Source organism: Corvus hawaiiensis, chromosome 17, assembly GCF_020740725.1.
Source record: "Corvus hawaiiensis isolate bCorHaw1 chromosome 17, bCorHaw1.pri.cur, whole genome shotgun sequence".
NCBI lineage: Eukaryota > Metazoa > Chordata > Aves > Passeriformes > Corvidae > Corvus > Corvus hawaiiensis.
The window spans coordinates 7,328,368-7,437,265 of record NC_063229.1 but is presented as its reverse complement, the minus strand read 5'-3'; the positions used below and the strand labels follow the sequence as shown (position 1 = coordinate 7,437,265).

The following is a 108,898-nucleotide window of genomic DNA, read 5'->3' as shown; positions in this document are numbered from 1 at the left end:
TTGTCCTTGCAGCCCCAGCTGCCTGCAGAGAGGCTTCTTCGAGAGGTGAAGCCCGTAGTGTAGCCAGGGAAGGGCTCGGGTCTCACAGTCCTTGTAAAGAACCGCTCCCCTAACCAGGGGGCTCCACCTCGGCCATGAGCTGTCTCCTTTTCCAAAGCAAATCCCGTGATTTCCTGTCTTTTGGATCTACTCTCTGTGAGGCAGTAGCTCAGTGTGAGCACTCTCTTAGTGCAGCTGTTCTGTGCTCCCCAGGGCAGTGACTGACCAGCTGCTAAAGCCAAATTCCATTTGTACCTCACACTTATTTACCTGAAATGTGGCTCTTTGGGAGAACACATAGCAGGACATTTTCTGCTGGAGAGCCAGGCAGGCTGGTCCCTCTGCTGTGCTTGTTTTTTCATGGATCCAGCCTGTCCCTGAGGTAAAGGCTATTCTTGCACAGAGTTTTGGATCTCCTGTCTCAGATCCTTTGAGCTGATGTGCACTTCCTCCTCTGAAAGGTGACACTTGGAGCCACTCGCTGGTGTTACAACCTTTTTCAGAGCTGAGGTTTGGTGTTGGTTTCAGCCTTCACCCCTCTGTGCCTGGAGGAACTGCAGGGTGCCCTGCTTACCTCTTGCACCAGACCAGGCACACCAGGACTGAGAAGGCCCCAAGGTAGGAAGAGCTCAGGGAGGAATGACCTGTATCATTAACACAGTTCTGTCTCGGTGGCCTCTGGCCCAGCAGGGACCCAGCTGCAGGAGCTCTGTGAAAGCAGAGCGTGGTGTTTCACCTCTGTGACTACACAGTGTGGAACTGTTCTGCTGGGATATTGTGGTGGAGATTGCATGGTCCAAAAATACCAGCTGAGAAGGATTGCGAGCACTTCAGTGATGATGATGAGAATTTTGTGGACAAATTGGAGGAGCAGTATGAAGGGAGCTCAGTGCACCTCACTGGAAGTAAGAGGCATGAGCCGGGAGAAGGGTGAGGGAGGCACAGCAGGAATCTAAATGAACAGGTGTCGACAGCACACCTCTGCAAACTGAGTATGATACGCAGATATGCAGGCAAGGAGTGTAAGGAGTGTCAAAACCAAGTAATTCTGCCATGAATCAGCACCCCCAAGGCCTCAGCAAGAGCACTGGGAATGGCCCAAATAGAAACTGAGAAGATACGGACTATGGAGAAGATAGGGGGAAAAAACAAGTTTTGCCTAGAAAAGAAAAAAGAGAGTGATGACAGCAACCGATGGAGCTGAATCAGTGTTTGCAGCTTAAGATAACTTATGGGTGCCAAGTAATTTTCCTTCTGACTTTCCAAAGTAATTAACCTTTGGACTGAGACTAAGCAGGAAATTAATGAAGTCCTTCCATCACCAAAAAGGAATCTGACAGTGACTTTGATGGGCCCGGGACTGTATCTGAAAGTAGAAGAGAAAATTGGACTCCGGGATGCTGTAATTGAACTAAGCCCCAATAATAACACTTTGACAAGTGCTGCTGCCATAAGTTTGAGATCTGGGTGCAGTGCAAGGGGTTGTGTGCCCTGTCACTTCTTATCCAAAAGGATTATATGGATTACAAAACTGAACTCTTTTACTTGGATTCCTTTTTGGAGGCCAAGCTAGACTTTCGCTCATGCCCCAAAAATGTTCTCTCTTGCCATTTCCCTAGAAAATGTAGTTTATTAGTTGCATAAAATTCATCTAGCCAATAAGGATCTTGATTTTTCAGTGAAAACATGCAATTTAAGTTGTAGGGAAGAGCTGCTACTAAAACAGCATTTCAAGATGATTTTGCAATTAAAAGCATTTGCGAAATTTTATTTCTGTGAGGGTGCACAGAATGCCCTCACTGCCTGTTTTCCACGGGTATGTCCCTTACACGTCCCTTTGGAATGGTCTGCTCAGGGAGGCGGTAGAGTCACGGTCCCTGGAGGTGTTTGAGACTGGGTGCAGCACTAGTGCCATGCTCTGACTGGCATGGTGGTGTTCCCTCATAGGCTGGACTCCATGATTTTAGAGGTCTTTTCCAACCTCATCAATTCTCTGATTCTGTGACTCCTACCGCGAGGTCCAGCCAAAGAACAGCAGTGAGAAATGGCCAGAGAAAACCAGAAACTCTTTCTTTTGTTGCCGGAGAAGCTGCTGCACTTCCAGGCCGGAGCAGCCCCCTCCCCTGGACTCCCACCCCAGCGCTTCCTGCGGCACCACGGAGCTCCGAGGAGACAAAGAGCGCTCAGCGCGGCGGCTGCCGAGGTGCGAGCGTGCCACGGGCCGTGTCTCGGGGGTTCTCCCCGCTCCGGGTGTACACACAGGGCGGGCGGGCGGCCACCGACAGCCCCGGGCCCCGCTCAGCCCCGGGCCCCGCTCAGCCCCGGGGCCGGCCCGGCCCGGGCGGGCTGAGCCCCCGTCGCCATGGCGACCGTCCCGCTGGGGCGGCGCGCGGGGCGGTGGCGCCCCCTGGCGCCGGAAGGGGCGTGCCGCGCGGCGGAAGCGGGGCCGAGCGCCGCAGGGTGTGTGCGCGTGTCCGTGCGAGCGGCCGCCGCTCCCGTCGCCTCCGCCCGTGGGATCCGAGCGCGCCGCCAGGTGAGGGGCCGCGCCCGGCATCGGGGTGGGCATCGGCGTCGGGGATCGGGATCGTGACCCGCGGGGGAGTCCGCCCCGGCCTGCCCGCCGTCCGCCCGGCCCGCTGCGCTCCACCCCTCGCGGGGAGCCGCAGGCCGCGGCGGGCGCGCCGCGCGGGGGTCCCAGCGGGAGGGTCCCCGGTGCTGCCTCCGCGCTCCTGCGTTCCCCGGCCCGGCTAACGGTGTGACCCTCGCTCGGCGGCCGCTGGCGGGCCCGAGCGGGCGGTGCCGCCCCCTCCCCGAGCGCCCGGCGCTGCCCCGCCCCGGTGAGTCACTCGCTGCCCGGGGCGCGGCCGCGCTCACCTGGGCCCGCCCGGCGGGAAGGGCTGCCCGCCCGGGACCGAGAGCGAGCCCCGCCACGCCGGGGCCGGCAGCCGGCACTGCCCGCAGCTCGCCCACGCCGCGGCAGGGTTGGGCCGGCCTCGGGCTTCCCGAAGCCGGGAGCGCCGTGCCCAGCCCGGGAGAGCGCAGCTGCCGTGTCCGTGCCGGTGGCTGTGAGCCGGCCCACGTAGGGCCGAAGGTGGTCGTGGCCGTGTATGAGCGCTTTAGAAGGGAATAAAATGCTTTTATTGTTACTCTCCAATTTTGATCATTCGTGTCCATTTGGGAATAGAGATGCGTTTAGGGAGCACTCCACAGGGAAAGAAGGTTGGTTCAAGCCAGTCCCAGCCTATAAAAAGGCTGGGCGGTAGCCCAGATCTAACGGCCATGGGTTTTGTTTGAGGTATGTATAACCAGGTATTAATTGGGATGATGAAATGGCAGTGGCACACAATCACTGTATTGGCATAAATGCATCTCACACAAAGATCACAATATAAATTGGTTGCTTTCAGATATATTTTTTTATTAATAGTTAAAATACCTGTTCCAGTGATAGGAAGACAAAAAAACCACATCATGCAGCACCATAAAAACTAAATTCCCATGGAAAAATATCAGAGACTTTGGGAATGTTTGTAATGTTTTGTATCTTCAGTGGCTGTAGGAATATTTGTGTTTTTACATGTTCGCTAATGAAGGACACCTCAGTCAAAATTTTTAATCCTTTTATATGAAAAAGATGAGCTTACTTTTATTTTAGAACAATAATGAGATATAATCTGGTCTAGAAAAGAAAACAAGCACACAAGTGCCTTTTTCTCATATTAAAGGACTGCAAAAATATCCCGTGTATCATATTTTGTTTATTAAATTGGTACCAATAAAGTGATAGACTCCTTGCACAGATGGGCCTGGTGCAGTTTTCTCAACCTCATTATGTCAGTACCGCATGTTCTGATCTCTGCTATTTTGATGTTGAGTCTTTTTATTTTTTCCTGAGCAGGCCTGTGCCAGTATGCAGCTTTTTGTGATGCATGTGAATAAACTCGGATGAGGAGGAGTTCAGTAAATAATTATTTGGTTAATGAGGTAAAAGCTCCTACTCTGATCCGTGTGGTATCCTAATACCAGGCATTACAGTAGTGTGTCTGTTATATGGCCACACTTCTTGCCCCACCCTGTAATATAAATACTGTCAGTTTATTATTAACAAAAGTGATTTACCTGTGATACGAATACATTAATTTGGCATGAACTTTATGCCTGGGGGAAGATTTTTTGGGTTAACTCACTATTTCCACCTGGGTTCTAGCCAAAAACAGTTCTGCCAGTTGGAACAAAAAGGTGTTGCCATGTGGGTATGTTGTGCTGTGGAAGTGCCAGCACGTCTCCACCTGCAGCTGTCCTGAGCAAAGGGCCATAGGTAGGGAGCAGAGCTCTGCTTTTCAGCCTGGCATTAGGAAGAGCAAGGCTGCAGTCACTAAATTTAAGGTGTCCATACACCATCAGTGTTCCCACATGCTATTGGTAGTGGTCATAGGCATTTTGTAATTCTCTACGGAGACTGAAAAGCATTGAGTGTCATTTTATTCAATTTTAAGAAGCAACAAGTAATGATGGCAGCAGATGGCCAGAGCAGGGTGAGGCATGGCTTTATAGAATGTTAATTTTATCTCAACATTTGCATAGAGATTTGAGCTGAAGGCCAGGGTAGATGCAGAGGAGGCTAAAGTTATGTGCTGCACAAGGTCAGCAGGAATATCACAGCTGTGAAATCATTTTCCTTTTTCCCTCATGTTTGCAGGATATTTTACTGAACTTGCTATACCCAAGCTTCTGACAGGAAGATTTTACTGTTCAGATCTTACCAGAGCCATTCATTTTCTAATCGGTTATTTAACAATCCATGGTATAGCCTTTAAGGGAACCAACTAGAGAAACACAACTAATAAAATCCAATACCTAATACTGCAGTAAAGCAAGGAAGGTTGAAAGAGTTGCACTCCATTTCCTGTAAAAAATGTTTCAAGCGATGTCCAGTTGACAGGGAATGCCATCCCCATCATGCAGATACTTGTGTCAGCATGTGTGTACCTGAATGATGGAGAATGATTTTCTATTTATTTTAGAAATAATGTCTCCAAAGCTCTTACTCTGTAATTATAGAACTCTTATTTTGAAATACTACTCACCTCACTTGAATGTTTAATTTTGGAATGAATTGCCCATCCAGAAAACAAATAAGGTGTGTTCACATGTTGGTGGAATATTGAGCTGCAAATTCTGTACCAGTCTGCTGCTTCTCCTGCTAGAATTTGAGTGGACTTACAGAGCTTGTGACTGGGAAATATGATTGCCTCCCATTTCACCAAATCTGGTTTTGTATTCCTTTCTCACAGTGAAATACACAGGTCTGTTAACCTGCAGCTCTACTCGACTTGTTAGGGACCAGTATGTCAAACCAATAACTACATTGCTTTCTCACCAGTTCTTTTCTAAAAAGTGGTAGTGTTTGTCTGGTAGTTTCTCATGCTTGCTGTAGAGAGAAAAACAGTGCACAAAAATCGATGACTTAATTAGCATCAGAAGAACAGGTCATCAAGAGCAGCAGACTTCAGACCAACGTAAGCTTATTAGTATTGTCCTGTCAGTTCGATATGTTATATAAGCCAGATTATTTTCAGTGTCAGTTTTCATTTGATTTCTACAGACTTTAAGCACAGTTAGTTCTGATCTGTTTTGGCTTTGTCCTAAAGAGCCCATTGGAATGGGAAACAATAAAGGCTACAGAGTAGATGGAGTAAGTGCTGAGGAGTAAGCTGTAGTTCTCAAAATCCTGCAGTCATCTGAACAATGGTAGCTGCATGTTTTACCCCTCAGCTGTTAATGGGATGTAAACCTCCAGTTCTGTGTGTCCATCCACTCTTGAAAGATCCATGGGTGTACTGACTCCAGGTCCTGTTCCCAGGCTGGTCACACCGTCCCCTTCTACTGCATCTTCCACTGAAGGATGCAGGCAGCTACAAACTACTGAGTTTTACAGGTTCTAACCTTTACTTTTGATGCTTTGTGATACGTTTCAGTCTTGTCTACACAGGCGTAAAGCTTTTCTGGGGTGGGAGTAAGCACTTGTAACTTACAGTGCCTGCATACATGCTCTTCTGCATTTGTAAGAGGGATTGAAAGAGCTCTAGGCTGTATGGGAGATAGGGGGAAAAAATAGTAAAAAAATTACATTTTGACTGTGGGACTTCAGGTGATTAAAATTTCTGGCAGCTGGTGCTATTGGCTGTGACTGCTGGGCAGTGGTTGGCATCCCCTGTTGTGAGCAGTGTCCAGCCACTGCTTTTTTGGAGGGCTACTAAGTTGTATTGGACAGATTCTTAAGAAGACAGTGTCTTAAGAATTTGAAGTGTGTTAATGCATCTAATATCAGAATCTTCTGCTTAGAACAGGCAACTTTCAGGACTCCTCCATGGCTGTGATCTGCACGTCTCTACTCCTTTTTCCATCTTCCCTCTTTTCCCTTTGCCGCCATGGCATGGCTTTATTAGTGCTAGAATAGATCATTCCTGTCAGCCTCCTGTTCATCACCTCTGTGTGTTTTGCTCCTAGCTGCAGGTAACCTTTGGTAGATGGCTTCTGTGTGTGGCCTAGGTGTATTTTTAGCTCTAGGCTTTGCTTGTTTCAGACTGTGGCACACTGGTCCATTGTTAGAGTGTGGCTTTCATCTCCTCTCTGGGAGGGACCAGTTATAACTGATAGTTGCTTCTTTGCGTTTTCAAACATCACTCCTTTCCTTCTATCTTTTTTCCTTCTGGCAAACACTTCCCTCTTTGGAGCTCAAGCCAGCATAGCTCTGCAAAGCTCTCTCCAAGCTGCTAACAAGGTAAGCAATGGAGAATCAAATGAGGATTTTAAGTGTTCCTTTATGCAGCAGCATCCTGGAAAGGAAATTATGGTGACTTGCTGTCATTGGCAGATATTTTGGTGTGAGCAATTATTTTCTTACCGCATTTAAGTTCTTTTAAATCCATGTTTCTGAATAATACTTGTGTTTCATAGCAAGCCTACTAACAGTACAGATATTAGCATGAATTAACTAAACTCAAGCCCCTGTACACTGAATTCTTACGTCAAAACTAAGTGAAGTTCTCAGAAGCTGCATCTTTAGTGATGAGTTTGAGTTTCATATATGCATAAATGAGTTTCATGTGCATAAATTAGTTACATTGCTGAGGAAAGTTGCTTGATGAGAAGCAATATTCTAATCTTTGTGCTGGTATTTTACTTGTATAATTGATATGTTAAACTGGTTTCTGGATCTTTTTTATCCATTAGGTCTTTGTGCCCCCATGTTTTCCTTCATGAGCAGTTCCCTTTGTGATTTCCTTCATGTGTCCTTATATGAACCCATTGACTACTATGAACTGTCTTGCATCTAAATATAAATATGTCAGTGAGCTTGATAAAACAAACTCTGCACCCTTTCAAAACTGAATTCTATATTGTTTGTAAATGGAACTCTGCACAGATGACTTGTCTACAGATTAGACCACTATTGGCAAAGTGCAGATCACAGATAAAACTGACCTTTCAATGGCAAAATGTAAACTCAGTTGGGGCTACTTGCCTCTGCACTTCAACAAGCAGGCTGCTTCCACATAACAATCACATTCCATTAGAAGAAGAGGAGAAGATAAGATGTTTGCAGTAGAAATACTTCTAGAAGCTCTGCAGACAATAAAGAAACTAAAAGTGCTCTGAAACTGTTTCGCTTCAATGTCCTGTTGTTTAAAGTTGGCTCTTGTAATGTAAAAAGCATTCTTCAGGTGTACTTTGCTCATGTTCAGATTTTAGTGAGTGGGTAGAGGAACACCACTCACAAATTACTTCCTGCCTTAAGCACATAGTCTGCAATTAGTGCTGAGTTAAGGGAATGGTTTACAAGGTTTGATAGACTCAACAGGGAAAAGTGGGATGGGTTGTCTCAAGGGGAAATGCTCTGATGATTTCCTTGGACTTGTTTTGCATTGGTGTTATGATAGCCTTCAAAGTAGGGAGAAACCATGCACATCACAAATCCCGCTTAACCTTTTCCGTCATCAGGAGCTATCTGTTTGATAAGCCTGTGAAAACAAATGAAAATATCCCCAGGGTAAAAGCTTACTGGGGAAGAGAGCTGATGATTGAATGAATCATGCCTTACCACAAGTTGTCACACTGCTGCCCACAGTCACCCTGTCTTGTTGAGGGCTTTGATCTGAAGTCTGTGCGGCCCCTTTCAGTAGGTCCCAGAATCCACTGATTTAAACACAGTACTTGAAATGGAGCTGAAACAGAGCCCAACTTTACTTACCAGTCTGCAAAAGGTCCCTTTCCAGGAGGCTGGTTTTAGCATTCTGTGTCCTTACTTTGAGTGCCTTACGAGGATGGATGCATTAGGATCTACAAAGGATCAAATACAAGGAGGAGTGAGTGTGACTTGCAGATACAGAGCAGGTAGGTTTGGTTGCTGGGTTTGCTTCAGGAACTTTTGTGTGAAATGACAATGTTTGACTTGATATTCTGGGGGGTGTTTTGGTTTATTTTTTTGCTAAAGTGGAATATCTTCACCTGGAGGGACAGAATGTGCTCATCTCAAAATAATTTTGTAGTTAGGACTCGTCCTTGGCAGTGTGAGCAGTGTATGAAACTGCTCATACACACAATGGGAATTTGGGTCTGCATCTCATTGTCCTGGTTGAGGATTTGGTACAGGGGACCGGTTTTCCTCTGTAATAGTGTGGTAGGTGATCCTTGGAGTAAAATACAAGCTGAGCAGTGTGTGCAAGATGTTCTCCATCAGAAGCGTGTCAGACTAGAATCTTGAAAGGTGAGAGCCAGGGAAAAGGCTGCAGCAATCACATTCAGTATGTTGGGTCTTTCTAATAGGATTGTAGGTGCTTCTGTAATGAACAGAAGTCTGTGAAATACAAATGTAAACTTACTGTTCTTGTTTGGGTTTTATTGTTCTTTTAGAAGTTGTTTTTAGGCTGTTAAGTCTCAGCCTGACAACTTATCTAGACAGTGAGAGCTCTGATTAGGATTTAGGAGTAGGAGAGGATAATTATTGCACAGTACTAATGAGAATAACAGCTGGATGTGTCCAAAAGTGAACCTGCGCACCTGGAGAAATTTTACAGATGAATTTGGGATGTCTGTAAGTTTGTGAGGTGTTAAGGTCCGTTTTGATAAAGGCAAAGAAACTAATTTACTTTCTCCTGTGAGCCTGGCCCTGGGTGGTACACACATTCTCCCTGGCTTAAGCTCTTCAGTGACCTTGTGGCCATGTGAGTAGCTGTGTTTTCACAGCTTTGGTTGCTAAACTGCATTATTAGAAATGATAAATGAGTTGTTTCCGTATAAGCAACTTGTTTTTGTAGTAGTGACCATCATGTGGGCCATGTCCCATTCAGATTTTATGAATGTCAATCTTATTTAAAAGGTCTTGAAAACCTGAGACTGCAGCCACCCTAGCTGTGTAGAATTGTCCATTATGTGTGTGTTGATGCATATGTAAAAAAAAACTCCACATTATTTTCTGGCAGAACAGTATAAATGTACTTTCCATAGTTGCCAACAACTACAGCTTTCCTGGGTATGGTTTATGTAACCCACAGAAACATCTCCGTTTACTTGCCAAAATTTTCAGGGTCAGGAGGGGCTGTCCAGTGCTTCAGTGCTCCTAAGTAGTTGCTGTTGTATTGCAGTGGAGGGAAACAAACAACGACAAACAAACCAACCTGAAAAAACAACCAACCTGGTGGTTTCTTGGTTAGTATTGTCCCAGTTGAGCTGTGGCTGGTATAGGAAAGAGGACAGATTCATGTAGGGCTGTGCTTAATGCCAGTATGACTTTTGCTGCATTTTGAAGAACGATGCTTTCATATCTTCAGGATTGTCATTAGTCATTTACACATGGAAATGATACATATTTGGCAAAAGGTCAAATACATTTTTAGAAAGAAACCCTTTGTATTACTTTATTACAGTTGATAGATTTCCCTCTTATTAATGACTGTAAGATCTGCTTCACCCTTCAGCATGAACTTCCCCAGTGCAGACAGTCGAGACATTTTTCTCTATTTTTATTCCTTGCTAATTGCAGGACAGCCATGGATAAAAGTGAGTTGGTACAGAAAGCCAAACTGGCTGAGCAAGCCGAGCGTTACGATGACATGGCTGCTGCTATGAAGGCTGTCACTGAGCAGGGACATGAACTGTCCAATGAAGAAAGGAATCTCCTCTCCGTGGCCTACAAGAACGTGGTCGGTGCCCGTCGCTCCTCCTGGCGCGTGATCTCCAGCATCGAACAGAAAACAGAGAGAAATGAGAAGAAACAGCAGATGGGAAAAGAATATCGTGAGAAAATTGAGGCTGAATTGCAGGATATCTGCAATGATGTTCTGGTAATAATCCAACAGCAAAAATAACAGTAGTTAGTACTGCAGCATTCTTCAGAGAGGCTTAAGGAATTTTAGTAGTGCTGTAGACACTGCAGCACCTTAGCAGGGGAATAATTTTGCATAGCTACATACTTGGGTCCAATTCTAGCTCCTAAGTCATTTAGCTTGCTTCTTAAGAAATTTGTTATAAAAGAGTATACTTTTTAGCAGAAAAAAGCAAACAAGGCCATGTTGAAAACCCCTGGCTGCTGGCTGGAGAGGGTTCACCATGAAAACAAATTTAGATCTGGGGCACCAGCATGAGTCCTGCTAAAAGGCCTGCTGTTTAAATTCTTTCATTAGTGAATGCTGACATCCTGAGTCTTTTTTATTACTTTTGTTTAATGGAGAAGGTGTGTAGCTCTTCTCCCAGACTGATTTTGCTTTTTCTTTCACTCAGACAAGATGCCTTTTATTGTTGTTTTGTTTGCTTAAGATCAGTCTGGAGCAGATGCTGTCAGTGCAGTCAATCTTTGCATCTCTTTCTGAGTGCACACGTACTGCTTGTGCCACTGTCAAACTGTTCAGCTGACGCTGGAGATAGAATCAGTTCCTTGTGGACAATTTCACAGCTCTGCATAGAATTCAAATTTGTGGCAGCAAAAGTGACCAGAGGTGCTAATTTCCATCTGATGCTTTTCATTAGTTGGCCGTGGATGTGGGTTTGCATCAGCAAGCTTAAGCCCTGGTAGCCTTTAGATCCTGCAGGAGGGAATTGTGGGTCGTCTCAACACCGCAAGTTTTCAGCTCTCCGTAGATTAGGCTACAAGTAGTTTCTCTTTTTTTTTTCCCCAGAGTTTAGACAGCAGTAGGCAAAGTGATTAACACATGACTCTACGTAAGTCATGACAGAAGTCATTGTTACTGTTTGAACAGTTCATGCTCACCATTGTAACAAAGGGTCTGTTTCAGACATTATGACTCAGGAAACGTCACTTTGTTTTAAATCCTTCTCAGGAACTCCTGGATAAATACCTTATTGTCAATGCCACGCAGCCAGAAAGCAAGGTCTTCTATTTGAAAATGAAAGGTGATTACTACAGATACCTCTCAGAGGTGGCGTCTGGGGACAATAAGCAGAGTAAGTAGAAATGAAGTCTCTCATTCTGCAGACCAAGCACAATCAAGTGTAAAAAACACTTGCATTCTTTTCCCCAACATAAGTATTTATTTCTTACTAATGCTCTGTGGTTATGAAGATAGGTGCAGTGCAAGTCACTTTTGGAGAAAGACTTCACTGAAATTAATAGAAGTGATTGACAGATAGATGTTCATCAATGCAGTCAAACTCTACTTGCAGCCCCTGACCACAGTGGCTAATTTTCAAGCATATGTGGCAGAGTAAAATCATTTTCCTGGAGAATGTAGGTTTCTTTCTCATGGAAAATGCTTTGTTCCTTTGATGTCATGTTTAAACTATGAATTTAGCTCAAGTCTTCACTGTTTGCAAACTCTCTGCATGCAAATATGGGATATTGGGTTCCTGGATTTTAAAGTAATTAGTTCTCAAATGGGAAAGCAGTGCTGAACTGTGCCTGAATTCCTGTGAGTATCTGACCAGCACGGATCTTATTGTTACTCATTAGCCAGGAAGGGACTGTTGGCTTTGCCCTGAAACCCCAACCTGAAATACAAAGTTCATGACCTAACTGCAGGAGTTCAGTTATCTTTTACTCCCCATATGGTTTTGTCTGAATTTATTATTGATAACTATGACTTCTTCAGCTGGGCTGGAAATGAATGTTTAAAAGCAGAACACTTTGACTTAAGTAGAGTTTGGGTCCATTCAGATTGGTTCGAATTTGTTGAAAAAATTTACTTTAAGTCTCTTTTAAAAAATCTATTTAGCATTAGTAGTTCAGCAAGTGGAAGGCAGGCTTTTGCATGTAAAAACATTGAAGTAAGTGTCTGTGTATAGGTAATTGTATGAATTTCTGGTGGCACGGTAGTCTAGGCTGAGAATATAATTGCTTCCCCCATGTAGAGATGTACTGTGTATTTATGTGGTTGTAATTGCTTCTTGCAGCAACAGTAGCAAATTCCCAGCAAGCTTATCAGGAGGCATTTGAAATTAGCAAGAAAGAGATGCAGCCAACACACCCCATTCGACTCGGTTTGGCTCTAAATTTCTCTGTCTTCTACTATGAGATCCTAAATTCTCCTGAAAAAGCCTGTAATCTGGCAAAGACGGTAAGCAGACTCTTCATATCACCAATTTTTGTGGAGGCTGAGGAGGTAATTACATGGTTACAGTAGCACTTTGTAGATGATTATGCTTTTTCATATCAAATTCCTTAAAAATGCTGTCATTGAACTGTTGTCATTGTAGTATATTTTCAGGTAAGTTGGTTTGCTGGACTAGATCAGCTTTGGGTAAGGCTGATTTGCTACTGCAGCTGTTCCAGTGACAGGGAAGACAAATTGCCTCTTTTTAATGTCCACCTAAATCTCTTAGAATGTGTTTGTGTCAAAATTGAAAACACTTGAATTAATTAAGCAGTTCTAAAGTGAAATATTTATTTAAATAGGAGCACTTAGCCAGTACATGAATGTTGGTGTTGTCTGTGTGCCCATCTTTGTAGCTCTAAATGTCCTTGTTATCCATATGCATGTGTACCCCTCTCTCCAGAGACCAAAAAGAGCTTTTGTGATGGGTTGTGGCAAACAAATAGCCAGTCATTTTTTCCTTAGCCTTCTCCCTAAAATAGGATTAGTCTTCTAAATGGAGCTTTTTGTGTCTGTGAAAATTGTCCGGTAGTAACTTGAATAACATGGCATTAGGTGAATCTTTGTGTTCTTAATAGGCACTTCAGTAAGACTTTGTAACAAGAAGTGATGTTTTGCTGTAAAATGCTGTTGCTGTTCTTGCTTTTTTTAGTTAAAATGCTTACATCTGTTTGAAACCTGAATGAAGAAATAGCACTTATGGCTCTCAGACTCACAGTATTGATTTTCATGTGTAACAGATGGATGGGAAGAATGGCTTTGTTAATCTCTAGTGGAACATACCTGACTTCCTCTGCTGTTGTGAAAAGAAATTGAAAACCTTCCTCCCTACTGTTGAAAAATCTTGTGTTCCATTTTCTTGTCTACTCACTCATGTACAGTATGTCTCTCCTAGTAATGGTACCTTTGTCTTTCACTGTTTATTTAGACCAATGAGACCTTCGTTTTTAATGAAAGTCTCTTTTTTTAAGTGTTGTTCTTAAACCTGACTTCAAGCTATGTGAACCGTTTTTCAGCATGACACAGAGAATGCTCTTGCCTTTTCAATATTTGGTATTACCATGATTAGTAAAGTTTTTCTGGGCTTTAATCTGAACACCCCTGAAGACTTTCGTTTTCCCCTGGCTGTCTAGGATCTGGTGCTCACTTCGGTTTGCATTTCTTCTTGTGGTGGAAAAGAAAAATACTGGAAGATTTTTTAACTGAATTTGGATAGTAATGTGGCAAATTTGTAAGCTCTGTATAAGCAGAAGTGACTCCAGAAAGCAGAGTGTGAAAGGGCTGTGTTTATGTTTTTAGGCATTTGATGAAGCAATAGCAGAGCTGGACACGCTGAATGAAGAGTCTTACAAAGACAGCACCCTGATCATGCAGCTGCTTAGGGACAACCTCACTGTGAGTACCATGGGGCAAACCACTGCACTCTAGGCTGCTGCACTCTGTGAAGTGGGACTCAGCATCTGAAAGCTGATGCAGTTCTGTGCAATTAAGAGCTTTTTCTCAGGCGTTAACTGCATGTGTTAACTTCGATGCTTTTTGTAACCAGACCAGTTAGACTTGCTTGTTCAAACTAGGAATCACTTGTTAATTGCTGTAACAAACTCAGATTCTTTTTGTTAACAGAGTGGAGTTTGTTCTCAACAGTTTTATGTGGAACTTCTCAGCTTGTGCTGGCTTCTTGCTTGTCTTTTATTCATGCTCTAGATTATTATTCCTTAGCTTTGCTATTAAGTTCAGTTCTGCATTGCTCTTAGCTGAGAAAGTTGCACAGCTACTACTAATTACGCTGTCTTCCCTTTCCTGACAATTGTAATTAACTGTGCTTCCAGCATAAACACGTGTTTGTATTTCCTTACAGCTATGGACGTCGGAAAACCAGGGAGATGAAGGGGATGCTGGGGAGGGAGAGAACTAATGGCTGTCACGCTTCACTATATGTTCAATGTCACCCTGTATCCTACACATAATCCCTTTGTGCGACAAGCAAAAAGAATAGTACATCGACTTTCACAACCTCAACGTAGCAAAAACTGTCTGTGGGGTAAAACCGGTTGGTTGGTGTTTTGTGTACCTAGAGCGGAGGTCGGTTATTCCAATGGCATTCCGAACTTTCCTATTCTGAACATTTACAGTTCCGATTACCGTGTTTATATTTTTAACTGAACACTGTGATAATAATAATAATGGGTTTTGTGATTGCAATTGACTTTACAAAACTCTTATTGGTAGAAAAGTAGACATCAATTATGTAACTCTGGCGAGCTTAATTTGGCACCAAAATAGTCGAAGTACAATTCTGTTGTAAAGTTGTACAGAAAGTTATAGAGATTCTATTGTGACACTGGGGCATGGAAGGAAAACAATCCAATGTATGGCATTCCAGTTAGGGACACTGCTATGAGGTAGTTGAACAGGCACACTCTGTAGACATTTGTAACCGAGTCTGAGGCACCACTTTCAGTCAAAAGCTCACTTCGTCAATCCTGTCTTTCTGGGGATGGGGTTTGTTTTAGGGAGGAGGGAAACGGGGGAGTTAGCAGCTTGATTTCCAAACTCTTTACACTGGCAGATAACTGGGATTTGACTTCTCAAAGTGCTTTCATGCTCATACCACATGCATGACTAAGCCCCTTCCCACAGCAATAACTTTTACCTAGTTACAACTTAGATATTCTTCAGTAGTGAAAACTCTTGGTTTGCTGCCATGGACTTGCAATAGGAGAAGATTCAATTTTTTGAATGGCCTTATTATTTGGATGATACCATGAAGTGATCTGCCACTTTTGCATTACTTTACTCTTAGGTGAATCAAAATGTCCATGGTATTCCCATTCTCAATTTATCCTGAAAACTTCTAAAGTAATCACTGAGCCGTCTTTTAAGTTCACTTTATAGAAATTTTTCTCCCACTGGACTCTGTTCATCCTTGACCCTCTCACCTGTTTAAACTCCATTAAAGCAATTTTGGACTCCCACATGCACATCATCTTTTCCACGGTTCCTGGTGGTGTCAGGATGGTGGTGAATGAGGCCTGCACCTCGCACCAAGGACAGGTTTCTTCCTTGGGTGTTTGAGAGCTGCCGGTGCTGTTGCATTCTTCAGCTCATGTCTGCCGTTCTTTGGTGGTACCAGGAAACCAGCTCAAGTACTGGCTCAAATATTCAGGATTTCCTATCTTGTACTGGAATGCAGACCTACACATCTGTAACGCTTGTAACTTGTAATATTTGAGCTCCAAACGTCCTCACCTTGTCATGTTTCAAACATGTCCCATTACACAAAACCTAGTAAGAGTTGCGTGAATAATGCAGTGGAAAAGATTAGGAATAGTCACCTATCAGTCCCGTGGTATCATCCCCTGCCTTCACATTCCACTTAGGTATAGGATCCATCTGTTTGTCCATCTGTCTGCTGAAAAGAATTTCATGCACTGATTTTAAAACTCCCCTCTACTAGCTGAACAAATTGTGCAGTTAATACTTGGCGCTTGATAAATGCAGTAGTGAATGTGGAACCGAGCCTGTCTGTATATCTGGTAGCTCTTTTCGCTTTGTTTTTACTGACCAGTATTCTGCCTAAAGTTTGCTTCTGTGACGGTTATATTGCCTAGCACACACGTGGTTGTGAGAATAGTATAGCAAAAAGAAATACCTGGTTATTGATGTACTAGATTTGTGTATGTCTTTTAAACAGTTCTAGTTTCACCTTACACAAAATAATCAGGAAAGTGTAAAAGAATTCAAAAGTGAATAATAAAAAAAAATTTTATCATTTGGTCGTGTCTGTTGTCTTTGCTGTAGTAGTGGCAAAACCTGTGGTAGTAAAATCACCACTTACATTCAGTTCTCAGTTTGTGGATCGTGTGAGTTGATTCATGGTTTACAAATACTGAGTTACTCATTCCTTTACCAAGAGACTTCCCCACACACCCTCCCAGATTTGTAGGAGAAAACACTGTTTCTCTTCTTTTTTGTTGAGGGCATACTTGTAATATATTGTCATTGCAGAGCTCAAGTGCAACTCTGAATAACCATTTAACTTGTCATGAGTCATCGCACATTGTAGGGTTGAACACACTGTAAATGAGAGAAGTCTGTTGGTTACATTTAGAGATTTTTCTTGGGAATCTTTTAAATACCCACTGTGAACACAGGGCTGGCCTCACCTCTGCACACCCAGCTCTGCTTGTCTCAGACTGTGCTGTGCTAGAGCCACACCAAGAGTGCAAAACAAGTGGAGGCGTCTTCCTGGACTTAAGAGCACTTGAAGGGATGGATGGCAGTAGCCAGGCGGCAGATGCTGGGCAGCCTAAAAGCTTGAAGGAGCTTGGTCCTGCTCCCAGAGCTTCCTGCTCCTGCAGAAGGGCAACACAGAAGTGTGCACGGTGGAAAATGTCACTTGGCTGCTCTTGATTGACCACTATGAAGGCATTAGGCCAAATCTAACCAGCTGTTGCTTGATCACTGCTCTGCCCTGTGCCATAGCTTTACATGGTGGTCCCTCCATGTCTGTAATTATTGCTACGTTGTCATTTTCTTCAGCCTTTATGGACATACCCAAATGTATGCACATATCAAGCATCTTAAATTATTTATAGTGTGCACTAACTCCCAGTCTGAGTCACGCCAATGACATTGTCAGCTCTTGAGAAGAAAAATCCCTATGTCTGCTAGCTGCTCATGTTCAGAGACCACCTCCTGTCCTAGTCCTCTCACACAACATCTCTCATCCTTACTGTCTGTTTTGGGGAAATTGTGAGCTGAGGAGGCTGGTCTGCAGCAGTGCTGAGTTGAGGGGGTGTCTCATTTTTTTATTTAATTTTGTCTTTCTGGGAAAGGGCTTTCCAGCTGGCACAGCCACCATAACAGTCCAGGTGCACTCTACGTGTTTAGCTCATCTTACTGTTGCTGCCGCAGCTTCTCATTCTTGGCACTGATGCTCATGTGACCTTTGGGTGAGGCGTCTTTGTGTGGGAAACCACCAGAAGGCTTTTGTGAGTGTAAAGGTTCTCCTGATTGCCCCGCACCTGACTTCCGAGGGTGCGGGTGGGGTGGAGCCGGATGCTGGGGAAACTGCTTTGGAATTGCACTGCCTGCGGCTCGAGGTTCTCGTGTGCTTTCATCCTGCGTTTCAGCAGCACAGTTACGTCCCGAACAGCTGGGGTGCGATCTCTATGGGTGAAAGTCACCTTACAGCTCTCCTGGGCTATACAAACAAGAAGTGACGATGGCAGAGGCCACATCCCCTGGGTCTCTGTTGGGTCCTGAGGGAGATTGGAAATGCGTGAGCGCCCGGTGGTGAGGGATTTGTAACCGAGCTGTGTAAATCTCCTGCCTGTACTCCTTCAGAGGATTACATACCAGAAGGTGCATGTGATTTCCTAAAAGCGCGTGGGTGGGACCCGCTGTCAATGTTCCAGGGCGACACGCAGCGCGATTCCCCTGCCCTTCGTTTGGGAAAGCACGAGACGCGCAGGAGCTGCAATTCTCAGAAGTGGAGATGCAGCTGCTGAACCCCTGAGCCGCTCAGGTCCGCGGGGGCCGCCGCTGCCCGGCCGGACCCTGCCCTGCCCTGCCCGCGGGGGTGTCCGCACCGCATCGCTCCGCACGGGGCGGGGCAGGGCCGCACCTGGCCGGGGGTGGGGCGGTGGGCGGGGGTCCCGTCCCGCCCCCGGGGCCGCCGCGGAAGAGGCGGGCGGTGCCTGCAGCCGCGCTGGAGCGGTGTTGCCGAGGCGAGCGCTCGGTGTGAGTGCGGGGCCGGCTCCCATCACCCAGCTCCGGCTGCCGGGGCCGTTTCTCCGGGGCGGGGGTGGCCGGGGGTCCCCGCCGGCAGGCGGGCTCGGGCAGGGTGAGCAGCGCTCCTCCGCAGCCCCGTCCCGTTGCCGGCGGTGTGCGCTGCCCTCGGCTCCCGCGGCGGGGCTGTGCCGCCTCTGCCCGGCCGGTCCCCCCTCGCCGCTCCAGCCGCCTCCTCCCCCTTTGAACTCCCTTTCCCCCCTGCCCCGCTGGCTGTGGCTGCTCTGTTACCCTGTGTTTGTTTTGGGGGGGCCCTGGGAGGCGCCTCTGGTGGTGCGAGGAGCGAGGCTTGTGTCACGGAGCCCTCTGCTCCACCGTGGGCTGCCCGCCGTCGATGCACCTCTCCTCTATATGCCTGTTAATTTTGCGTATCTTTAGGTATCTAAACAAGTGTCTCAGGACTTTTGAGCTTTCAGGTAAGAGCCCCAATGACAGGTTTATAAACTTTTGGGGCAGGACCTCCATTTTTGTGTTCCCAGGCAGTACCCTGGGGGTCTCAAGCAGTGACTGTCGTCTTCACACAGGCAGAGACTGAGCATCAATTTGCCTGCTCTGGGAACAGTAGTCAACAAGCTGAGAAGCTGGGAAGGGGTGGCCGAAACTCTGTGTCTGCCTCGTTAGAGATGGAGTTATTTGCAGGGAGCAGCATGGGCTGCAGGTCTGCTCCCTGGGCATCAATACAAACCCACAGTCCTTGGGTCTGCTCTGGCTGCAGGAAGCCGTTAAGGAGTTAAAATGGAAGTCTCAGGTGGAGAAGGGCTGTTTGCCTTCTGAGGAATTAAGCTCCATTTTATTTCTCGGGGGGCTTGAGTGTTGAAAGGAGCAAATGTATGTGGTATGTCCCTCTGCGTGCTTCCAGGATGTGCAAGGGCTGTGAGGTGCAGATCATCCCAGCTCAACTTTTGCACCAAAATTGTTATGTCCTGGAAAGTTTTGGGGTTGCAGCTTCCTTGGGGAATTCCTGTTCCTGCTGGTGGGAAGGGAAGGGCATTGCTTGCACTTGTCCTGCTGCAGTGGGGCAAGCCCCAGTGTGGGTCTGTGGTTGCTGCAGACAATCTGAAGCCTTCACCCTGCAACCTCAGGTCTATCTCCCTCTGCAGCTGAACTCCGTGGGTGACCATGAATGCCAGTGGCCCTGGCTATCCCTTAGCCTCTCTCTACGTGGGAGACCTGCACCCGGATGTGACTGAAGCCATGCTCTATGAGAAGTTCTCACCTGCAGGGCCCATCATGTCCATCCGTGTCTGTCGGGACGTGGCCACGCGCCGGTCGCTGGGCTATGCCTACATAAACTTCCAGCAGCCTGTGGATGGTATGCTCCCCCAACACAGCTCTGAGGAACAGCCTCACAGTGGGGAATTGGGGTGTGCAAGTGATGTGAAGGGGGCAATGGAAGAGGGGGGAGCAGTTGTCTGAATGGTTCCATCAGCTGCTGGGCCTTGGTTCTAACTAATCCCAATCTGCTCTCTGATGGTGACCCATCCTGCTTCCATCTCTTCTTAGGGTCTGGGAAAGGATGCAGCAGCTGGGCTTTGGTAAGGGGATGAAGGTGACTTGCAAGAGTTGCCTCCCTCCTCCTTCTCCATCAGAGAAGGGCACAAAACCCCTTCTTGCCCTTACCTGGGGCAGCCAGCTGCTCACTGGCTCACAGTGTGATGTGAGGCCACTCTCCTGGCAGGCATTGCCATGACACAGGATTGCAATTGGAAGATGTTCCATGCTGAAGTGAGGCTGTAGTGACGGGAAGGTGCTGATTTAGTTTCCCTAGAGACCAAAATCCTTGCTGGGTGAATTAGTTGGGCATCTGCCAGACTGGAGCTTGTAGTGAAATGGCTGATCCTTGGGAGTCAGACATGCTTTGGAGAGGGGGGAAAAAAAAAATTAATCAAAGAGTGGTGTGGCTGAAGGGGTGGGGAGCAGAGCTGCCTATTCCATTTAGGTTAACAAGCCCCTGTCCCTGATTCCTGTGCCCATCTCAGCTGCTGGATGTGAGGGAGATCTGTCTCTGTTACTCTCCTCTCCTCCTCTTTCTTTGCCAGCTGAGCGAGCTCTGGACACCATGAACTTCGAGGTGATCAAAGGCCGACCCATCCGCATCATGTGGTCCCAACGGGACCCTGGGCTCAGAAAATCAGGGGTTGGAAACGTCTTCATCAAGAACCTGGATGACTCCATTGATAACAAAGCCCTGTATGACACCTTCTCTACCTTTGGAAACATCCTGTCATGCAAGGTAGGTGTGCCCAGGGCCCTGCAGGAGAGGGCTTGCTGCAGAGCTGCCCTCACTCTTGGAAGCGTGCTCCAGCCAGCTGGAATTCACTTTCTCATTTCACTTCCCACAACATCTCCTTTAAATTCCCACATGCTTTCAAGCCAAAAGGCCTTGCTATGTTTCCCCTCAGAATGGGGGCTTTTTCCCCAGTCCCTACACAGGGATGTCGTGTCCTCCTGTCCCAGCTCACTGCACCAGTGGTATGTGGGTCTTGGGGAGCCATAAGCTCCTGGATATCATATAAAGCACCATGGATCAGGTCCTGGGATTGTCCATATCCCTGACCTGCTATCAACACCCTGACAGAGCTCAGCTGCAGTGGGAGCAGGATGTCAGGGAGGGAAAATGCCCCTGGAAGATGGGGATGGGTTTTTCCTGTGATGTACTCTTGTACAAACGCGGAGAAAAAGAGTGTCTGTCTCTTTCCTTTGCTCCTCTCTGTGTTTGTAGGTGGTTTGTGATGAAAATGGATCCCGTGGCTATGGCTTTGTCCACTTTGAGACACATGAGGCAGCGACTCGGGCCATTGAGACAATGAATGGGATGCTGCTCAATGACAGGAAGGTGTAAGTGCCAGAGAGAGGAGTCTGGGCCCTGCCCTTGGTTCTGCTCCTCCCTTGCCTTGGTCCACTACTGGGAGTAAAAGCATGCTCTGCTCGGGCATTCCTCTCCTGCTGTTCTCTGTGTTCTTCCCTTTTCCCACCCCTGCTGGGCATGGTGTCTGTGCTGCTCTCTGGGACAGTGAGTCACTTGTGGTGAGTGCTGGTGGAAGTGTGATAGTGGTTTGGAGCTGTTCCCAGATGGTGGGGAAGGAGTCCAGCCCCAGGCTGGGTTTTATTGCTGAGGCAGTGTAATGAGTGCCCACAAAGTGGGGCTGGTCCTTGATCTTGGCTGCTGGCATCAGATAATCTGGGCAGGAAGGGGTTTTTTTGTTGTTGTTGTTCCTCTCTCTGCTTGCATTGCATCACCTCCCTGTCTACATCCCACAGAGGCAAGGGCTGCCCAGAGTGTTTGAGAATGCTTTGGAGGAATAGAGCTGGCACTTGGTGGTATCCTTTGGGGTCTTTTGTGGTGGTGGCATCCTTTGAAGTCTTTTGATGTCTCCTGGGATGACACATCCCTACTTTTGGCAGTGACAAGGGGGAGTTTGGGTAGACGTACACCAGAGTAGGACATGCTGAAGTTGCTGTATGTGAAACTCATGGTAAGCTTGTGGGTGAGCAAAGCATGGCCTGAGGATGGGATCTCTCTTGGCCTTACTGAGACAGGTGTACCTGTGTCCATCTTCCCTCTGCAAGGAACGTGCAGGGTTTGAGGCCTATTCCTTTCTTCCTGCAGGTTTGTTGGACACTTCAAATCCCGCAAGGAGCGCGAGGCAGAGGTTGGGGCGAGGGCAATAGAGTTCACCAACGTCTACATCAAAAACTTTGGGGATGATATGGATGATGACAGACTGAGGGAAATATTCTCCAAGTTTGGTGAGCACAGTTGTTGAGGTATCCTCGTGTCTGATAAACTGGACTTGGGGCAATTGAAAGGGAAGCTGGGCAGAGTGCTTGGCTGAAGTAGCAAGCCCCTTTTCTCGTGAGATGTGACTTGTTTAAACATCCCCCACATAAAAGGACTGCAGTCACTTCAGCTGTCAGGATGTTACATGTGCTTTCCTGCTGTGAAGGAGGATAACTTGTACTTGGTGCTCTCTTGAAAAAAGTAGGTTTTTTTCTTTCTTGGATAGTTTTTAAAATTGTCTTGTTACCAGCAGGCTGCCTGGTTACAGGAACCCTGGGAATAAGAATTGAGTCTGAATTTAAAGAAAACAGGCTTTTCAGTTTAGTCCACTACTGGAGGATGCCTCTGGTGATGGGGTTTATTATTGTGCCAACCCATGGGCCATGCTGTTCATGCTTGGTCAGTGTCATCACAGGTAATTTGTGGTTATCCTTCATATGAACCCAATATATGTGTTCATGTACAGAGATGAGATTTTCTAGACAAAGGAACTCACTGCACTGGCTGGAGAGGCTGAAGAGCCCAGGGCAATGAGAGCAGCACTCAGGGTGGGAGGGATCACCCTCACCAACCCCCACAGCCTTCTGTCCCTGCCTCATGGGTATCCCATTGTCTGTCCTCCCGCTGGGCTCTTCCATGCTGCCATGGCCATCCAGTCTCCTCCCTGGGCTGGCATGTCATGGTGTCTCCTGAGCCCAGCAGCACCCATCAGACCATACTGTCCTTCCCTCTTGCAGGAAAGACCTTGAGTGTCAAGGTCATGATGGACAACAGTGGCCGCTCAAAGGGCTTTGGATTCGTCAACTTTGAGAAGCACGAAGAAGCCCAGAAGGCAAGAGGCTCCTCACTCACTGCCCATCTCTCCCCTGAGTTTGTCACCTGGTGATGTTCCCACCTCTCCTCAGGGGGAACCTCACCAGCTTTGTGCTCGTCTGGGAGCTGGCGCTGGGTACCTGGATGGGCAGGGCCTGGCAAGGGGGAGCAGATCTCTGCTTGTTGTGGGACTGCCCTGGGGTGGTGGGTGAAGGACAGAGCTGTGGCCATGGACTTCCCACTGAGCTCAGAGCCCTCCCCTTCCCCGGCAGGCGGTGGCTGACATGAATGGGAAGGAGATCAACGGGCGCGTGGTGTACGTGGGCCGGGCCCAGAAGCGGCTGGAGCGCCAGAGCGAGCTCAAGAGGAAGTTTGAGCAGATGAAACAGGAGCGAGTGAACAGGTACCAGGTAAGGGGAGAGCAGGGTGCTCCATCCTGCAGGTCTGTACCAGGGACGCCCTCAGCTTGGGTATAGCACAGAGCTTTCCAGAGCAGATTGGCGTGGTGGGCCCCTCCTGCAATTAAAGACCTGCACAGGGTCCAGTCACTGCCTGGGAATGTCCTGGGAAGCAGTATCAGGAAAGAGGAGAGGGATTTAAACCCAGGATGATGTTGGGAGGTGAGCAAGTGGGTCTGCTCATTTCCAGAAATATTAGTCTGGAAATGAGACAGCTTCATGAGATCTTGGAGCAGGTTCACAGTGATGGTCTGGGTGCCCTCTTCACTTGGGGTGTTTGTACTTTGAGTGGAGTTTATGCACAATCCTGGTCCCTCTCCATGTCACTGCTCCTGCGGGGGCTGTCCCACCCTCCAGCTGAGCTGTTGGTGAAATGTATACCCAGTGTGACAAACTGTTGTAAACTTTGGGATCCCAAGCTGCTTTTATTTCATCGTGTGCAGGGGGTCAACCTGTATGTGAAGAACTTGGATGATGGGATAGACGACGAGAGGCTGAGGAAGGAGTTCTCTCCCTATGGCACCATCACCAGTGCCAAGGTGAGGGACTGGGGCTGCCCCTGGGGCTCCTGGGGTCAGTCAGCCGGTGCACTCAGCCCTTGCAGATGGATTTGGATTATCATCCTGTTGAATTACAGTTCCCTGCTAATGGCTTGTACCTCAAGCCAGGTGTGAGGGACATGCCACTTCACTCCAAGCTGTCCTGAGGAGCAAATATTTTGTAGTTTGATTGTGTTACCCCAGCCTTGGTGAGGTGCCAGGTATGGGACCTTAAAGCTGCAACATTCTGAATATTGCCCAGCTGCTCTGTGACACTGATACAAATAAAAATGACCCACAAGCCACTTCTCTCGGGACAGTGGGGTGACAGGCTGGTGTTTGGCCTTTTGGAACACCATGGAAGTGTCAGTCTTTTCACTGGGACTGGTGTCAGCCTTCTCTTGAAGGGTGCAGAGGGGTGGTCTGGTTTCAAGGTCAGCTACCTGTAACCCACCAGGGACAGATGATGTCTGGCCCTTGTCAGGGCACAGTGTCCCACTGATCCCCATCCCTTGCTGGCTCCTGCAGTGTTTAGCGCCAGAGCATTTCTGGCCCATGGGCCCTGTGGGGCTGAGGCACAGATTCCCCCCAGACAGTCACCGGCTCCAGATCTCAGGCTGGTCCAGACTCTGCCATCTTCATTTCCCAAACCTACTGCCTGAGCAAATCCTCCCCTACCCCAGAGAAACCTCTCTGTGAGAGAGGTGCAGTCCCATCCATCCCACCCTGGGTGTGGGGGCTGAAATGGGGTGCCTGTGGCTGGATCCCACCCCCCTCACTGCGCCGTGTTTTGTGTGTGCTGCAGCGATCTGTGGACTCAGCTGTCTTGTTCTAATCCAATTCTAGGTGATGACAGAGGGTGGCCGCAGCAAAGGGTTTGGGTTTGTATGCTTTTCATCCCCAGAAGAGGCCACCAAGGCCGTGACAGAAATGAACGGGCGGATCGTCAGCACAAAGCCTCTCTACGTCGCGCTCGCTCAGAGGAAGGAAGAACGGAAAGCAATCCTCACCAACCAGTACATGCAGAGACTGGCTACCATGAGGGCCCTGCCTGGCCCTCTCCTGGGCTCTTTCCAGACCCCCCCAGGGTACTTCCTACCCCCCATGCCACAGGTGAGTCCTGCTCCCCAGTGGCAGCCTTGCACAGGGACCCAGGTCCGCCCTGGAGTGGGGTGGCTGTCAGGCTGAGAAGCAGAGCTTGGGTTGTGCAGACCTGGGCACACCCTGTGGAACCGGTGGGATCTGTGCTGGGCTTCCATGTGAGCAGCAGGGTGGGGTGCAGGTGCTCCAGGTAACGGGCTGGGGATTTTGTTGTTCCTTACTGCTGCCCCTCAGAGAAGGAGGAAGCAAGGAGGAGTTTGGTGGGAGGGTGTGAGCATAGAGAGCAAGAGGAAAGGGTTACAGAGGTGCAGAAGCTCCAGGGGAGGAGTTAAGTAGAGCTGCTGGAGGACATGCTGGCAGCAGGGCTGGAGGTCGGTGTTTAAAATGCTCTGGCACCCTGCAGAGCATGTTTTTGGCTTGTCTGTCTGTGTGCAGCAGCCACCAAGAGGCTCTGGGGTAGTTCTGGCTCAGCTCAGCTCCCCAGTCACGTTGGATAATGTGTTCTCCTTTCCCAGCCACAAACCAGAGCTGCCTTCTACGGCCCCAGCCCTGTTGTGCCAGTCCGCCCTGCCACTCGCTGGAGTGCACAGCCCTCCCGGCCTCCCTGTGAGTCTGCCTGTCTCTCCCTGGGGGCTCTTGGCACGAGCTGGGCTCAGTCAGGGACTGAGGGTCTCTAAAAGCAGCACAAAGTGTTGTAACCCTGGGGGTTTATCTTGGATAAGTGTGCAGGGGTTTGGTGCAGGGTCACGGTGATGGGCACCAGGAGGTGACAAGTTGGCCGTGACACCAGAGGTGAGGTGCTCCTGAACTGTCCCCAGCCACAGTCACTCCCCTGCCGTCTCCTTCCATGCCTCTGCTACCAAGTGGCTTCATTATGTGTGTGTTCTCTCCTACAGCAGTGTATCCTGAAACCACCCCCATCCTGAGGGCTGCCGTGCCCCCCCGGCGCCTGCTGTCCAACATCAGCACCACCAGACAGGCCTCCACCCAGGTGCCCCGTGTGCCCCCCCAGGCCCAGAGAGTGGGTGAGTGGGGGAAGGACCCCCACAATTTCCAGCTGGGACATCGCTGTGGTGGCAAGGGTGCTTACTGTGAGCTCAGGCCTCCTCTGAGGATAGTTTGTTTTGTGGGATTTCTCATGGAGGAGCCTGATGGTGTGATGGAATTGGAGCAGTGTCTGTAGAAACTAAGTATGTAACTTTTGGGGAAGGTTGTGGTCTTTCAGGTAATGGGATGGATCTCTGATATGCAGATTGGTCTTGTTGGTGGCTTCTCCTGGCCTATGATCCTTAAAGCAGATGGTGATGCAGCCACAGCACCTGGGCTTAGGCTCGGACACAGGCAGAAGGTGGGAAAGGACCTGTGGGGCACAGGAAGGGGATCTCACAGGCTCTGGCTGAACTGCTGCCAGTGCCAAGCCTCATGTTAGAGGGGTTTGGAGCTGAGGACCAGATCTTGCTGGCATCCCCGGTGGTTGGTTGTGCTGAGGCTGGCCCTGGGTCCTGGGGTGTCCCCTCCAGACAGGACCAGCTGGGGCAGTGACTGCCTACAGCCTTCCCATCTTCCTGGGATTTTGCCCGAAGTTATCTTTGGCATTGAGTGTCTAATTGCTGAAGTGAACAGTGGGACCAGGAGGGCTCTCTGTGGCTTGTCCCTTCTCCTTTTGTCATTGTCCTCTCATTTCTCTGCCCTCACCTTCCTTCAGGATGAGCTGGGAGACAGGGCTCTGCAGCCCACCCTCCTCAGTGCTGTTCCCATTCTCTGGCTGCTCATGCAGATGGGTTTCTGGAGGAGAGATGACGAGATGTGGGTGCCTTTGCCAGCTCTCCTGCCCTCTGCACAACATCAAACCACCCCACCCCAAGGGCGGCAGTGCCCTGCCTGTCCTGGGGAAGCTGCCTTTGACTGGGGGGCTGCTTTGAGCCCATGTAGGATTTTTCAGGCCCTCCAAACAAGCACATTGCCCTTGTGGCTTCAGCCTCCTTGGCATAGGTATGCATTTAAGGACTCCTCCTCACAAGTATTCTGGTCCCCATTGCAGCCAACATCGGGACGCAGACGGTCAGCACCCGGCTGCCCTCCTCGTCTGCCCTGCCACGGGGTGCCCAGCAGTACAAGTACTCCTCATCTGCCAGGAACATGCAGCCCGTGGGGCACATGCCACCCATGGTGGCCCCGCAGGTAAGTGCTCTGCAGCCACCATAATGTGACATTCTTGGTCCTGCTCTGGGCTAATGTGACTGCCAACCCCAGGACTCCCCATGGCTCCATGACTGGTGCTGTGGGGGCCTTTCCTGGGAGCAGCTATGGATCCAGTAGCAAAACAGCTCTAATGCTTGACTCCAGCTTTGCTGCAGCTGGTGTTTGAGTACAAACACACAGTGCCAGCATTTGGAAGGCTGAAATGCCCCATTGTGGCTGGTGTCCAGCACCATTCCTGCAAGCCAGGTAACTCACATCCCTTCCAGCCTTTGATTGCTGTTCTTCCCTGTTTTTCTTCCAGGTGGGAGAACCTGCTGTGCATGTCCAGGGGCAGGAGCCACTGACAGCATCCTTGCTTGCAGCAGCCCCTCCCCAGGAGCAGAAGCAAATGATCGGTGGGTGTCACAGCTGCTCTGCTGCAGGGCCCTGGGGCCATGTGGGCTTGCATGCACCAGGGCAAACTTAACTGCTGGGAGAAGCTGTAAGGCTTTGTGGGATTGCTCTGACATTATGCTGCTTAAAAAAAATAATAAATTCAGTCTGTATTGGAACTGGATGGGAGCAATAAAACCACTCCCTGTCTGCGTGAGCTGCCTGGCAGTGAGAGAGTGTCTGGTGGCGCTTTGCAGAGAGGCAGAGCTCCATCCGCCCTGCCTGTGCTGCCAGGCCATGCCAGGGCCTTTGCAATTCCCCTCAGCTCTGAACCACCCTGTACTGCTGCTCCTGGGCACTGATGAACAGCGTGGTGGCCATAGGGGTTAAGGTCAGCTCTGCCACACAACCCTTGGCTTTCAGGCGTTCTGTGGTGGAGCAGACAGTACCCTGGGGTGGGACAGCATTGCTTGGCCTGGCCAAAGCACAGCAGGTCACAAACCAGCTCTTTCCTCCCCAGGAGGGAACTGCTCCTGCAGAAACTGTCCTTCACCTGCACATGGGCGGGCAGGCGTGCTCAGCTCCACTGTCCTGTGCCCACTGTAGGCGCCTGCTGCTGACTTCACCCAGCAGCTTCCTGTTGCTGGGATGTGCTGGAGTAGCTTTGCTTGTGAGCAGTGGTTTTTCCACCATCACTATCACCACCCTTGTGTCCCATTTCAGTGGAGGGGGCAGGAGGGCTTGCAGTGGGTTTGAAAATGCTGGAGGGCTTGCACAGTGTTCATGTCCTTGCTGGTGTTTGGAGCAGGTGAACGCCTCTACCCTCTGATCCACGTGATGCATCCTGCGCTGGCCGGCAAGATCACCGGGATGCTGCTGGAAATAGACAACTCTGAGCTGCTGCTGCTCCTGGAGTCCCCAGACTCCCTGCGCTCCAAGGTAGGAGGGACTCAGTGCCCAAACACATCCCTTTCCAAAGGGCTGATTGCCTGCTGCTGCAAGGAAAGCTGAGCACAGCCCAGGACACTGATCACCATGGGAAGAGCAAGTAGCTGCTGGTTTTATTTTCAAGGGAAAAAGGAGCCCCAGACTGATGTCACCACACCCAGTTGCCTGAATGTCTGCCTGCCTTCAGCAAAAGGAGAAGCTGGAAGCAGCTCCCTAAAGCACGGGCCAAGCCTGAGGGTGGTTTGGAGGTGGCTGGGAAGTGAGAGGGGAAAATCAGGGTGGTGTCTCTACAGGGAAGCAGCCAGGAAGATGCTCTTTCCTCAGAATAGAAATGAGCTATACTGCAGAGGGGCAGCAGTTTTTCTTCAGTTTCCTTCTTAATCCTGGTGAATATTTAGCTTTGGTTCCCATCAAAATAGTTGCAGTGAATTGACTGCATCTTTTTGTTGCTCCTTGGAGACAGGAGCTCCTTTCACCTTTTCACTGATGTTTTTTGAGGCGTCTGGGCTCTGTTGGGTGGTCAGGCAGCTTCACCTGTGAAATCTGACTTCTCTCTAGCAAGTTCTGACTTGGTAATAGAGGAGAGATACCCCAGAATTCCCCTTGGTAAGAGACAGAAAAGGTCTTTGGGTTGATCAGCCTCCTGCAGAAGCAGCAGGCTTGGATTTTGTGATTATTCAAGTCCTTTACATTTTGGAAGTGGATCTGTATGGAGGCCACACTGGGACCTGAAATATTAAATTCCTGGTGCAGTGCACTCCTGCAGTGGAGCAACTCAACTTCTCCCCCTTGTGCTCTCTCTTGTAAGATCGAGGAAGCGGTCACTGTTCTCCAGGCACACCAGACCACAGAGACACCCCTCAAGGGCAGTGCTGGGCCGTTCCTGCAGTGACTCCAGGTGGGTGCTGGGAGCTGTGGTGTGCTCAGAGTCTCTGGTTTCTGACTCTGAAACTGGGGATTGGGTTTCTCATCCAGGCCAAGCAAGGTTTAATAAGCAATATCAGTGTCTTTGACTGTAATATTCCATTCCTTAAATTGCATCCTCCATTTTCTGGACTTAGTTGTACTGCAGAGACCTGGTTCTCTGTGGGCTCTTTCTGTGTTGATGAGGGCAATACTACCAGATGAGGACTGTGCTACCAGAAAGGAAGATAGGAAGGTCCTTGTTTTTCTGTAGTTCTAGTGGGGACCAGCACAACCTTTCCTGGGAATTCCCAGTGGGTTTTTTGCAGAACCATGGCAGTAGATACCCTATAAAATACCCTTTGTGTGCTTGACTAGGAGAGCTGGCCCTGCTGCTGAGGCTGGGATAGACGCACTAACAAAGCAATTCAGACTGTATGTGCCCCTTTGAAGATATTTCAGATATTTCCTTGGCTTATGATATGGCAGTAACTGTGTTAACCCAAGTTCAGGTGAATTCCATCTTGTCTGGATGAAACTCTCCCTTTAGCACTTGAAAATTGCATATTTGGGTTCTCTGTTTCTTGCAGACTTTGGGACTGAGAGCAAGCCCTGAGAATGTTGTTGTTGAAGAACAGGAGCAGGAGCCCCACCACACTGTTGGAATCATGCCCATACAGTGACCCTGGCTTTGTCTTCAAATGCCCCATCCTATTGTTCGTGTGTATTGTAACCCTTGTAAATTGCTTCTTCCTGCACCTGTGAAAATCCCCACATTAAATCTCTCTCACCACTGAAAGCACCTTGTGAAATATTGTGTGAAACCCAGCCTGGGTCAGTTGCCCAGGAAATGATGGGTGCTGATGAATCATCATTATAGGGAATTTATTGGGTTTTGTAGTTTTATTTGTTCACGTAGCTGACACTAATAAAGAACTGGTACTTCCGTGCTCCCCCAGAAATGGGGGTTAGTTCCCTTGGCAGAAAGACAGCCTCTACTTTGCTTCCTGCAAGTGGAAGGATGGACTCAGGCTGCAGTAATTAGTGTTTGAAGTTTGTGGTGCTGCTGGGGTGTCAGTCTGGAGAGCTGGCAGAAGGGACATACAGCATTACAGCATTACATTTACAAATTGCCACCCAAGAGGCTCCTCTAATCCTTTCTGATTCCCTAGGAGGATGGATTTAAGCAAAACAGGATGGATTCCTGTTGTTCTCCTTTTGTAATGAACCTTGTTCACCTGCAGTACTGGCCTCGAGTGTCTCCTGCTGGTCACCAGAGGGTGTGTCTGTGTTTGTGTTGCACAAGAGCAAGTTTTTGAGGTATTGTGGAGTAGCTGTACATCAAAAGCTGTGTTTCCAATGCGTGTCCCTGACCAGAGGTCTCAAGGAGTCACTAAAGAGCCCCAGCAAACAATCATGACCGCATTGTGTCCCACAGGGACACTCCCTGCTCGCAGGAGGAGCTGGGACCTGTTCTTGCTGGGCTCTGCTCTCTGTTGCTGTCATCACCCTGGCCTTAATCCTCTGCCCTTCCTAGTTAGGAAAGGAAGAGACTCCTTGGTACTTGAGGCTGGTGAAGCACTGACCTCACTTGACTCCTTCCCCGAGCTGGCAGGAGCACACCTCTGCCAGCACCACCCACCCTCTTCTGTGCAGTTTGTGCTGGTGTTGCTGTCTCAATCTTCCTTCTATGCTGTATCATACTCTTGCTTCAGCTCCCTGCTGAGTCACCCCTCCTACCTCTTCTCTTCCTTCCAGCATTTTAATAGAACCACTTACACATTTGCTCCTGCATAGTGTCTGCTCTGCTCTGCTGGGACTCTTCACTGGGGCTTTTCATCATTCCTTTTCCTCACCTTCATTTCACCAGTTCTTCCTCTAACCTCCTTAAATATTTCTTTTCCTCTTAGTGGATGCCTCAGCCTGAGGTGTTCATTGTTTAGGTATCATCTCCTCAGTGAGATGCTTATAAAGGACTTTAATTCACTTAATATACAGGACCTTCATTTGTTATTTCTCTAAAGTGTCACAGGCTGGAAGCTTTTCTGCTTGGTCTCTAGAGGAAGAACATGTATTTATTTGCATGAGTGTAATGCACACAAGGAGCTGGAATGGGGCTGTACAGGTAAACTTCATTCTGCTGTTGGTTAGCTTGGCTGCAGCCTTTTTTCAGGTGTAACAGGGCAGTTCAGGTGTGCCTGACACCACCTACAGTGCCAGGTGGCTGGGCTGGTGAGTCCTCTGTAAAGCCAGAGGGAATGCAAAGTGGTGCCCAGGAACACAGGGACAGCAGAATAGCCTAAGAGAGGATGTGAACAAGTTCTAAAATGTTAATCAGAAAAGGTGAAGTTGGCACTTGGATCCCTGATGATACTAGAAATAATTCAGAGTAGCTCCCTGGCAGAAGTCCCTTGGTGAAGTCGGAGGCTTTAGGGAGTTGAGGCAGCAATGCAAATGAGTCTGGAGTCCCCAGCCTGGAACAGCTGCCGTTGTTTCTGAATGGGGCTGATGAAGGTGTGTCCCTGTGACAAACCCTCTCTGTTGCCCTGTGGCCAGCACTACCTTTGCCCACCTGGGAACTGTCCTGCATGGACAGCAGCACCTCAGCAGGAGCAGAAGGGGAGACAGGAGCAGAAGTGACCCTGAGCTTGCAATAGTGTCTTGTTGCTGTGCATGACCTCTGTCTACCTGGTGCTGTTGCTGGGGAAAATCTTTGGTATCGGGCACAAACAAAACTGCTGTTTTGAGGGGAAGGAGATGGTGACTGCTGCCGGTTAGGGGTGCTCTGAGGAGCTGCTGTTGAACAGTGCAGGTTATCTGCCACTCAGGTAACAGCAGGGCTGCCAAAAGGATAGCTCTTAGTCAAGTGAAGCCAGTCCTTTTCCTGGATTCTGTGACCTTTCTCTGCTTATCTGTATGGTGCTGTGTGCTTCCCCACCCTGAAATCCATCACACCTGCTAAGAGCTTGGGTAAGTGCTGGCTGTGGGATCAGTGGAGCTGTCATGCTCAGAAGTGGGAGTAGAGTGGATGGAGCAATTTGTGCCCCTCGGGGAGGACTTGTTTCAAGCCCTGGCCCGTTACAGCTGATGGAGTACAGCCCTGGGACCTACAAAAAGCTGTTTAGTGTCAGGCTAAGGTAAGAAGTCTTTGTCTTAAATGGCATTAGAGGGATTGCTCTCTAAATTCAATTCAGCGGGGTACCTGCCTGAAACACTGCTGGGAGAGGCAAGGTAGGAAAAGAAGATTTTTGAACCTTGACCAAGGGCTAGCTTCTGTCTCCTGGTCTGTATTATGAGTTGGATCAGGTCTAGCATGGCCCAGCATCTTACCAGCTGAGGCAGAGTGCAAGGCTGAGCAATGGTTGGAAACCCTGATGCAGTGCTCCGCTCTCCTTAGCGTGCCTTTCCCAGCCCCAGTGTCCCTGGAGCTGTAGGGACTCTGAACTCTAAATTTAATGGCCACTATGAGCTGAGGTCACTGTCTGAAAGAGCAAGGCACTGCATAATGCTTGAAGTCCTCTGACAAAAAGAGGGGAGAGTATGAAGTGGTTAGGCAAGTGTTTCAGTTCCCTTATTCCATCCATCACAAAAAACACAGTTCTAGAGTGAAAATAAACATGGCTTTAATGAGAACAGGTTTTAACAGTTCACAAAGTAACTCCAAGTATCTCTTTATCTACCATTTAAAATCAGTGCCATCAATATCAGATCAGGAAAAGTTTACACATGCATTGAAGTAGTAAGCCAGACCTCAGCTGGGGTGTTACTGCGTATTTTCTTCCCTGTAACACCCCATAGCAACTGCTCCAAAAGGCACAGAGGAGCTAAAGTGTTTTTTTTTTTTTTTTAAAAAAACAAGACAAAATACCATTGCAAAATTCCCAAGCACCCAGAATCTGAAAGAATAGTGCACAGTGTAACAAGGCAGGCCTAACTTGCTGCTGTTTTCTTAAATGTGCAGAATAATTAAAGAAAGCTGCTACCGTAAACATCTGCCCAGCCACACTAAGCAGCAGAACCCAGCTGAGGGCCAGCAGGCATCAAGGGGGAGAGGGAACAAGGTTGGCCCTGTGCAAGTAACTGTGCCCCTGTTGTAAGAAAGGGTACGTGGTGCTCTGGCAACTACAGCAGTTCCTGCAGCGACTTTCTTTCAGTAATAGCAGCACAAACGCAGCAAAACTGTCACCTGAATAAGGACTGAAACCCCTCTGTTTGTAGCACTTCAGACAGGAACAGCCACTTCCTGTGCATCTTAGCCAACATGTAATGAGTCCCTGAGGCCAATAGTTAGAGGCAAGTTGACTTCAACCAGGAAAATTAACCTAAATGCCTCTTGGGGAGGGGCATTAAAACTATGCATGATCATAGAGCCAGCTTAATAGAGTTTGATACAGATTATGTCTTAACATTCATTGTGCTGGTACAGAACCTCTTAGATCTCAGCAGCACTGGAAGATAAGACTTCAACACCAATCCTGCATTGACTGGTCCCTGTAACAACATCAGAAGGGAGAAAGCTTTCCTCTGCAGTGGAAAAGAAAGCTTTCCTTGTTGCTTGGTTACCCTAGGCTCTGTTCAGTTCTTGCAGTAATCTTAGTGCGGCTGTGTTCTTTGGTTCAGTTTTCAACAAGCTCTTGATGTCAGCAATACTTGATTTGTAATCCTAGAAAGAGAGTATTTTTTAATGGTTAGTGCATTAAAAAGGCAGTCTAAGGCAGAACTACTACCCAGCAACAGAGGCAAAGACAACACAATTAAGCCTGTGACTCCCTCTCTGTAACTGCTCAAGCACTGGCATTGATGTAGCTGTTGTAAAACATGCTTAAACTAGGGCTGAGAACACAATTTCATCACTCAAGCAGGTTCTGAGTCCAACACCAATGCAGTATGTACACCAGTACTGACTCCAGAATCTCTCATGAGACAAAAAGATAAAGCTCAACACAACACTGGTCTCTCTGGTAATCAAGGACAGGATCTGTGGGAACGGCCTGAAGTTGTGTCAGGGGAAGTTTGGGTTGGGTATTAGGAGAAGGTTCTTCACCCTGAAGGTGGCTGGACAGTGGAACAGGCTCCCCAGGGAAGTGGTCACAGCTCCAAGCCTGACAGAGTTCAAGAAGTGTTTGGACAACACTCTCGGGCACAGGGTGCCATTGCTGGGGATGGTGCTGTGCAGGGTGAGGAGCTGGACTCGAGGATCCTGTGGGCCCTTTCCAATTCAGCATATTCTGTGATTCTGTGAACAAACACTTGCTGTCAGCATCTGATGCTGACAAACTCATGAGGTTCAAACAGTAAAGTGTGATGTCTTTGATTCTTAGTCTTTAAAGGTCTCAGCTATCTGATGGCAGATGTTATCTAGCACAGAAACAAGCCTTAAAGGCCATCTCTAGCTCTGATCATGCATCAACAGCCATCTAGTTCTAGCCTAAAGCCTAAAACTCCTGACTTACCTTCAGTTCTTTAAGTGCTTGAGCACGCCTGTAGAGTGCCTTAACGTTCTTAGGATCTAACTTCAGAGCTTCGGTGCAGTCCTGTGCTGCTTCCTTGTATTGCTTCAGGGTCAGGTAACAGAGAGCTCTGCAACACAGACACCTGCTTAGAGACCTTTGGCTGAAAGTAGCATCGACTGCTGCAACACAGAGAGCAGCTGCCAGTGCAGCACAAAGCTGGACTCCAAAACCATCCTCATGTGTTGTTCTTGAGCTCAAGTTTGTTTCATTTACAGGGAGGGGAAAAAAAAGAAATGGTTTTTCAGTTTAAAGGAACAAAAAGGAAGATGTTTAGAGCAACCTGCTCTAAAGCTAAAGAAGCTGCACTTGCATTTGAGGATGCAGTGCAGCATATGCTCTGCTTGCTGCAACTGCCTTAGAACTACGACAAGTGTCGAACAGCAGTCTGCAGTTTGTGGTCTGTAGGGCAGCAGAGACTACTCACAACCCCAGTCCTGGCAGACAAAGCAGTCAAGGGAGAAGTCCCTTAGCAGCCCAGAGAAGTGTCTCCAAGGAGTTCTGTAGCACCTGATCAAAGAAAGTTCTACTACAGGGGAGGCACTTGGAGTGAACCTGAGGGGGCGGTTTTGTTTTATTCATTAGTTTGGGAGCAAACATTAAACAGTTCTGCCAGGAAGTACCATGGTAGCTTTTATACAGGGCCAAGAAGTACCTAGGCAAAGAGCTGAACAGTACCTGTTGGTGTAAGTTGCACATTCCTTGTTGAGCTTTAAACTCTCATTGTACTTCTCAACTGCTTTTCTATGGTTTCCTTTCTTTACAAGTTCATTTCCTTCTTCCTTCAGCATTCGAGCTCTCTCCATGCCAGCGGCAGTCTGGTCTGGAAATGGTGGGAAAGAACACAGAACTCTATAAAACCACCAACAATATCACAGCCTCACAGAAAACAAATATCCCCATACCAGAGAGATCAAAAGAACCAGAATCAACCAAAAAGGCTGTGGCAGAGCCAGGCCTGGGTTTCTTCAGGCCTCAGCCCCAGCTGCAGACACACCAAGCAGGTGTGGCAGCTGTCTTGTTCACCACCCTTAGGAGCTACAGGGCTCTCTGCCCAGCCCAAGGGCATGTTCCCACCTCGTTCTCCCTGTGGTGCAGTGGCAGGAGCAGTGCTTGCCCCAGGGGCCTGGGCAGAAGGAATGCTCCACCTCGTCTGGGCAGAAACGGGCACTCTGGGGATTGGCGGGAGCTTCTGACGCCAGTTCACGCCATCCTTCTCCAGCAGGGCTTTAGTCATCCTGCAAGAGACAGCTCCCAGTCATGCTGGCTGTCGGCTGGATGGGCCACGCAGTAGCCAGCAGGGTCACTTTTAACCTGGCTTGTGTATTAAGAACAGCATCTCTCTATCTCCTAATTTCTTTACATACATCTCAGTGGGTTCCTTCTACAGGACATTTATGAAGAGATTATCTTCACGCCAGCAGGGCTAAAAATAACATAGGACAAGGGCTGGGGCTGTCACTGCTCAGGTGAGCAAGAGACATGCATTTCACTCCTTGGTCTGGCAAGCCATGAAGCGAAGGAGACAGCAACAGGAAGAAAACAGGACTACAGCAGCCTGTAAACACACTAAACATAGGGAGACTTAAAGGACAGTGTACTGAACTTTAGCTCATTTTTTCCTTTAAACCAGACACTGAGCAAAGCAGAAACAGTCTCACAGAAATCATTCCCAGCCCTCGATCAGCATCTTGAAAGGAGCTATAGGCACTAGCAGGCAAAGGGAACACGGCCAGGCCTTGCTTCACTCGTGTGCCTGGGACACAGCTTGCTCCTGCCGGCATGAGCACGGCTCGCAGCAGCAGCAGCACCCAGCAGCCCTATTCCCGAGCCCTAACCGGGCGGCTTTACCTGTTGACTCCATCGTGTGCCGCCTGGACGGAGCAGTCCACCTGCAGCACGGTCTTGTAGTCCACATAGGCCAGCGAGTACCTCTCCAGAGCCTCGTACGCCGCTGCCCGCCGCAGGAGGGGCTTGATCCCGAACGGGACCAGCTCGAGGGCGCTGCGGCAGAGGGGAGGGAGCGCCGTCAGTCCCGCGGCTCCGGGGCAGCCGCCGCCCCTTCGCCCGCCCCAGCCGAGCTGGGGGAAGCCGCTGAGCGCTCCCTCCGGCCCCGCCGGGTGCCCCCAGCCCCGCCGCCGCTCACCTGGTGCAGTCGGCCACGCAGAGGCTGCAGGCGCCGTCCTTGAGGTGGCAGGCGGCGCGGTTGGCCAGCAGCACGCTGCGCTCCTCGGCGGTGGCATCCCCTGCGCGGGCCACAAGCGGGACAAGCCGCGATTCAGCCGCGATTCAGACGGATCCCGCCGCCCGCTCGCTCGCTCGCCCGCCCCGGGTCGTGCCCTACCTGCGGCTTCCAGCTGCGCCAGCGCCCGGGAGTAGAGCTCGGCGGCCGGGCCGTACTGCCCGCGGCGGAACTCCTCGTTGCCGGCCCGCCGCAGCGCACCGGGGGACGCGGCCATCGCGCCGCTGCCGCCGCGCCCGGGAAGCCGCGCCCCTCCTTTCGGAGCCGGGGCGGGCGCTCCCCGCTGGCATCCGGCGGCGGGCGGAAGCGGCGGCGGAGCGGAGTGCCATGGAGCAGTGAGGGACCGACCCGGCTCGCCAGCAGACCGCCATGGAGACGGTGCAGCTGCGGAACCCGCGCCGGTAAGCGCGGGGTGTGTTCCTGCCGGGACCGGGGATGCTCCGGCTCGTATCACCCGCCCTGCTGCCGGCGCGGGGCCGAGAGCCCGGCCGTGGGCGCGCCGAGCTCCGGCCCCCTCCGTCCTCCGGGGCGCTGCCGCTGCCCGGAGCCGCGGGGCCGTGGGCGGCAGTCGCCTGGCACCGGGCAGCGCCCGCAGGTCCCCGCTGGGACAGCACCGCGCTCAGGTGGGGGAAAACGGCTTAAACTGGAGCACTGGGGGAGCCTGTGCTACTGCGGGAGCTCCCACCAGGTACCGCGGCTGTACGAGGTGTTCTGGCCCGTGCCAGTGGTGTGACAAAGCTCCGGTCACTTGTTGTCCCGTCGTGTCTCTCCCAGTTTTGTGGGGGTCTGTCCCCCCGGTGCCGTGTCCGGGCGCCGTGCCCAGCCCTGGCACTGCCGCCTTCCCGCCGGGCCCGGGCACACCGGGCACACCGAGCCCGGACCCTCGGACACCGCACGAAGCCGGGACTCCCCTATCTCGGGCTGCCAGGCCGAGCCGGGGCTGCGGGGCAGAGCTGGAGGCTGGCGGCAGCTTGAATGAAGTGTCAGTGTCAGAATGCTATCAGTGGTTCGCAGCTGGGGCCCAGGGAATGCTTCGGCAGCGAACAAAGGAAGCTGCTGGCGCTGGTCCCCAGTGACATTGGCCCGTTTGGTTCAACAGTGATGTATATGCTGTTTAAAAAAAAAAGAAAAAAAAAAAAGCTTGGTTTTATTCTCTAATTGTTTATGCCGGTGTTTACGGGGCAGGTGATTACGATTAGATCTGAATAACAACAAAGGTGAGATTGGGTTTGTGTTGCTGTTAATCTGTGTGGTATAAACATCCAGGAGAACGGCAGAGTGTGTCAGACAGCAGCGGGTGCACTCGATGGAACAGGACAAGTTCAAAGTAATTGGGCTCCTGGGCTATAGTAGAAAGTAGGCTGTTTGTTGCAAGTACAGTAGTTGTCTGGTTATTATGTTTAGGTGTATGAAAAGCCTTTTTTTTTCCTTTTATCCTAGTAGAATTTAGGCCTCAACTTCAACAAGAAGTGTCTGCCTCTTGCGTCGCCACTTTTTGGGCTCCTTGGAAATGGGGGCTTATGTGGTTTCTGGTGCATGTATTACTTTTTTTTCTCCTTTTCCCACACCTTCTTCCCCCTCTGTTTTCACAAGGACACGTAAATTCTTTTTAATGCTTATGTGAGCAGGGAAGCTAGCAGCTACTTTCAGTATTTCACCACTTCCTGAGTCTGCTTCTATATAATGTTTCCTCTGCTTCAGGAAGCCATTGTATGTGCTCCATGCACGAGCTGCTCCTCCCGTGTGGCTTTTGTACATAAACATAATAGCCAGGGATCAGTGAATGGTTTTTCACTCTGTTTCTGAAGAAATTGGGGGGAAAAAAGTTACATATTTAGTATAAAAATTAGTATTCCTGTGACTGGAGTCCTGATCTGTAGCAGCAGCTGTAAGAGCTTTCAGGAGTAACTTGCAGTTGCAGGCAACCACGTGTGTTTTACTTTAAACACCAGTGAGCGCTAAAAGTGCTGAGATTCTTAAGTTTCTGTGTTTAAAAAACTTGTGTGAGCTGGTTTGGGGAGTATGGAGGGATTTTTTGTTGGCTGGTTTTTGTTTATTGTTGTTTCAGATTTTTTTTTAGTTGATGTGAAAATGAAAGAGCGCTTGTTTGTGGACTGTTGGATACTCTTACCGCTGACAATAAAATACTGTTTTCAGACCTTTTTGTTATGTAGTCCTTAGCTGTTTCAGGAGGCTTGGTGAACAGCTCTCCAGTGTAGACTCAAACAAATATGATTGATCTGCTTGTTACTTTGTGTACGGGATCTCCCTAAAAGCTGTACTGGAGGAAGGGGGGGCCACGTGGAGAATCACAGCACATGGCAGGTTTTTATTCCTTAGAAATTATTTCAGCTGACTCTTATTAGCAATACATTTAACAGGGATGGAATTAAGATCCTGAGAGTCAGATACAGTTTCCTTTTTCACGATAGAATTTTCCTAGTATACGTCCAGGCCCATGAAGTTAAGATCTGAAGTTTTGATGTTAAAAATGTGCAGGTGAGATCAGTATTGCCTCCTGCGTCCCAACAAATGTATTCCACATGTACTCTAGGCATCAGGGAAGATGATGTTCCCTTTTTTATGGCCTCAGTAGGTATGCTTCCAGTCCAGATGTTGAAATTTAGCAGGTATGTTCAATGGCTTCAAGACTCTGCTATGCTGAGTTGTGACCACCAGCACAGAGAGCCTGAAATTCATTTCTGCCAAGAGGAGCTGTAGATCTGTGTGCCTGATTACATTCTGTTCTTTGTAATTCCCAGCCTTTTTTTGCTATTGGATGCTGGTAATATTCAGTCATCTTGTCAGGTAAAGTAAAGTTACTTCATAATCAATTTACTTCATGCCAAACCTTTTGTGTGTTTAAGTGGTGCTATTTACTCTTCTGTTTCAGCAGAGCCAAAACTGCCATGAAATTAAATGTAGTAATTTCTCTCTTCTTAACCATGCAGGCAGCTGAAGAAGTTAGATGAAGACAGTTTAACCAAACAACCTGAAGAAGTATTTGATGTCCTGGAGAAGCTTGGAGAAGGGTATGTGTTGTGTTCCAATGTACATTGGCCCAATGTACATTTCTCTGAGAACACATCTGTCTAACAGGGGTGTGTTCAGTGGACTCTGATGTTTCACTATTGTCATGGTTCTACTTCTGAAAGATATGTACTAACATAGTGGCAGTGTTTGGTTAGTAACAGAATAAAACATTTGTTTCCCCAGAGTGTGATATCTTAACCCAAATAGCAGGTTATGGGGTCAGCAGTAGGGAGCTGAAAGTTGTTGAAAAATGCCAGCCTGGAGTTGGTAGAGCTCTGTGGGAACTCAAGAGGTTTTGTAGTTCATCCCTGGTACCTCCTGGGGAAGATCTGCCTGGTGGAAGTGAACTTCAGTGACACTGTGCCATTTGGTGAGGCAGAGCAGCATGGGAACACTCCAGGAGTGACATGTTCACTGCCTTAAGCAGTTCATTGGAAAAGACTGAGTTGTAAATCTGCCTGGCTGCTGTAAGTAAAGAAGCTGGAAATAAGAATGAAAGTATCTTAGAAGAGCAGGCAAACCTCTCAGAACAGAGTTGTAGTTCTTACTGATGCTCATCTTGTACTCTATGCTGGAAAAAGAGAATTTTAGTTGTTGAATTTGTGCAAAAGGCCATTCCAAAGCTGTGGTCAGTGTAATGATGGTGTGCTCTTTCCTCACTGCCTCAGTGTGGTGACTTATTTGTATTACAGTGCTTAGAAGTTAGTGGGCTGATTATTTACATTAAAATGCAAAATATTTTTAATAAAATTATAGTTCATGTTTTACGTGATGGTTACACTCGCAAAAAACAAAGCCATAACATTTGCATTTTTAATGTTGCTATATTCAGTGTTTGATATTTTGTTTTCTAGTTCTTATGGCAGTGTGTTCAAAGCCATCCATAAAGAAACGGGTCAAGTTGTTGCAATTAAACAAGTTCCTGTGGAATCTGACCTGCAAGAGATCATAAAGGAAATATCCATAATGCAGCAATGTGATAGGTAAGTGTGTGCTGCAAAACCCTTTATTGGGATGCAAGGACAAGTATCCCCTGTGACCTGGCATTTAATCAAATAAAAGCCATCATGTTGCCTTAAATGTTTTTTAAAAGGCCGGACATGTACAATCAAGTTACCTCCTATCAACTGAGTCATGTTAGCTGACCATTTGGGTAGTGCAAAGGTAAGACAACAAAAGGTAGCTTGCAGCAAGAGAGAGCACTGAGCTGAGTGGAGTAACCCTGCACTTGCTGCCGGCTGAGAGCCAAGCGTGTGAGCAGTCGCTGCCGTTCTGCCCGGGCTTCTTGAACAGTGGTAACTTGATTGTGTGCTGAGCAGCAGCTCCCGTGTCCACAGGGGTGGTGGCTTCCCAGCAAGGCATAGAAAACTGTTAGAAGGAGGTTTTTTTGTTTCTTTTTTAAAGGGCACGTGGATGAGAGCCACTAACGCATGACTGCTCTTGCATGTGCACAACCTCCGTGCTGTCACCTGCTCGGGTGGCAGGACTGTCCTTCCTGGTCCTGTTCTGCCTGTGCAGGCTCTGCTGCAGTACAAGCTGTCTGCTGATCTGAGCATCCCCAGAATGACCTGCTGGCAGCTCTGTGGGCTGATGGTTGTCCCCCTCTCTGCATGTTTTTATGGGAAAAGATGCTGCAGTGACTTAGGCAGTGAAGAGCTTGTGTGTAGGAAAGACCTACCCACAAAGTGTATCCAAGGCTGAAGGTTTAAAATACACTCATTTCTTCTGGTATTACGAATCTGGCCTTAGGAAACACTACTTTGAAGGAATTCCTGCATGGAAAGCCATTTGAAATAAATTACATGAGCAGCTGTAGTCCCAGTCACTTACTCTCTTGCATTCCACTCTCACTGTATTTAAATGAAGATGACTTAGGGGCAGGCAGCAGAGTGTACCTTGAAAAGAAATTGTTCCTGAAAAATCTTACTGTAACTGTAAATCTTACTGTGACTTGAAATGCATTGCTAGGTGTCTCTAAAATTAAGTGTTAGTATTGTAAGGCCTGAAGTGAGACCTTACAGTTGTGAACAGCAGAGGGAGTGAATCCCTGGAGCATCACACTTTCTGTGCAAGCATTAAGGGGCACTGTGCAGTGTGACTGCCTTGCTAGTTTTAGAGTTTTTCATTAGAAGATGTTCAGCAGAGAATAGATTAAACATGGTTTTGTTCCTTAGCTCCATTCCCATCAAATCAGGGACAGTCTTCCTGTTAGTTTCTGCTTTACCCCTTCCAGAGGACACGTGGTTTTTCTCACCAGTGTAACTTAACTAGGTTGTTTGCTTTTTGGGCAGCTAGATAGCTGACTGAGAGAGTCCTAGGTTGTAGTGAGATCCTAAAGTATATCCAGGACTAAACTGTAGAGACAAGTAGGTTCATGTGGTAGTGGGAGAACATTCATCTTAATGAGTGTGATAGCTATTTTCCAGAAAATTGTGGACTTTATTTAGTGTTTCCCTTTAGTTGCAAATGCTCTGCAGCAGCTTTACCAGGGATTCCTGTGGCCTATTTCCCATTCCCTTGTCCTGCCCCAGCACTGACCCTGTTGTAACCTGGTTCAGGGAGCTGAACCAGACTGAGGGCTAATCGCTCCTTGTTTCCGTGGGATTTGTCGGACAGTTTAGCTCCCTGGAGTGACTTACTGGCAGGTCATATGAGCCCTGCTGTGGGAACAGCCTTGGCAGGACCGTGGAAGCCCTGTGCAGAATTCAGGGTGTTCTGGAATACTTTTGGTCACGGTTTCAGTGGCGCTTCAACACTGAGTTTCTAAAACATACTTAGGGTCTCTGCAGTGTATTGTGCCTTTTCAGTGATGCTGGTTACTGGTGTTTGACCCTTTGTTTTTTCCTTCTTTTTTCCTAGTCCTCACGTGGTGAAATACTATGGCAGCTATTTTAAGAACACAGACCTGTGGATAGTCATGGAATACTGTGGTGCTGGATCTGTGTCTGACATTATTCGGTTACGAAATAAAACTGTACGTCCTTTCTCCTTTGGGTGTATGGATGGGAGCATGGGTGTCCAGCAGCTCAAGGAAGCTGAGTAGTTAGGGCATAATTCTCGGTGTTCAGTGCCTGACACAACCATTGGCCATAACTTGAGAGACAGGTGCTTTGTTCCTCTGAAAATGAGAAAGCTGATTACATTGCATTTTGATTACCTGGATAGTTTAATTGGTGGAGAAGGTTTTGGGGTGTTGGCTTTCCTGAAAACCCAGACTGATTCCAAGTAAGACCCTACTTTGCCTTGCTTTGGTTATTGCAGGATAAGAATTTCTAGCTGAGAGAGGACTATGGTATGTGAAATATTGTGGGTGTTTATATGTATGCTGTTTGTGATCTAATTATGCTACATAATGCTGTAAGTCACTCATTTCCCATTGGTATGGCAACCTTTAGTGAAGGCAATTAAGTGGCAATTAGTGAATCTCAGTAAAATACAGACCAAAGCACAAAAGTGCTGTGTCTCAGCCACTGATATGTTGGCAGTAACTCTTCTCTTCTTCAGCTCACAGAGGAAGAAATTGCTACAATAGTGCAGTCAACACTGAAAGGACTCGAGTACCTGCATTTTATGAGGAAAATACACAGGGACATCAAAGCTGGAAATATATTGCTAAATACAGAGGGACATGCTAAACTTGCTGATTTTGGTGTGGCAGGACAGCTTACAGTAAGTAAAAGCAGGGTGGTTTTGTACATTTCAGTTTATCTTTTTAACCTGTGCGTGAGTGTGATGGGATTGTGGAGATTGAGAAATTGTTCGTAGCTGATTTTTAGCACTTTGCATCAACATGAGATGCTAAACCAGCAGCAGATTAGAGCAAATCTTCCTCTGTGGAAGCTGTTACAACTAAATAATGGTTTGCAATAGCATTTGCTGCTTTTTTTAGGATACTTTTGAGTTCTGTGAGCACATTTTAATTCTTCTTTGCAGCATTCCATATTCTAGTCTTGTTGAGTCTAATAATCTGCATGCATGCAGGATAATTAGGGTGATAATTCATTAATGACTGTTTTTGGCTAATACAGTTGCCGTTGTCTGGATCTTTATGCTTCTCTCCTCAGGACACCATGGCAAAGCGGAACACAGTCATAGGGACCCCATTCTGGATGGCTCCAGAAGTGATTCAGGAAATTGGATATAATTGTGTTGCAGACATCTGGTCCCTGGGAATCACTGCAATAGAAATGGCTGAAGGAAAGCCACCATATGCAGATATTCATCCCATGAGGGTAAGGACTGTGGCCTTAAATGTCTTGCTCTGTGGAAAAGGTTTGCTATCATAGCTGGCTGGATCACATGTCAGCATGCAATCTTGCTTTTAATGTATAGGACAAGTTGTTTCCTGTCAGTTCTTTGTACTGTTGATTAAATGAAAAACAGGTCTTTGTCAAGAAGAATCTGCATGGGAATAAAAAAAATCACAGTCGTCGTCTGTTAAGACATAGCTCTGTGTTGGATGTGAAGAAACATATTTTCAGCTGGATTATCCAAAGTGGATTTTTTTTTTTTTTAAATGCAAGCACAAATTTTAAAGACTTAAAATTTCAAATTCACAGTTTTTGGGGCACATAATGGCTCAGCCAGGTGTGAGCACCTAGTGAGAAAAGTCTGTTTTCTTGCTACTTGATCCCTGTGAGCAGATTTGTGTGTAATACTGTCACAAACTCCTCACAGGCAGCACCTTGAAAAGTCCACTCTTCTTTAGTACCAGCGTGTATTTGCTTGTATTTATATTGAATTGTTGGTTTTAAGCTTTGTTGTGGAAATCTGGAATATTCTGCTTTCAGGCAATTTTCATGATTCCTACCAATCCGCCTCCAACATTCCGGAAACCAGAGCTCTGGTCGGACAATTTTACAGACTTTGTGAAGCAGTGTCTTGTGAAGAGCCCGGAGCAGCGAGCCACTGCAACACAGCTGCTGCAGGTCTGCCTTTTCTTAGGAGAACATGAGCTCTGGGGGAGGCTTGCCCGGGGTAGGCCGTGCTGTGTGGCTCTTGAGATGTTGGTTTCATTTCTTGCTACTCCTGCTCATTACAGATTTTACTTTTTAATAACTCATTTTAAAAATCTCACGCTCAACTTCAACTTTTCAGTTCTTCTCTAAGAACCAGTCTGACTTCAACTTCCTTTGTCTTCTCTGGGTTGTTTTGGCTTTTGGAGTTTGTTGTTGGTTTGCTGGTTTTGTTTGGTTTGGATTTGTTGTTTTACTTTCAAATTCCCACCAGCACTGCCAAGAAACTGTCTCTTAGAACACTAAACAGGGCAGGCTAAATGTAAGTGGTTGCTCAGAATGTTCCAGACATGGTAATGGTCTGTGTAATTGGTTCTTGACAGCTAAGCTAAGGAGAGAAGTAAGTGAAGTTGTGGGAGGGGAATGAGCCCAAAGTCTCACATCAGTAGTGCCCTTGGAGCCTGCTCTTGTTTGGAGGGTGGAAGGCCTCCTTCCTGTGCCAAACAGAAGAACTGGATCTTTATTTTAGTAATGTTTCGAGTTAAACTGTAATTTTATTTGAAGTAGGCCATAGTAACAGTGTTTTACTGTTATATCCTGCTTTGGATGCAATGCTTATTTGTTTTTAAAATATTTCTCAGCATCCATTTGTTAAAAGTGCCAAAGGAGTATCAATTCTGCGGGACCTAATTAATGAAGCAATGGACATCAAGCTGAAACGCCAAGAGGCACAACAGCGTGAACTCGATCAAGAGGATGAAGAAAATTCAGTGAGTATTTAATAGCAACAATGTGCAAAGTCCAAACTCTTGCTCCTTTCATAAGGCTTAACTGCTTTGGGTTTTGTTTTTGCAATATTTTGTCCAATTGCCAGTGGATTTGACTTAGTTCTGGAGTTTTCTATTTTATGACTGGATAACCCGATGTTTGGTCCCTGCTCAAGCTGTATTTGAGTGGGACAGATGGCATGTGTGGGGTACTGTTCACCTAATAATGTAGCTTGAGAGCTGGGGTTGAGCAGGCCTACAAAGTACTGCATGCAGAAGACTTGGTAACATTTTCCCAGTTGGATTAAATTATTTATGCAGTAGTGAGAATTTTTTCATTGTAGACTGCTCTCCTCGTTTGGAATAATAATATCATCTCTGATGTTCTGTGATACAAGTCTGTTGTGTTGTTTTACTGTTGTGCTTTAGAACATCCCTTATAGAAACTTTCTTCTACACAAGAGCAACCGTCAGAAGCCTGAGGTGAGGGCACGGGAAGTGTTCAGGACTTGCTGTGAATTTCGGTTCGGCTCTTTGTTTCAGTGGTTACAGCATGTGAATTTGGGAAGCATGTTGAAAGCTGGTTTTTGAGCCTCTGCCTGCTTCAGCCTGAATAAATGAAATGGGCAACACAAGGTCTTGTGTGCCAGCCCTCTTCAGGGGTGACACTTGAACAGCATGGTCCATGGCATCTGTGCTGAACACATTGTGCATCTGGTTTTGCAGTCTAGGACTGGATATTTATTCAGTGTGGAAGTAACTTTATTGGTCATGTTGCCATGATGTCAATTCTATGAGTACTGTCCCTACCCTGAGTTTTGTCTTTGTCATCCCTTCTTCATTTCTGACTGATCTGGGGTCACAATGCTGAGAGGTAATGTCTGTGTAGTGGAGTTGAGTCCTCTCTGTTGGTGTGTGTGTTTTCCTGAAGCTTCTCTACTCCGTGTCTGCTAGCAGAAAAGTTTCCCAAAAACTTCCCAAGTGCTATGGAAACTTCTGATGTAGTCCTTTGTTAAATGATGTGTAGCTAACAAATTTATTACTTCCTCTCACCCACTCAACTCCACACAAAATTACTTTTTCTCTATTAACATCTTGTGTGATTTTCTCCTCTCTTGCTATTGGTTTTGAGGTTGGGAAGTAAATTTTACAGACACTCTTGACACAACAGGTAAAACACTTGGAGCACTAGAATGTGGAGAGGTGAATTCTCTCTTTCCATGACATTGAGATGGAGTACTACAGCTTGATGTGCAATAGCTGTGTGTTTTCCCTCTAACACAGATCAGTAAGGCCATGGTCAGACATTCTGAGAACCAAACATGAGCATCTCATCTACTGTAAACCTAGAAAGGGCTTCAGTTCATGCAGTTGCATAGCTGGTCCACATTTCCAAGAAACCAAATGGATTGTGGGAATCTTGACCCTGTTCTCCATGAAATCCTAGTCACAATACACACTTAGTGAAGCACACACCACCTGATGAAACTGCCACCTTTGGCTAACGTAACTCTCTGCCAGGAAGTTGTTCTGCCATAACTGGTTTGAAGAGGTTATATTTTCCTACAGGCAGTCTCTTAAGCCTTGGCAGCAGGAATTCCAATTTCTATTATTAGTCCCTTACAACAAATGGAAAGATAAAAAGTAATTTTCATTGAAAAAAGTTACCAAACCTTGATAATTTATTTGAATCCTTTTTAAAGGTTTGCAAATGCAGTTCATTTTTCTTCAGTGCTACTGAGGTTTATAACGAGTAAAATTGCCTAAATGTTAAAAATAGAAAAAAAGTAGGATGAGGGGGGTTTCTTTCCATGTGCCACATACTCTCCAGACTTAGACCAGGTGGTGTCAAGTAACTGGTGACTCCTCAGTGAGCTGGACCACTGGAGACAGTGGGTTAGGGTCAGCTCTCAGAACTGCCAGCGTGAATAGAAACACTAACGACTGACTGAGTGTTCTAATCTACTCTTACGGACACTTCACCAGCTCAGAAATGAGATACAACTTGCACTGAGAAGTCTCTGCTGATTATTTATCTGTTTTATTATTTATCATGCTGGCAGAAAAGTACTCATTAGTTTTCATTACCTGTTTGGAGATGACAGGGAGAGAACAAAGTGCATAAACCAAATGTTGCTTCTGTGTGTGTCTGGAAAAATCTCTGAATTAGTGTGACTTGCCAGTGTCCTTCAATACAGACATTCTTCATGGGACTTCACCACCAGTAAAATCTGTATTTGTGGCATGTTTGAACAGGAGGAGGATGAGACGGATTCGGGTACCATGGTACGGGCGAGTGGAGATGAAACTGGCACAATCAGAGCTGTGAACACCATGAGTGATGGAGCCAACACCATGATAGAACACGATGGCACCCTGGAGTCCCAGCTGGGCACAATGGTCATCAACACAGAGGAGGAAGAGGAGGAGGGCACCATGAAAAGTAAGAAAACATCTCTGACTTCTAGAATATTAAATCTTCGTGTGGGCTATGATATGTATTCCCAACCTGCTTTGATGTTTTTGGTAGATTATTGTGTCTTTTGGTTGTAGGGAGCCAAAACTCTTAGGTCAGTGCCCTCTGGCAGCAGAGAAACCTTTCTAGGTCCAACTTTCAAGCCATGCTTTGTAGTCATGCACGTGGTCTAGCTGATGTGCACAATTTCCACAGGCTTTTGTGTTAATCAAATAAGATCTGATTCTAGCTAGTAATCTTTTTTTGTGTCAGTTCTTTTTTGCTGGTTCTGTATTTTTACACAGAATGTAGAGGGGGACTCTAACAAAGGGTTGATCACAAAATGTGTGTTGCTTTAGATGCTGATGTGGCTGTAACCTGGCATCTGAAAGCAGTAAGTCTGTTTTAGGATTGATGCATCCAATGAAGAGCCAGATTTATGAAATGACAAATATCTTGCAGGCTTCAAGCACAGCAGGACACGCAGTGGGAGGGGTTGGCATCTCTCTAGACTGGTGTGTTTCTTTAGTGTTACTGTAATCACTGAGGGCGACCGAATGAGCTCTGTTGCTGTTTCAGACATGCAAGTTGAAATCCATTCTGCCCTAAAAGAGGAAAGCTTACTGAAGCTACAATCCTTGTCAGAGAATGTAAGATTTAGAATTATGTGACTGGTAGTCTGTGGAAGACCTTACAGCTTGAGCTGGAAAAGGGTTGAAAATGTTTCTTTGATTAAAGAAATGGCAGGGAAAGCCTTCCTGGAAAAGTATGACTTCAAGAAGAGGAATCTTTTCTGAATTATGGATTCTCATAGAAATCTGTTCCCACTGGTTTGTTAACCTCACAGTTCTGAGGCAGAGGTAGTCAGGGATGACTCAACTGGCCAGCCTGAATGTTTGTTTGCTCAAGGACTGGGGAAAGTGCTGACTGGGGGCTCAGCAGTACTCAAATATGACCATCACACGCAAGCCTTATTCTTTTGGCTTTGGCACTGCTTCCAAAGACTTCCTTGGCCATCTGATATTGAGCCTTTAGCTATTCTTCACAGGAGTTTGGAAAAATCCTTTCCTCAGGAATTTCTGTGTTGAAACCTTCTTCCCTGTCAGGGCCCTTTGAAGCTTGTGGAACGATGCTGGGTTTGAGAGTGAAATTTCAGCAGAATCCCTTTAAAGATTTTTCCAAGCTTTGATAAACATGACTCAGGACATCAAAACCCAGAGGTGTCAGTCCGTGTAGCAGCTTGGGGCGACAAAGACGATGGTGGGGTGGAACAAGGTCGATCTAGCAAGGAGATGGATGGATGCTTAGAGTAGCTAAAATGTCATCCAAAGAAAGGGACATTTCAACAGTATTAAATAAACCTGGTGAAGCTGCAGTTTCTTTACGAGCAGACAGCACTGATAGTTTCTCATCATCAGCGTGTACTGTTCCATTTCATGGCTCACAATACAAGAGGTTTTGCTGTCTGGTGCTCCTGCACTGCCAGCACTGTGTAAGTGAAGCACCTCTTGAGTTTATCTTCCGTGTTTGACATGTGCTTATCTTCTCACTATCTTTTTAAGACTGCATTGCTTGTAACTCAAAAGCACCTCGTGCTGCCTGTGAAGTGGTGTTCAGAGGCTCGAGGAGATGCCTTTGATAGTATCTCTTTTGCAAGGGCACGCTCTGGTTTTGAGCAGAACGAGTTATGAGGATGCAGCGGTGCCTTTAGCACAGGGCAGTCTCCACCCTCAAGAGGGAGCTCCACAACAAGCTCCGACACTCGACATCTCCGTGACTGGAAAGGGGAGTTCTTATCTTAAACCCTCCTTCAGGCTTTTTAAAAACTCCCGTGTTCTTCAGCTGCTGCTGTGCAAGGTGTTCTCAGCTGGGGGTGTGGCAGAGGGGCTGGAGGAGGCATTTGGAGGTCCTGGCTGCAGGTGGTGGCTGACACAGGGACCACTTCCATGCCCGTGGGCTTCACACAGGGATGCCCAGTGAGCCCACTCTCTGCTGCAGGTTATGCTGCATTTTGACTGCTTGTAGCTTCATTCCAGCAAATCTGATGTTAATGAAAATAATACTTCCTTAACACCTTTTTCTCCTCCTTGCTTGGTAGTGTAGCTCTGAAATACTGGCTGCTGCATAGAGTAGTTCCCAGTTTTTTGGGGGGGATGCTAGGCAGTGCCTCTGAGCAGCTTCCCCCTCATGAGAATTGCCTGCAGCTCCGTTTTTCAGCTTGCCATTTACATATTCATAACATTCAGTTAAATGGATTTAGCCCTAAAGCTCATCAGCCTGCTGCAGAACCCTCTGGAGCAAGTGGTTTTTTGTAATCTTAAATATAAATATAATAATGCTGTTGGGGAATAACAGAGTTTGAAGGAGTTTCATTGATTCGTATTTTTAAAGACATCTATATATTTTTTTGGCAGTTTGTGTTATGACTCACAATAGAACCTATTTTTAAGTCAATAAAAAACTTCTGGGTTTTTTTTACATGGCATTACAGCTTTCCTAGGTGTCCTGGGCTTCTTAACTGCAGGTTTCTGCAGTTGTGTTCTAGCCCTTCTTTCTAATTAAAAAAAAAAAATCTGTGTCTTAACTAGTTTTTTGTTTGGTTGTATTTCTTTTTAATGTCAAAAGTGTTTAAAGCATCATGTTTCAATGTTTTATAGATAGGATTGTCTTAGAAATCTCTAGCATACAACTTGCAGTAGCCTTGAAAGTGCAAACAACTTCCAGTAGACTTGAAAGTGATTATTGCATAAATCAATTTGTGACTTCTTAGGCTCAGAGGAATCTTAAATTCCAGTATTTTACATTGTAGGGGAAGTTTTGTTTTGCGGTCAATTGAGCTGTAATTGTGTTTGCTTAAAATCTTTCATTTGCTTGGCTTTATTCTGGGCACTCAATATAAATAGTCAGGCAGCATTAAAAATGTCACTGTGACATTCTGTTACACATTCTGAAAGCACTCAAGTGATTGCCTGAGACCGCAGATTCTAAATTGTGCTGCGACACATTTTACTTCTAAATCGATTGCTGAAAGATTACTTATGGATTGCAGTTAAACCATTCCAGGAAAACTTTAAATGTAGCTGGAGAACTATAGATGAGCAATGATTTGTAATGACAGGCATTTCCATTGTGCTCGAGAGCTGGAATAACTTTTGAGCTGTTAATATGTCTGGAAGTGTCCTTTTTTAATTTTTCTATGAGAGAATATACAGTGCTAGTAAACAGGGCAGCATTTTTTACTCTTCATGCTTTTACTCTTCCTTTTTCTGCTTTACTTGCTGTATTTGTTTAGATAGTGGAATCTTGGCATGAATTTGTCTCTTTGATTTAAAGAGTGGAACATAATTTTATAATAATGTTGCCTTCCTTGAGCACTGCAATATGATCAGATCCAAGTGAAATTGGATCTAGTTTGTCTGGTACTAGAGTCTGCCCTATTTTCTCTGTTAAAATACATCTTGCTTGTTTAAACATCAAATAATTGGTGAATTATATTGGAGAGTGCAGAACTGCCAGCAGTAGTGTGAGTTGGGCTGTCTGGTCTTTGGGTTGAGATGAATGAGGAACCTGGAGACAGGGGAGGGATTGTGGGTGTGGGTTTTTTGTTCGTGTGGCACACACTCAGTACAGTGTGTGGTGCAGGGGTAGACCAGAAGCTTTAATAGCACTGTTGTCTCTACCTTGGTCATGTAATGTGCTGGTAAAAATTCTTTAGAGTTTGTAAGTGTTTAAAATAAAAAAATTTAGGCTTTGTTCTTACACAGTTAGGGGGTTGTTGTGCTTTTACCATGCCCACACTGCTAAGCATGGTTGTGTAATTTTAAAAAAGTATTTCCCCTTTTGAGGGGGAATTGGGCTTCATTAGCAAATTAAATGAGCTAAGATGCAAACTTGGCAATTTCCTATTTGAAAAATGATTCAGAGTAAGCTTGTCATCTTGGTGGCTGTGTGAGACATCCAGTGGGTGACACTTAAACCTAAGCCAGAGAAACGTTTCCGCCAAGGCTCGGGAAACGTTTCTTCCCCATGAATTAACCTGAGATTTTTCACGTAAAGCAATGACTGTAAAAGCTGCAGCGTGAGCAGCAGAATGAGTATGGGTGGCAGAAGGATTATGTGATTGCATTAATATTGTAATTGACTAAAGTATTACTGGGGTATAGCTGAGGTAGCCATAGATGATATCATCATCTGTCCAGAAAAGTGCAGTGGCACGTTATCCAAATTGCTCATGCAGCTACTGTGGAGAATAACTCCATGTCCTGTCAGGATTTACATCATGTGTGCGTCAAAGATACTGGCCAAAGGTGCTTGTTTTGCCTCTGGTTTTCTCCATAGACAATAATAGCTCTTTGCAGCAGCTTCCCACTACTTAGTGTTATTAATGTCCAGTGGTACAGTTCTGTGTTTAAAGCAAATTGGTCCATTTAGCCATAATTGAACCATAAAACACTCTCAGCATTATGCATTTAAATAACATGCTGCTTATACAAACTCCTACATTGATTAAATTGTTCTCGAACTGTAAGAATCATCCTGCTGCCACTCTTGGGGTGTGGAGAATACAAATCTTCACAGAGAAGTGTTCCTGTTGCTTTTTGACCTCGAATAGCAGCCTTGCTGGCAAGCTTGACATAAGCAGTGGCCAGTAAAATTTGTGTAGGAGTATGAAGCTGTGTGAACGTGCAGACAGCATTTCTGAGGGATGGGAGGAGTTGTGTGTGCTGTCATTTTGTTGTAGAGTTTTTGCTGTGTGTTTTGTTTTTCCTTTCCTTCCTTTCCTACACTGGCCCTAGTAATTGAAATAGTGGCTCTGTGCAGGCTGAAGCATGAAGAGGAGTTAAGTCCAGGATCCAAGTGGGATGCTTGTCCACCTTTGGCTGTCCTGCATATTTGACAAAGCTTCAATGCTAAGACAAAGTTAATTATCTGTTTATATTTTCAGTGATACTGAAATTGGAGAAAGGATGTGTGTGTTCAGTAGAGTTACTTTTGCTGGTGTTAGCAACTTATTGTTGAGCACTCCTGTATTTGGTATGGTGGGGAATAGAAAGTAGGGGATTTTTTATTTTTTTCCTGGACAGAAACATTTTTCTTGGAGAAGATGGGAGGTGTGGCTAACAGGGTCCTGAGCACTGTACAAGAGGCAGTGTGCTTCAGGACACTCAACCAAGAGACAGAGTAGTAGTAAATCACTAAGTAAGTACATCTCTGTCCCATGCACGTTCGTGCATTTGCACATCCAGGCAAACTGGAGCCTACCTGTCTCTTCTAAGAATAAACTCACTCCCTACTGGATCAAAATAAACCCTGGAGAAAGCCTTACTCCTGAGCAGGAATAAGAAAAAGTGTAAACTCTTAAATTCCTTCATTGCAGAAGTTCAAAACCAAATTTGTTTTTACCAGCAGATTTTTCAAGCTTTGGGGGAAAGAAATGTTCATTGCAGTGTTGTTTTCTGTTCTCTCTAGATAAGCAAATGAGTTTCTGGCTTATGAATAGAAAGGGAGTTGGGAAGTGCTTACTTGGTTCTGTGCCATCTGGGGAGCCTGAGCTGTTACCCACAGGTGCTGGATGTGAAGACTACATCCCTGCTGATGAGGTTGTTTCTCATTTAGATTTATCAGGAGCTGAGCCAGAGGATGCAGAATAGGAAATGTTCACTTCTTTCTCAATGCACCTTCACATCTCCCTGCCTGTCACATGCTGTGGCTGCTGGACTAAATTAGCAATTCAAGCTAATGAGGTGAAAGACATGAGGTGTCCACTGAAAATCTGTGATGGAGGAAGAAAGCTGCTCTATATTTATAATCATGTCTGAGATTTAAAGCAAAAGAGATATAAGAGGAGGTAGCCTGGTCTTAAGCACCTTCAATTACTGTGAGGATTTCCTCCCCTATTTTTGGAAGGGTTCTCACTAGAAATGTTACAGCTTTGGGTGTGTTGATGCTCTTCTCCTTAGATGTCTTTCACACCTTATTCATTAAGAGATTTAGGTTGATTCTTATGTTCATTTAGGAGTTTCTTATTAATAGCAGAACCTGTTGGGAGTGTTTTGCTTTGATTTAATTTGAGATAGGCCATAATTATGGGGAGATTTGTCCTCATAAAGAGATAAAAAGTGTTACGTGTTCTGCTTTTAATATGAGGAAATTTCAGCTCCTCTTGCCATGGGATGAACTTATTAATGATGGAGCAATTTTTGCTCTGGTTGAATAATTTGACATCTCTCTGCTCTGCTGCTTAAAATGACTCAGTCCTCTTCAGACTGTACAAATTATGCTGTCCAGCTGCTAAAGTTCATCTGTGATCTCTAAAAAATAGCCCGAGGCAAATAAAACTGCAGTTCCATTTGAAATTTAATATTAATGAAGCATTGCTTACACATGACCATCAGGCACTTTTTTGTGCATCCTAAATACGTATTTTCAGTCTTAAAGTTACATAATTGAATATAAAGCAGCAGCAGCTTACTGAGGCTAGTGAGGACTAAGGCTTTGTAGAGATTGCAGCCTCTGAATTTTTGACAAATACACATACATGTACCAAGGATCACATTCTAGTTCAAAATCCCTAATGTAGTAATTGATTGCTTCATTGTTGTTGATTTATGTCAGGTTCATAGTAAATTAATTTGTAGCATTATCTCCTGACTGTTCCCAGCCATAACTCCAGCTCCAGTTTTTGTGGTATGGGGAGGAATCTGATCATTGTGACTTCAAGAACGGGTATTTAAGTATTAACTGTATGAACTGGCTTGAGTGAAGTGCACAAAAAATGTGTTCCTGAGGTTATCTTACGGTCCCTCTCATGGCAAGCTTTGTAACTCCAGAATATTCACCCTAGGTAGACCTTAGCAATCCCTTTCAAGAGGAAAGAATAATAAAACAAGGATTCTTCTGATGTCAAGTTTGAGTAGAGAAGAATAATTTTAGAGAAAAGCAGAAATTTTAGTTTCATTGCTCAGCAAGCCTGTTCAGATAGATAGAAGGACTTTGTAAATCTCCCTTTCTTTTTGAAAGCATCCTTTGAAGCTTGTGAGCTTCTGAAAATTTTCAATTGTGAGAGCTAATTTGACAAAATCAACGAAATGAGTCTTTTGATTTCTGGGGCTAGATGATAGCAAATGATCTGGTTTCATGGATATTCTTTGCTGCTGGGAATGAAAAGTAAATGTCTTGCTGGTTTGATTGACTGGGCTGTTTCTTCTTTATCATTCTCCTTTCTCTGCAGCATCATATGGAAATGCAAATGACTTGGAGGCTCTCCACACCTTCTTTGTCATCTTTTTCTCCATGTGAGGTGCTCTGTATGCTGCAGTCAGCCCCTAAGACTGACCTGTTCCATTTCCTCAGCTATTCAGACAGGTGACATTTTTGGAAAGGAGCAGATTGTTCAGTTTTTTCCTTGCACCTTGCCCTTGCTGTAGCCTGGCAGGGGAGAGGATCCAGTGCTGGCTTCTTGCAGAGCCCTGTCTGTACCTGTCAGTTGTCTTTTGTCTTGTCTGGGCTGTTTGTGCTTGGAGAGGGACTGTCCCAGCTTGCACACGACCCTGTGCAGTTGGGCATGGCTTTCCAGTGCTGAAGGATACCACAGAATTCAAAGTTCACAGGGGTATTTGTTGTGCCCAACTTACAGCATTCTCTACCTTTGGACCTCCTAGTTTCACCCCTTTTTCTGTCCTCAGACACAACAGTACTGATATTATTACACTTTTTAAACATGACTTTAAAACCAGGCAACACCCTTGAGTTTTCCATGGGGGGCTTCTCCTCTTCACAGGACGCAGGCTGAGCTTGGAGCAGCCCTCCCAGTGCCTGTGGCTCTGCACAGCCACTCTGAACCTGCAATTCTGCAGTCAGTTGGACCAGCCCCAGCAGAGCTGTGGTGTTCCATTTGTGTAATTAATATAGCTCCTAAAAGATGACTGTGTATCTAAATGATAGACCTTTAATGGCTCCAGGGAGCTCTCATGGCTCATCTTCATAAGCAACTCTTTAGATTCCAAAATAGATGCAACAGTGAAGCCCTTCTTGTCACCACAGGGTGACCTTCTCATAAAAGGTTCTTCTCTACCACAGTTGTGATCTCACTTTCTGTCTATGTTCATCTTTTAGCCTAACCCTATAAAATTAGGAAGTTAAATGCTTTTTGGCACAGACACGTTTGGTGCGGTGTCATCTCTCAGCAGCATCTGCTTCTGCAAATAGCAGGGATCGATTTTTGTCTTTGGCTGCCTGTTATCAAAATTTTAAAGATATAGTAGTGTGGCTCTTGTGTTGAATTAATAGCAGGTCATCTTTGGAAAGATGACACTGCTGTTAAGTGCTAAGACTGACGAAAAGAAATTCAGTTGTGCTGGGATGATAATTGATGTGGTGTAATGTCTTTCTGTCTCTGGGAGCATTTCTGTCAGTCTTGCTGCATCCACACCCCTACAGAGATCATAGCAGCAACTAAAATTTCAGATATCTTAGATTGGCATCACAGTTACTTCTCCTTTTATATTACCCTGGGTTTTTTTCCCCATTTTCTTTGTCAGTTAGCAATCTCTGCTTTATATCAGCTAAAAAACAAAGGAACACTAAGATGCAGTGTTATATGTTGATGAGTGGAAATGTACTTAAGTTGGTGACTAAATGTACTTAAATTGGTGACTAAATGTACTTAAATTGATGACTAAATGTACTTAAATTGATGACTAAGTGTTGCTTGTGTTTGCAAGGCCTGAGGTGACTGCAGGGTTAGAGGGGTCTGATGGTGGCTGTGAAGAGTGTGTGCCACAAAAGCACTTGGGTGGGCAGGGAGCTCTGGCACTCATCAGTCTGATGCCCTGTGTGGAATTGTCCCTGGAATTGGACAACTACAATGTCAGATCTGGTTGCTCAAGGCCTTGCAAAGTCACTCCAGTCCCATTCTGTTGCACAACCATCCCTGTTGTGAAACTTTCTTCCTTGTGTTCAGCCGAGTCACCCTTTGCTGCAGTTCAGTTCCCCTCATCCTCTCACTGGGAGAGTGAGGAGGTCACACAAAAAGTTCATTGTCCTGCACTTCAGGAGAGCAGATTTTGGCCTCTTCAGGAATAAGCTTGGTAGAGTGTCATGGGATAAAGTTGTGGAGGGAAAAGGGGCCCAAAAAAGCTGGTTCATATCCAAGGCTAACTTCCTCCAAGCTCAGGAGTGATGCATCCTGACAAAGGGAAAGTCAGGCAAAAGTGCCATGAGGCCTGCATGGATGAACAAGGGACTCCTGGACAAACTCAGCCACAAAAAGGAAGTGTACAGAGGGTAGAAGCAAGGACAGGTAGCCTGGGAGAAATACAAAGAGATTGTCCGAGCCACGGGTCAGGTCAGGAAAGCTAAAACCCTGATAGAATTAAATATGGCCAGGAACATCAAGGGCAGCAAGAAAATCTTCTATAGGTACTTAATTTTCCCTGTTCTTCCTTTTATCACTGACAACACTGAGCTGTGTGGTGCAGTTGACATGCTGGAGGGAAGGGATGCCATCCAGAGGGACCTGGGCACACTGGAGAGGTGGGACTCAGCAAATCTCTTCTGCCAAGTGCACATACTGCAGTTCTTGGTAAAACACAAGATGTGAGGAAATGAGCATGATTATTTTAACTGACACTCAGAATGAAGCTCTGTTTTGAGTGAACAGTTTTTTAAAAAGTAAATAGAAAAGAACTGAATAAGCCAATGTCACTGGAGTGAAACATTTGTTTTTACAGTCTCCTGTGCTGCAAACAGTAATCTTCAAAACAGAATACAAACATGATGTAGATTTTCTTCTTTTTTTCCCCCTAGGAAGGCTGAATTACTGAGACCCAGGCTGGCTGTCAGTGAGCTGTGTATAGATTAGCCTGGCTAGTTATGAATTCCTCTCTTTCGACAAAATTAGTTGGTGTTAAACATTGCCATGATTGTCCGTAACAACTTACCTCCTGCTTCAAGCAGGCTGAGCTGCAGCAGAGTACAAGGGGTGTGTTTACTTCATTCTAAATAAATGTTTTATCACTCAGCAGTAATTGGATTGTGATTGTATTTCAGTAATTATTCCCAACAGCAAATCTGTTCTCCAGTTCGCAGACGTGTTCCCTGCCTGACCTTCACGCTGCTGGTCTGAAGGTGTCTTTCTTGATCTAATTATGTATGATGAGATTTTTAGTTTTGTTTTTTTAAAAAGGGGAACTACTGCCAGGGGTATAATAATTTGTCTTTGCTCCAGTTATCATGGTGCAAAAGTATCAGCACTTCAGTTCATGCTTGAGCTTTTAGCTGGCCCTGGAGAGACAGAACAATGCAGGGCTTTTTCAAAATGCATCATGACATTTAGGGCTGTGCAGAATCACACTTCTCTTAGCATCACAACCCAAATATCCTGCCAAGATTTCTCATACTTTGTAGAAATTTGTTCTGTATTTAACATGAGTATAGACAAATAATTTCCTGGAGTATCTTGTAGCTGACCAAGGAATTCATCCACTTCTCTGAAGATCATGCAGAGTCTGCCAGTGAAGTTCTGGATCACTGGCTGGAAATTTTATATGCAAGAATAATATTCTGTGATTAAATCCTAATGAGTTTCCAGAGCAGCTAATATTTTTTCAAGAGGAAAGCTCTGCTGAGTGTCCTTAGAGAGGACTGTTTTGTGACAGCTTGCCTTCTGTACAGACTCTTGTGGGAGAGTCTCTGCATTACACAGACCCTGCCAACCCATCACAGGACATCCCCTGTGTGCGTGCTTGAAGCTCTAAACTCTTGGTTGGTTGCCTGCCTGACAGATTATATTTATTTCAAACGTATGGCATTCAGCACTGAGCTTATTTCCGCAGTCCAGACTTAGGCTGTTCTGATGCCATTTGCTGTTAACTCCAGTCCTCATCCTGCTTTCTGAAAATTATGGTTTCTGCATCACCTAAAACATATGTTCCAAGTATGAGTAACTTATTCTAGAGAACCTTGTGTTACAGAACAAAACCATTTAGTAAGTTCCAGTGCTTGCTTCCAGGATGCTTACAGGTTTTGGGGGAGCATTTCATCATCAAGAGCAGTGCAGTGGCATTAAGCTGTGAGCTGCATCTGCAGCTCTCATGGTCCTGTGCTGCAGCCCTGTTAAAGCATGTTTGCTGTACAAGCCTGCCTCTTCGTTTGGACTGGGACTCTTCTCAAGGAATTGGCTGTGCTGTAGCTCAGGACAGGCCAGTTCAAGTGTGCAGAGCCTGGGCACCGTCTGGTGCTGGACTTGTTGCACTACTGAGGAAATCTTGCCTTGGAGATGCTGGAAGCCTTGTGCCCTTGACTTGCTGTGAAGTTAAATTTCATGTTTTCTTCCTGTGTTGGCTTTTTTTGCTGTCTGTGTTAGGAATCAGCATTTCCATCCTCTCATATTTCATCACTTCCTTCCTTATTGTGCTGTCATCACCCTGCAAATGAAGCCACCTCCCATTTCTTATTACCGCAAGTTTCTTAATTTTAGCCTAGAATTGAATGGTTAATCTATGTATCTGGCTTGTTTGAGTCTAAATCTCAGCCTTTCTTCCACTAAGAAAGTCGGTTCAGAAGAACTAATTTACAAAAAGAAAACTGGGGCAGTAAACTTGAACATCTACTGACTATTTATAAAAAGAAGAAAAAAGAAGTTTTGCAAGCTAAATAAGCTTTTCTACTCAAACAATATAGAAACTTGACCACTTCTACCCAAGGCAAATTGTGTGGTATTTGTAAGGTGTTTGTGGTCTTTGAAAGCCTCATTTCTGTGCTGTTCTGATCACAAATATAAAGGTGAGTTTCTGCTTGTAAAACAGCACTGTTTATTTTTGAAGCTTGCTTATTTTGCAGTGCATGGAACCTGGCTGGGATGAAAAATCCCAGCCTGTCTCGGCTGCAGCTGTTCAGTTCTGGCATTCAGTGCATGCAGCTGGTTACCTGGAGTGTGCTGTCAGGGATGGATTGCAGGTCTAGAGGCCGAGGCCTCCAGCATTGTCATCACTTCCATGGTGGGCTTTAAGCTTTCCTTCTCCACTTTTCTCACTGTGCAGTCAGTTTTATGATGGAAAAGCTGCTGAAAAATAGTATTTTAGCAAGTACTTTAGCAGTACTATGTGATTTAGTGTGTGCTAAAAGAAATAAAATCACTTTTGGGCATGATGTAGGGCTGTATAACTGAAACTGTATTTTTCAAAACAACTATTGTTTTATTATTTTTAATATTTCCAGGGAGGGATGAAACGATGCAGCCAGCCAGACCATCATTCCTTGAATACTTTGAACAGAAGGAGAAGGAGAATCAAATCAATAGCTTTGGGAAGAATGTGTCTGGCCAGACAAAAAATTCATCTGATTGGAAAGTACCACAGGATGGAGACTACGAATTTGTAAGTCTATACTTTGAAATTCAATCAATGTGACAATCTTTAAGAATTTCAGTCAGCTGCCATGAGATTATTTCTTGTTTTGACAGACTAATGGAAACTTAAGGAGGTTTGCTAATGCATTTGGATGGGGCATTTTGAAAAACTCGTTTTCTTTATGTATTTCCCAGTAATCATAGCCAGTCATTATCTGTAAACGTTCCTTGTTTAAAAGCAAACAAAGGAACAAAAAAGCCTGAGGACATGAAGGTATAAAGTGTCTTGCTTTGGTTCCCCATTATGCATTTAAAAATTAAAAAAAAAAAAAAATCCAGACGGCAGTTGGAAAATGCAAATCCTCAACGTGTAGTGTTTGACAAAGAACAGTGTTAGAACCATTGAATTTCCTTGTTTTTCTCAAGCTTTGGCACTGGGTTTTGTTTTTATTATATAAACATTAAGCTTGTCTTCATTTTTCTTTTCAAATCCTTATTTCCATTCTTCCTTACTAAGGCTGACATGCTCAGAATTTTCAGGAACTTTTCAGAAGTTCAAAGAAAGAGCTATTATTCATAAATTTGATTTATTTTTCTGTGTGTGTGTGAGGATGTAAAATTTCATGTTTTATTTCAAAAAGCCAGAAGAGGCTGAACATTGTTCCCTCCTCATTTTTCTTCAGTGATCTTTCACTGCAAGCTCCTGTAGCTCTGTGTGCCCTTTCACTGCCTGTTCATGCTGCCCACGGTTCAGGTTGTCTCTCTGGCAGTAGCTGGTGATATTCACTCCACAAAGTGTGCAAAGCAAAATCCCTCTGCCATTCACAGCTCGAGGAGATGCCTCCCTTCAAGGCTGGAATAACAGCTGGAGCTTTTCATTCTCTTTCTATAGGTTGTATAGATTTACTGCTGTTATTTTGTTGTCTTTGCTCCTGCTTCTCTTATTTTCTTATTCAGGCTGCAAAGAATAGCTGAGGGGACCTCCTGCATTCCCTCCCTCGTAGCCCTTTGCGCTACATTCTCTTTGGTCTCAAGGCATAAAGCCACCACATAAACACGTTTTGTGCAAAAATAACCCACAGGCTGCCTGTGTCTCACAGGGCCTGGGCCCAACACACAATTCCAGTTGAGTCAGATACTTCATTTATCTCATTCACCTCATGCTGTACCTTAATTGAATGATAAACAATTGTTTTTCAACGTGTGGCATTTCCCAGGAGAGATGGGCTGCTTCGGAGTATCTTCAGAGTCTTCTGTAGTCTGCAGAGGATGGCCCAGGGGGAAATTTGCTGTAATTATTTTAGTTTCTAATTTGGTTGATAACACGTTTAGCAGTGTATTTCCTCTGAGTGGGATGCGCTCCCCTGGGCACACTGGGAGCTGTAGGTGCAGGGTACACCCAGCCAGCACAGGCAACAAAAGCAAAGGTCGCTGCCTTTCCAGCAAGCAGGACCCACAAATATTTTTAGAATGTGGAAAGCAACTCTTGTGACACGTGTGACCCTGTTTACTGATTTCCATTAGTACTGCAGTACTGCCATGTGCACACATTCCCAGTGTGCTGGAAGCAACAGAAGCGAGCAATAAATTGGCCTTTCAGTCACCTTTGTGAATTAATTTGTAGAAATTTTCACTTCCCAGCTCTATGTGTTTCTCTAGTTCAGTGGTGTATGAATGTACCAGCCTGCCTTGCATATAAATTTTGGAACAGAGCTACTCTTCTTTTCTGTAGGATGAGAAAATTACTTGAAAGCAGCCTTAATAAATAATGTGGGTGTTTGTATAGCCCTTATCTGAGGGTTAGTAGCAAGCTCATGTTGTATAATGTACTCAAAGACTTAAAATCATGTATTTTTCCCATTTGGCTAAAAATTGATTGATTGATTGATGGCTATCTATGGGTAAAAGTCATGTTTATTAATGATTTATTAATTGAATGTGTCAACATAATAAGCACTGTGGAATGAGGGAAAAAAGGCATTCATCAGTTGTATCCAGTACATCTGTCCTAGACCTGCCTGCAGCTGTAACTTCTGCATTGTCAAAGTAGGCAGGTTTGAGGAGCCTTTTTCTACAGAGGTTGCAGCATTCCAAGTAGAGATGAGATCAGTGAGATGCAGGGTAAATATTAGTTCCTCTGGGCCTTAAGAAGTGATTGAAATATTATTGCTTTCTGCTACTGCAGACTAGATAAATATGCCTTCTCTTCTCTTCTCTTCTGTATTCCTCGCCCTCCTGTGTGACTAACACCTGGAGTCTCCTGTCTTCAAAAAAAAAAAAAAAGGCAGTATTAAATTACAAAAGATTTTTGCTCTTTTTTTCCCCATGGCAAAACCATTTGACCTTTTCTTGACTAACATTGTTCTTCTGAAGCAGGCAAATAAGACACTATTTATATCACAATGGCAATGTCACATTAGATGAGAGTTAGATTGAGTCAACCCCATCCACTGCAGAGCTGAGAACCCAGAGATCCTGTTCTGAAAGGTGATGAACTCCATTCCTCCTGAATGAGATGCTCTGGCTGTGTTCTGGTGGTGGTCAGAGATGGCATTAGTCCAGAGTATTTCCAGAAAAGTATTTCCAGCCTTGGAATTCTGAAGTAGAAGTTGTTATTAAATGATTAGTCAGTGCCTGATGCTGTTAACGTTTATCTCCTCTCACGTTTGAACAAGGATCTTTTAAGCCATGATTGACTGCAAACAATGTTTTCAACAACATTATGATTTATTTAATGTGGGGAAAAAAATACTAATTATGGTCAAAAATTCTTGCTTTTAGGAAGAATGTAACAAACTCTAACAGGAGACTGCTGCAGGGGTAGACTGATAATGGGCAGGCTGCACTGTATGGATAATTCCTAACTGCCATAATCAAATCTCAAAATTTTTGTAGTTGAATTTAATTTTGCCTGTGAACATTAGTCACATGCTGTTGCACAGACTTAATAATGCTAGAAGATTTGTTTAGACAATGTCCTACATTTTTTCACTTTAATCTTTCAGTAGTACTGCAACATGTAAGAAAATTAGTTGTGTAGTGTTTCCTGCCCTTAGACACAACAAACCCTTTACTTATCCCTATTTTAAAAGCCTTCTAACTGCTGTGAGCAGGTCAGTATTCTAGTATCACTTGTGGCTAAAGTAGAACCACGTGTTTTTATTCTGCTTGAAAGGCTCTCAGTGTTGCCGAACCTATGGTAGCACGTATTTGTGGATCAGCCAGTCATGAATGTTTTGTATTACATCAGTAATCCTTTTATTGAAAGCCTGTTTTGTTAGCAAATTAGCAGGTGCCAGCCACTCCTGGCTTATGGGAGCTGTGACAACACTGAAACCTTTTCAATTTTATTTCATGAGTGTGGTTCCACAGGCAAAAATCAGTGGCAGTTGAGCCCTAGACAGTCTCAAGTTTTGCCATCATGATGCGACTGCTGGGTTATTTTAATACCTGTAGTGTTGAGCTTAGGTTTTGCTATAATTCTGGGTCATAACTTTTTCATTTATCAGTGAAGTTTTGCTATCCTGTGGGCTCATTTTGAATGTCAAGTCAAGTAGGACATGAACTTTTAACAGAGATTAGGGCAAGAGTACCACAGGACGTGAAGTCTTCACAGAATTGGAGCTGTTTGCTCCAAGGCTTTTTTTCATTCCAGCATCTGTGTATCTGCCAAGCATGCTTGCCTGTGTAAGGCTGCCTGTCGAGAGCTGAATTGGTACAGACACCTTTACACTGTCTGTAGCTGCTCTCTGTGCTGCTCTGGAACAGCAGCAGGAGGGAGCTGGGCTGTTGAAGGCAGGCAGTGCCATTCCCCTGCAGGACCTCATCGTTTTCTGCGCTGGTAATCTCCATCCTGCTGCCTCAGCACTGGGAAGGAAGATAACAACCAGAATCAAGGCTTATGTCTCTTTCCTAAGAAGTATGCTGCTTCTTTTGGGAAAACCTTGATTTGCTTGCATCTGCAAGGTCTTGGTGAGTCAGACCTTTCCCATTCCTGAAATTATCAACAGCCTTGATATGGGTCCATCCTTCTCTCTCCTTGGGTTAATGAAGAGGAGCTGAGGATCTGTATTCACAGGTTCTCTCACTGAAGCAGAAACACTTTGGAGCAGAGCTTCTGTCCTTAGAAAAATAAAACTGACATACACCCTTGAGAATGTCAGGCTTTGCAGAAGTGGAAGAAGTGGGCATGGCCAGTTTCTCAGATTTCTGTGGAAGGTGGCTGTTGCCGTGGCCTTTGGTCACAGTGCTACCACCCTGCAGTCTGCTGGGAGGGAACCTGTGTTTCAGCTCTGTGTTTCCATGCTGTGAGTGCCATTCCCTGCATTAGCTCAACTTTTTAGCTCCCTCTGAGCAGTGTCTCACTGGCTGCTGATGGGAATTTCTTTGGACAGGAAAGATTGCTGTGATTTCCCTGGATTCCAAAGCAGACTTCATCACTTCTCAGTGCACAGTGTCATCTGTTTCTCTACTGCTGGGGAAGGCTGTCCTGCAAGCAATAGAGCTGTGGCTTATGAAATTTTTCCAGGGCAAAATAAAGAAGGATGAGGAGGAGGTGGTAATTGCCTCTAACTGGGAGGAAGAATGCAAGAGCTCATCAGCTGCCACTTTTGTCAGGGCTACACTGGCAGAACCCCCAGGTACAAGCAACAGTTCTGGTCTCTGCCTGTCAGGGATGGGCAGAGCAGGAGCTTCACTGAGTTGCAGGAGTTGTGGGATCACACCCAGCTCTTCCCCCACCTATAGATCTCTTTCCACTTGTTTGACCTGTTGCTTCCAAAGTGCTCAGGCCAGGGCTTGCTGTCCATGTGTGACTTCTCTGTGGAACGTGCTCCTTAAAATAGACCAGTGTTGAAACAAGACATCTTCATTTCAAAAGTGTCTGTACACCACTTACTGTGGCCTCTGTTCTGTTTGCTTACCCTGGGTCCTGCCCAGGGCTCCTTGGAACTGGAGCTGTAGGAGTTGGATGCTGGCTCACCAAGCTAGTGGGACAAAGGAGTGGTTGAAGCAAAGCATCAAGAAAACACTTAAATTTTAGTTAAGTCCAGTTTCTAAGAGTATATTTGCATCTTTTGGAGATCTTAAATTACCTGCATTGCAAAAGTTGGTATCACAACTGCAGTCTTCTTCAAATAGCTGAGTAACTGTATGTCCATTTATAATTACTTGATAGGAAACTGCAATACTCTCTGTGTGTCTGTAAGCAGCTTCTAGCCAGGGCTTTCAGCAGCTACTGCTCGGGTTTTTCCTTTTTTCAAGTATAATGTAGATAAAAGCAAACCTTCCTCTTCCCTGAGTGAGGGTATAATTTTTTTCTTGAAGTAGTAAAGAAAAATGAAATTTTCTGTTAACTGGAGACAGTGTTTCATGATGCTGATCTCACCTGGGGTATTCTGTTTTTATTCGCATGCTCATTTCTCTGCTTTTACTTAGTAGTTCAAAACGTTGCATTGGAAATGCAATTTTAAAATTAAATAAATAAGTAAACCCACTTCTGGTATCTTGACCAGCAGAAAAGGAAAATGTGTTGGTCTAATGGTGTCTTCAGCTTGTTCAGCCTGAACAGCAGGCTGTTTGTTTGCAGTGAAAACGTGAACGTGAATCTGTTTCCTTACAGTTAGACAAATTAGGTATTGGTGTGATAGCAAGACATTGAAGTTGCTGAAAAGTGTACAGAAAGCTGAATTCTTTCAGAGCAAGGCTGTCAGAGCATTAGGATCCTGGTGTATTTTTGATATGTATTTCAGTATGTATTTTGTGGGCAGACAGCAGCCTGGCAGTGTCCGCAGATCAGAGTCTGCTTGTGCATGTCAGGTGTGGTCCAGGCAGGAAGGATCCAGCCATGAGGGATCACTGTGGGCTGGGGTCCAGGCCTGGGAAGTGCAGTGAGGATGCCCTCTGGAGCACCAGGTGCTGCTCATCCTGGCACCACCCAGCCACAATCACAGCTGGAATCTCAGGTGCAGGGAATTACAGCTCCTGCTGCTCCCTGCACCCCTGTGGAACAACTGCAGTTAACGTGGTCATCGCTCAGCACAGCACATTCCCTCTCCCAGCTCAGGCTGTGGTGAAGAATGGCTGCATACTGGAACCATCTGTTTCTTTCATTGGAAGTGATTTATAGGGAGGAACTGTTTGGAGGGCAAGTGATTTATTGCTTATCAATAACAGTAAACACACGCTGCTTTACAATGACCAGAGTCTCTAATTTATTGTATTCTGTCTGTGAAGGTGTCATTTGTCTTGTGAACAGCTCCTTGTCTGCCAGTACCTGGAACATTCAACGTCTTTGGTTCCTCTGAACATCCATTTGGATAGCAATTGTTAGCAATCTAATATTGATGCTTTATAGCTTTACTGCCTTTTGTCCTTTTAAAAGTTCAATCGATTAAAAACTTGAGAGTATTTTCTGTGCAGTTGCCAGCTTTGCAAATAATGGCAGACTGAATAATTGGCTCTTATTTTGTTGGAACTGGTCTTTGGGTCTTTGCTAGCAGTAGGAAGAAGGCATGTTGAGGATACAGGGTTAAGGCAGATGCCAGGAATACTTGCATTATATTGGGTAAGCTGCTAGTGTGTGACTTTGTATAATTTATCATTTTATAGTGTTTCCTGACTTTGCTATGATCCTCTTAGGTTTATCTTCTTTTTACTTCTGCCTTTTAAGCAGCTTGGTAAAGGTGTCAGGTGCAGGCCTCTGCACTAATCTTTCTGTTCCTCCTTTTTCCTGGCCAAATTACTCAAGTGAGTAATTTGAGTTGGTTACTCAAGTCTGTCTGCTTGGACAGGAGCAAACAAAAGCTGTATTTGAGTGTGCACATTTGTAGGTCATTTAAATGGCATTACTGAAAATTAAATAATCTTGCAACTTCTATTGAATTATTATGAAACTTAGATTACATTCTTTATTTTCTAAGAGAGCAAGTTTTTCTGATCCTTGTGCGATAATGAAGATTGATTGTTCAAAAAATTCATTTGAATATGTATAGTTTTGTGTACAAGAAGAAAAAAGTTTGGTTAAAGAAGAGCTTTTTTCAATAACATTTTTCGAAGGCTAAACTAAACACTCTGAATCTACAGGGATTTCTCTGTCCAAATGTTTCTTCCCTTCATCTATCATGAACTCTCCTTTTTCCCCATGGTGACTGGAATAAAAATTACTTCTCAGGCACTGATTTCTTCCAATAGTCTTACTTTGAACATAAAGTGAACTGATTTGCTAGGGCATTCATCAGTTTGAGAGATAAAGCCAGATCTGGGATGGCTGATTGATATCTCTCTCTAGGCCCTATGGAACCAGGGCAGATTCCTGGTTGGGAAGCAAGAAAACTTGAGATACTTGTTTCTGCTGTGTTGAATCTAAAATAAAGATTTCTTTCTGTGGGAGAGCATTAAGGCTACAATTTTTTTTTTTTTTTTTTTTTTTTTTTTTTTTTTTTTTTTTTTTTTTTTTTTTTTTTTTTTTTTTTGTGGGAGGGAGTGAAATAAACTCAAATAAAAGGACTGGTTTTTGACAACAGGAGTCCAGGAGAGACAACTATTCACTTTCAAACCTGAATTGTACCTCCATGCTATCTCCTGCTTATTAAGGAGGATCTTCACGTGTATTACTTAGATGTAGTTCCACTGTGAAGTATGACTTATAAATAGAGACAGGTTTTTGTCATGTTTTATTCATTGGTTTTAAATGTCACCTGTCTTGATTCATAACACTGACATCCCTTGAATGGATTTCCTTTTTTTTTTTCTCTTCAGCCATCTGCCAATACTTTTAAAAGCTCTGTTAATTGTTTATGTCTCTTTTAAGCATTACCTTTCCAGCATATTTAGTGCATTCTTCCCAGCAAATACTTTTAATTTGTGACATCTTTATTAAGGACAAATGGTTCATTCTGTCACCTTGTAGTCAAAACAATCTTTTTAAAAATAAGCCCAGGAGCAGCTTGCTTCTCTCTTTTATTGTTTGTTAAGTGGTCTTGAATCTTCTGTAACATTTGCATGAGGAAGACACTCTGAACCTCACTGCAAACCTCATCGGATTCGTGGCTGTGTCAAGCCACCAATGTGATTCACAGCAAGTTCCGTGTATGTAGGTTTTATAAACCTTTCCAAATTCCCTTTATAACAACAAACAACAACAACATAAAGAATATACCGCATTTGGTTTTAAAATTCGTTAGCAATATTTAAAATTGAAAAAGGTTCTTCAGAGATGTGACTCTCATATCTGCTGGGGAAGAGAATAGATTCCTGCTCTCTTCCATTTGGTAACAGGGTCATTGCTCACCACCTGCTTTCACTTTGGTGCAAACTGACATTGATTGCAAAGCACTTACTGCCACAACTTGCTGTCAAATTTTCATTTTTGCTATATTTTTGTATAGAGCAGGCCTTCTGTGACATGAGGCTTTTAGATGAAACTTGCAGTGAGTGGGAAGTAAAATGAGTTGCTGTAGTTTGTGTTGAATTGCTTAGGTCATAGCCCTTAATGGAGACTGAAATAATGTAACCTGAAATCGACTTCATATCAGAGTACTCAGACTTGTAAATTCAACATCCTGGACTGTAGATTTAATCTGCTAAGACATTGACTGAAAGTTTTGCAGATGAACTAAGTAACTACCAGAACTTCATCCTAGGTCTGTGATTACTGGGTTTGTTCCACTGCTGCTGACATGCAAAGTCAGGCTGTAACATGCATTTCTGCTTTGGGAGAAAGGGGAGAGGAATTAGTAATTGAAGGTGTGATGGTGGAAAAATACTCTCTGAGCACACTGGATTCTTTAGAAGACCTGTTTGAGCCTTGTTGTGCCTTGAGATTTGTTTTCAGGGCTGGATGTGTTCTTGGCACAGCATTTCCCTTAAAGAAAGAACACTGCTGCTGAAACAAGATCTATTTGAAATGCTTCTGAAATCTTCTTCCAGCTCATCTGTCAGTACAAATGTATGTAAAGGGTAATGTAGCTTAAAAAGACAAGCTTGTCCAGGTTTTTCTCATCTGTAGCAAAAAGGGCTCCTTTTGGAGACTTTGCTTGGAGAGTCTGCTATAGCTGCCCTGGATTGACTCTTGGGAAATGGAGTCTGGACCATCTGGAAAAGCTGAGGGATGGAGCCTCCATCAGGCCTCTGTGAACACTTTCCAGTGGGCAGGATCTCATCCGGACAAGTGCCTGAAATGAACTGTGAGAGGAGCAAAGTTATCTCAGCTCTGACTGCTGGACCTGGTGCATTTGACCTTGTGCAGCCTCTTCTTGTATTACTTTGAAACCTGCAGAAACATCGAGGTGTTGCTTATTGCCAGTGTGTGTAACTGGTGTGTGTAACTTTAGAGTATCTTAGATCAGATATTGGGGTGAAATCCTTCCCTGGGAGGGTGCTGAGGCCCTGGCACAGGGTGCCCAGAGAAGCTGTGGCTGCCACTGGATCCCTGGAAGTGTCCAAGGCCAGGTTGGGCAGGGCTTGGAGCACCCTGGGATAGTGGAAGGTTGTACTGCCCACGGCAGGGGTGGGACTGGATGATCTTTAAGGTCCCTTCCAACCCAAACCGTTTTATGATTCATAATCAAAGCTTTGACCTTCAGGAAGAGGGACAAAGAGCAGCTTTATACATATAGACTGATACAGTCTGAAAGGAATACTATTCAGAAATTAAGTGTTTAATTCCTTCTTGTTTTGTGTCCTGCCATTGTGCCAGGATCATTATAAATGGATACCCAAGGAATAGTGAACAACTGGGGAAACCTTTCATAGTGAATTGTGCAGGTTCATTTGAGATGGATTTTGTGGAGATGGTTCACTTGGGGACTGGCCCAAAAAATATTTCCCTCTTAAATACTAAACACATGCCCCTGGTTTTAAAGACAACTGCACGGACATGCAGCTATTTATTTTTTTGGAATGTTCTGGAAATCTCTGTAATTCAGTCTTTCCTCAGAAAGCGTTTAATTCTCTTTCCTGTCTTCTTTGCCTTCAAGCTGCAGCTGTTTCCTCCTTTCCCTCAGTTAAAGAGGGGAGCCAGAGGAGCATCAGACCAAGGTTTTGCAATAAGCCTCACTCACAAGACAAGGTGGGGTCTTCCTGGAAACAAACCCCTTTCAACAGCTCTCCTGGAGCTGGAAATAAAGTGGGAGACTAGGACTCAAAAATGTTTGTTGAATAAAGTTTAATGCTCTTACGTGTTAAGATAAATAGGCCCAAGTTATTTAAACCTATAATGGCTCCTTGCCATGGATGATGTAGTCTTAAGTCTTTGAAACTGAAACTGTGTTTTAAGCCTTCACTGTGCCTTGCAGATTGGAGTGTGTGAAGTCTTCAGATATGTTAATGATGCTTCTTACTCCCCATCATTAATGAAGGCTGTATTCAAGTACTGATGTAGTGTTAATTAATTGGTTACCACTTCTGTTCCATTTGTGTTTCATACTGAGCAATGTTGTATGAATGAATCACTCGGAGTTCAGGTGTTCTTACTTCTTCAGTTGTTCTGCTTTATTCAGCAAAAGTGATCCTGAATAAAGAAATTAATTGTTAATCCTTCAGCAAATAGAGCCCTTAGGAGCAAGGGAGAGGGAAGTGAAGGGTACCTGGGATTGGAAGGAAGCTCCTTTATGGATATATGTACCCTTCCTAGAAAAACTTAGTTAAACCTTTCAGATTTGTAAAAAAAATTTATTTGGTTTAAAGGAAACAGCATTTTCTTTCAGATTGCTCTTCTTAAAAAAAAGAGAAAGACCCCGTGTTGGTCAGCTCTGTACTTTATAGTTGAGTTGTGCAGCTAGCCAGATCCTCATGGCCTAATGACATGATTTATTTTAGCATGTTCAGAGGTATTTTTGTACTCTTACTTAAGAAAATTAAATCATAGTCACTTAGAGAAGGAAAAAAACCCCGCTGTTTTTATTTAATCAAACCTCTGGCAAGCAAGTGCTTTTTAAAAGCAAATGGTACTCCTTTTTGCACTTTTTTTTTTTTTTTTTTTTTACTTGCTTGTCCAGACAGGCTGACCTTTTAGCTTGGTTTATAATTCAGTTACTGAAAAATAACAACAGTGAGATAACTTGTCTTTGTGGTTATAGGATTAGTCATCCGCTTTCTAAGTTTCTAAAGGATTTCAAGGTTTGGACTTCCTGAAGTTCAGTGCTGCAAAATAAACTGACACAATTTGTCATTCCCTTTGTTTAGATTAAGTGTGTACAGTACTTGGGATGATTTTGGAAGTGAATGGGGCTATTCATACTCATAATTGACACTATGGCTAAAAAAGGAAAATTAATCTTGGAGCTTAGAAGATTAAAATGAATTGCTCTTTTTAAAAAAAGCTTTGTTTTTTTAATGACCACTCAGCACTCATATCAATGAGTAGACCTTTGGATGGGTTTTCTTCCTTAATACTTCAGTACAATGCTGAAGGTAATAACAGCTTGCAGAGAGTCTATGGTTGTGCTGGCTGTGACACCAAAACGTTCCTGAGCCTTGTGAGGATTACAGTAGGGATTAGTGAAGTGCAGTTCTTGACCAAGAGCAGCCCAGGGATGCTAGTGTTGATCCAGGCTGTTGGTGTTCCCACAGTTCTGCAGTCCCTGCTCTCTGTAATTCTGTCTGGGTAGCCAGGCAGAGTGGGATGTTTGCTGTAATCCTCTGAAATGGGGGATTTTCTGATACCTTGCCAACAGCAAAGCTGCTCTCTGGTTCCTAAAGACTTTCGAGGAATAGGGGAAAACTTCCAAACTGTGGGGAGGGTGGGAAGGCAGAGGTGTCTCTGAGCTGGTGAGGAGCAGCTCTGGGTCCAGAGCATGTGTGTCTCCTCCAGAGCAGCCAGAGGAATGGGCTACTCAAGGTGTGATTGAGAAAGGTCTTTGCTGAACCAGCAGGATCGAACACCATGGGTGTAACTACAGCGGATAAGAGATAAGAGAGATAAGAAGGAGATAAGAGAGAGCAGAGTAGCAAAGCTGTGGCAGTTCTTGCTAGAGAAGAGCAGTGGCCCAGCAGCTGCTGGTGAGACTCCATCAGTGAAGCCAGGCTGGAACAGAGGGGCAGCTTCCTGAGGAGCTGTGCTCCTGTGCCTGCCTGGGAGAAGCCTTGCTGAGGCAGCAGGATGCCAGGCTGGAGAGAGAGGTCTTGGCAGCTGTCCTTCCTGCAGATGCAGTTTCCAGTTTAGACATGATCTTCCCAGTGTGTAGATACAAAAATGCTGCTAGCAAGGATTTTCTTGCTATTTTCTAAGTCCGTGAGAGACTTTTCTCTCTCACAGAAGAGGTAGCAGAGTTATGTAAACAACCAAGCCACCTGCAACCTTGAAAAGTCTTGTTTATGGTACAGTAGAAAAATATTTTGACAATGGATGTTTTAGGATTTTAGCCAATCACCCCAAGAGGTGGCTGATCCTTGTCCAACTAGACTAAGAAGAAAAGAGTCTATAAAAGAGTTTGTAAAATAATTAAATAAACCAATCTTGCTGCACAGTTCCTGCCTGCTGGATCTTCTCTCCTCCTCCTCCCTATGGCTGCAGGACACGGTGATACACCCTAGGGCCCAGGCCTGCAGTAATACCAGTGTGTCAGGCAGGGAGAAGGATGGCACACATGGCCCTCCAAAATTCTGAAGGAATAGTACAGATACCATGGTCTGGTGTTGTGAACCTTTATTTTAGTCAAGTAAGCAGAGCTACATGGAAAATTAACTGGAATCCTTACTGGCATCATAACAATAGGGTGCTTCACTTTCAGTAGCCATAACACTCCACAGCTATGCAAGTGAGGTAGAGCCATCCCAAACACTTCACTTGAGAGCCCTGGGTCCCGACCTCTGTTGCAACTCTCTATTAAGGTACACTTTCCCAGTTCAGCTGGGGATCAAAAGCTGAGTGTGTGGTAGTGTCCATCTTTTCTTCCACAAAAAGTGGTGCTGTGATTGCATTTATGTGATTATATTTAACTGGCTTAAGCTGGCTTGACCTCTAGGTCGTATGATGATCTCATTGAAAATGTTGTTTCTTTGTGGAAAGCCATCTGCTATTCAGGTGAGGTGGCCTGAGACCAGTCTCCAGATGTGCACTGATCACAGCTCCTGTTTGGGAAGTTGTAGCTGCAGTGCTGTTTTGGCTGGTGCTGGATGCTGCAGCCCATGATGTGTTTTGCCAGTACATTGCCTAAATAATTAAGGTGCGTTAAAAGCAGAAGCTTGTGCTGCTGAGACTTCTTTTTCAAATCTTTTGAAAGATTAATATCTGTATTTTTAATCTTGCATGAAATCCCGCAATGAGTGCATTTCATTCGCTGCTTTCATAACAGTGAGAAACTTCACTGATGTGCTGATGCTAAAAGGGAGGGAAATCAAGATAATTAGTGCTTGTGTAGGCACAAGGGCTTGTTCTGATTTACTGCAGCCCCTCTGTAGCATGGCTGCTTGACAGATCTGTGAAGTTGTAGGGACCTGATGGATGAGGAGAAATCATCAGAAAGTGCCAGTAGGTCCTTGTGCCCTTTGCATTTGACAACTCTAAGTGAATAAATAGTTAATGCCTGCTCATACATTACATCAAGGCCTCCTTGTGCTGGAAACGTAAATGAGAACAAGGCACTTAATTTTTAGAGTAGTGATTGAAAGTATGCCAAGTGGTATTGAGGCAGCATTTGAGGAAAAATGCTATGAGAAAAAATGGCATGCTATTCCAACACCAATTTATATCACCATCTTCAAGATCTAAAGTCTGGAGCACTGCTTAGCATGAGAAATTACCTTCTACATTTGATTTTGGCCAGAGAAATTGAGGACGGGTTTTTTTCAGGTTTTAAAAAAAGTGCACAGTACCTTTGAGTAATCTTTGTCCTCAGAGTATATTTCATATGAGCATTTAATTGATACCTTGTTTAACCAGTCTTTCAAGTTACAGAAAGCTAATTCCAGGGTAATCTCAGCTTTTACACTCATCAGAGCTCACATTCATGAATCCTTGAGTTCTGACACCCCTCCCTGGCTCGTGCTCTCCGTAGCACACTGCACTCAGCGTGCTGCAGGCTGAGCTCTGCCCCAGGGTGGTTGCTACAAACAGCCACAACAAGTGGCATCCGATGGGAGAGCTCCTCCCAAAAATAAAACTCCGTTTGAGGAGGTGACAGAAGAAAAGTTCAGGAGTTGAGGTGGATACACATCAAATTGATCTGCAGGGTTCTGGAGAAGGAAGTGTGAGTGTGCCCTTGGTTTTATCAGCAGGGAAGCATCATGATAGCCTTGGTGATAGCCTAGGTCAGGTGAAGCAGGAGTTTAATTATTCTCTTCAGTGAAGAGCCTCCCTTCCCAAAGGACACCTGAACACTTAATTGACTGCTTGTAGGAATTGTTTTATACTTGTCTCTGATATGTAGCTACTTCTGCTGTCGAGTGTGATCATCAGCAGCCTCCCTTGAGGGGCTTCCACACAATTGAGGTCCCAGTTGGTTGTTCTGGTTTTGTTTTTCCAAAGTAGACTGTTGCTACTCTATTACCGTGGTGATACTTTTCATTATCTCTAACAGCAAATTCCTGTTTGGCATTTAATGTTTAGCATAGCTTGGGTAACTTGATTTGAGTATAACCCCCTCTCAAGCCACGTTTAGAGTTTGCCTGTCTAAATACACACAAATAAATGATGGGTTGTGCTCCCTGCTGATGCGATTGATTAATTTCTTGGGGGGATTTGACCACTGGGTATTCAGTCAAGAACTGTTAGATTGCAGCATAAAACTAGGCTTAAAAGGAAGCTGTAACAATAAAAGCTGTGCTAAATAGACAATTAATTTGTTTTTTTCCTTAGTTCCCATCTAGCTCATATCTTTTCTACTAAGAATTTATTTCCCTGTGTAGCGTGGGAAGCTGCAATTTTATTACTTCTGTATTTTAGTCTTCAAACTCCCACTGCCCCTTATGAAGTGATAATTGCTAAAGCCAGTTTTTCTAAAGGCTATATAAAACTTAAAAGTTTGACATCAAGTTATGTTGAGCAGTAAATGCCACCTGGAATATCTGGGTGAAAGGCAGGCAGAGCGATTGCTGCAGCTGGGTGTTTTCTTTCTAAGAAAGCCACAGGCTGTTGGTAACAGTGGGAGGATATTGGGAAAATACCCTGAGCATGTGGAAGACAAGTGTTCAAACTCCCAGAAATTATGGTTGAGGGGAATGACTAGAGGGCTAAGGAAGAAGAGAACAACTTCCTAATTTTGTTTGTAGGATTGGCTGTAGTATCAAGACTTGAAAATATCCTCCTTCTGAGAAACTGTTCGAATGCTTTCACCACGAGGAAAGTAACTTCATCTCAGCAGTCTCATACATATTCCAGTTTTGTTCCAGAAGTCAGGGTCCATCTGCATGTTTGAAAAGTGATGGTAGAAAAACTGCATCCCCACCCAGGGGATGGAGGGTTCCTGTTTGGCACAAGCCTCAAGACTTCAAAGACAGTGTTTAAAAGCAAAGCCTAGATAGCTTGAAACGTTGCAGACATGCAAAGAAAAGGCTTTGTGCTAAATGCAGGGATCAAATGCAGTGTCAGTGAGTAAAAACAAAGTTTCAGGAGGAACATGTTTTCCACTGGCCCCAAGATAATATTTTTTGATTCCTGTGCAGTCAGTGAGCTAGAGCTTGGCCAAGACTTTGTTGGGGGAGAAATGTGTGAAAGCTGCTGGGAAACAGCTCATTTCTGTTTGATGCTCATAATTCCTGCAGCAAGGGCATTTTGCTGGCAGTGTTTTTGGTAGAGGAGCAAGAATGATGGCTGAAGTGACTCAGGGGTTACTGGATGACCATATTTAGGTCAGTAGTGCAGGCTGGTCCAGGCAGTGGTGACCTTGTGCTGCTCAAGGACTGTTGAGGGACCAGAAAATGTGCCAAGTCCCAAACTGGTCAAGCTACAGACCTTTCTGTAGGCAAACCAGCATGGGTGCTGCTCAGTGTGAGGGCCGTGGGTACTAAGAGGCTTATGGTAAATCATTTGCATCAGCTTCTATTTCAAAAAGTTTTCACCATTTGGGGTTTTGGTGAGGGCAGGGCAGAGGCTGAGTTAATTCTCTAGGCTTTGTGTTTTACAACAGATTTTTTTGGTTTATGAGAAACAGAAATCTGGCATGGTCTGTTTAAAAATACTGTGGCAGGGTTTTGGGCTGTGTCCTGCTTAGGGCAGAACAGCAGAGGTGTAACGTTCAGACCATGGTGCCCTTGAATATCAAACCTGTGGCTGCATCTCATATGTCTGCAGAGAGCTTATATTTATTCTCCTTTTGCTGCCTAGGTTCATTTACATTCAGCAGAATATCATGTTGCTGTGACACTTTACCTGACTGTAAGAAATGCAAGTGGGGTTTTTTTCCCCGTTTTTAAAATGCTGATTTGAAGGAACTGCAACTCAGAAGCAGTTTGCTGAGTTGAACATTATTCAGTGGGGTAGTTGTCTGCAAATCTGTCAGAAATGCTGACAAAGGAATGTCATGAATAGCTTACAAATCTTCTCCTTGAGGAAGAAATTGTATTTCAAATTATCTGTTCCTGATTTGTCCATCACTACTGTGTAGGCATAGAAATGCTGTAGGTTATGTCCTTCCAAAGGATATAATTATGTATATCCTTGTGAATTATACAGTGGAAATCATCAGCATATTAAAACAAGATGTTGCTGTCAGTGGTGTCTGAAGAAAACAAACAGCACGGCTGTGGGTGAGAGGTTTTCAGATGAACGCTTCCACCTCTGACGTTTGTCTTCACTTGGGCATTTTTACAGAGTTAAGATCGTTTTCAAAACCTGAAGTGAAAATAAAACTGTTAATCAAATGGTTAAAAATTAGCTTTCTCAACATACAAGCTTGCTGGAAGTGTTTCACTGTGCTGCCTCCTCACCATTTTGATGGATTTGTTTGGCCAACCTTAGAACAAGTATTTTTTATCTGGCTTTACATTTGAAATGAGATTCCGTCCTTTAAAAGTTTGTCTTAGGTATTTGATCAGCATGGACAAAAATAGATACCTTTTACAGAGACAGAGCAGAGGAATTGCTGAGAAGTGAGGAGAGGAATGGGACTGAGCCCATGGCTAAAACCAGCTCTAATTGCAGCTGCTCAGCACTGAGACTTTACCCCGAGTAACCGTCTGTCATGAGATGCTGTCCTTGTCTTTCTTGTCTTATTTTGCTCCTGGCATTTCTCTAAGAGAATAATGTCAGTGTCCCAGGAGTGCACCGCTGCAGAAACAGATATACTGGAGTCTAAAACTTCATTTCTGGGAGAAAGTCTGTCTGTGCCATTGGCTTACAGTGAAATGCCAGGCAGCAAAGTGAAATGAAGGCCATCACATTTGGAACAGGGTTTTTTTTTTCCTTCTAAAGATGTGTGTGAGAGTGGAAGGACAGGCTGAGTAATTGCCCAGGCCAGGTCCCTGGGCTTTTGCTGTCGCAGCCTGAGGCATAGCAGGAACAGAGGGCTGGGTGTCCCAGCTCTTCATGGCTCTCGTGGCTCTCATTAGCCATTGAGGACCTGTCAGTCTCCCATCAGCTCGTCTGGGCTGAGCAGTCACCTCCTGGACCTTTCACCAGTGCTGCCCTTTGGCTTCTCTGCCTCTTCCAGGAGTAGCGTGGCACTCACAGCCAGGGTGCCGTTATAGCAGAGGAAAACTCTGCGAATAGCTCATCCTCACTGACACAGCACTGCACACAGGATGTTCCTGTGCTCCCAGATTCCTGCACCACATGGACTTGCCTCCCTTCCTTCTCCCACCATCCCCGTCGTGTTTAACCCGTGATCAGGCTCCCTTAGCAGCCACTTTGCCCTGCGTCACGCAGGTAACCCACTTCCCAATTGATTCATATTAATATAAATCTGTGGGCTCTGCCCACTCCAGACTTAGCTGTGCTCCAGCATCTTCCATACTGTTCAACCATCTGTCCTGACAAACACAGTCCCGGGAATTGCCAAAGCTGTTGTGTCCCTTGGCAAGCAGTTCTTACGCTTTGCAGGGAGACTTTGTGTGTCGGTGTCCACGAAGGATGTCCCGTGATGCTCCATCCTGTTCAAGGACAGCAGTAGGGCAGTGTTCTCTTACTGCCACGTGTTCTGGAGAGACCATCTCTCTACATCTGCTCTGCCAGCTCAGGCACTTTGTTTCTGGCTCTAAGCAGCACCCAGCACTTGAGCAGGATGGCAGAGAAGGCTCAAAGGGCATCCATGGAAGATTGCAGCCCTAGGGCAATTTCTGACATCTAATGCTTGTCTTAAGCCTTGAGCAAGGTGTTTTAGATTTGTTCCAATACTCTCTTTAAGCAGTCCAGCACTGGGAGAGCTGTAGCTGCTTAGTGTATGTATTCAGTCCTTGTATTAATATTTTCTTCTGGTTTTCATTTTTATTTGACTTTTCAATTCCCTAGACTGTGAGGAAGTGGAATTAAGACTTCTCCTTAATAAATTAGTGTGAAAAGGCAACTGGTGCCATGCATCAACTTAAACTGCTGTCTGTTAAAGTTGCATTAATGTGTATAAATAATACATATCTTTGTGGAGGAAGTGCTTTGTCTTTCTAATGAACAGTTGCCTGATTGGAAAGGCTGAAAGACTCTATACCCTGGGCAGAAAGGTTGTTTTACATGTGCCTGGATTATTAAAATGGATTTGTGATCCTGAAACAGCAACTAGGGAAGATCTTGTTTAGCAGAATATGCTAAAGAACTTCAAAAGACATTGTGAGAAATCAGGTAGCAGGTGACTTTGTGATTTAGGGACTGGTATCTCTTCCACCTCAGGAAAAGGCATCAGGTTTCCATATCTTAGTTTTAAGGAGTGATGCAAACTACCATTAAACATTCATTTGTTGCCTTATAGTAAGCAGCAAACATTTCACTGCGTGTTTTGGTTCAGAAATGGCTTGAAGAATAACCATGACAGCTGACTAATTAACAGCTAAACTAAAACAGCCCCACTTGCATGAAAATAAAGATAAGTCACTTAATTATGATATTTGTTGAAAGCAAAAAAATCTGACAGTTCCTTCTGCACAAGAAAAAAACCCAAATTATTTTGTATATTCTTAGCATCCACAGCAGGTGCTCACTGATAGCAGGTGCTGCACAGTCATTTCTGTCCTGCTGCAGTGCCTGTAAAACAGTCTCTCCTGTGGTCACTTGGTCTTGGATGGGAAAAGGACTGGTGCTTAAGTAAACATTTGAAGCATTTCCAGTGTCCATATTTTTAATGTTATACTAAAATCCCGTCTGTTCCACAGGTTATAATATTATAACATTACATAAAGGGTGTAGCTCTGGACACCTATAGACTGTCCCAGGCCACACTTGGCATCTGTAATCACAGAGCAAAACTTTTCAGTGCCAGTTCTGAGAAAATTGGCACGGACAAGAGAGCCAGTTAAACAAAGGGCAGGCAGAGAGAGAATTCAGGGAGAGGGAGCTTGTCCAGATGAGCCTGACATCTTCACGTGTACAGGAAAATACAAATTGTACTTGCATATTTTATCAGTACAAGGCTGACCCAAAGTGACCTGGTGTGCATTTGTGCTCTGGGATTTCTGGTGTAGCAGAGTCTGAATTCCTCACCATGATTGAGATTCAGCCTCATTGTACATAATTGCCTTTTTTTTTCACCTGCAGCTTTTGTCAGTGATATGATTTTCTTCCTGTTCCCTCTGTCTCCTTTTGTCATTTAGCATGAGGAGGTTTAGTTGCAAGGAAAGGGGAGGAGAAGAGAGCTTTGCTTTCCTTCCATCTCAATGCAGCATTTCTGTCCTAAGCCTGCAAAACGAAGCATTAAAAAAGCAACTCTGTGGGGGAAACATTTCACTGGTTGGTTGTATGCTCACACTGCCAGTAACCAGAGCATGTAACGTACCTGTGAAATGAGCAGAAGCAGTATCCTGAGGCTCACTCCACTCTCACTGAGAGCAGCAGCCTGGGGCAGAGCTCTACGTGTCTTTCCCTGCTGGAAGATGCGCTCCGGCCGTCAGAGGAGCAGCAGGATCCCTGCAGGTGTCTGGGCAGTGGCTGCACTGATGCCGGTGTCTGTTCCTCTTTTGTCTCCCTGCTAGCTGAAGACTTGGAGCGTGGATGAGCTTCAGAAGAGGCTCTCTGCCCTAGATCCCATGATGGAGCAGGAGATTGAGGAGATTCGCCAGAAGTACCAATCCAAGCGGCAGCCGATCCTCGATGCCATCGAAGCCAAGAAGCGGCGGCAGCAGAACTTCTGAGCCACGGGTAGAATGTTCTTCCATCCTCAAACAATCAGCCCCTTGCTTTTATGACTACTGAACAGATTGATTTCTATTGAAATATGCTAGCAAAATAGAGGGCAATACTTCTGCTCGTTTATTTTTCCATAGCACCTTTGTGAACTCAGGAATGCCATTACATGGAAAATCCTGATTGTATGTTTTAATGTTAGACATATATTTAAAACGTTATTCCAAAAGAGTTCTGTTACTGTTTTTAGGAGGATTGTTTTTAAACCAGAGGAACCAGATAGAAATAGGCTATTGAAAGTTGGCTCACTCTCTTTTCAACTGAACTTTCAGGAGTGCATTTTGGTTTAAGTTAATACAGATTGTTGTCTGTAGCAGCTGATTCGTTTGTGGTTTTCTGTTTTTGTTTTTCTTTGTGAATGCGCAGACTGCATTCAATCTCAAGCTGTTAACTGTTTCTGCTGTTAAGGTACTGATAAGTTTTAGGTCACTGAAGAGAGCAGGTGAGAACATGTTCAAACTGTTCCAGCCTTTTGAAAGAAACTTCAATCTCAGTTTTTAAAAAGCCTGTAATAAGCCCCATGCCTTACACTGTGTGCTTTAAGCAAGTGTGATTTCTTCAAGACCTCAGTTTTGTCCTCGTTTTGTGTACTTTATGAATTTATCCGACTAGATAAAGCATGTTGTGCCTCCATAAGAAATGGCATTCTGTAATTTAAAATCTGCACCCACTTAAAACCAAAAGCCAGTCAGTGATCTGATACCCCTTTGTCTGTCTGTTTGGAAATGTCCTTCAGGGAGACCCTGCTGAGAATGGAGTTCTGGGAAAAGGAAACAGCGTTTGAATGGGTGGAAGTTGTGTGAACCTCTCTCAGGAATTAGGTACTTCGGCTGTGTCTAAGAGGACTTAAAAATCTCCACAGCTTGTGAAATATTTTATAGGCTTCATTTCAAATTTACATCTTTAGATGCTTGAATAAAAACTTGATTTCACAATCCTTCACATTTCCGCAAGGTTTAGCACATCAGGAGAGCTGAACTAAAAGTAAAGACTGTTGAATTAACAAAGATGTGCATTTATGGTGGTGGAGCAAAGGCGGAGTTGATCTGGATGAGAAGGCAATTACCAACGTCCTGCTGGAAGAGGTTCAGTCTCTTCCAGTTCCTCTGGATGCTCTTGTGTTGTTTTTTTTTAATTTCCCTGCCATCCCTGCCCAGCACAGCCCAATCAGCCGCAATGCCCCAAGCACGTACAATCGCTGTGAGGACGGTGCAATCGGCTCACATCAGAGTGGAGAGTAAAACAAAGGCTGTTTGCAGGGCAGAGACTGAGCAACACCTCTGCCCCGTGGGCAGTAACAGCAGAGCTGTGTAGTTTTAGGTGTTCCTAGCATATGATGGAATGTTTGGACAGAGCAAGTGTTTCTACCAATATATTTTTACTTTGCTCTGATAGAGGTAGCAGTTTCCACGTCGTGCTTCTGAACTAGGCCTTGGTACATCACCTAGATGATTAAACAGCAGTGTCTCCTGAATCAATGCTGCTACAGAGGTGACATATTCGTTTCATGTTTCTGTAGAGTCTTGTTTCCCCGCTGGAGCAGGCTCTTGGCTGCTGCTCACAGTTCTGCTCCACAGCTGTGAAAGGAACCAAGCCATTCTTACCCTCTGCAGGGGTCCTTGCATCAGTTTGCCTCAGTTTGATAATGCACTGGGATCACAGCTGTCCCTAAGGGAAAGGGAGACAGTAAGCAGTGTATGTAGGGTGCTGCAGGAAGAGCACATCCTGGGATAGCCAGCAATCTGATAGCTTCAGGTGTTGGGAAACATCAGGGCTCATACCGTGCTCATCTGGAATCTGTGCAATAGGCTTTGCCCTAACCATGTCTTTATGATGAGCAATTATTATGAGCATCCTTTGCATCAAGGAAATTCCCCCAGTTTAGGAGGGAGTTCTCTGGTCAGTTTTGGATCTTGTATAAGTCACTTGGACGGACCTGGCCCAGCACCTCTGGTGTGACAGACACAGAGATCTGTGACATGATAAATTGTGCACTGCCTGCGTGGGGCGGGGGTCAAGCCTGTTCTGCTGGAAGGAGTTTTTCCTCTGCACTGGGTAGGTAACTTTGCAGAGATCAGAGGGCATTAGAAACCCCAGCTTTTAGGTGAAACACCACAGGGTGGTGTCTATTTGCAGAATATGCAACCTGTGACTGCTGTAACTGAATGTAAGCACTCTTGAAATACTCTGCTTTGCTGACGTGATTGTCTTAAAATATAGCAAACGAACCAAAATAACTAAAACTGGTCCAATGGCTTAACTGTCTTTGAACCTTTCTTAAATGCTTGCAGTGGGTGAGACTTAATGATGTTTCTTGCACTTGGAGCTGTAATGCAGAGGAATTATTTTCTCCTTCACTGATTTTCAATTTGTTAGAGAAAATATGTCCCTTTTTGGTCCCTTTGTAGAATGTCTGGGAGCACAGTACCTATTCATTTCTCAAAGTCCTCCAAGCTAAGACCAAGGCTGGTACCATAAGGGAAGGCTGTTTTGACAAAGTTTTAAGCAAAAATCTTGCTTAATTTTGAAGCTGCATTCATGTGCTCCTTGGGTTCATCTGCATTGTGGAAAGGGTTCTGGACAAACCATTCTCTTTGCTTCTAAAACCCAGAGATACTGATGGTGTCAGTCATGTGAGACTTACAAATGTGAAGTTTGTAGCTTTAACTTTTTTTGTAACAAAGAAATTAGCAACACTGGCATAAATCTGACTTGAAATGCTGTTTTGTAAGATCTGGCTGTTTGTATATAATAGTGTTGGTCTTTAGTTTGTATATGTATGAAACAGTAACTTTTATTGCATTCCTCTCAGTTTGATACAGGAGATTTTGTTTGATCTTTCTCAAATATCTTGCCTTATTTGTTCAAAGGGGCAAATAAACTGTCCCTACCTGAAAGCATCAGTGTCGTGACTCATATGTATGCATTAAAATATTTTGGGGTGGTGGTGTTTATCAGGACGAGTTTTAACATGGTGCACCTCTAATCAGCCAATGTTATGCAACGTTCTGGAGGGGAGTACAAGCTCTCAGGAACACAGGCAGTGAACATGTCAGACACATTTTAAAACGTTACTAATTCTGCAGCTCGGGGTGAAATTGCTTGAGAGGGGCAGCTCCATGTGCTGGCAGCTCTGGGGGGGTTCAGGAGGTGATGCTCAGGCAGCTCCAACAGTGAGGAGCACGGGCAGTCCTGCCTGGAGCTCCAGTCCTGCAGGAGGGATGTTTGCCCCACGGGGTGCTTTGGCAGATGGGGATGCTGAGCTCTGCTGTGTAGGTCTTTGCTGTCTCTGCAGAAACTTCCCTGAGCCTGCAGGCAGGTTTGGGGCTAGGTACGTATCAATTTATCCACCTTCCTACACAACAGGTGAGGCTAGAGGCTCATTCCTAATTCTGGCTCACTTGCTGCACTTTGAGCTTTCTAGCTCAGAAAAAGATGAAGCTGACAGTGAGTGGGTGCTGCCTTCCAATGGTGAACTGTTGGCTTCGATGTGGTTTCCCTGAGCAGTTACTAAATCTGTCCTGGAGGGATGACTAACTGGAGCAGAGACAGAATTCATTCAGGAGTCAGCTTTGGTTAGCAATTCCGGAAGAAACAAAATAGATCTGAGCTTTTAAATGTTGGGAAGGAGCATGGAAATCAAAGGGAGGGAGGCTGCCGGCTTTTCTAGTAACTGGGAGAGCCTGGAGCTCTCACATATTCTCAGCAACATTCTCAGGATATTGTGGAGCCCCAGCACAAAGGGAGGGAGGGTTGTGCAGCCGTACCAGGGAGAGTTTGTGTGCGCTCCCTCTGTGCTGGCAGCTCTGCACCTGCTGCACAGACTCCTGCATGTGACTAACAAACCCAACAACAGGTACCCCTGAGCTGAGACTGATGTTTAGCCTTGGGTTTTCTCCCCCATAAGGGAAAAAATCAGCTGTCCACTAAGCCCATAGCACCAGCAGTTTTTAATAATTATTAGCACTAAGGTACAAGGGCTGCTGTGCCAGTGTCCTTTTTGCCCAGTTATTCATTTCCTATACCCTCATTTTGTACCATTTCCTGCTCTCCACAGGCCAGAAGAGTCTGAGCTTGGATAAATGCTTTGAGCGTTGGCTGACAGCCCTGCCTCAAGAGCTGACAATTTTTCATTTCACTAATCACTCTGGCAAAATTTTGAAGAGTCAAACCAGGAAATACCCATCAGCTTTTTCCAGACTGAAAGTTAATTGCCCTTTAATTTAAGAGCCCAGGAAGAAAGCCAATTTGTTTAAAAACTTTAAAACAATTCAATTCCATCTATGAAGGACTGTCCTGCTCCCCTCTAGGTTGTTGCTGTCCAAATCAATACAGTGCTGGACATGGAGGGAGCCCTGAGTCCCATGCTGAGTGGTCACAGCAGCTTCTTGCGGACCTGTCTGTGCACAGTCAGCAGACAACTGAGCTGTAGGGTGGATTTTCCTCAGCCCAAGGGGCTCACAAGCTCTGGATAGTCACTCCTTCACCACAGAGAGCAAGATCTTGAAAGAAACCTGGGGCAGTTTTTCCCACTCCGCTGTTCTCACCAGACTCGAGGTCTGGATGTGAACATGAATTGCTGGTGCTGTGCCTCCCTGCACCCCTGACCTGTGGTTTTTATTCTGTGAAACTGTGGGACCTATCTAGGCATATTTGGTTAATTTAATTCCATGCCTTCAAGGCTGCTCATTTGGATTCCTCAGATGGTTAGAATGGAAGTCTCGATTTTGTGTGTTCCCTACAACTAAGTTAACAGCCTGCATTCAGATAAAGTGAACCCATAGGTATATGCAAACGCTGGGGCTGTCTCACTACAAGGCAAAAGTGGTCTAGCATTATTTTGTATTAAAAAAAAGAAAAAATGGAACTGCTGCACTGTTTGTCTTCACTGATCTCCTTACATAATTCAGTAAATGAAGTAACACTGAACATGTCAAGCAGTGTGCTCAAGCAGTGAGATCTGGTTTTTGCTGAGGTCAGCAGGGCTGTAGGAATCTGTGAGCAGGAGAGATCCCAAAAACACTGCCAGTGAGTCGTCTTTCCTTCCTAGAGATGAAACCCTTTCAAATCTCCTGGTTTTCTAATTACCAGCTGAGTGCACAGACCGTGCTCAGGGTAGTCATGGATCTGAAAGTTGGCAAAGGAAAAGAAGTTTTAAACAAAGGTAATGAAGTTTACTTTACCAACTCTGTCTTTGAGCAGAGTTGTCTAATTCTCAGCTGCGTTAAATTGCTTAATAAGGTCACTCCTTAATCACCGTTCCCTGGAGGCAAGAGAGTCATGCTTTAGTCAATCATTTTCTGAATGTGGAAAGCAGCTTTGTAGGAATAACCTGATAAAGTGTGTAATTGATTTACCCACTGTATCAAATGAAAATGCAGCCACTCAGGAAAACTGATTAGGGATTAGCAAAAGAACATGAGTTTCCTACTTGCCTTAGAAATAGTAAGCCAGGCCTGTCCTGGCAGCCCGGTGCTGCACAGCCGTGTCTCACTGGGGAGCGTGGGCTGTGCTCACCCACTCTGCTGCTGGGCACCTTCCTGCACCCGGCTCTTCCCTGCTCTGCACAGCTCGAGCTCTGCGAGATCTGCCTGCACAGCAGTGGGAGGATTTTCCTAGTGCAGTTACTCAGAGCCATACAAATCCTAATGTCTTCACAGGGAGCGGGAGGCTAAAAAAAGAAAAGATCATTCGTGGCTTCCCCAAACCCGAGCTTGGCGCTCTCGTGCACCAGCCCCCTCCGATGTGCCTTTGCGATGTGGCAGAGGGGCTCACAGGAGATCCTGCCTTGCTTTTAGCCCCCAGGGTAGGGGAGCTTTTGCCTTGGAATGATCAGCAGCATGTGGATTTTTAATATTTTAGTGGAAAAGCTCTCAAAGGAATAAAGATTAAACTCTGTTTTATCCCTGACTCCTACCACACCCAGCAATGGTCCTGCCCTCCCCAGCCAGCCCCTGCAGAGCAACAGCCTAGAGACACCCCTCTCATGTCAGAGTATCAGAGAGGCCACATCAGGATTCCCTCACTCCCAGCTGCGACGCCTGGCTCCCTGTGTGGCTTTTCCCAGAGCCCACCAGCTCCAACCTCTTCCCTCATACCCTGTGAATGCCTTGTTCTTTGAGCCTCAGAAAGGTATGTTATCCAAACTGCTCCAGCCAGGATGACAGCAGGGGTCCAGGCACGAGGACCGGCTGTCAGCACACCATCCAGAGCAGGGGTGAGGTGAGAGCTCTGCTGTGCTCCAAGGTGGTGCTGGAGCTGGCTGACGGGAACCTGCAGAGCTGTGGGAGCAGCTCAGCTGCTCCTGCTCACCTCGACCCGGCCCTGGCTCAGCCCATGGGCTGCACGAGCACATCCAACTGCCATGAAACAGAAACCAGCATCCACAGCAGATCACCAAGGTTTTTAATAAAATATACAGTATGCATCCCATGCTAGATAGAAAATTAATTTACATGCTCCTAATTATTTGCATAATGCTTTTTCATTAACAGATGTCATTTACTGTTCACATTTGAATACATTTTGCTACTGGAATATTTATGTTGAGAAGGGGAAACTCCTTCCTGTATTCAAGTAAGAGTGCAGCAGGAGCTGGTCGGAGCAGAGGGTGCTGCTCTCCAGTCCCAGCTCCCAGCAGGAATAAGCGCAGAGCAGACCATGAACCGTCGGTACTGGAAGACTTGATGATGCCAGAAGCATGAGCACCCTCCCATCCCACACCACTGTTCCTTGGGGACCCTTCCTGAGTCCCACTGGGTTTGGAAAGGCTGGACCTGCACCGGTGTTGGTTTGGCTTTCCTTGCCCGTGACCAGCAGATCACTATAGAGGCAGAGCTGGCACCGGCGGCTGTGCTGAAACCCAGCTAGGACAACCAGCAGCAAACCCCACGATCCAGGTACCTGGGGTCGTCCTGCAGCCATCAACATGTGTTTGAGGTGATTTGGGATTGCAGGATGCACATTTCTCCTGCTCAGAACAGCCATTGCTGGGTGCACTCCTCTGTGTGCAATGGAGCTGCACAATTTCCAAACAGAGAACAGGGGGTGGGAGGGCAAGGAAAAGCTCTCTAGAGAATTAATGCTGTGCTGGGAGCAGCCTCAAAAGTGCTCAGGTGGGCTGGGGGGCCAGGCAGAAAGGGGTTTGGTGCTCCAGGCTGACCTCCCTGCCCGGCTGTGAGGTGCTCAGGGGCTGCAGTGACAAGGAGCAGTGCAAGGTCCCCTCTGTCCCAGCTCTCTCCCTGCAGAAGGAAGGTGAGTGCAGCGGCACCTGCATAGCTCAGCTCCCTGTGGGGATGCCTGGGGCACTGTGAACCCCTCCTTACAGCCCTCCTGCCTTGCCTGGCCCTAAGACAGGGAGGAAAAGGGGCAGAATTAAGCCAGGCTGGGGGCTGTGGCGAGGAAGACCAGCCCCACTGGGATTGGCTTCTCAGTTCCCCCAGCTCGATTCGCTCCGACTGCTGCTGCCTCAGAGAACAGTGTTCCTTCTGCCTGGTCATCCCCGGCTGGTGTCCCTCCCCCATGCACGGGCAGGGCTCCCAGCTGTGCCACCCTCCCAGCACAGCCCCAGATCCCTGGGGGTCCCAGCAGTGGCAGTGCCGGAGAGCAGATAAATCCTGGCTGCAATGGAAAGAAGGTGAGGTTCAGTCAATCCCACTGCAGGGGCTGGGGACCATCGGGCTCACCCTGAGCTGGTCACTACCTCTCCTCCCGTACAGACTCATTCCCAGGCCCCTTTCCTTATGGCTGGGGGAAGCGCAGTTGAGCCTTTCGAGGCTTTTTCCAGCTGGGGGTAGGACAAGGCTGGGGCTGGAGTTGTCGACCCGGCACAGGATCTGTAAAGGCTGCCGGCCTGGTTGAGGGCTGCCTCACCCTTGAGCTATTTAACCACACCCTGGACAACACAAAACCTCAGGGCAGAGGAAAATCCCCCTCCGTACAGTTGGGGCAGTGCCTGATCAGGGGTCACTTTTATTTTCTGCCTCCCTTTCTGGCAGGGGTATACCCAGCACCACAACCTCCCTCTGCAGCCACGGGTGAGCAGGGTGAAGGCTGAGACACATCCAGGCAGACGCAGGGTCTGGAAGCAGCCAGCGCCCACTGAGCATCTCCTCCAACCCCTCCTATCCTTTGCAGGGCAGGGGTGATGCCGGCCGTGGCTCCTCCGCCGTGTCCCGGTGCCATGCTCCCCATGAGCAGGCAGGTCCTACGTGCCCCAGGGCCACAGAGCCGGGGGTCAGGGGCTGGGGTGGGCGCCGGGGGTCAGACCACGGCGGTCGGGGCTGCCCCTGTCCAGGGAGGTCTCGCTCAGAGCCTCCGAGTCTCGGTCATGGCTGGAGATGCTCCCCACCTCCGCGGGGTCCTTCTTCCCGCTGTTCCTCACGGCCGCCTCCAGCGCCTTCTGCTTGCGGTAGAAGTGGGAGAACTTGTTGAAGATGATGGTGATGGGCAGTGCCACGACCAGGATGCCCCCCAGGATGCAGCCCGAGGCCGCCAGCTTCCCCGCCACGGTGACGGGCACCACGTCACCGTAGCCCACGGTGGTCATGCTGACCGTGCCCCACCACCAGCACGCTGGGATGGTGTCGAAGCCAACGTCTTCCTCCTTCTCAGCAGTGTAGGCCACTCCAGAGAAGACAGAGACCCCCACGGCCAGGTAGAGCAGCAGGATCCCCACCTCCCGGTAGCTGTGCTGGAAGGCAAAGCAGAGCGTTGGTCAGTGGGGGCCACCACACCCAGCACAGCCAGGACACAGAGATCCCACAGCCCTGCACAGACACCTGCACAGACTACCTGCACAGACTACCTGCACACCTCCATCAGGGATCTCTGCTCTATCCACCTCTGTCCTGCTCTAGAGATGGACTGGGATGGGGTGGGGAGTGCAAGGGTGACTCAGATCTGGAGTGAGGTGGTGCAGCCAGGAATCGTTCCTGGCACCCACAGCTGCCTCTCTGCACTCCACCAGCCTGCAAGTGCTGGGAGGGAAATCTGTGCTCCCCAGCCAGGGATCCCCAGCAGAGGCTGCTCCCCTGCCTCCAGCATTCACTCTGGCCTGATCTCAGCTAACAATATTTAGCACATTTTCCTTTTACCTTGGCAGGTCCCCAGAAACCACCTAATAGGCAGCCACTAAAAGAGGCAATTTGTACCTTCCTGAGTTGCTGGCACTGCTCGCTGGGAGGACGTGGCCTCTGCTGCAGGCGCAGCTCAGCTCTTACCCAGGTCTCAGCCCAGGCTCCCTGGGGACCCCAGAGTCCCTGGGTACCTCCTGTACCCCAACACCACTGACCCTCAGCATCTGTGAAACGCTTTGTTACACGTGTTTGTTACTCCTGTTTCTGAGATAATTACATTCCCTTCAGGCTTTGCTGCTCCTCTGTCAGAGACTCCAAGTAAACATCAGAGCTGACATGAAACCAAACACCCCTGGTCATCAGGGCAGTCCAGGGATCCATCCAGTGTCAGCATGGGCTGGTCTTAGACCCATCCAACAGGGTGCTGCAAGCCCCAGCTTGATGAGATTGAGCCCAAGGGGTCTGGGAGCCTTGGTGGGAACAGAGCCATGGGACACCCAACTCTGATGTTGTGTGCAATGCTCCTTGAAGAAGCCATTGTTTCTCTGGTTTCAACCTAAAACCTTTGTGCTGCAATCTTTTCTTTGTGTATTCCTAATATTTGAACAAAGTATAAAACCTGTGCCAGAAGCCCAGGGGGAAAAGGCTGTGGGCAGCTGGAGGACAAGGCAGCAAGTCATGCCGGGAAGGGACTGCCAGGGGACGGACTGCCACCACCATCCTCCCAGCAGGGCTTGTCCAACCACTTTTTGACTGCCACAAGTGAATTTTTTGGATGTTTCTGCCCAGTGACCTGCCAGTTTGCTCTTCATCTTTTGGGGAAAGGAAAGCAGAGCTTTGATCGTGGGGATTTTTTCCCAGTCTCCTAACAAGCAGAGAATGCTTTATTGGAGACCACATAATGGCTAAAGGAAACAACATTTGAGCAAAGCAAACAGCAGCAGATGTGGGAAAAGGCTTCTGTGGTCAGGATGAGACTTAAAGGAGGTGGATTCATGGCAGGGAGCGAGAAGACTTTGCTTGGACAGCTGGCAAAAGCTGCTTAGCTAATGCCAGTAATACCAAACAACCTCCTCTTCCTCCCCTTCCTCCTCCTCCTCCTCTTCTTTCTCCTCCCTCACCTGTGGCTGCAGATGCCCTATAGCAGTGCCACGGGAGCTCTTCAAGGAGGACAAACAGCTCAGAGCCACCGAGTTTCAAGGATGTATCACTTGGCCAAGAAAAACCTGCTCCTGGCTGGAAGTTAACAGCTGGTCTGTACATCCCAGCTGGGGACCAGCAGCACCGAATAACCTCACACATTTTTAAAGAGTATCTGTTCTGATCCTGGGATGTGTTGGAGGGGGAAGGCAAAGGGAATGTCAGGCAGCTCAATAGCTCCTGCTGTTTCAGTTTACAGGCAGGGTCAAGGTTTGCAGCACAGGGAAGGCTCCAGGAATGTCCCAGCTGATCCTCGGGCACTGGCTGCCACCTATTTGCAGCCATTTATCTGCAAAACTTCTGGTTTGCTCATTGATGGAGGGGGAAGGCAGCTGCAGCTGGGGTTTGGCTGGGATTCAGGCTTAGCCAGGGTTTGGGTGGGATGCAGTTTTATCCAGGGTTTGGGGGGGTTGCAGGCTTAGCAAGTAGCCAGCCTTGGGAGAGGCAGTGCTAGGTAATAAAAGACTCCAGCAAAAAGCCCTCCAAGTAGCAGTCTCTCCAGATTCCTGCCAAATGCACATCTTTCCTCCAGTGCAGCAGAAGACAGTCAGAATGGAAGAGCCCAGTTTGAGTCTTGCCAGAAATACCAGTGTGGAAACCGAGCAAAGGTGGCCCATGGTAGCGACAGCAGGGTGATGTGTGAAGTGCAGTTCCAGCCTCTTTACATATTTAGGCCCCTGAGGGGGACAGACAGCAACTCCTGAAGATCCCTGTATGTGCTGCAATTACCCAGGGACCAACATCTATCGACTGCCAGTGGGAGAGGGGCTCCAAACCCGCACCCGCAGAGCCGTGATAGCGGTAATGGATGTCGAGCATGGCAGGGAGGAAGAGCAGAGATGTGTAGGAAGCCTCTCCTCAAATTAAACACGCTGTGGATCAGGCCCCAAGCAATCTGAGGACTGTTCAGGGTTTATGATGCACAAGTGGCAGAATTCCCTCTGCTAGCACTTTCGTGGCAGCGGAACCATCACTCAGCTTGCCAGAGCCATCGCTCCCGCTTCCTGGCTGTTAACAGCCTTCGCTGCTCTGCTCCTGCTTTCTGCTCTTGCAATAGGAAGTAAATTATGATTAACAAGTCATTGTAATTTATGTGCCCACTAAATCACAACGCCAAGCTGCTGCATCAGATTTGTGTCTTTGCTCATCCCCATTTAGAGCTGTCTACAGAGTCCCCAGGAAGGGGCACTTCCCAGCACGTCACTGGGTGAATCAGCTGCTCATCAGAAGCCGGAGCCGGGACACTGCCGGCTCCCCAGATCTCGTTTGCTGCTTAGTAATGTGCACGAGTCCATCAGTGCCTGCTCTGCTGAAAGGTGTTGCTCATGCTCGGATGGAGCACTGACAGGACATAGGGAGCCCTTTCTACGTCTGCAATTTTACTTAAATTTCACCAGCAGTGTTACCTGGCTCTGGCACTTGTCAGTGCTCTTTCAAGGTAAGTGTTCAGAAGTAAGTATGATGCAGGTAGGACTTCAGGCATCTTCATTTCGGACAACCCTCCCTGGACTCTGTTTCATCAGGTTTTGAGGATGCCAGGAGTATTTTGATGCTCTGTGGGCTCTGCAGGATTAGTTCTGGGCGGGGCTGATCCTGCTTCACAGCAGAAGCTGGCAGAAGGCCTTTTCTGCTGCCCATCCTCAACCCCATTCACACTCAATGGTTCCTTTTCTCCATGACTCAGCCACGGGAATGGGTCCAACTCCAGCAGCCGAGTCCTGCTGATGCCAGTACACCCCATGCCAGCCCTGTCACTGCTGCAGCAGCAAAAACAGGGTGTCCCCAGCTACACATCCCTGTGATGGCCCTTCAGAGGGAGCAGCATGAGGAGCTGCAGCTCCCTCCCATGCCAGGCACTGATTGAGAGGAGGGTGTTCCTTTGGTTGAATTTCAGGCTCTGTCACAAAGATTGCTTCCTTGGCCATTCGTTTGATACACCAGATGTTTGAGGAGGGGAAAGCACAGGGATATTTGCACAAGCAGTGCTTGAAAACACAGCCTTCTGGTTTGAACATGGGGCCCAGGGGCAGAGATGAGGTGTTTGCCCTGTTGATCGTCCCCCATGCCCAGCATGAGCCCCATGTGTGGTGGGGCATGGGGAGCATGTATCACTCTGAGTCTTAGCAGGCTCAAGGATCAGCTTTTAGGATTCCCATTGACGCAATCACCAAGAACCAGGGACAATTAAAGGCCGAGTTTAATTGGCCTCTGCACCAGTCTGGATTTTCTGTGTAAGCACAGGAGGTGAGTTTCCTTCTCCCCAGATTCAGGAACATGGCCCTTAGCACAAGGGTGGAGGGGAGAGATGGTGGGGGTGAGCCAAACCACACTGGGTGTGGAGGCTGGTCCTGTTTCACCACTGAGCTGCAGTGACAGAGATCTGGCTGCAGCACGGGGATAGTGAGGATTGCATGGCAGATTTCAAGTTGCCCTTGGTCTGTCTGAAGAGGCCGGGGGTGCTGTGCATGGGGGTCTGGAGAAACACAGCGTTGGGGCGTGTTATGGGGGATGTGGACCCTCTCACCAAACCTGCAGGGATGCTTTCTAGGCATACCTGAACCCTGGTCCTCCACTCAGTCAGCATTTCCTCCTCCAGACCTTCCTCCTGAGGACCACATGGTCCTGGGACCAGTTTCTCCCAGCCCTGCATGCCAAGTTTTCAATCACACTGGGGGGCAGCTGCTGGTAACCCAGGCTCTGCTGAGGGCACAGACCCTGTCTGGGGCTGGTTGTCCCAGGCCATGCAAGTCACCCTTTGTTTTTCTACTGCTGCTTTGTGCCAGACCCAACCTCACTGTATCAGCTCAGCTGGACCATGATTTCTGTTTCCCTAAATGGCCAGGCACCAGGGGTTGGACACTGGCCTCTGGTCAGCTGGCAGCATGCCCGTAGGAGGTTTCCCCTTTTCCCAGACTGGGGATAGGAGCAGCCCTGAGCCATGCACACTGGTGCTGGCATACCTAGCAGCTGCTGGCTGGCCTGCTACCTGCTCAGCAGGTCACTCTCAGCCCAGCTAGACACTGACTCACTTCTGGTGGGACATCCCCATCCACCCATGCATGGCTGAGTCTATTCCAGTGCTGTGCAATGAGGCTTTCATACCACAGTGGGATGGCTGAGACCCTGGAGGCACCAGTGCTGCACGAGGCAAAATGGGGTGGTGTTTGTGCTGTGTGTGTACAGAGCACTCCTGCGGTCAGTGCTCCTCACACTTGTTTTCTTTAGCAGACACACCAACAGCCCAACCCACTACCCCAAGCAAGCTTGCCAGGCACGACCCAGAGCTGGGAGCTCACTGCAAATAGGGACTTCCACATCCCCCAGCCATGCCAGAAGTCTCCTTCTTGCCCAGAGACTAAAGGAGTAGACAAGGAGATAGAGAGCCAGTTTACCTTCAAGGTGGCCCCCAGTGACCTCAGTCCAGTGGAGTGCCGAGCCAGCTTCAGCACCCGGAATATCCTCATGAGCCGAAACACCTGCACGACCTTGCCCAGGTTGCCCAGCTCCGAGTCACTGCCCATGGTCACATCCACCAGGAGGGTGAAGTAGAAGGGCAACACTGAGACAATGTCAATCAGGTTCAGTGGGTGCGTGAAGAACTTCCTGGGGTTGGGCGAGAGCAGGAGGCGGGAGGATACTTCGAAGGTGAACCAGGAGATGCAGAAATACTCCAGCTTGTGCAGGATGGGTTCATCGAGCACGTTGCCATTCTCATCCACCTCCTGGTACTCGGGCATGCTGTGGATGCACATGGTGGCTATGGACACCAGCACCACGCTAATGGACACAAAGCTGAAGAGTTTGCTGGGGATGGAGTAGCCGGGGTTCTCCATGGTGAGCCAGAGGCGCTTGCGCACGTTGCCGCAGCGCAGGGTGCTGTAGCGCAGCAGGTCGTGGTTGATGTCAGAGATCTCATCAGGGGATGTGTCCACGCTGCTCACCTCACTCTCCTCATCCCAGTTGTGGTGCCGGCTCTCCAGCTTGCGTTCGTGGTAGCGGTAGCTGCAGCAGGAGTCCAGGAAGAATTCGTTGATGCCCCAGTACTCGATCTCCTGGCAGAAGGAGAAGACGCACAGCTCCTCCATGACATGCAGCTTCCCTGTCTGGTAGAAGTGGAGGACGTAGAGGAAGAATCCGGGGTTTCGGTCAAAGTAGAACTCCCTGGCACTCACGTCGTAGTCATCGCAGAGCTGCAGGATGGACTCTTCCGAGTCGCAGGAGAGCAGCCGTCCCAGGCGGGTGTCGGGGAACTTGGAGAGGGCGCTGGAGCTGAGCCGCCTCCTCAGACCCCCCACGTTGATGTTGATAACGTCCTCCTCAAAACTGGGACCCCAGTAATTTAAGGTCTTGTTGACCATGATCAGCAGAGCAGGAGCGGGTTCCACCTGTGGATGAGACAGCGGGGCTGGAGGGGACGCAGGGCTCCCCCAGGTCCGGGTGCTCCTGGGTGAGGGGGGGGCCAGAAGCACCCTAGGAAGTGAGGAGGGATGTTTGCATTTTGAAAATGAGGACCAAGGCAAAAGAAGGGGAGAGAAACAGCTCTAGACAGTTGCTCTCCTGCAGTATGGAAGCTAAAAAAAGAAAAGCCAATGATTTTTCCAGGTGAAACTTTTCCTTGCTTTTTTACCTCCTAAAATTTCTCCCTTTGCCAGTTGTTAATGGCCTAAGGAAGGCAGTTTAATGCACCTCCAGCACCTCACCCATGGGGCTCTCCTTCTTCAAACGAGTAATTAGTCACTGAAGAGAGGATTTATTCCCCAAAGAGTCTCCTGGAGGAAAAATTAGATCTTGTCAAATCACCACTGCTGCGATTCTGCCGAAGTGCTTTGTAGCCCCACTACCTACGCTGCTAATTAGGCCTGGTCAAAAAGTCCTTAGACGGTTCAATCTTTCCAGCAGCACAGGCAGTTTTGCCAAATCAAAGTATTGTCACAGAAGGTGTCAGTTTCAGGGAGAATTTGAGAGGAAGAAGTGTCAAAACAATTCATCTGCCTGTTTTGTTTCCTCTTGTGTGTTCTGCCATGTAAAATATTAAGATTATTTTGATAATGTTGAAACATAACAGAAACATGATTCAGAATCATTGATGACTGAATAAAATCTGTATGTCGATGGGGAAATAAAAAGCCAGAGTTTCGATTTCCACTGTGTTTTAGGAATTTATAAGTTTCAGGGAGCTGGGCTTTTTTTTGCAGCAGAAATTCTATTTTCTAATGAAAAACACTTAAAGCATCAAAGAAAGAAAAGCATTTTCACACCTTCAGATGCATTTACCTGTCTTGACCAGAAATTTAGAGCAAAAAGGCAAATAAAAAGGGTTGTGATCTTTATGCACCACCTTGAAATCTGATTTTTCCACCTACGTTATTCATCAAAACAACCAGGGGACACATGGAGCAGCCCTGTAGTGATGGGATCCCCCTGCTCCTGGCATGGAGTGGTAAGGCTTGAGGGACACTGCTCTGCTTTCTTGGTTGAGGAATTACATTTTTTCCTGTCTTGTGTCACCCACAGAATTTTCCAAGATTTTAGGGGTACTGGCACAGAGGGCACAGAAAGGCAGCAGGAGCCAAGGGAAAAAAGGCTGCAGCCCCTGCAGTGATGCTGAAGTGCCAGCACACCCCATACAGGACAGCCTGGTCCCACAGCAACCACAGGGGGCCAAGGCTGGGTCAGTGACACAAGGTGGGTCCCTCCACCCAGGGGACTCCCACAGACCCCATTGCAACCCTTTGTTGCTCACCAGCCATCTCACAGGGGTTGTGGGGCAAACACCAGGGCTCTACCTGCTTTCCAGTGTCTGAGAAACTCGGTGTAAAAGGTTTGTCAGACTGGCAGGGACCTGGGGGACATGCTCATATCTAAATCTGGAGGTCAGAGCAGAGCTGCAGAGGAACAGGTAATGGAGCCATGGTAAAGCCCTGGAGGTGTTTTTAAACTGATCAGGGCTGTGGGTGCAGGAAATGCCAGGTTTGTGTGAAACAGCCTGGCAAAGGCATCTGAGAACTCCACTGCATCTCCCAGCCAGGGCTCCTTAAAGGCACAGCTTTGCACCACAACCAGCGCTTCCATTACACCACGTCTGGAGGAGGCAACCGGCTCGTGATAAACCTCAGAGCTTAATGGACTCATTGTCTTGCCTTTCAGAGGGGAGGGAAGAAAGAGGAGGATCAATTTTTTTAATGCTTAAGCCAAAAGCAAGGGAGAAGAAGGGGTGTAAACACTTCTTTTCAGGGATAAATTGGAATTTCAGTGACAGATGAGCTTTTCCAGAGAAGACATCACACAGCCCATCTGTGGGGTAGGGATGACTAATCCAGGTTCCTTCCAGAAGGATGCTCATGCATTCCGGCTATAAGCACACACAGAGATGGGGGGGCCTGGAGGTACAGCTGTGGGATCCAGCTTATCCCAAAATCAGCCTCAGACTCTGTCTGCACCCTCCCTGTAGAGCAGCCACTCTGAAAGGTCAGACCAAATTCCACCAAAATCAAAGGCAAGGTGGTTTGGGGGCTGGGCTGGGGCACGGGACAGCCCAGGATGGCAGGACAAGCCTGAAGCCTTGCTCCAGTTCAGCCGGACCACCCCCAGTGCACGGCCGTGGCTCTGGGTGAAATGTGCCAAATCGTGGGAGCCAGAAGGGAGACGGCTCCTACCTCCCTCCCAGCTCAAAATAAAAAGGTGGATGTCAGGACCCTGCAAGCTTTGTACCCCAGGGAAATCCCTCTATCCCTCCTGCAGAGCAAGGAGAAGGGTCACAAACTGCCAGAGATGTTCCTTTCTGGCGTTCACTTCTGAATAGACCAAATTATTTCTGCCTAAATACAGTTTTCATCTAGAAGTCTAAAGCAGGAATTAATAGTTTTATAACTCTCTTGCCTATTTGTTTCACAAACAGCTAAGCTCAGCTTTAGAACAAAACTGGGCTTTGAACTGCAACCCAGCATGATCTCCCCTGTTGGACCATCAAAGTGTGCACCCCATTCACATTTGCAGGCATATCAGCTAGGAAACAGAAGCTTACTTTGGGAAGCTTGGGTGATTTTATTTAAAAGCATGACATTCAGAGAATACAAATGTGTCTGTCTGTGATAAAGTGAATTTGCAAAATTTTCCTTTAGTTGACCCAAAATTTCCATGAATGATTGGAAAAAGGGAAGCGATAAAGCCAGTCTCTTTCTGATAAATGTTGAAATATATTGTAAGCTATTTTGAGACAACCGTCAGAATTACACAAGCCCAGTGTGAGCTGGGTGTTGGGCATTCAAATTAATATCTATCTTGTGGAGAACAAAATCCCTGATATATGCATTTATGACAGTAAAAATAAAATATAAAACAGATCAAGCATGTCTATAAGAAATGCTAGAAGAGTTTCCCTTGACAACATATTTTTTTTCTCACAGACTTTCAAATGGAAGTTATGTATATTTATTCTACCTGGCAGAGGGAACTCAAGGGAATGGAAAGAAACGTGCTAATAGACATTCAAGTGAGGATGCAGCAAGTGCAGGGAGCATTGCACACAGGGTCTTTTCCAACCAGGTACAATGGATTTAGATTAACAGTCCAAATAAAAAACCCTGTACTTACAGCTCAGCGAGGCTTCCCAGCAGGGAGTCGTGTGGCTTGTCTCAAAGGAGCCATTAGAAATGCGTAGAGGAGGAAGAATCCCTTATCCTTTGCCTGTAGCCTAGACCTAAATGTCCTGTCACCCAGGGCTTGTGACTGTGCACGTCCCAGGTGTGCAGGGGTGGTGGCTGCAAACCACTGAGGAGATCCTATACAGGATATCCATGGGACTGGGGTAGGACTGGGGGTCCCCTGCTGAGTACCTGAGGGGGCCAGTGGGGCTGGGTGACCTCCCAGCTCCTGCAGGGTGGTGTCCCCATACACTGGGACAGGACTGGGGAGACATCTGTTTTCTGGTCATCCAAAATTGCCCCTGCAGAGCCCCATCCCCATTGCTGAGCGTCTCTCTGCTCATCGGCGTGAAGATGCTCAGGACCAAGCCCTGCCTTGGGCGGTCCGGGGGTTTGCCAGGCAGGCAGTGGGGAGAATGGAAGGGGAATTCCCACTACTGGCTGCTCCCTGCAGGCAGAGCATGAGCTGCTGCTGTACGCTGAGAGGCCACTAAAATGCCCAGGGCTGGAGATGGAGATGACGGGGGACTCCCTGCTCGCCTCGGATGCAGGAGAGGGTGATTAGCAACAGCCCAGCGCTGTGCCAGCCTCCACTCCCAGGTCTCACGCTGAGCGTGCACAGCTCTCCAGAGGGACCTCCGTGCTCCGTTCCCCGGGGAGGGGGATTGCAGCCCCCGGGAGAGGCAGGCTTCTGGGCAAGGGACTCCCCTACACCCGCCCGCAGAGGGACGGGAAGGAATGTCCCTGCGCCCCGGCACCCAGCAGCATCCCGGGGTGTGGGTGCTAGCACGGCGGCTCCCCGCTTACCCCGGGATGTCGATGCCTCGCTTCCCCGCTCATCCCTGCACGCCGCTGCTCCGGCTATCCTCTCACCCCGGGATGCCGGTGCCCCGGGTCCCCGACGCACCCCAGGGTGCTGACCCCTGCAGTGCCCGGGATGCTGGTACCCCGGGTACCCGGGTTGCCGGTGCCCCGGTCCCTGTGTTACCGATCTTAAGGTCCTCGCCGCGCCCCGGGATGCCAGCGCCTTGGGTCCCCGGGATGCCGGTCCCCGCCGCGCGCCCGGGATGCCACTGCCCTCGTCCCCGCCCGCCCCGGGTGCCGGTGCCGCGGTGCCCGCGCTGCCGGTGCCCGCAAGCACCCGGTGGCGGAGCCCGGCCCCGCGCCGCCGCTCACCTGCCTCGGCGCCGCCCCCGCCGCAGCGAGCGCGCCCGGCGCGGAGCCGTGAGCCCTGCAGGGCCGGCGGCGGCGGCAGAAGCTCCGCGGGGCCGGGGGGTCCCGCCCGCCGCCCTTGCCGGTGCCGCCCTCCGCCCGCCCGCCGGCGCCGCGGCGCGGGAGCAATCGGGGAGAGCTCGGTCCCCGATTCCCGGTTCCTAGTCCCCGGTGGCAGACCGCCGGTGCCCGGTTCCCGGCTGCCTCTGCCTCCCGACAGACCCTCCCGAGCTCTGTATAGGGGACAGGGCTAAGGATGCCCGGGGGGAGCCCAGCGGACAAGACCAGCGACCTGATTTTGGCAACACCGGCTGGCAGGTCGGCGCAGCTCCGTGCGAGGCTGGCGGTGTCCCCTGCGAAGGCACCACCACAGCTGTCACGCGGAACCGAGCCGGGAATCTGGACCCGGCGTGGGTACCCCTGGCTTTCCTGAAGTCTTACCTGCTGGAAGTCCCTGGGAAGCCGGGAGAGCTCGCAGGATGGCTGTGGCAGCCGCGTTGGGGGTACCCGTCGCACGCGGCCCTGGGCTACCCCAGTCCTTTGCGAAGCTGCCGGGGTGGCAAGCGCTGCCCTTGGGGCTGAGCCCCCGGAGCTGGGGGTGCCGGGCGGTCCCGTGCTGTGGGCGTTCAGGCCGAGCAGGGCCCCGGCAGCGGTGCCGCCCTGCGCCGGGCACTCGATGCACCCCTGTCCTCGCAGTCGCCCTCCGTGCGATCCATCTCCATCTTGCTCCTTGGAACAGGGAGTGTGTAGGGCACCGGGGCAGCCCCGGGGGGAAGCGCTCCCCTGGCTTGCTGAGCTCCTCGGTGTCTCTTCAAAGGCTCATTGGGAGGTGGGCGAAGGCAGCGAGTCCCAGGCATGGCACACGCTGGGTTTCAGGTCAGCGAGCTGCCGCCGCCGCCCGGGGCCATCCCCAGGCAGCCTGGGGGGCTCTGCAAGCACACCAACTCCCCCAGAAGTCAGCTGCTGGAGCGGAGGGACGGGAAGGAGAGGATGGGAAAGGGACCTTCCCAGGGTGACGGCCGGGGCTGCATGTCCCCGCAGCGATGGCTCATTGCTCCGGCAGCCAGCATAGAGCAGCTGCGTCAGACAGGCGGCTCGCACGGGGCGAGACTTCACACCACCCTCTGCATCCCTTCTATCGGCGTGCTGACTGCAGTCCGAGGGGTTGGAGCCTGAGGGCTCTCAACCTTCTCCGGGCTTGCACGAGGCGGACTGAGAGCTCTTTTTGGTGTCGAGCATCCTTCCCCCTGCCCGCACGCCCGCCTCCCGCGTGTGCTGCCAGTTCTGTCCCTGTGCCAGGCAGTGCTGGCCGCTGCAGGGCCATCAGCATGTCTCCATGTGTGTGATGTGTCAGACTGTGTGTGCCTGGGCTTGTTTACATGGGAAGGAGGCAGCGGAGGGAGGGGGAAGGGATGACTTTGAGGGAGGCCTCAGAAAAGAGAAAAAAAAAAAAAAAAAGGAAAAAAACAGAGGGAAATTCCTCTATTCTGTGATATGAAGCAAAAAGCATTTATTTTTATGGCAATTAGAGATGGCTGAGCAGCCCTGGAAGCTGCAAGATAAACATGCCCATCTTTGTCTGCTCCAGGCAGCTGCAAGCACGGCTGATGGTGGGTGCTGAGCCCCAGCGGGGTGCAGCCCACGGGGTAGGAGGAGGGCTGGCTCCCACGTGGGGTTTTCTCTGCCTGTCACTGACATATGGTGATCAGGGTGAATTTTCTTTTCCCTTCTGAAAATAGTTCTCATTCAGCCATTTCTCAGGGAAGGAGCTGTGCCTGGCGCTGCAAGGGCGCCCACTCCATCTGGCACTTTGTGTCTGCACCAGAGCCCTGTTTATGCACTACTACAGAGTAGACCTCAGACCTGTCCTCCCCAAAATCAGCTCTCCGTGTACCAAGAGGTTTGCTGAGTGTCCCTAGGCCATGTGGAAGAGCTGAATCGTGAGTGGGAAAGGAGTTGCTGGGGCTCTGCCCTTATTGCCTCCAGACTGGAGGCACCACCCTGGGAAGGGGCTGCAGAGACACGGAGGGGAGACACTTCCATGTTTCCTGCTGCAGCTCAAAGCTCTGGCTGGAAGCAACTGCAGAGAAGGGGAGTTCACTTCCCAGGCTGCAGAGGCCCCATGCAGGTTTGTGCTGGCGTCACGGCATCCTTCAGAGGGGACTTGGCTGCTGCATCAATGGCACCTGAGGTGAATTTTCCCTTTTCTGAACAAATTCAGAGGCGAAAGGCCTGACTCTGCCACAAGCCAACCAGAGCTTGTTGGCCTGCCTTTGCACTTACACTGGCAAGCTGTGGCAGGAAAGAGAGACTCCCATTTTAAGGCTCTTTTCCAACAAATTGAGGTGTAAGGACTCTTCCCTGGCACAGATGTGTTTGTGATGGCCCTGGTAAGGTGCAGCTTCCCATGGCACAGGCCAGCCCCATGCCCCTGCTGCCGCTCCTGAGCTAACTGGCAGTGATGTGGAGATGGGAACAAGCAGAAAATCAGGTCAGCTGGAAATGCCTTGCCATCTCTTCCTTTCATGTCTCCCCCCATCTTCCTCTCTTGAGGAAGGCAGGTCTCCGCCCGCCGAGGCCCGGGGCAGATTATGTCGATAACCACACGGCAAATCCTCCACGCGGGCACGGGGGGCGAAACCTCTTGCTGTGGTCTCTTCTGCAGTCTGGAAAGAAATCGCAGAGGCAGGGTGAGTCTGAAGCCAGCAGCCATTTCAGTGCTGCAGTGAGTCATCCCGAAAGGCGCTCAGCTTGTGGCAGCTCCCTTCCTTTCTTCTTTTTGCCTTTTTTTTTTTTTAATAGCTGATGTAGCAATAAATTAAAAAATAGCAGGAAATACATATGAATATAGCATGTCTCCAGAGCTCCTCTAATTAAAAGAAAAATCTTCAAGCACTTTTGAGCCCCTTGGATATCTGTTGTGAAAGGCCGAAGCCGCTGGGTACCTGCCACGTGGGAGGGTGGGATAGAGCAGTGCACCTGCGAGTACAGGGGGATCCGCGGAGCCGGCGGCTGACAGGGGCTGATTAATGCCGGGGACATGAGCACAAAGCATTTCACAAATAGTCCTTTCCAGAGGGAAAGAGCTAAATTAGGGCAGACGCAAAACCCTGGTCTTGTGTTTCTCAGTGGCAAAGACTTAATACTAAATACATGGGCTTTCCTTAATGCTGGTTTTTCCTGACGGTTTCTGTGCTCGCTGGTGTGTTTATTCCCCGAGCTCTGGGAGGGGGTTGCTCCAGCCAGAGGGGCTTGGGCTTTTCCTTCCCATGCCATTGGCTGTTCCCATTCTTGTGCCATCAGCTGTCCCAGTTTCCATGCCTCTCCCTGGAGCCAGTTCATGGGGTGGTGGGAGAGAAAGCTGAGCTGTGATGGCAGCATCCTCCGAGCAGGAGGAGAAAAGTGGGGACACAAACTCCAGGGGATTCCATCCCTACAACCCCCATCTTCCTCCCAGAGCCACAGGGTGTCTGTAGATGCTGCTGGCAGGGGGATATAAGACTGCTCCATGCTGGAAATTAATTAACCAGCTTCATTCTGTCTCTGGAGCCCCTGGATACAGCTGCATAACCAGCCCCTTCAGTAAGGTGGTTTGTTGGAATCCATCTGCAGCAGGCCTGGGACAGCATGTTGCAGTATGGCCTGCAACAGCCCATCCCTCTGACAGCCTGGAACTCTTCTGGACTCGAGTTTTACTGAGCCCACTGGGTCCCTGAGCCAGGAAAGATTAATGAACATTCATTGAACTTGCTGGAGACCTTGGCTTGTGGTTGGACTCCAGAACTCTAACTGGAAACATGAGAAAATCTGGAGAGTCCTACCAAAGCAGCAGCTATTTTTTATATAGATGGAGAGCCTCTGGCGTGGGAGCAGGGAGATGCTGCAGTGTAAGGTCAGGCATTTCAGAGCACTGATTTACTGTCTGGTGGGCTCCCACATGCCTTGAGCATAAGGACTGCCTCCATCTTAGAGCAGCCTGCAATCTCCATGTGCTGCATCCCCTCCGTCCGCTCTGTCTCTGCCCCAGGTTGTCTCAGAATCCTCTAACACCAGAATTGAATTCATCACAAAGGCTATTTCCAGGCTCACCATTAACCTGTTGGAGCATCTTGGGCCAGGGCTTTCCATGGGCCAAGCCCTCTCCAGACCATTCCCAGTAGGGCTAGGAGCTGCCACAGGCAGGGATGCTGGCAGAAGGGCAGCGTGGTGTCAGAGGAGAGGTCAATAGCAGGACTTGCTCTGTTCCCTGACACCCAGCTTGGGGGCCAGGGTCAGCCCAGTCACACTTCATTTGCCAGTACAGAGAAAGCCACAAGCCCAGCCATCATTCCCACACTTGTACACACAGCATAGGCTCACTTCTTGCTTTCTCTGCCAGGAGAGGGACAGGTGAAGATGGAAGCATAATTTTAATTGTAATTAAATCTTACAACACTGCAAGTTGAATGATGCGAGTAACCAAGAGTGCAGCAGATCTTTGACTCTCCGCAGGCTTGTGCAGTGAAGACACTTGCCCTGCATTTTGCTTTTGATAGCTGTGCCTAGCCAAGGCCATGGCCACAGAGGGAACCAGAGGTGGCCTCTGATTCCTGCCAGCAAGGCCAGACTGGGTGGAGCAAGAAGGTCCAACAGCTGCCCCTATGCTGCACTGCACATAGAAATGCCTTAGAAATTAGAATTTAGAAATGATACAATGAGGCAAATTGGATATCAGTCTTTTTAGGCAATAAGGGAGTCAAGTTAAAGGGTGATTTCCGTGAGATTTCTCTGATCCTGTGGATAATTTCATCCCACAGCAAACACAGGTGAGGGCCTGGCACTGGTAGAAGCAGGGGCAGAAAACCTGCCCTGAGGCTCTGCCCCTCCACCAGAACTGGAGACAGAGAGTGGCCACTGGGTTTGGGGCTCTTCAGTCTCTGCCAGCTGTGATTTCAAAATCTGAAAATTTCAAAACTATGAATTGCTGGTGAATTTTGACTATTGCAGTTTTGCAAGTGGAAGTGCCCATGTGGTTTGAGCCTCTAGGTGAGCACCCTCCCATTCCAGCTCTGCCTCCAGCTGCCTCTGTGCTGTCAGGGATGAACATGCAGGAACAACTACAGGTGCAGATGCTTGAGTGCAGGGAAGGGTCTGCTCTCCTGTCTCTGCAAGGATGCTGTCTTTTGGGCTCTCTGCAGAAGGCTCAGGCAGTGCTGGGGGTGGTGAGAGAGCTCTTCTGCCAGACTGTTTTCAGGTCTTGAAGCTCTGAAGGATGCTGGGGACTTGCTGCCTTCCTCCATCCCATCTCTGGCTCTCCCTCCTGTAGGTATCATCCCAGTGTGGGCAGGACACCTCAGTCCAAGGAGGAGGATGTGGGGGTGGAGATGCTGGAGCGCTGGGGGGTGGCGTGATGCACCGGGGCTGCAGGGTGGCTCTGGGGGGCCAGACTAGCAGGCGGCCCCCTAAGCCGCCCAGGTGCCCTTGGCAGTGGATCAGCCCTGCCGTGGTTCTGTGGTTCAGGGCTGGTGACTCACTGCCAGTCCTGGGAAGGCTGCAGAGCCACGGCAGCAGGGAGCAGGGGTGTCTGACAGCTTCTGAGTCTCCTGATAGGTATTCCTGTGCTGCTGCATGGAGAATCACTGCTGTCTCCGTGTCAGAGCCCAGGCTTGCTATGCTGGCTATGGATTTTTCCCCCTGTACAGCCATCCTGGCTGCTTGTCACTACATTTTTGTAGTTTTTAGGGTTTTTTACCAGGAATCTTTGAGCAAGCAGGAGAGGAGAAGCCAAGGATGCAGGATGCAAGTGGATGAGAGATTGCTGGCTGAGTCTGGATGGCTGGGGGAGGCACAGGCACTTGCTCGTGCAAAATGCACACATGATCCCACATTTCATTACCTCCTTCTGCCAGCTGCAATGTTGAGGGCACCTGTCATTCTTTCATTGATCCTGACAGAGTTCAGGGCTTGCCGTTTTAGGCAGACTCAGGTACCAAGAGAGGACACATCTACCTTCTTTCCAAAGCCTTGGAGCAGTGGAAGTAGCACTTGTGTCCCAAGAAGATGCCTCTTGGTTTGCTGGGATGCAGCATGGCATCCAGGCAGAAGCCCCATTTGCCTGAGCCCTGGAAAGAGGCTCCTGATGACATTTCAGGAAAGCATTTTTCTATTTTTAGAGGCCATTGTGTACAGAGCCAGGGAATCAGTACAGGAGTCCCAAGCTCATGCAGAAAGCAGTCGTGCATCTTGGGATGCTCAGAGCAGCAGCCGGCTGCCCCGGGCTCATTAACACAATCGAGTCACAGGAGTTCCTGAAGCAGAAAGGTATTTGGGCTCCAGTCCGCTGCCTCTTTCAGTCTCTGCTGGGTCAGGCTCTAATCATGCTGGGACCAGGGTGCTCCTCTGATTAGCACCATATCTCTGATTTGTGCCTTGAAGGTCCAAACCTCCCCATTTACCCGGCTGTGCAGGAACGCGACAGGGCGGTCTGCGAAGCTCTGCTGCTTTTGCCCATCTCCCCCTGATTAATGTGAAATCCAGCCTCATGAATCATTCATGAAGCTTTATTTAGTATAATGATTTCTGACATCCACTGCCTGGGAATAGCATTTTGGGACAGACCGTTTGCGACCAGCGAACTCCAGAAATAGGGAGCTGACGTTTATCCCATCCCAACGGGGAACATGCAGAAGGGGAGGGAGAGGGGCAAAGCAGCCCTGCCTCCTTCTCAGGGAATCACAGGTTGCTTCCTAATTAGCCAAATGTGTAAAAGCTAAATATTGACATCGCGTTGCGGTTCCCTGTGTCTTGCCATCACATTGCATGTTATTAACCTACATAATGTCAGGGAAAGGAGCATCTGTGTGTGCCTTGGCACAGGCAGGGCTGAAGAGACAGGAATTCCCCCATGCAACGCTGCTGGTGGGACCCAAAGGAGCTGGGAAATGGCTTCCCCTCTGTGGCTGGAGCTGGGGAGAGAGAGAAGCTCGTCAGGCTGCCCTATAGCATAAATAGCCCATGCTCCTCTTCCAGAACACTTTGCTTTAGGGAAGCACCAGTTTCAGCTGGGAGGGGCTCTCTGCAGGTGAGCAGCCCCATTTGGGAGGGGTGTGCAGGTACCTTTGTTCCTGTGCTGGTGGATTTGGGAGTGATGGTGAGTTTATGACCGTGTGTGGGCCATGAGGTGAGATCTGTGCTGCAGTTTGATGCCTGAGCAGGGGCTGGCGCAGGGCTGGTGCCTATGGGAGCTGCTTTCCTCCCTGCAAACTGCTTCATGTGAGTCTCTGAGTGTTTCACCAGCCTTTGCCAGGGCTGTTATTTGTGGAACATCCCAGCTGCTTGGCTGAACACAGACATCAGCCTCTCTCAGGGATTGTGGAAGGAGTGCCCTGCTGAGAGATGGGGCTACAGAGAGGGCAGGGATGATGGAGCCCATCTGCCCTGCCTGCCATGGGACACAAGGAAGCCCAGCTGCCCTGCCTGTACCACTGCCAGCCTCCTGCTGAGCTCTCACATGTGTCTTCATGCACTGTGGCTTACTGCAGAGGAAAGAGATGTCTCTTTTTCTCTCTTTCTGCATGGGGAAAAGGTTTGCTGGCATGTAGGGATCTCCCTCAGCTACAGGGTACTGTCAGTGCCTCATCATTTTGCCTTCCTTTTGGCTTCTCAGCTCAGGGAAGTGCTGCCAGCATCCGAAAGGCTTCCTGGGTGTGCGCAACCTTGTGCAGCTGCAGCAAAGAGCAGCCTGCTGAGGATTCCTGCTGGGATGGAGGGGGGATGGAGCCAAGCGGCTCAGCACAGCTCTGCTGCCTCTTGGCTGGGGCAGGCAGGGCTGTTTCCTGCCAGACTGAAGGGCTTCATCACAAGCAGCTTGTGAGCTTTGGCAGCAATTTAGGCAGGAGAGAAATCACAACGGGCTGCTCTGGCATCCCTCAGCCGTGGCTCCATCCCCTGCCAGCCCCCACTGCTCTGGGGCTCTCCACCATGCAGGGGGCTGGGGGCAGTGCACAGCTGGGGTGATGTGCCAGAGCCAGGCAGAAGGGACAGCTTCCATCCCTGCTCCCAAAGGTTCCCTGGTGGCAGACGCTGCCTCCCTCCACTGTGTAACCCCAGGATCCCCCTCTGCCCTCCCAGCACGGTGGGAGCTGGTGTCCCGTGTTGCTGCTCACTGGCGAGGGTGGGAGGGCACTGGGAAAGGTTACTGGTGTATCCTGGCCACATAAGCCAAAGCACCCCTGTGTCTTCAGAAAGAAAATGCTGGAGGGCATCAGCTAGTGTGAGACAGCTCTGGCCCAGACCACACTATCGCTGCCACTGGAGAGGGTCTTGGTCCAGGTGAGGAGCTGAGTTTGTATAAAGCATCCCACAGATGAAAGCACAGAGTGAATTCATACATTTGTTCACCTTTAGCTGTGAGGATGGTTTGTTTTTCTGCAGAGGTGCATATATACTTCTTTTATGGTGGGGAGCAGAATGCTGTTGACTCCTTTTCCCTCCTGGAATATTGCTGCTTCTCAGCAGGAATGATGAGGGCTGTGCATAGCTCCTGACCAAGGGCAGAGCTGCTGCTGAGTGGATCTGCTCTGCCCAGGGTATTTTCTCCTCTGGAACTGATGTGATTGCTGAGATCCTGCTGGGACTACAGATTCCCACTCCTAGC

At 47.3% G+C, this 108,898-nt stretch overlaps 5 protein-coding genes across 10 annotated transcripts; 3 read left to right on the top strand and 2 right to left on the bottom strand.

The window, feature by feature from the left end:
- The first annotated feature begins 2,458 nt into the window (after positions 1 to 2,458).
- YWHAB (tyrosine 3-monooxygenase/tryptophan 5-monooxygenase activation protein beta) lies at positions 2,459 to 16,419 on the top strand. Of its 2 annotated transcripts, XM_048321771.1 has the most exons (7): positions 2,476 to 2,572; positions 6,385 to 6,823; positions 10,085 to 10,385; positions 11,379 to 11,502; positions 12,448 to 12,611; positions 13,947 to 14,042; positions 14,506 to 16,419. In XM_048321771.1, the coding sequence occupies exons 3-7, from the start codon at positions 10,092 to 10,094 to the stop codon at positions 14,560 to 14,562; spliced, it is 735 nt and encodes a 244-aa protein (XP_048177728.1). In that variant the 5' UTR covers positions 2,476 to 2,572; positions 6,385 to 6,823; positions 10,085 to 10,091; the 3' UTR covers positions 14,563 to 16,419. The 2 variants fall into 2 exon arrangements, with proteins under 2 accessions (XP_048177727.1, XP_048177728.1); XM_048321770.1 differs by lacking the exon at positions 6,385 to 6,823 and having other exon boundaries at positions 2,459 to 2,572.
- Positions 16,420 to 18,745: 2,326 nt separating this feature from the next.
- PABPC1L (poly(A) binding protein cytoplasmic 1 like) lies at positions 18,746 to 30,356 on the top strand. 2 transcript variants are annotated; one of them, XM_048322324.1, is made up of 16 exons: positions 18,746 to 18,856; positions 19,541 to 19,752; positions 20,480 to 20,673; positions 21,163 to 21,278; positions 22,051 to 22,190; positions 22,959 to 23,053; positions 23,307 to 23,444; positions 23,936 to 24,031; positions 24,878 to 25,144; positions 25,648 to 25,738; positions 26,029 to 26,157; positions 27,174 to 27,313; positions 27,636 to 27,729; positions 28,515 to 28,645; positions 29,463 to 29,552; positions 30,148 to 30,356. In XM_048322324.1, the coding sequence occupies exons 2-15, from the start codon at positions 19,560 to 19,562 to the stop codon at positions 29,544 to 29,546; spliced, it is 1,908 nt and encodes a 635-aa protein (XP_048178281.1). In that variant the 5' UTR covers positions 18,746 to 18,856; positions 19,541 to 19,559; the 3' UTR covers positions 29,547 to 29,552; positions 30,148 to 30,356. The 2 variants fall into 2 exon arrangements, 1 of the variants encoding a protein (XP_048178281.1); XR_007207319.1 differs by lacking the exons at positions 27,174 to 27,313; positions 27,636 to 27,729; positions 28,515 to 28,645; positions 29,463 to 29,552; positions 30,148 to 30,356 and having other exon boundaries at positions 25,648 to 25,924; positions 26,029 to 26,114.
- Positions 30,357 to 33,158: 2,802 nt separating this feature from the next.
- TOMM34 (translocase of outer mitochondrial membrane 34) lies at positions 33,159 to 37,552 on the bottom strand. The gene is made up of 7 exons (XM_048322189.1): positions 37,412 to 37,552; positions 37,214 to 37,313; positions 36,919 to 37,071; positions 36,145 to 36,305; positions 35,746 to 35,890; positions 35,011 to 35,137; positions 33,159 to 34,220 (listed from the first exon to the last, which is right to left on the bottom strand). Exons 1-7 carry the CDS (start codon positions 37,524 to 37,526, stop codon positions 34,122 to 34,124), a joined length of 900 nt encoding a protein of 299 aa, XP_048178146.1. The 5' UTR covers positions 37,527 to 37,552; the 3' UTR covers positions 33,159 to 34,121.
- A 54-nt stretch (positions 37,553 to 37,606) lies between these two features.
- Positions 37,607 to 84,028, top strand: STK4 (serine/threonine kinase 4). 2 transcript variants are annotated; one of them, XM_048321826.1, is made up of 12 exons: positions 37,607 to 37,710; positions 40,261 to 40,341; positions 41,197 to 41,325; positions 43,202 to 43,316; positions 43,847 to 44,011; positions 44,407 to 44,574; positions 45,133 to 45,270; positions 45,939 to 46,067; positions 46,494 to 46,547; positions 48,321 to 48,507; positions 60,739 to 60,896; positions 80,921 to 84,028. In XM_048321826.1, exons 1-12 carry the CDS (start codon positions 37,679 to 37,681, stop codon positions 81,077 to 81,079), a joined length of 1,515 nt encoding a protein of 504 aa, XP_048177783.1. In that variant the 5' UTR covers positions 37,607 to 37,678; the 3' UTR covers positions 81,080 to 84,028. The 2 variants fall into 2 exon arrangements, with proteins under 2 accessions (XP_048177783.1, XP_048177784.1); XM_048321827.1 differs by lacking the exon at positions 46,494 to 46,547.
- A 3,487-nt stretch (positions 84,029 to 87,515) lies between these two features.
- KCNS1 (potassium voltage-gated channel modifier subfamily S member 1) lies at positions 87,516 to 101,636 on the bottom strand. Of its 3 annotated transcripts, none has more exons than XM_048321942.1 (3): positions 100,705 to 101,636; positions 94,801 to 95,793; positions 87,516 to 89,823 (listed from the first exon to the last, which is right to left on the bottom strand). In XM_048321942.1, exons 2-3 carry the CDS (start codon positions 95,764 to 95,766, stop codon positions 89,368 to 89,370), a joined length of 1,422 nt encoding a protein of 473 aa, XP_048177899.1. In that variant the 5' UTR covers positions 95,767 to 95,793; positions 100,705 to 101,636; the 3' UTR covers positions 87,516 to 89,367. The 3 variants fall into 3 exon arrangements, with proteins under 3 accessions (XP_048177899.1, XP_048177901.1, XP_048177900.1); XM_048321944.1 differs by lacking the exon at positions 100,705 to 101,636 and adding an exon at positions 100,228 to 100,284; XM_048321943.1 differs by lacking the exon at positions 100,705 to 101,636 and adding an exon at positions 99,002 to 100,130.
- Between the last annotated feature and the right edge of the window lie 7,262 nt (positions 101,637 to 108,898).

Bases quoted from the DNA above. Each gene is read 5' to 3' on its own strand.
- YWHAB (XM_048321770.1), top strand. From the start codon at position 10,092: ATGGATAAAAGTGAGTTGGTACAGAAAGCCAAACTGGCTGAGCAAGCC. The intron at 10,386-11,378 runs GTAATAATCCAA...AATCCTTCTCAG, and splicing joins ATATCTGCAATGATGTTCTG to GAACTCCTGGATAAATACCT. The intron at 14,043-14,505 runs GTGAGTACCATG...ATTTCCTTACAG, and splicing joins TGCTTAGGGACAACCTCACT to CTATGGACGTCGGAAAACCA.
- PABPC1L (XM_048322324.1), top strand. From the start codon at position 19,560: ATGAATGCCAGTGGCCCTGGCTATCCCTTAGCCTCTCTCTACGTGGGA. The intron at 19,753-20,479 runs GTATGCTCCCCC...TTTCTTTGCCAG, and splicing joins CTTCCAGCAGCCTGTGGATG to CTGAGCGAGCTCTGGACACC. The intron at 22,191-22,958 runs GTGAGCACAGTT...TCCCTCTTGCAG, and splicing joins GGAAATATTCTCCAAGTTTG to GAAAGACCTTGAGTGTCAAG.
- TOMM34 (XM_048322189.1), bottom strand. From the start codon at position 37,526: ATGGCCGCGTCCCCCGGTGCGCTGCGGCGGGCCGGCAACGAGGAGTTC. The intron at 36,306-36,918 runs GTAAAGCCGCCC...TGTCTCTTGCAG, and splicing joins GCACACGATGGAGTCAACAG to GATGACTAAAGCCCTGCTGG. The intron at 35,891-36,144 runs GTGGGAACATGC...CACCATTTCCAG, and splicing joins TGCACCACAGGGAGAACGAG to ACCAGACTGCCGCTGGCATG.
- STK4 (XM_048321826.1), top strand. From the start codon at position 37,679: ATGGAGACGGTGCAGCTGCGGAACCCGCGCCG. The intron at 37,711-40,260 runs GTAAGCGCGGGG...TTAACCATGCAG, and splicing joins CAGCTGCGGAACCCGCGCCG to GCAGCTGAAGAAGTTAGATG. The intron at 41,326-43,201 runs GTAAGTGTGTGC...CTTTTTTCCTAG, and splicing joins ATAATGCAGCAATGTGATAG to TCCTCACGTGGTGAAATACT.
- KCNS1 (XM_048321942.1), bottom strand. From the start codon at position 95,766: ATGGTCAACAAGACCTTAAATTACTGGGGTCCCAGTTTTGAGGAGGAC. The intron at 89,824-94,800 runs GTAAACTGGCTC...TTTGCCTTCCAG, and splicing joins CACTGGGGGCCACCTTGAAG to CACAGCTACCGGGAGGTGGG.